Source organism: Oncorhynchus mykiss, chromosome 32, assembly GCF_013265735.2.
Source record: "Oncorhynchus mykiss isolate Arlee chromosome 32, USDA_OmykA_1.1, whole genome shotgun sequence".
NCBI lineage: Eukaryota > Metazoa > Chordata > Actinopteri > Salmoniformes > Salmonidae > Oncorhynchus > Oncorhynchus mykiss.
The window spans coordinates 21,955,512-22,099,690 of NC_050572.1; the positions used below are offsets into that span (position 1 = coordinate 21,955,512).

Here is a 144,179-nt window from a genome sequence, read left to right on the forward strand (position 1 = left end):
TCAAACACCTCAGCAGAACCCTGGAACTCGGTTTGACTGTTGGATGAAACTACTGATTGGCCGACAGAATATTCTTTGCAACCCCGTTGGTCAAGAGATTCTCCTTCCCTACAAATGGACTAAATATGGAAAGTCAACCAGGAATAAAACAAAAGACTGTTGGACCCTATTCTATGAACTACATGGGTAGGACTCAAGCAAAGACTATTGCACCTAAACCATCCAGGATATTTCAAATGGATCTCAGGCCCTAGTTTGGCATAGTGGGAGACTGTGGTTTGGCGGGAATATCAGGCGAAAGCTGTTTAAGTCACCATTGCTCTGTGAGTTCTGGTGAACTTGTTTTCTCAGTGTGTTTTTCTGCTGTGTTGGAGTAGAATTTCAATGGCACACCTATAACAGTCTAAGTGCAGACTTAAAGGGATAGTTAAAATGACAAAATGACATAATGGTTTGAAATATCCCTTTAAAAGAAGTAGAAAATTGTGCAGCTTAAATATGTTGCTGTGTGACAAAATAAACTGACGACAGGAAAAACAAAAAAAATAGGTCATATCTTGTTACTGTGGTGGTGAGCATGCCAGATAGACTAGCATTTTTTGTTTTGTTTTACGTTTGCTTTTTTGTTTTGATTAGCTTTTGTTTTAATGCCGTAAATGTGTTTTCAATTAAATGTTATTTCCTTAACTTAAAAAATGTAATCAGTTCATCCCTAGTCGTGGGAGAAGATCTGATGTCAAACAGTATTAGTATGTAATTCAAGGGGTAATTCAAGTCATGATGACTGTTATGATTATAACTGCACATTTGAAGTGTTATTGTCATTGTGGATGTTATGTTATTGAATGACAGAGATAGAGAATCTACAGTACCTGTATTCTCATTTTATTTTGATGAACGTTTGTCTTTAACATCTCGAAGAATGTGAAATCACGTAAACAATGATAACATAGTTTCTCCCATTTCTCCACCGCTATGTCTTAGTGTTCAAAGATGTCAACACTGCGATTTCAGACACAGCTTTTGACACAACACTGTTCAGACACGGCAGATCTGGTGGTATAATTGGCATCATTGTGATGGGTGGTGGGTCAGGAGGCTGGGTACGTAGGGTCGCATCCCAAATGGTACCCTATTCCCTATATAGTGCACTACTTTTAACCAGAGCCCTATAGACTATATAGGGAATAGAGTAATATTTGGGACACACCCCTAGCTTTCTGTTAGAGGGAAGTGTTTCAGTTTGTGCTTGTCTCACTTCCTCTGAGCATGTTGTGAAATGGGCGGATGATTGATTTTCACGAAAACATCAACATAATTTTGTAATGGCTGCTGTGTGTATAGCAAATGCATAATCAATGGAATCAATGGCGAGGCCTCATCAATGCGACAACAGACGGTGAATTGATGCACAATGGAAGACATTGTAGTGGTCAGATCACAGACAGGCGTCCCCACACAAGCACCTCCGTCCGGTCCTTACCCTCATTGTAGCTATGTCTTAACCCACAGCACTGCATATAATTGAGGCCTCTGCTTCTTTTCAAGGCTACATAGCACTCCTATTTATATGAAAGGAAAATACTTAAACAAAATACTGAACAAAACATCAATAAAGAACTGTCTGAATGATCAGTGCTTTGATTTAGACACTTACCTGTTGCCAACCCTCTCATAAGACCTGTACCCTTTAGTCTCCTCTCACCGTTGCTGCCAACTCAACCCTTACCCCAGGTTTCCATGGTTACCTGGCACTGACTGACAATGTCATTGTGATAAAACTCAGTTGAAATGGAGAGACCAGAGTTACTTTTATAAAGCCACCTCATATGTGTGTACAGATGTAGGATCTTACTTTGATCACCCTAGTGTGGGGACTTATTTATTTATTTATTTATTTCATCTTTATTTAACCAGGTAGGCAAGTTGAGAACAAGTTCTCATTTACAATTGCGACCTGGCACGTGGCACTTAACCGCCATGCTGGACATTTAAAACTTGTAGTGTATTTGAGGTTTAAAAAGGCTTCTGAAGTTTGTAATTTACACTTTGAAATTTCAGAATGAATGTCTTCCCTTTTGAAAAATGTATCAACCCTTACAAAATGTCCATTAATTATAATCCACATAATAATCCACATTTCCTGTTGCTGCAGGATTATTTTCCTGTTGTAGCAAACTGGCTCAAATTAAGATCCTACATCTGTATGCAACTCGATGTGTCTAATATTGTTGTTGGGGAACACTTGAAGATGAAAACAATGTGACTTTGTTTTTCATGTTAAAATGCAATTTTGTTTCCTTTTTTCATTACGATGTTGATGATTATTACTATTATTATTCAATAAAGTATTGAGGTGAAATTCCTCTCCTGTGGTGTTAACGTTATTTGGGTGATGGCTTAAGAGCTTTATATTGTATGCTCTCTCTCTCTGTGTCACACACTCACTCACTCACTCACTCACTCACTCACTCATATGGTATACTCTGCCTGTCTGGGCCCAGCAACACAGCACCTGGCTGGCCGACAGTAAAATAGCATAATGTATGTCACCCACAATAGCCTGGCTGTGCAGATAGCACATTGGGTTTTAGTTAGTGGGCTGATCTGTGCTCTCTATTGGAGCATGTCTCTAGTCAATCAATTTCCCACTGGTGTGATCCACAAGAGGGACTGGTCTCTCAGCTCACAGGTGGGTGTGGGTGGCATGCTGGGTCTATGTATCTAAGAAAACAGCAACCCCGGGATTCAACCAGAGGAGAGTTCTCGCACTACCACAAGCCATCATGGTAAACCCTGTAGATGTCGGTTCAAGCAGAAATGACCTTCTCTACAATGCACCTTTGATTGAGTCCCAGCCTTGGTCAGGATGTGTCTGCAGCATGCTGTGTTATGCACTAGCCTGGCTGCTTGCACTAGCCTGGCTGCTTGCACTAGCCTGGCTGCTTGCACTACACTAGCCTGGCTGTTGCAGCATGCTGTGTTATGTACTAGCCTGGCTGTTTGCACTAGCCTGGCTGTTGCAGCATGCTGTGTTATGTACTAGCCTGGTTGCTTGCACTAGCCTGGCTGTTGTAGCATGCTGTGTTATGCACTAGCCTGGCTGATTGCACTAGCCTGGCTGTTGCAGCATGCTGTGTTATGTACTAGCCTGGCTGTTTGCACTAGCCTGGCTGTTGCAGCATGCTGTGTTATGTACTAGCCTGGCTGCTTGCACTAGCCTGGCTGTTGCAGCATGCTGTGTTATGCACTAGCCTGGCTGCTTGCACTAGCCTGGCTGCTTGCACTAGCCTGGCTGCTTGCACTAGCCTGGCTGTTGCAGCATGCTGTGTTATGTACTAGCCTGGCTGTTTGCAGGATGTGTGTGTGTGTGCATGTGTGTGTTTATGAGAGGGAGATGTAGAGAGCACAACAGGTTGTATGTGTAGTTTGAGTACTAGCTAGCAAGCACTGGACAGTGGGTCTACCTCAGGCCACCTCTAGCTGCCTGTCACTATATATTATGGTGATACAGAGTACCCCTGTAGAGGGACTGGATACAAACACTGATGTGCCCTTGTTGTCTTCTTGCTGGTTAGCTTAAGTCTATGCATAAACAATTAAAATCCCTGCAACAAAGCAAACACATAGATATGCTTTAAAACAACACAGTAAAGCACATTATCCTTGACACGGACACACTCTCTCTCTCTCTCTCTCTCTTCTGACAGGAACAGAGTACTGGGCAATGCTGAGTAAAAGAAAAACACAACAATGAAACTAGTAACTAGAGGATTTAGGGTGTTTCATTATGAATAGACATTACATCCTCCTATAACGTTCATAGAACTAAATTAAAATAACTTTTCGGCAGTGAAGGCAGCTTACTTATTTTGGTAGAGTATTGTATTTGACAATTCATTTTAAATGGCCATTCATGATCTGGGCACAATGCTTAGAGCAGGGTGAAGCCATATGGTATTAGGGATGGGGCCGGGTTGTGTCCAGGGACCCTGCTCTTGGTCACTGGGGGCACAGAGGTTACCGAAGCCAGCCCAGGACACAAGGATGGAGGGAGGGAGGGAGGGATAGAACAAGATGGAGAAGAGAGGGGTGTCAAAAGGAGTGGATGCAGATGGTTGATCTAGACTGTTGGTCCGGCCCTCTCCCTCGTCTGTCGAAGACACAAATCACCCTGCTCACTCGCTTCCTCCCATCTCTCCCTCCCATCTCTCTCTCCCTATTTCCCTCCTTCCCAGTGTTGTGGTCCTTTGTGCCTCTGTGAGAGCCTCTACTGCTGTTCTCAGTCTTTTATCGGTCCTCTGCTATTAGTTCCCTATGGGGACAGCCGAAGAACCCTTTGGAACCGTTTTTTTCTAAGAGTGTAGCAGCCTTTCATAGAAGGGTGTGTCCCAAATACCAACCTATTGCCTTTATATTGAACTACTTTGACCAGGGCCCTTACGGTTCTGATCACAAGTAGTGCACTTTTAAGGGAATAGGGTGCCATTTGAGACTCAACCATAGGCTGTGCTCTGCCTCTCCAGAAGTTATTACCATTGGTAATTGGTATTTTTGACTGGTATACAATAATCCACATAGGTTACACAGCACTTTAAAGAGTAGCTTTGTCAATTTAGAATGATTAAAGCCAACCTAAATTGCTCTCATCTTAATACATAATAATGCATAATAGGATATACCATAGCTTGAATTAATATCATATAATTTACTCTAGGAAGATCATGTCCAAGTCTAACTCAAACCATATAGTCAGAATTAAGGAAATAGTCTAATTATACTATGGGGAGTCTCTAACTAAAAACATAAATATTGGGTCAGTTTCTACAGTGCATTGGTTTGTAGATCACAGTACAGTTCATACTTAAAGCATCAATATGGGGTCAGTTTCTTTCTACAGAACATTGGTTTAAATAGATCATGGTACAGTTGGGACCTTGAAAAGAGGCCACCTGCTGGCCTGGCAGCCTCCAACTGGGAGAACAGATGGTTGGTGAGGTAGTCGCTGTACCAAGTTCCAGAGCCATGTTGCACCCAAAAGGCATCGAGCCTAGGTCAGTGCCAGGGGCAACACCAGTCCAGAAGAGCCCAAGGGAACACCAGAAGACACATGGGCCCTGACCAAAAGTAGTGCACTAACTAGGGAATAGGGTTCCATTTAGGACACATACAAAGAACACAAAGTACAGCAGAACTGAGATTTGTTATCTTTTCATAAAACAACTGGTTGCAGTAAAGAGCCAACCTGGATACTAAGGAGATCCTGAGGGAAATCGACGAGTACCAACAGCTTTACGCTATGGAGGAACAACATAGTCCATCGTGGAAAGATCCGACTACCTCGCAAAACAACTTTAAACCGACAAAAAAAAGAAAAACAGATTAATCTACAGACATGGATGATTTTACTTGCCATTAAAGTAGAGGCTAGTGCTCTGGCTGGAATCCATGCAACACTGGAAAGGTTGTGTGAGGAGGTAGCAGGGCTGAGGGGGAGTTTGGAGTTTAACCAGAGTTAAATTCTCACGCTCCAATGAGAGAACAAGGCACCCACAGCCAAGGTAAAAATCCACGATTCCAACATGGATTGTCTACTCAGGGAAAACAGGGTGCAGAAGGAGTCGCTACTAGACATAGAAAGTCATAGCATGCGTGAAAATCTATTTTTACCTGGGATTCCTGAGGACGCATCCAATAATCCAGAGGGCGAGATCAGAGAAATCATGCAATCTGCCTTGAAACTTCCTATAGAGACTGTAAACAAGGTGGCTTTCCACCGAGTACACAGACTTGGAGCTCGGAGCGACAAGACCAAGTGTCCCTGACCGATCATTGCAAAATTTGAACACTACCAACAAAAGGAGCTGATCAAAAGCAGGGGAAGGGAGCATAAAGGGACCAAATTCGGTCTCAATGACCAATTTCCAAGGGAGATGAACTAACTTCGTAAGAGACTGTATCCGGTACAAAGGCAACAGAGGGAGAAGGGTAAGCGTGCCTTTCTCATTGTGGACAAACTCTTTATAGATGGACAGCTATTCCGAGACAGCTCCATATCACCATGGCTGTACTAAATTCTACAGGGACTTCAGGTTACGACAAAAAGAAAGTATGGGAACTGTAAAAATATCTGAACACTATGAAGTGGATATAAACACAAGTACTCAATTACATGCTCACTTACACATTTTTTTTATTTTTATTTCACCTTTATTTAACCAGGTAGGCTAGTTGAGAACAAGTTCTCATTTGCAACTGCGACCTGGCCAAGATAAAGCATAGCAGTATGAGCAGACAACACAGAGTTACACATGGAGTAAACAATTAACAAGTCAATAACACAGTAGAAAACAAAGGGGGAGTCTATATACAATGTGTGCAAAAGGCATGAGGTAGGCGAATAATTACAATTTTGCAGATTAACACTGGAGTGATAAATGATCAGATGGTCATGTACAGGTAGAGATATTGGTGTGCAAAAGAGCAGAAAAATAAATAAATAAAAACAGTATGGGGATGAGGTAGGTGAAAATGGGTGGGCTATTTACCAATAGACTATGTACAGCTGCAGCGATCGGTTAGCTGCTCAGATAGCTGATGTTTGAAGTTGGTGAGGGAGATAAAAGTCTCCAACTTCAGCGATTTTTGCAATTCGTTCCAGTCACAGGCAGCAGAGTACTGGAACGAAAGGCGGCCAAATGAGGTGTTGGCTTTAGGGATGATCAGTGAGATACACCTGCTGGAGCGCGCGCTACGGATGGGTGTTGCCATCGTGACCAGTGATCTGAGATAAGGCGGAGCTTTACCTAGCATGGACTTGTAGATGACCTGGAGCCAGTGGGTCTGGCGACGAATATGTAGCGAGGGCCAGCCGACTAGCGCATACAAGTCGCAGTGGTGGGTGGTATAAGGTGCTTTAGTGACAAAACGGATGGCACTGTGATAGACTGCATCCAGTTTGCTGAGTAGAGTGTTGGAAGCCATTTTGTAGATGACATCGCCGAAGTCGAGGATCGGTAGGATAGTCAGTTTTACTAGGGTAAGCTTGGCGACATGAGTGAAGGAGGCTTTGTTGCGGAATAGAAAGCCGACTCTTGATTTGATTTTCGATTGGAGATGTTTGATATGAGTCTGGAAGGAGAATTTGCAGTCTAGCCAGACACCTAGGTACTTATAGATGTCCACATATTCTAGGTCGGAACCATCCAGGGTGGTGATGCTAGGCGGGCATGCGGGTGCAGGCAGCGATCGGTTGAAAAGCATGCATTTGGTTTTACTAGCGTTTAAGAGCAGTCGGAGGCCACGGAAGGAGTGTTGTATGGCATTGAAGCTTGTTTGGAGGTTAGATAGCACAGTGTCCAATGACGGGCCGAAAGTATATAGAATGGTGTCGTCTGCGTAGAGGTGGATCAGGGAATCGCCCGCAGCAAGAGCAACATCATTGATGTATACAGAGAAAAGAGTCGGCCCGAGAATTGAACCCTGTGGCACCCCCATAGAGACTGCCAGAGGACCGGACAGCATGCCCTCCGATTTGACACACTGAACTCTGTCTGCAAAGTAATTGGTGAACCAGGCAAGGCAGTCATCCGAAAAACCGAGGCTACTGAGTCTGCCGATAAGAATATGGTGATTGACAGAGTCGAAAGCCTTGGCAAGGTCGATGAAGACGGCTGCACAGTACTGTCTTTTATCGATGGCGGTTATGATATCGTTTAGTACCTTGAGTGTGGCTGAGGTGCACCCGTGACCGGCTCGGAAACCAGATTGCACAGCGGAGAAGGTACAGTGGGATTCGAGATGGTCAGTGACCTGTTTGTTGACTTGGCTTTCGAAGACCTTAGATAGGCAGGGCAGGATGGATATAGGTCTGTAACAGTTTGGGTCCAGGGTGTCTCCCCCTTTGAAGAGGGGGATGACTGCGGCAGCTTTCCAATCCTTGGGGATCTCAGACAATATGAAAGAGAGGTTGAACAGGCTGGTAATAGGGGTTGCGACAATGGTGGCGGATAGTTTCAGAAATAGAGGGTCCAGATTGTCAAGCCCAGCTGATTTGTACGGGTCCAGGTTTTGCAGCTCTTTCAGAACATCTGCTATCTGGATTTGGGTAAAGGAGAACCTGGAGAGGCTTGGGCGAGGAGCAGCGGGGGGGGGCGGGGCTGTTGGCCGAGGTTGAAGTAGCCAGGCGGAAGGCATGGCCAGCCGTTGAGAAATGCTTATTGAAGTTTTCGATAATCATGGATTTATCGGTGGTGACCGTGTTACCTAGCCTCAGTGCAGTGGGCAGCTGGGAGGAGGTGCTCTTGTTCTCCATTGACTTCACAGTGTCCCAGAACTTTTTGGAGTTGGAGCTACAGGATGCAAACTTCTGCCTGAAGAAGCTGGCCTTAGCTTTCCTGACTGACTGCGTGTATTGGTTCCGGACTTCCCTGAACAGTTACATATCACGGGGACTATTCGATGCTATTGCAGTCCGCCACAGGATGTTTTTGTGCTGGTCGAGGGCAGTCAGGTCTGGGGTGAACCAAGGGCTGTATCTGTTCTTAGTTCTGCATTTTTTGAACGGAGCATGCTTATCTAAAATGGTGAGGAAGTTACTTTTAAAGAATGACCAGGCATCCTCAACTGACGGGATGAGGTCAATGTCCTTCCAGGATACCCGGGCCAGGTCGATTAGTAAGGCCTGCTCACAGAAGTGTTTTAGGGAGCGTTTGACAGTGATGAGGGGTGGTCGTTTGACTGCGGCTCCGTAGCGGATGCAGGCAATGAGGCAGTGATCGCTGAGATCCTGGTTGAAGACAGCGGAGGTGTATTTGGAGGGCCAGTTGGTCAGGATGACGTCTATGAGGGTGCCCTTGTTTACAGAGTTAGGGTTGTACCTGGTGGGTTCCTTGATGATTTGTGTGAGATTGAGGGCATCTAGCTTAGATTGTAGGACTGCCGGGGTGTTAAGCATATCCCAGTTTAGGTCACCTAACAGAACAAACTCTGAAGCTAGATGGGGGGCGATCAATTCACAAATGGTGTCCAGGGCACAGCTGGGAGCTGAGGCAGGTCGGTAGCAGGCGGCAACAGTGAGAGACTTATTTCTGGAGAGAGTAATTTTCAAAATTAGTAGTTCGAACTGTTTGGGTATGGACCTGGAAAGTATGACATTACTTTGCAGGCTATCTCTGCAGTAGACTGCAACTCCTCCCCCTTTGGCAGTTCTATCTTGATGGAAGATGTTATAGTTGGGTATGGAAATCTCTGAATTTTTGGTGGCCTTCCTGAGCCAGGATTCAGACACAGCAAGGACATCAGGGTTAGCAGAGTGTGCTAGAGCAGTGAGTAAAACAAACTTAGGGAGGAGGCTTCTGATGTTGACATGCATGAAACCAAGGCTTTTTCGATCACAGAAGTCAACAAATGAGGGTGCCTGGGGACATGCAGGGCCTGGGTTTACCTCCCCATCACCCGCGGAACAGAGAAGGAGTAGTATGAGAGTGCGGCTAAAGGCTATCAAAACTGGTCGCCTAGAGCGTTGGGGACAGAGAATAAGAGGAGCAGGTTTCTGGACATGGTAGAATATATTCAGGGCATAATGCGCAGACAGGGGTATGGTGGGGTGAGGGTACAGCGGAGGTAAGCCCAGGCACTGGGTGATGATGAGAGAGGTTGTATCTCTGGACATGCTGGTTGTAATGGGTGAGGTCACCGCATGTGTGGGAGGTGGGACAAAGGAGTTATCAGGGGTATGAAGAGTGGAACTAGGGGCTCCATTGTGAACTAAAACAATGATAACTAACCTGAACAACAGTATACAAGGCATATTGACACTTGAGAGAGACATACAGCGAGGCATACAGTAATCACAGGTGTTGAGTTGGGAAAGCTAGCTAAAACAGCAGGTGAGACAACAGCTAAGAGATCAGTGTCCAGGGGGCAGCGGTGGATGGGGCAGGGAAGCTGGACTGGCGAGTGTTATCCAGGTTAAAAAAACTAACAATGACATACGGACTTATACATACTCACACACACCTGATCTCGCTCTCTTCTCTCACTCTCCCCTTCTCTCTTTTCTTTTCTCTTCTCTCACTCTCTCTATTGTCGAGACAAGTTTTATAATTTAATATGTTTCTTGTTTGTCTCTTTATTATGTATTTGTCTACAAGTTTATATATGTTTACAACAAGCAAGGTTTACAACAAGCAACAATATCAGAATAGAGGCATTGGGGAATAATAACCTATTGTACTGTAGTGAAGCCGTCTCTAGAGTAATGTAAGGTCGCTTTCATGATCATGTGAAACGTCAATTGCTGTGGAAAACTGGGATGTGTTTTTCAATGACCTTAAAGGTAATTATGATGCAACTATTATGTTGATATGATATGGATTACAATTATCATCATGAATATTAAGGCTATAAGCACTACATGTTACACACATAGACACTCAACCATGCAAATTGGCAGAGTTATTATTTATTTGGACAGCATACATTGTCTTCTTACTCTTATTTAGACATCGTACACACTCTCACTAAATCACATCCAATATCATACCTACTCAGATTTACTACACACATAATATCTTGTATCAATTTTTCTAACATCTGTGGTATTGGCTCACAGGCAAACAGGCAAGGGAATAAAACAAATATTGCTAGAACCTATTTCTTGAATTCTAAATATCAGACATTTGAAAGCTCTAATTGTGACCGTCATAATATCTCCGATGGAAGCAACTTTACAAGCACTAATTATGGTCAATTTAGACTGAGAATAGTATCTAGTTATATAAGTATACCCAGTTATAATTGTAACAGTTTAGCAGACTATAAAAAAAGAAGATCAGTCTTTACGTGGCTGAAAGAAAAGGAATATAACATATACTGTTTACAGGAAACTCACTCTACATCCTTAGATGAAGTTGCGTGGAAAAGGGAATGGGGTGGTGAAATAGTTTTCTGTCATGGACAAAGGAACTCAAAAGATGTGATGATATTAATTAACAAAAATGTCGATCTGAATGTGCAAATAGTCAGGAATCATTCTCAAGGAAGGTGGATCTTTTTGAATATGAAAGTGGACGAAAAAGAAATTTGGCTCATTAATCTATATGGTCCAAATCAGGATGATCCACACTTCTTCGAAAACATTTATACCGATTTATTGACAATGATCATATCATTATGTTAGGAGACTATAACACAGTGTTAAGTACCTCAATGGACCGTAAAGGTAATCACTCTACAAACTATCATCACCGTGCCCTCAAGGAAATCACAAATATTATGGACACATTAGAAATAGAATTAGAAAGAGACAGAATGCGATCGGATCACCATCTAATTGTCATTCACATAACTCTTATAGTTTTCCCATGTGGACACTGGAAATGTAATCAAAGTTTACAGTTTACTGTCTTTTTAACTAAGACAAAATAATTTATAACTGCATTTTTAGGTATAATATAGGTTCAGCGCATCCCCGTATTGTTTTGGATACCTTTAAATGTAAAATGTTGGTAACTTTTCTGTACTCTCTGGACTAAAACCTAATTATGATAAATGTACAAGATTACGTATTGGATCTTTCAAAAATACAACTTTTACATTACTCTGTGGTTTACCTATAAAATGGGCTGATGGTGAAGTAGACATTCTTGGTATTCATGTCACAAAATATATGAATAAGCTCTCCATATTGAATTTCAATAGAAAAAATAGACAAGATCCTGCAACCATGGAGAGGTAAATACCTGTCTATTTATGGAAAAATTGCCCTGATTAACTCCTTAGTCAGATCTCAGTTTACTCACTTACTTATGACGCTGCCTACTCCTGATGATTCGTTTTTCAAATCACATGAGCAAAAAATATTTAGCTTTATCTGGGATGCTAAACCAGACAAAATAAAGTGTTCCTATCTATATAATGAATATGAATTGTGTGGGTTGAGATTATTAAATATAAAATCACTAATCCTCTCGCTAAAAGCTTCAATTATTAAAATGTTTTACTTGAACCCTAAATGGTTCTAAAGTAGATTACTAAGAAAAACTCATCCATTGTTTAAAAATTGCCTTTTGCCTTTGTGCAGATCGCCATGTCTCATTTCGATTAATTGAAAACGATACTTTTTTCAAAGTATCTCTCTTTTTCAAACAAGCATTGCAGAGCTGGCTACAATTTCAATTTCATCCCCCTGAAAAGATAGAACCAATATTCTAACAAATATTATGGTGAACTCAAATGTGCTGGTTGATAAAATGCCTGTATTTATGGGAAAGATATTTGAAAATGGTATTTTGTTCTTAAATTATATTCTAAATTGGAATGGTCGAGTTATTTCCTTCATTGAGTTATCAGAATTGTATGGGAAGGTCTGCTCAATCCAAGAGTACAACTAATTGATTATAGCATTACCCCAAAAATGGAGGAGGCAGGTGGCAGTGGTAGGAGGTAGGTAACTAGTCTGTCTGCCCAATATAAAGGATCAAAACTGGTGGACGAATATAAATAGCATAACTAAGAAAGTATACCAGTTTCATTTGAGAACCAGGATGTTGACAACTGTGCCATACAGATTTTAAAATAGCTGGGAAGAGATTTTTGATGTACCGATTCCATGGTATTCATCTGTATGAGTTGAAATATAAAACAACGCGAGATTCAAGACTTTGTGCTTTTACGCTAAAATTATTATATAGAATTCTTGTCACCAACAAAATGTTGAATGTTTGGGGCATAAAATCATCGAAGCTCTGCAGATTTTGTTGTGAGGATACAGAATCATTAGACCATTAATTTTGGTATTGCCATCAGGTAGCCTGTTTCTGGTCTCAAGTTCAGGAATGGCTGAAAATGCATAGCATTGATCTAAAATTGACCCTAGAAATTGTACTGTTAGGAGATCTGGAGAGACCGGGTTAGTCAATTACTAATACTGTTAGTAAAAGTATTTATCTTCAACTCACAATATGTGGATTCTATTAGATTAGATAGATTGAAATTGTACATTAAACATCACAGCATAGTTGAAAGATATATGTTGCATAGACATCCAAAGAGGGTGACCTTTAGAGATAGGTGGGATGGGCTGAGGGAAGCTGAGGGTTGGGATGTGGAATTGGAGATAGGTGGGATGGGCTGAGGGAAGCTGAGGGTTGGGATGTGGAATTGGAGACAAGTGGGAGTGGAGTTGCTGTGCAGGAGATAGAATGATGGTCAAAGATCAAAATTTTAAAAAAATAAGGGTTCGGTTTACGGAGGGTTCGGTTTACGTTTTTTGGCCTGGTGGGAGATCTGTCAATGTACCCTTGAGCAGGGTGTTGCCCCGGGATGCTTCTGTGTGTCACTCTGAATGGGAGTCTGTTGGATGACTGGTATGGTGTATATATATATATACACCATACCACCATATATACACCAAAAATATATGCACACAAAATATATATATATATATATATATATATATATATATATATATATATTTTGTGTGCATATATTTTATATATATATAAAGAACAGCAGAACTCCAAGAAGTCACATGGGTCCTGAACATGCTGGTAAGTGTCTGAGAATATCACCCTCTCTCATACAGACTGGACTCTCTCATACAATCACATGCCTTGCAATTGACTAGCGTCCTGTCCAGCAAGCTGCCTTGAGCTACAGAAACAGGAGATAGGCTCCTGCCCTATGGGCCTTTCTGGCTTGGACAAGGCTTACTTACATAAAATCACATAGTACAAATATTCATTATCATTATACAACATTAAAATAGTATCAGAGTTCTCAGTGTAGGCGACAGGTTTGGTCTGTTAAACGTTTCCTGATTAGTTGTTATTACCACTGATGGCATGTTGATTCAGCTCAACCAAGCAGAAAGCAATCTCCCCCTCACATTAAAGTAATCTTTCCCATGTGACCTTCCTCTGCTCAGCCTAAAGGGGAGACATACAAGATATGTCCCAAATTGCACCCTATTCCCTATATAGTGGCATAGGGCTCTGGTCAAAAGTAGTGCATTATGTAGGGGAATAGGGTGCCATTTGGAACTCAGGATTAGAAAACCTGCAGTGCTTACCAAACCGGTGGTGGAGGCCTAGCCTGAGAGGATTTAGGAGAATAAAAACCTGCATGGTAGACTACAGTAGCTGCTCCTGGACCATGTTATATAATCCCAAATGGCACCCTATTTCCTATGTAGAACACTACTTTTGATCAGTGGGGGGCTCTGGTCAAACGTAGTGCACTACATAGGGAATAGGATGTCATTTGGGACACAGAGGTATTATATTCCCATTGACAAATCCTCCCCAACTGATTAACAAACTGTGGTGGGTTCTAATCTCTAAGTAGAGATAGAACCAGGTGCCAGATCCGTCCCGAATGGTACCCTATCACCTATTTAGTGCACTACTTTTGATCAAGGACCACATCGTTCTGGTCAAAATTAGTGCACTATATAGGGAATAGGGTGCCATGTGGGACGGATCCTTTTCAGTAATGGAATTTAATTGAACACCCCCTCTAGAGATAATGCATTAACAATGACCAATCCCAATAGATTAGTTTAGAATAAGACTTTGGATCCAATTAGTTGATAATACACTGAAGTACAATAGCCTAACTGTAACATCAACCAATGGGCCGGATTGCATCATCATCATCATCATCACAAAACAAAGAACAGGATTTAGAAAATGCCTTCTTCAGACTAGTTGAGTATCTGGAGCATCAGCGTTTGTTGGTTTGATTACAGGCTCAAAATGGCCAGAAACAAATACCTTTCTTCTGAAACTCATCAGTCTATTCTTGTTCTGAGAAATGAAGGCTATTCCATGCAAGAAATTTCCAAAGCTTTGTACTACTCCCCTCACAGAACAGCGCAAACTGGCCCTAACCAGAATAGAAATAGGAGTGGGAGGCCAAAGTGCACAACTGAGCAAGATTACAAGTACATTAGAGTGTCTAGTTTTGGAAAAAGACGCCTCACAAGTCCTTAACTGACAGCTTCATTAAATAGTACATGCCAAACCCCAGTCTCAACATCAACAGTGAAAGGACGACTCCGGGATGCTGGCCTTCTAGGCAGAGTTGCAAAGAGAATGCCATATCTCAGACTGGCCAATAAAGAGAAAAGATTAAGAAGGGCACTGGACAGAGGAACTCTGCCTAAAAGGCCAGCATCCCGGAGTCGCCTCTTCACTGTTGACATTGAGACTGGTGTTTTGCAGGTACTATTTAATGAAGCTGCCAGTTGAGGACTTGTGAGGAGTCCTGTTTCTCAAACTAGACACTCCAATGTACTTGTCCTCTTGCTCAGTTGTGCACCGGGGCCTCCCACTCCTATTTCTATTCTGGTTAGAGTCAGTTTGCGCTGTTCTGTGAAGGGAGTAGTACACAGCGCTGTACCATATCTTCAGTTTCTTGCCAATTTCTCACATGGAATACCCTTCATTTCTTAAAACAAGAATAGACTGATGAGTTCCAGAAGAAAGTTATTTGTTTCTGGCCATTTTGAGCCTGTAATCGAACCTACAAATGCTGATGCTCCAGATACTCAACTAGTCTGAAGGCCAGTTTTCAGCTGTGCTAACATACTTGCAAAAGGGTTTTCTAATGATCAATTAACCTTTTAAAATGATAAACTTGGAATAGCTAACACAACGTGCCATTGGAACACAGGAGTGATGGTCGCTGATAATGGGCCTCTGTACGCCTATGTAGATATTCCATAAAAATCTGCCGTTTTCGGCTACAAAAGTCATTTACAACATTAACAATGTCTACACTGTACTTCTGATCAATTTGCTGTTATTTTAATGGACAAAACATGTTTTTTTCCCCTCAAAAACAAGGACATATCTAAGTGACCTCAAACTTTTGAAAGGTAGTGCATGTCAACACTAACTTTCATGCAGCAGTAGTCTGGAGATGTGTGTGTGTGTGTATGTGGTTTGGTAGCTAATTAACAAACAGAACAAGGGCTCTGTTATCAGGAGTAAAGAGCAGGCCTGTCACAGATGGAAGCATGTGATTGGAGGTGCTATCATTGAGTCTAGCAGCTGATAGGAGGAACGGTGCAGCAGATAGGAGGAACGGTGACAGAGATGAGTGCCTGACCCTGGAAGCCATGAGTGATGGTTGAGGTGATTGGAGGAGGAATTGTGGCTCTCTCTGTATAATGATTGGACCAACTGTCTTCAAACCTCATCCCATTGGAGTTTACTATTGAGGTGTAGTGGAGCTGCAGTCTATACAGTTCACTACTTTTGAGCAGAGCCCATAGGGTTCTTCATTCACCAGGGCCAATAGGACTCTCTATTCAACGTAGTGCACCATAGGGAATAGGGTTTCATTCAGGACACGTAGAATTGTACCTTATACCTCTACCTCATTCCTAACTGTAGAAGGCTGAAAGCATCCCAAATACCAAACTACATACAGAGGCAACAGTCAATCAATACCCAGTTAGAGTTATCTACTGTACTCTAACCTTAAAACATTATACGGGAAAAGATTGACTGTCCTATAGATCAATGATTAAGGGAAGTTACATAGACTTTTTGAATCAATGACCACTGTACGTGATAGCTACAGTAGCTGTCTCTAAGCAAGTTTGTGATTGGTGTATGTATTAGTAAGAACAGATGTCTATCTCAGCAGGAGAGACTGTTATGTCCCAAATGGCACGCTATCTATTTAGTGCACTACTTTTGACCAGAGCCCTATAGGCCCTGGTCAAAACTAGTGCACTATATAAAGAGTAGGGTGCCATTTAGGACACCACCAATAGATTACCACAGAGAGTTGTCAAGTAATCTGTTTTGGCCAAAGAACACACAACTATCAGCAAGAGAGCTCTGTCTCACTCAGGTTGGCAAAGGATAAGACACTGTTCAAAATATGTTTTGAAATTATCCTGAAAAAAGTTTCTGAGAAAAAAGTTATGTTTTAACAACTTCTTATTCATCCAGTCCAGTTTAGATGACATCTAAGTCAAGTGTTTTGGACCAAAATGGAACTACACTCAGCAAAAAAAGAAACGTCCTCTCACTGTCAACTGCATTTATTTTCAGAAAACTTAACATGTGTAAATATTTGTATGAACATAACAAGATTCAACAACTGAGACATCAACTGAACAAGTTCCACAGACATGTGACTAACAGAAATGGAATAATGTGTCACTGAACAAAGGTGAGGTCAAAATCAAAAATAACAGTCAGTATCTAGTGTGGCCACCAGCTGCATTAAATACTGCAGTGCATCTCCTCCTCGTGGATTGCACCAGATTTGCCAGTTCTTGCTGTGAGATGTTACCCCATTCCTCCACCAAGGCACCTGCAAGTTCCCGGACATTTCTGGAGGGAATGGCCCTAGCCCTCACGCTCCGATCCAGCAGGTCCCAGGCGTGCTCAATGGGATTGAGATCCGGGCTCCTCGCTGGCCATGTCAGAACACTGACATTCCTGTGTTGCAGGAAGTCACACACAGAACAAGCAGTATGGCTGGTGGCATTGTCATGCTGGACGGTCATGTCAGGATGAGCCTCCAGGAAGGGTACCATATGAGGGAGGAGGATGTCTTCCCTGTAAAGCACAGCATTGAGATTGCCTGCAATGACAACAAGCTCAGTCTGATGATGCTGTGACACACTGCCCCAGACGATGACAGGCCCTCTGGCTCCAAATCAATCCCGCTCCAGAGTACAGGCCTTTGTGTAACGCTCATTCATTCGACAATAAACGTGAATCTGACCATCACCCCTGGTGAGACAAAACCGCAACTCGTCAGTGAAGAACACTTTTTGCCAGTCCTGTCTGGCCCAGCGACAGTGGGTTTGTGCCCATAGGCGACGTTGTTGCCAGTGATGTCTGGTGAGGACCTGCCTAACAACAGGCTGTTTTCATAACTTTAACCTTAATTGCCTACCATCTGTAAGCTGTTAATGTCTTAATGACCGTTCCACAGGTGCATGTTCATTAATTGTTTATGGTTCATTGAACATATATGGGAAACAGTGTTTAAACCCTTTACAATGAAGGTCTGTGAAGTTATTCTGATTTTTATGAATTGGGCGATTTGGGCGAGGGAGAGGGTAGCGAGAGAAGACAGCTATTTCTGCTCGGTATTAATTTGCACTATATCATCATTAATGAGATCTGAAAAAAAAAGAGGCTTTGCTTCTAACTTGTAGCCTGGTTGACGTGACTTACAACGCAGGGAGCGCTGTACCACTCTGGTCTGGAAAGGAGAACGTTTGTTATTGCACTATTCGCCAGAAATTGTGCAAGGGTTTTATCGGTTCTCTTAAATATTGTAATGAAACAGCAGGGAGCAGGTCTCAAACCCTCTACCTTCTAGCCCGAGGTCCGGCGCGGTATCGACTGTCCCGCAAAAGCATGCTCAAACGGCAGAGTCGATTTCCGCGCTTATAAATCCAGGGTCGTTACACTACTCCCTCCTTTCAAAGAGCGCGTCCGGCCAAGCACACACACTGTCATGGATGAAAGGTCCGATCACTTCCGACACCAATGTAATGTAACAGCAGGGAGCAGGTCTCGAACCCTCGACCTTCTAGCCCGAGGTGCGGCGTTCTATCGACTGTGCCGCAAAAGCATGCTCGTGTGGCAGGGTCAATTTCCGCGCTTATAAACCCAGGGTCGTTACAATATATATTTTGCTCTCCTGGGGTTGAAAATCCAACCATTTTTTTGGAAGGGGGCGGTGCTCGGGGGCTATGTGTGGTGTGGCTGTTTGAGAGAGAAAGACACAGATGTAGTAGAGTTAAAATGGTTATTCCATCAAACTTCAAATGATTAGAATAGTACACAACGCAGAACTGAACAACCAGGTTGAGGGTCAGTGGCCAAAGCCCGCGAACAGGAATATTCTAAGTTCAGACAGAAGGAGGAGTCAGATCGCTACGATCGCCAGGAACTTTACTTTTGGTGTCTATTTTTAATTGTTGCTCTACTGGTGCTGCCAGTTGACGTTAGGTAGGCAGCTACAGGAGCTGAATGATGTTAACATCTTCGGGTTTTGTTTCATGAAAATATATTTTTTTCATCTGGGTGCTTGCCTCACCTACTGACACCCTGGTACTACCCGTAGCTCCCGTTCTCCTCTGTCCGAGAAAACACAAAGAGAAAGGTATATGTTGCAGATTACTCCTCTGTAGAGGTCCATAACGTGAAATAAATAAAACATCCCAAGGTTAATGCTGTAGATATTGTTATAAGGGAGAGTGAGACTATTGCAACATGTAACTTTCAGAGTTTTATTGTTGTTATTAATATAGTTTACAGAGTGCTAAAAGTGCTGCGGTTGCTAGCTAGCATGCCTTTCTGTGATGCAGACGGTTAGCTGAGCTGCCGACTGGTGCTGGCGTTGTATTATGGGAGATGTAGTTTTTGCCCTACAGGTCTGAATGGGATAGAGGCAATTTCACGTTGTAACTTGTTTGTGTTGCCGTGTTTTTGTACATGAGTTGTTGTATTCTGGTACTGTCAACACTGAAAGCACCTAGCAATGTATTGGGGATGTGAGACAGGCTATGTGGTTTACCTTTCTTCATGCTCCTGTGTAGAACAACTTGTCAGATGGTGCATTGGAGACTGATGTGTTCCTTTCCTGTCTTTTCACAATACTATTGCAGATCAACATAAAAGCCAAAATGACAGCCTTGGTGTCGCTCTTCATTTCTTGGTTCTCCTGTAGTACATACCAAACCCGCTACACAGAGAAGAGCCAAACAGTAAAAACACAGCCCCCTTCATTATACACACATTGTGCCAACAACATAAAAGAGCCATTTCAGACTCCGAGGTATTAAGTGTTATCCAGACTAGCTGATTTAAGTTAGCAGGTTAAATAACACTCTGAGGAGAGAGGTGTCATGGGAGATGTTAGGCACTGTGTCTGTGTTGCAGCCTTGATGCAGGCCTATCATCTCCTAATGTCACGGAAAGTGGAGAGAGTACTTGACATCTCAAGAGGCTCAGCTTGAAAGAACAGAAGAAAGTGAAGATTAAGGGAGAGATAGATAGAGAGGAATGCTTTTCCGGTTGTCCGGTAAGATGAGAGACATGCTCAGACACATGCAATCACAAAGAAATACATGCAACCACACAAGAGGAAGTTGACACTAACCACGTTTCTATCCAACCATTCCATGAGGATGAATTATCTGAAGCATGAAAAAAGTCAAAACCAAGTTATTATGGAAATATGAAAACCGGTACAATTTTAGAAATGCTGACAGACAAGACAATTTGTTTGTTCAACCTGGTGTGATCTTTTTGTTTCTGTAAAATTAATTATGCGAGAAATGGCAGTGGAAATACAGTGCATTGCGAAAGTATTCACCCCCTTGGCATTTTTTCTATTTTGTTGCCTTACAACCTGGAATTAAAATATATATTTTTTGGGGGGGTTGTATCTTCTGAATTACACAACATGCCTACCACTTTGAAGATACAAAATATGTTTTTTTGTGAAGCAAACAAGAAGTAGGACAAAAAAACAGAAAACTTGAGCGTGCATAACTATTCACCACCCCAAAGTCAATACTTTGTAGAGCCACCTTTTCAGCAATTACAGCTGCAAGTCTCTTTGGATATGTCTCTATAAACTTGTCACATCTAGGCACTGGGATGTATGCCCATTCTTCAAGGCAAAACTGCTCCAGCTCTTTCAAGTTGGATGGGTTCCTGCTGGGGTACAGAAATCTTTAAGTCATGCCACAGATTCTCAATTGAATTGAGGTCTGGGCATTGACTAGGCCATTCCAAAACATGTTAATGTTTCCCCTTAAACTACTCAAGTGTTTCTTTAGCAGTATGCTTAGGGTCATTGTCCTGCTGGAAGGTGAACCTCTGTCGAAGTCTCAAATCTCTCAAGAATTTTCCAATATTTAGCACAATCCATCATTCCTTCAATTCTGACCAGTTTCCCAGTCCCTGCCGATGAAAAACATCCCCACAGCATGATGATGCCACCACCATGCTTCACTGTGGGGATGGTGTTTTCAGGGTGATGAGAGGTGTTGGGTTTGTGTCAGACATAGCATTTCCCTTGATGGCCAAGAAACTCAATTTTAGTCTCATCTGACCAGAGTACCTTCTTTCATATGTTTGGGAAGTCTCCCACATGCCTTTTGGTGAACACCAAACGTGTTTGCATATTTCTATCTTTAAGAAATTGCTTTTTTCTGGCCACTGTTCCGTAAAGCCCAGCTCTGTGGAGTGTACTGCTTAAAGTGGTCCTATGGACAGATACTCCAATCTCCGCTGTAGAGCTTTGCAGCTCCTTAAGGGTTATCTTTAGACTCTTTGTTGCCTCTCTGATTAATGCCCTCATTGCCTGGTCTGTGAATTTTGTGAATCTTGGCAGGTTTGTTGTGGTGCCATATTCGTTCTATTTTTTAATAATGGATTTAATGGTACTCTGTGGGATGTTCAAAGTTTCAGATATTTTTTATTACCCAACTCTGATCTGTACTTCTCCACAACTTTGTCCCTGACTTGTTTGGAGAGCTCTTTATCGTCCACCATAATGTAGTCCATCACAACTTTTTCCCACTGATCTTTGTCAATAGTGCCTGTTAACTTCAGGGCAGAAATGTGGAGAGAAGTAGCAACACTTTCAGTTCTTCATGATGTCTTTAAAAAAAAGCTGCGGTAGAAAGGATTATCTACACATACTGAGAAGCTCATGTTATAGACAGAAGCATGCTACATGGCAGACCAATCTGAACTCATCTCTCAGCATGTCCAGTCCATCCAATCATGGCTAACAGGAAGGTTTCTGTATTTTTCCGTGACTAAACCAACTAGGATCGTAATTTAACAATTGTATTTGTATTTACAGATGGCATACAAGTTTTTTATTAAGGCACATGAAAGTTCACGTTTCAAAAGGCAGTTCTGCCAAAAACACATTTAGAAAAAATATATATACAATCAAAAGCCTGTCCTGTGAAGTAGTGACGTGTGACATTTTTTGAAACAGGTCTTGTGACAAAACCAACAGTAGAGTTGGAAATGCGATGGAAACTCATTTAACATTATAGGCAAAAGTGATTTTTATGTGCACTATGTCATCACGGCAAAAAGTATGCTTGATGGAAACATCTCTGCTGGGAAAATGCTCATATTATTTATCGCAAATTGGATGGAAATCTAGCTATAGACACACAAATTGACACACTGAAAAGGGAGATACATGCACACATAGTGGTGTGAAGAACTTAAGTAAAAATACTTTAAAGTACTACTTAAGTCGTTTTTGGGGTATCTGTACTTTACTTTACGATCTATATTTTTGACAACTTTTACTCCACTACATTCCTAAAGAAAATAATGTACTTTTTACTCCGTACATTTTCCCTGACACCTAAAAGTACTCGTTACATTTAGAATGCTCAAGCAGGACAGAATTATGGCACCTATCAATATAGCACTTTGTCATCCCTACTGCCTCTGATCTGGCAGAATCACTAAACACCAATACTATGTTTGTAAATTATGTGTTGGAGTGTGTCCCTGTCTGTCTGTAATTAAAAATAATAAGAAAATCATACCGTCTAGTTTGCTCACTATAAGGAATATGATGTATAGCATTTACTTTTACTTTGTACTTTTACTCAAGTATGACGATTGAGTACTCTTTCGACCATTGTACTTAAGTACATTTAAAACCAGATACTTTTAGACTTTTACTCAAGTAGTATTTTACTGGGTAACTTTCACTTTACATGAGTCATTTTCTGTTTTCGGTATCTTTACTTTAACTACAGTATGACATTTGAGTACTTTTTCTACCAATGTGCACACACACACTTGCGTACACACACACACACACACACACACACACACACACACACACACACACACACACACACACTTGTCAGAATGGATTAGAGAGAGACTGGGAGACTCACAATATGAGGGATGTCAGGGGAGGGGATGATGGAGAGGGAGGATGTCAGGAGAGGGGAGGAGAGGAGGATGGAGATAGAGGATGTCAGGAGAGGGGAGGATGGAGATAGATGATGTCAGGAGAGGAGGATGGAGAGGGTAGATGTCAGGGGAGGGGATGATGGAGAGGGAGGATGTCAGGAGAGGGGAGGAGATGAGGATGGAGATAGAGGATGTCAGGAGAGGGGAGGATGGAGAGGGTAGATGTCAGGGGAGGGGATGATGGAGAGGGAGGATGTCAGGAGAGGGGAGGATGGAGATAGAGGATGTCAGGGCATGGAGAAGAAAGCAGAGTCACACTGAGGCCAGGCCATCACTAAGCAGTACCATCAGGACAAAGTGGAGAGAGGCACAGAAAGAGAGTGTGAGAGAGAGAGATGGGGGGGGGGGGCAGAGAAAGGAAGAGAGATGGAGGTAGAAAGGGAGAGAGGAAGACAGAGAAAGACTGATATGCTCTCGGTTACATTACAGTGTATAGGGTTGGTATCTCTAACCCAGAATAAGACTGTTCAATGGACTTAATCTGGGTCCAGAAAATTGGCCCATAATATAAAAATATAATAATATATCAAATGAAAATAAATAGTATGAATAATATAATATTAACATATTATATATACTTTTGTGGTAGAGTAAAAACATCTACACATACTGCGATAAAATACATTTTAATAAATATTTATTTGCTTTTTTATTATTGCTATTAATCTCATGGTCTGCCCTTTCAAGGCAGTGTGTTGAGATGATGCGCTTTAAAGGAGTATTCCCATTTCTCAAAGGCAGTAAAATAGCTGTCTTCTCTGCTGAATATACAGTATAAAAACACTGTATCTAAACTAAGTTAGTCTGACAAAATGTATGTGAAATATTGCTATTCTTGTTTGCATTTCAATCTCTTGGCTATATATCTCTGTTAATTCCCTGAAAAGTGCAAAAACATGAAATCATATAAAAAATATGTTTTTAAAGTTAAATGTTATACCTGTGAGCATCTAAACCATACATAATGACAAAAAACATCTAATGGCCAGTGTGAGTCCCTGCCATAATGAGTAGTTCCAACTCCAACCATCAGTGCATTGGTTTTACATTTTCAACCAATAAGATTGAAGCTCCTTTTCCAAGAACATGAAAATCAGTAGGCTTTGAGGTCCAGATTAGAATGTGCCTGGGGTAGCTGGTGGTGACTGTTTCAGTTGGAGGGGATCAGGAGGGTGAAACCGTCGCGGTTCTTACGGAAGTCTGCGTGGGCCTGGCCGGCCTTGGTCTCCAGGGTTACACTCTTGGGCTTGCCCCGCATGTACAGCTGGACGGCCGAGCAGCAAACCTTCACTGGTAGCGGGGCGTTCCTCACTCTGAAACACACACACGCACAAACACACACACGGACTGTTAACTCACTGATCATGATCTACAAAACAAGATAAAATATATTGTATCATCAGAAAGTATTCAGACCACATTACATTTTCCACGTTTTGTTACTTTACAGTCTTATTCTAAAATTGATTAAATAGTTTTTTTCCCTCATCAATCTACACACAATATTTTTTTAGAAATGTTAGAAAATTTGAAATATCACATCTACATAAGTATTCAGACCCTTTACTCAGTACTTTGTTGAAGCACCTTTGGCAGCGATTACAACTTCAAGTATTCTTGGGTATGACGCTACAAGCTTGGCACACCTGTATTTGGGGAGTTTCTCCCATTCTTCTCTGTAGATTCTCTCAAGCTCTGTCAGGTTGGATGTGGAGCATCGCTGCAAAACTATTTTCAGGTCTCTCCAGAGATTATCAATCGGGTTCAAGTCTGAGCTCTGGCTGGGCCACTCAAGGACATTCAGAGACTTGTCCCAAAGCCACACCTGTGTTGTCTTGGCTGTATGCTTTGGGTCATTGTCCTGTTGGAAGGTGAACCTTCACCCCAGTGTATGGTCCTGAGTTCTCTGGAGCAGGTGTTCATGGATCACGGATCTCTCTTCATCACGGACCTCACCACCATGCTTCACCGTAGGGATGGTGCCAGGTTTCCTCCAAACTTCACGCTTGGCATTCAGGCCAAAGAGTTCAATCTTGGTTTCATCAGACCAGATAATCTTGTTTCTCATGGTCTGAGAGTCCTTTAGGTGGCTTTTGGCAATCTCCAAGGGGGCCATTATGTGCCTTTCACTGAGTGGCTTCCGTCTGGTAACTCTACCATAAAGGCCTGATTGGTGGAGTGCTGCAGATGGTTGTCCTTCTGGAAAGTTCTCCCATCTCCACAGAGGAACTCTGGAGCTCTGACAGAGTGACCATCGAGTTCTTGGTCACCTTCCGGACCAAAGGTATATTACACCTCTCATCAGCTCCATATGACATGTTTTAATTGGTATTCCAACATGTCAGTAAAGGACTGTAAACACAGCACCAATAGTGTGCCCATTAGTTATACTTAAGCAATAAAGCATGATGAGAGGGTGTGGTATATGGCCAATATACCACGGCTAAGGGCTGTTCTAACGCATGACGCAACGCAGAGTGCCTGGATACAGACTTTAGCCGTGGTATATTGGCTATATACCACAAACCCTTGAGGTGCCTTATTGCTATTATAAACTTGTGACCAACGTAATTAGAGCAGTAAAAATAAATGTTTTCTCATACCTGTGGTATACAGTTTGATATACCACGGCTGTCAGCCAATCAGCATTCAGGGCTCGAACTACCCAGTTTATAAAAGCTAATAGTCCTTATCTAATTGAAAACTCTACACTGCCTCTCAGAGGGGTTTGACTGACTGACTGCCATCCTCTCCTCTCATCTATCTAGTATCCTGTGTGCAGGTGCTGTGGTGTCACACACCCTATCCTTGAGCTGACAGCTGCCAAGGGGAGGGGAGAGATGGGGATGAGAGGGGGAGAGAGAGGGACAAGAGGGGGAAGAAGGGCTTTGGGCACTGCACAGTCAGCTGAAGATGATCTGTTCCGAAGGCCATACTACAGTCTCTGTTTCCATGCCAAATGGCACCCCATTTCCTACATAGTGCACTTTATGGCCCTGGTCAAATGTATTGCAAATGTATTGCACTATATAGAGAATAGGGTGCCATTTGGGACACAGGCTCTGACTGACCAGCGGGATCCTTCAGCCTGGCTGCACTTCTGCACCACACTGACTCTAGTTAACACACAGGACCAGCACATGGCCAAATACACAGAGAGCCTTATCTATCTGTCTATGCTATGGGATTAGATGGGTGCACAGTGCATTGTTAAACTGCTCTATATCTCGGCTGGTTAAGGAGCTTCTTGTGTGTTATTCTTCTGGGAGCACAGGCTTTTTTGTGGGGGGGAAATGGTTTGAAAGAGCAGTACCTGCATTTATCACAGTATGAATTGATGATGCCACTCCCTCTAGTATAGCAGGAAAGTGTGCCTGTGTGTCTGCGTGTGCCTGTGTGTGTGTGTGTGTGTGTGTGTGTGTGTGTGTGTGTGTGTGTGTGTGTGTGTGTGTGTGTGTGTGTGTGTGTGTGTGTGTGTGTGTGTGTGTGTGTGTGTGTGTGTGTGTGTGTGTGTGTATTGTTATTGTATCTGAACCCTTTATACAGTGCTTGGGTACTGTGCTAAAGCTTAATTCAAGGTTTCCTTCCAGTTCCAGCACCCTTGTTTCACAAAGCTGCATGGCGTCCATCAATAAGCCACTCTAACAGGTGTGACCCCAGTCCCATAGTCCCCAGTGTCCAAAGTCAAGTAAACCCCAAACCCCTTCTTCCTCCCTCTTCCTCTTCCCTTCCTCCTCCTTCCACCAGTTTCCACCAGCTGTCCCCCTCCCAGAGACACACCCCCCCAGCCCTGCGACCCATTACCCCACTGACTTCCTAGCTTCCCTGGGTTTTGATGATTTGCGTGCAATACTGATTTCAGCACAGATTGATTGACCAACTGTCCAGAGGAATGGCCCAGTGTAAACCGACACCAGGGTAAGGCTCTTTGAACTTCACACTAAGCCATGGGCTATGACAGAGAGATTTGACTACTATGGCTGGGCTAGAATGAGATGAGGGAATAGGCTGCCATTTCAGACACAGCCCAAGACAGGTCTACCTATCTATTTCTATGGCTGGGCTGTGGTACTGCAGTGTAGTAGAGGGGGGAATCTACAGGACATGACCAAAAGTATATGGACACCTGCTTGTCGAACATCTCATTCCAAAATCATGGGAATTAATTTGGAGTTGGTCCCCCCTTTACTGCTATAACAGCCTCCACTCTTCTGGGAGGGCATTCCACTAGATGTTGGAACATTGCTGCGGGGACTTGCTTCCATTCAGCCACAAGGTAATTAGTGAGATCAGGCACTGATGTTGGGCAAATAGGCCTGGCTCGCAGTCGGAGTTCCAATTCATCACATAGGTGTTTGATGGGGTTGAGGTCAGAGCTCTGTGCAGGCTAGTCAAGTTCTTCCAAACCGATCTCACAAAAACATTTCTGTATGGACCTTTGTGTATGGGGACATTGTCATGCTGAAACAAGAAAGGGCCTGCCCCAAACTGTTGCCACAAAGTTGGAAACACAGAATCATCTTGTATGTCATTGTATGCTGTAGTGTTAAGATTTTCCTTCACTGGAACTAAGGGGCCTAGCTGGATCATGAAAAACAGCCCCAGACCATTATTCCTCCTCCACCAAACTTTACAGTTGGCACTATGCATTGGGGCAGGTAGCATTCTCCTTGCATCCGCCAAACCCAGATTTGTCCGTCGGACTGCCAAATGGTGATTCATCACACGTTTCCACTGCTCCAGAGTCCCATGGCAGTGAGCTTTACACCACTCCAGTCGACGCTTGGCATTGTGATCTTAGGCTTGTGTGTGGCTGTTCGGCCATGGAAACCCATTTCATGAAGCTCCCGATGAACAGTTCTTGAGGTAGTTTGACCCTCTGTAGTGAGTGTTGCGGCTGAGGAGAAGCGATTTATACACGCTACGCGCTTGGTCCGGTTCTGTAATCTTGTGTGGTCTAACACTTCGCGGCTGAGCCATTGTTGCTCCTGGACATTTCCACTTCACAATAACAGCACTTACAGTTGACTGGGGCAGCTCTTGCAGGGCAGAAATTTTACAAACTAACTTGTTGGAAAGGTGGCATCCTATGTTGGTGTCACTGAGCTCTTCAGTAAGGCCATTCTACTGCCAATGTTTGTCTATGGAGATTGCATGGCTATGTGATCGATTTTATACACTTGTCACTAACAGCTGTGGCTGAAATAGCCGAATCCACTAATTTGAAGGGCTATCCACATACTTTTGTATATATAGTGTATGTGTGAAGCCTAAAGGGCTGTGGTGGGATTGATTGAGATGGTCCAGATTTCTCAATGAGACAGACCTGGATTGCATCTGAAATAGGATACTATTCTCTTTATAGTGTACTACTTTTGACCAGGGACCCTATTTCCTATTTAGTGCACTATCCGCATAGAGTGTAGTGCACTACGGCCTCCCGAGTGGTGCATTGGTCTAAGGCACTCCATCGCAATGCTTGAGGTGTCACTACAGACCTGGGTTCAATCCCAGGCTGTGCCTTGCTTCAGAGGACCCACGGCTCTCAACGTTCACCTCTCCTGAGTCAGTACAGGGGTTGCAGTGATGGGATAAGACTGTAACTACAAATTGGATACCATGAAATAGGGGAGAAAAAGTAAAACCCCAAAAAACATATGCCCTTTGCACTACATAGGGAAAATGGTGCCATTTCAGGCACAGGCCTGGTGTTTACAACCTGGTTTGTCTCACTGCTCTGGTTCATAAACAAGGAGATGTGCCAACGAGGCCTCCTGATGCTGCAGCCAAATTATTCATTCTCCTGGAAATGACCGCTGACAGAACTGGGGCGCAGCAGCAACTCCTGGGCTGTGTCCCAAATGGCACTCTATTCCCTATTTAGTGCATTACTTTTGACAAGAACCCATATGGCTATGATCACTATGTAGGGAATAGGGTGCCATTTGAGAAGTAACCCTGCCTGAGGACCGCCTCCACACCTCCTTCCTTCTCCGCCTTTTCCTTTCTTCCTATTCCTCCTTCCCCACCTCCCTCTCCTCATCTTCCCTCTTTCCCCTGTCATCTCCTCTATAGTGTTGGAGTGTAATAATCCGATGTGAATATATGCCTCCTGTGTCTCCATTATGGAGAATTATGAGACCATTTTGTGCTGGGCTGTGGCTGGGTGTATGTGCTGTAAGACATTGCCTCTGCTGTGCCTCCTGCCACACTCAGTTACTGTGTTAGTGATGCTGCTGCTAGACTGTGTGTGTGTATGTGTGTGTGTGTGGGGGGGGGGGGGGGCACCAGAGGTACCAGCACTAGATGCCATTGTGTAGAAATCAAATCATCAACACTGAGGCCTGTACAACGTCCCTGCCAGGAAATACGTGTCACTCCAAATAAAACATGTTTATGATGGGGGAGTGTGTGTGTGTGTGTGTGTGTGTGTGTGTGTGTGTGTGTGTGTGTGTGTGTGTGTGTGCTGTCCAACCTAGGACATTATTATCAGTGGAACCCCAAAACCATATTACATAATCTCTACATAATCTTGCCAAAGACAAGACAGCACAACGAGATCCAGGACCAAGCTAATAACGCTATGCTTTGAGAATAAAGTTACCATTCCTTTGGTTTACATATTCTCATACACCTTTTCCTGATTTCCAATGAAAGCAACACTGCCATCCACACTGACTCTCTGACTCACAATCTAGTAATCAATGGGTCCCAAGCAGTTAGCTGCCTGTTCTGTGGAGGCTCAGTGCACATTCATAAAGCATCTGAGAGTAGGAGTGCTGATCTAGGATTGCGTCCCCCCTGTCAATGTAATCTTATTCATTATGATATAAAAGGCAAAGCTGATCCTAGATCAGCACTCCAACTCTGAGACACTGTATATGTACAGTGTCTGGGCTGCAGCTGTGATGACTGCTTCTCCGAATAATACCACTGACCACAGAACAGCCCGATGATGATCACACTACCGGAGCCTGAAGACACAGCTTACTGCCAAGCGACACAATGGCTGTCTGGGGCTCACTGAGTCACTACGGCTGCTCGGGCACCCTATTCCCTATATAATGCATTGCTTTTGACCAGGACCCATAGGGCTCAGGTCAAAAGTAGTGCACTGCATAGGGAATAGTGGGCCATTAGGGACACAGAACACTACACGCATCCATGCTGCACACACAACTGTCTCTGTAATCACTGCTAGCCAGTGCTTTCTCTGTAACAGCATAAAGCCTACTTAGCACATGGCATCACCTCACTCATAGCACCTCAATAGCACTTGGTTTACCACTGCATCTGTTTGTGAAGATGGCATGTAGGCTGTTTATAGCAGTGTGTGCATGGGGTGTTAAAAGTATGCCCTAGATGAAGTATGTTGCATTGTGTTTGAATGGTTGGAATAATATATATATTTTTTTTACTTATCCCAAAGAAAGGTATGCTTTTCCTTAACCTTCTTTTAACTCACTAAACTAACATTCTCCCCTCATCCCTCTCTCCCTCCATCCATCCAGGCAGGTATAATTGGCCCTGAGGGGATCAGAGAGGACATCTGTTGGTCAACAGAGTGAAAGAGAGAAAGAGTGAAAGAAAGAGAGGAAACTAACTGTGGAGGGGTCAGGCCCTCTACCGAGCCAGCTACAGTATCCCACCAGGTGAGACATTGATGGAGAGAGTGATAGAAGAGGAAATAAAGGAGTCATTTTAAGAAGGATAAAGAGGACATGGATGGACAGTTTCTGGAATAGACGTCTCTCCCCTGAGCATTCAAAAGACGCATGATGGTAGTTTACCGGACTAGTTCATCATGTACTTATGATGTACGGTACCAGTCAAAATTTTGGACACACCTACTCATTCCAGGGTTTTTCTTTATTTGTACTATTTTCTACATTGTAGAATAATAGTGAAGACATCAAAACTATGAAATAACATATATGGAATCCTGTAGTAACAAAAAAAAAACTTAAACAAATCAAAATATATTGTAGATTCTTCAAAGTAGCCACCCTTTGCCTTGATGACAGCTTTGCACACTCTTGGCATTCTCTCAACCATCTTCATGAGGTAGTCACCTGGAATGCATTTCAATTAACAGGTGTGCCTTGTTAAAAGTTAATCTGTGGAATTGTTTTCCTTAATGCGTTTGAGCCAATCAGTTCTGTTGTGACAAGGTAGGGGTGGTATACAGAAGATAGCTCTATTTGGTAAAAACCAAGTCCATATTCTGGCAAGAACAGCTCAAATAAGCAAAGCGAAATGAGAGTCCATCATTACTTCAACAAAAGAAGGTCAGTCAATGTGGAAAATTTCAAGAACTTTGAAAGTTTCTTCAAGTGCAGTCGCAAAAATCATCAAGTGCTATGATGAAACTGGCTCTCATGAGGACTGCCACAGGAAATGAGTGGCAGTCCTCATGAGAGCTCATGAGAGCCAAATGAGTTACCTCTGCTGCAGAGGATAAGTTCATTACAGTTACCAGCCTCAGAAATTGCAGCCAAAATAAATGCTTCACAGAGTTCAAGTAACAGACACATCTCAACATCAACTGTTCAGATGAGACTGTGTGAATCAGGCCTTCATGGTTGAATTGCTGCAAAGAAACCACTACTAAAGGACACAAATAATAAGAAGAGACTTGCTCGGGCCAAGAAACACGAGGAATGTATATTAGACCAGTGGAAATCTGTCTATTGGTCTGATGCGTCCAAATTCAAGATTTTTGGCTCCAACCGCTGTGTCTTTGTGAGACGCAGAGTAGGTAAAAGGATTATCTCCCCACATGTGGTTCCCACTGTGAAGCATGGAGGAGGGGTGATGGTGTGGGGGTGATTTGCTGGTGACACTCCAGGCTGGGTAAGGGCTATTTGACCAAGAAGGGGAGTGAAGGAGGGCTGCATCAGATGACCTGGCCTCCACAATCACCTGACCTCAACCCAATTGGAATGAGTTGGACCGCAGAGTGAAGGAAAAGCACCCAACAAGGGCTCAGCATATGTGGGAGCTCCTTTAAGACTGTTGGAAAAGCACTCCAGGTGAAGCTAGCTGAGAGACTGCCAAGAGTGTGCAAAGTTGTCATCAAGGCAAAGGGTGGCTAATTTGAAGAATTTCAAATAAACTATGTTTAGATTTGTTTAACACTTTTTTTGTTACTACATGATTCCATGTGTTATTTAATAGTTTTGATATCTTCACTATTATTCTAAAATGTAGAAAATACTTTTAAAAAATTGAAAAACCCTTGAATGAGTAGGTGTGTCCAAACTTTTGACTGGTACTGTACATTTATCTCATGGAACTGGAACTTCAGGTAACTGTCAAAATAAACACTTGAGAAAATGAGGGATACAAAGTATATTGAAAGCAGGTGCTTCCATACAGGTGTGCTTCCTGAGTTAATTAAGAAATTAACATCCCATAATGCTTAGGTTCATGTATAAAAATTCCCATTTTCCCATTATCTATGCCTAGGCGCATTGAATATGTTCTGGCGGCTCGTGGTGGCCCAACACCCTACTAAGACACTTTATGTAAGTGTTTTTTTATTCATTTAGCAGTTACCTGTACTATACAGGAGGTTTGTGGCACCTTCATTTGGAGTATGGGCTCGTGGTAATGGTTGGAGTGGAATAGTGGAATGGTATCAAATACATGAAAAACATGGTTTCCAGGTGTTCCATTTGCTCCATTCAAGACATTATTATGAGCCGTCCTCCCCTCTGCAGCCTCCACTGCTGTACAATATACTTGCTCTTCAGAGATTCACTTCCACTGGTGAGAAACATGCTCACTGTGTAGACTAGAACATATTTAACACTCAGAGGTACAGCATCTAATTCACACTACTCTACCACAGTGGTAAAACAACTTGTTCACACTACTCTACCACAGTGGTAAAACAACTTATTCACACTACTCTGCCACAGTGGTAAAACAACTTATTCACACTACTCTACCACAGTGGTAAAACAACTTATTCACACTACTCTGCCACAGTGGTAAAACAACTTATTCACACTACTCTGCCACAGTGGTAAAACAACTTATTCACACTACTCTACCACAGTGGTAAAACAACTTATTCACACGACTCTACCACAGTGGTAAAACAACTTATTCACACTACTCTGCCACAGTGGTAAAACAACTTATTCACACTACTCTGCCACAGTGGTAAAACAACTTATTCACACTACTCTGCCACAGTGGTAAAACAACTTATTCACACAACTCTACCACAGTGGTAAAACAACTTATTCACACTACTCAACCACAGTGGTAAAACAACTAATTCACACTACTCTGCCACAGTGGTAAAACAACTTATTCACACTACTCAACCACAGTGGTAAAACAACTTATTCACACTACTCTGCCACAGTGGTAAAACAACTTATTCACACTACTCTACCACAGTGGTAAAACATCTTATTCACACTACTCAACCACAGTGGTAAAACATCTTATTCACACTACTCTACCACAGTGGTAAAACAACTAATTCACACTACTCTACCACAGTGGTAAAACAACTTATTCACACTACTCTACCACAGTGGTAAAACAACTTATTCACACTACTCAACCACAGTGGTAAAACATCTTATTCACACTACTCTACCACAGTGGTTAAGCAACTTATTCACACTACTCTACCACAGTGGTAAAACAACTTATTCACACTACTCTACCACAGTGGTAAAACATCTTATTCACACTACTCTACCACAGTGGTTAAGCAACTTATTCACACTACTCTACCACAGTGGTAAAACAACTTATTCACACTACTCTACCACAGTGGTAAAACAACTTATTCACACTACTCAACCACAGTGGTAAAACAACTAATTCACACTACTCAACCACAGTGGTAAAACATCTTATTCACACTACTCTACCACAGTGGTAAAGCAACTTATTCACACTACTCTACCACAGTGGTAAAACAACTTATTCACACTACTCTACCACAGTGGTAAAACATCTTATTCACACTACTCTGCCACAGTGGTAAAACAACTTATTCACACTACTCAACCACAGTGGTAAAACAACTTATTCACACTACTCTACCACAGTGGTAAAACAACTTATTCACACTACTCTGCCACAGTGGTAAAACAACTTATTCACACTACTCTACCACAGTGGTAAAACAACTTATTCACACTACTCAACCACAGTGGTAAAACAACTTATTCACCTCAGTCACAGTCTGCGTCCTAATTGGTACCTTATTTCCTATATAGTGCCTAACTTCCCTGTATATAGTGCCCAATGTATTCCCTTTATAGTGCCCAATAGGTAGTGCACTACACTAGGAAGGTAATAGGGTACCATTTGGGATGCAGTCACAGTCTCAGCAGAGAGCTCTGACACAATCTCAACTCCTGTTGAGTAAATCCCCATTCAATCCCCACAGCCCCAAAGCCCTAAATGAGCACTTCCTCCTCAGCTGCCTGGCAACAATCCCTGGGCAACAGCAGCATCTGCGTCCTGTACAGAGGGGGTGGGGACAGGAGGAAGAGGAGGTTATTTGGGTCTATGGGTGCTAGGCTGGGCAGAGGATGGGCCGGGGGGCTTGTTGAAATATGGATGGCCATTCGCCAGACTACTTAACAACCAACTGCACACTGATTGAGCACTGCCATCATCATCACCATCATCACCATCACCATCATCACCATAGGCCCATCTCAACCAGCTGCCACCTTAACCTATTCCCATATACTCTAACATGTACTAATATGTTCTAACATATACTAATATGTAGGGATGTACAGCAAAAACACCACATGTTGTGCGAACATGGACTCAAATCAAGTGGTCTGGGTAGGGCATGGGCAGGGGAGCTTGTTTTGACATTAAGGACCAGACTGCCTTGATTTAGCATTGTCGTCATTGTGATTAACATCACCATCACCACCAACACAGGACCATCTCAGCCAGCTGCCCCCTGCATCTTAAGGCTCACCAGGGGGTATTCTGTAAGAAAAACAATGACTCACGGAATGCATCCCAAATGGCACCCAAAAGTAGTGCACTGTTTAGGGAAAAGGATGCCATTTGGTATAAAACCACATAGGATACAGCACAAACATGAACATGGACTCAAATGGATAGAGCGAATATGACCCTTAATCTACACTCATTATGTATACACTCTTAGAAAGAAAGGTGCTATCTACAACCTAAAATGGTTTTTTCGGATGTCCCCGTTGGAGAACCCATTAAAGAACCCTTTTGGTTCCAGGTAGAACCCCATTGTGAAGAACCCTTTCCCCAGAGGGTTCTACATGGAACCTAAAATAAATCTCCATGGAACCAAAAAGTGTTATCCTATGGGGACAGCAGAAGAACCCTTTTGAAACCCTTTTTTCTAAGTGTATGTTTACACCTAAGTGCTGCTACCAGGTATATTGGAGGATGTATTCTGAGGAGAAAGCCAATGAATGTAGAACGTAGGCAAAAACAGCAAACACACAACATGTCATGTGAGCATGGATTCAAATGATTTGAGCAAATATGATTCTTAACCTAAGTTTATATAATCTAATATGTACTAACATACACTGAACAAAAATAGAAACGCAACATGTAAAGTGTTGGTCCCATATTTCATGAGCTGACAAAAACAAATCCCAGAAATGTTCCATACGCACAAAAATATTATTTTGTGCACACATTTGTCTAAAACCCTGTTAGTAAACACATGTTGTGTTTATATTTTTATTCAGTATACTATATGTCTGGCAGAAACACCACATGTTTAGTGAACAAGGACTCAAATGAATTGAAGGAATAGAACCCTTAGCCTACGTTCATCTAGTGTAATATGTATACGTTTATACAGTGCCTTGCGAAAGTATTCGGCCCCCTTGAACTTTGCGACCTTTTGCCACATTTCAGGCTTCAAACATAAAGATATAAAACTGTATTTTTTTGTGAAGAATCAACAACAAGTGGGACACAATCATGAAGTGGAACGACATTTATTGGATATTTCAAACTTTTTTAACAAAACAAAAACTGAAAAATTGGGCGTGCAAAATTATTCAGCCCCTTTACTTTCAGTGCAGCAAACTCTCTCCAGAAGTTCATTGAGGATCTGTGAATGATCCAATGTTGACCTAAATGACTAATGATGATAAATACAATCCACCTGTGTGTAATCAAGTCTCCGTATAAATGCACCTGCACTGTGATAGTCTCAGAGGTCCGTTAAAAGCGCAGAGAGCATCATGAAGAACAAGGAACACACCAGGCAGGTCCGAGATACTGTTGTGAAGAAGTTTAAAGCCGGATTTGGATACAAAAAGATTTCCCAAGCTTTAAACATCCCAAGGAGCACTGTGCAAGCGATAATATTGAAATGGAAGGAGTATCAGACCACTGCAAATCTACCAAGAGCTGGCCGTCCCTCTAAACTTTCAGCTCATACAAGGAGAAGACTGATCAGAGATGCAGCCAAGAGGCCCATGATCACTCTGGATGAACTGCAGAGATCTACAGCTGAAGTGGGAGACTCTGTCCATAGGACAACAATCAGTCGTATATTGCACAAATCTGGCCTTTATGGAAGAGTGGCAAGAAGAAAGCCATTTCTTAAAGATATCCATAAAAAGTGTTGTTTAAAGTTTGCCACAAGCCACCTGGGAGACACACCAAACATGTGGAAGAAGGTGCTCTGGTCAGATGAAACCAAAATTGAACTTTTTGGCAACAATGCAAAACGTTATGTTTGGCGTAAAAGCAACACAGCTCATCACCCTGAACACACCATCACCACTGTCAAACATGGTGGTGGCAGCATCATGGTTTGGGCCTGCTTTTCTTCAGCAGGGACAGGGAAGATGGTTAAAATTGATGGGAAGATGGATGGAGCCAAATACAGGACCATTCTGGAAGAAAACCTGATGCAGTCTGCAAAAGACCTGAGACTGGGACGGAGATTTGTCTTCCAACAAGACAATGATCCAAAACATAAAGCAAAATCTACAATGGAATGGTTCAAAAATAAACATATCCAGGTGTTAGAATGGCCAAGTCAAAGTCCAGACCTGAATCCAATCGAGAATCTGTGGAAAGAACTGAAAACTGCTGTTCACAAATGCTCTCCATCCAACCTCACTGAGCTCAAGCTGTTTTGCAAGGAGGAATGGGAAAAAATGTCAGTCTCTCGATGTGCAAAACTGATAGAGACATACCCCAAGCGACTTACAGCTGTAATCGCAGCAAAAGGTGGCGCTACAAAGTATTAACTTAAGGGGGCTGAATAATTTTGCACGGCCAATTTTTCAGTTTTTGATTTGTTAAAAAAGTTTGAAATATCCAATAAATGTCGTTCCACTTCATGATTGTGTCCCACTTGTTGTTGATTCTTCACAAAAAAATACAGTTTTATATCTTTATGTTTTAAGCCTGAAATGTGGCAAAAGGTCGCAAAGTTCAAGGGGGCCGAATACTTTTGCAAGGCACCGTACCTATTAGGTTTGCTGCTACCAGGTACATTGGAGGATGTATTCTAAGGAAAAAAACAACTCACTCATGAAGAGCAGAAACACCATGTTGTGCAATCATGGATTGAAATCAATTGAAGGAATATGACCTTTAACCTATGTTCATAATAATATAACATATGCCACATAGCAGAAGCTTTTATCCAAAGCAACTCACAGTCATGTGTGCATTCATTTTCCAATTGGGTGGCCCCGGTGGAATTGAACCAACGACCATTAGCATTGCAAGCGCCATTCTCGACCGAATGACCACACTGTTTAACGCATATTGACACATCTTAAGTTTTCTGCTACATGGTCTGTTGAACTAGAAACGTGCGTCATACCACAGTGAGTAATAGCATTAGCTAAAATAATTTTCTTGGAAACGATTAATGGACTCCTGGACTCCATAGGACACACACACACCTCGGAGTTAGGAGCAAAAGCATCCTACCTCACTACCTAAGTCAATCAAAGAGAGAAGGAACATAGAGAGTGACTCACCACCACCCAGATTGATTATCTATAATAGGGGGGCAGTTAAACAACTTAACACCCCAGGAGGGAATTTCTGCAACAGACTTTTCATATTGGGACATTGGTTCCTGCTGATTGTAGCCTACGGTGCACTATTGTACTAATATTGTTTAGAGGTGAGAAGCTATACTGTAGCTGCTCTAATTATAGTTATCAGTGTCTCTGTCTGCTACTGGGTCAGAGACACAACAGGAAACAAACAATTAACACTGTCAGAACACATACATTAATGTATGATCTTGTGCACACATGCACACACACAGATGCATAAAATAAATATTTTGCTTTTGATGACAGCCTCCGCTGTCCTGCCTTTTTATCGGAAGGGTCATGCAATACACACAAATCAAATCGTATTGGTCACATGCGCTGAATAAAACAGGTGCAGACCTTACAGTGAAATGCTCACTTACGAGCCCCTAACCAACAATGCAGACAAAAAAATACGGATAAGAATAAGAGGTACAAGTAACAAGTAATTAAAGAGCAGCAGTGAAATAACAATAGCGAGACTATATACAGTGGGGTACCGATATAGAGTCAATGTGCGGGGCATCGGTTATTTGAGGTAGAATGTACACGTAGGTAGAGTTATTAAAGTGACTATGCATAGATGACAACAGAGAGTAGCAGTGGTGTAAAGAGGGGGTGGGGGGGCACTGCAAATTGTCTGGGTAACCATTTGACTAGATGTTCAGGAGTCTTTTGGCTTGGGGGTAGAAGCTGTTTAGAAACCTCTTGGACCTATGCTTGGCGCTCCGGTACCACTTGCCATGCAGTAGCAGAGAGAACAGTCTATGACTAGGGTGGCTGGAGTCTTTGACCATTTTTAGGGCCTTCCTCTGACACCGCCTGGTAGAGAGGTCCTGGATGGCTGGAAGCTTGGCCCCAGTGACGTACTGGGACGTTCGCACTACCCTCTGTAGTGCTTTGCGGTCGGAGGCCGAGCGGTTGCCATACCAGTGATGCAACCAGTCAGGATGCTCTCGATGGTGCAGCTGTAGAACCTTTTGAGGATCTGAGTACCCATGCCAAATATTTTCAGTCTCCTGAGGGGGAATAGGTTTTGTCGTGCCCACTCCACGACTGTTCTGGTGTGCTTGGACCATGTGAGTTTGATTGTGATGTGGACACCAAGGAACTTGAAGCTCTCAACCTGCTCCCCTGCAGCCCCGTCGATGAGAATGGGGGCATGCTCGTTCCTCTTTTTCCTGAAGTCCACAATCATCTCCTTTGTCTTGATCACATTGAGGGAGAGGTTGTTGTCCTGGCACCACACGGTCGGATCTCTGACCTCCTACCACTGTTGTGTCATCGCCAAATTTAATGATGGTGTTGGAGTAGTGCCTGGCCGTGCAGTCATGATTGAACAGGGGTTACTGGAGGGTGCTGAGCACGTACCCCTGAGGGGCCCCTGTGTTGAGGATCAGCGTGGCGGATGTGTTGTTACCTAACCTTACCACCTGGGGGCGGCCCATCAGGAAGTCCAGGATCCAGTTGGAGAGGGAGGTGTTTAGTCCCAGGGTCCTTAGCTTATTTATGAGCTTTGAGGGCACTATGGTGTTGAAAGCTGAGCTGTAGTCACTGAATAGCATTCTCACATAGGTGTTCCTTTTGTCCAGGTGGGAAAGGGCAGTGTAGAGTGCAATGGAGATTGCATCATCTGTGGATCTGTTGGGGCGGTATGCAAACTGGAGTGGGTCTAGGATTTCTGGGATAATGGTGTTGATGTGAGCTATGGCCAGCCTTTCAAAGCACTTCATGGCTACACACGTAAGTGCTACGGGTCGGAAATCGTTTATGCCGGTTACCTTAGTGTTCTTGGGTACAGGGACAATGGTGGTCTGCTTAAAACATGTCAGTATTACAGACTCGGACAGCGAGAGGTTGAAAATGTCAGTGAAGACACTTGCCAGTTGGTCAGCGCATGCTCGCAGTACACGTTCTGGTAATTAATCTGGCCCTGCAGCCTTGTGAATGTTGATCTGTTTAAAGGTCTTACTCACATCGGCTGCGGAGAGCGTGATCACACAGTCTTCCGGAACAGCTGGTGCTCTCATGCATGTTTCAGTGTTATTTGCCTCGAAGCGAAAATAGAAGTAGTTTAGTTCATCTGGTAGGCTCGTGTCACTGGGCAGCTCTCTGCTGTGCTCCCCTTTGTAGTCTGTAGTGGTTTGCAAGCCCTGCCACACCCAAAAGAGCGTCAAAGCCGGTGTAGTACAATTAGATCCGGTTTGGGTATGTACTTATGGTCACTGTGGATATGACGTCATCGATGCACTTATTGATGAAGCCAATGACTGATGTGGTGTACTCCTCAATGCCATCGGAGGAATCCCAGAATATATTCCAATCTATGCATGCAAAACAGTCCAGTAGCTTAGCATCTGCTTCCTCTTACCACTGTTTTATTGATCTAGTCACTGGTGATTCATGCTTTAATTTTTTCTTGTAAACAGGAATCAGGATGATAGAATTAGGGTCAGCTTTGCCAAATGGAGGGCAAGGGAGAGCTTTGTATACGTTTTCTTGTTTGCTTATGGCGGAATACAACTCATTCAATGATGTCTTAGTGCCATCCTCTGACTGTGGTGGTATGTAAATAGCTACAAAGAATACAGATGAAAACTCTCTCTGTAGGTAGTGTGGTCTACAGCTTATCATGAGATACTCTACCTCAGGCGAGCAATAGCGCGAGACTTCCTTAGATATCGTGCACCAGCTGTTGTTTACAAAAATACATAGACTGCCACCCCTTGTCTTACCAGAAGCCGCTGTTCTATCCTGCCGGTGCAGTGTATAACCAGCCAGCTGTGTGTTGATGTTGTCATCGTTCAGCCATGACTCCGTGAAGCATAAGATGTTACAGTTTTTAATGCCCCGTTGGTAGTTTAATCTTCCGCGTAACTCAGCGATTTTATTGTCCAAAGATTGTATGTTAGCTAGCAGAATGGAGGGAAGTGGGGGTTTATTCGACCGCCTCCGAATTCTCAGAAGGCAGCCTGATCTTCGGCCCCTCTTTCCCTTCACACAGATCACGGGGATCAGGCCCTGTTCCCGTGGAAGCAGTGTATCCTTCGCATTGGGCTCGTCAGTCGTGAAAGGAAAAAGAGGATTCTGCTAGTCCATGGTGAGTAATCGCAGTCCTGATGTCTAGATGTTATTTTTGGTCATAAAAGACAGTAGCGGCAGCATTATGTACAAAATAAGTAACAACGTAAATAAACGAACAAAAAACACAATCGGCTGGAGGCACGTAACCGTCTCTGGCGCCATCTTACAACCCCCTCCATCTTAAGATATAACTAAGTCCATAATTCAAATTAATCTATAATAATAGTTAGAAAACTGACTATCAATCTGTCACAATTGTGTTTCATCATGGTATTTCAGTTGATGATTCCCAAACAAAGCATCCACAAAGAGGTATTTTGATGCTGCACTGCTCTCAGTTTCATGGGTTAATAGCTGACTCTGTAAATGTAGTAGATTGTGCCGCTGTCCCAAATGGCACCCTATTCCCTACAAAGTGCCTATGGGTCCAGGTCAAAAGTAGTGCACTATATAGGAAATAGGGTGCCATTTGTAAAGCAGACCGTGAGACAGAGGCCTCTGTTGTCAAACAGAAAGCTTACCAGGAATGAACAGGGCCATGGTAACTTTCTGGTAGCTGCTGCTGCAGTGCAGTCAAACTGTCTTTGTGAAATGTAGCTGGGTTTGATGTGAACATGTGAAAACATTGTCATGCAAAAGATGGCAGAGCTCTCTCTCTCTCTCTCTGTTTCCCTTCTCTCTGCATACGCATGCCTTCATTTCTCAGTATAAACTATTATTTTTAGTTCTTCAAACTACTTCAATCAGTTCCATTGAACAACCTCCCTCTAATGACTACAACTTTGGAATCTCAAATGTATATAAGCCTTCGAGTCTTCTCCATTCAGAATAGGCACAAAGCAAATAGTTCTTGACTCCCTTTTAGATTTTAGAAATGACTCCTCCAAAATAGGACTTTTCCTAAATAGGACAAACAGTCAGCCATGGCCGGGACAGAGAGAGAAAGAGTGGGAGTGTAAGAGAGCGAGAGAGGTGAGAGAGTGGGAGAGAGCGAAAGAGAGGGGGAGGGGGAGAGCGAGAGAGAAAGGTGAGAAAGAGCGAGAAAGAGAAAGAGAAAGGGAGACAGAGAGAGGTAGAGGAAGAGTGAGAAAGAGAGAGAGTGGGAGAGAGATAGGTAGAGAGAAAGAGGGGGGAAGAGAGAGTGAAAGAGAGAGAGAGGGGAAGAGATAAAAAAAAGGGGAAGAGGAACAGAATGAGAGAAAGGGAGAGAGAGAGGTAGGGCCGTGGCTCGCCTCTTTTAATGCTGAAATGAGCGTATCGAGGACAGGCACTGAGGGAGAAGGGTAGAGCAAGAGGAAGAGGAAGAGGAGGAAGAGCAGGCTATTTCAGAATAGGATGACGCCTTTCACAACCTAAAAAGCGAGTCAAGTTTAGAAAAGAGCGGAGACCATTTAGGTCTGTGATGTCTGCTTCTGACATCACACTGACCTTGACCAGGGTCACATAAGGTAAAAATGAGGGAGGGAGAAGAGGGGGTGAGGGAAGAAGGGAAGAAGGGGAGGAAGAGAGTGGGGGTGGTTAGAAGGGGAGAGTGGAGGGGGGAAGAGGGGTGCAGGGTAGGAAGAGAAAAGGGGGATGTAAAGGAATATCCCCTCCCCAATCTTTCAGATAAGGGGCTGACCAAACCCTAAATCTCCAGCCCTCAGCCCCTGCCCTGACACACACACCCAGCTGTCTCAGCAGATGGCCCAAAAGGGGTCTAACCCCCCAATACACACACACACACCTACTCCATGAGGCTCCAAATACTCATCAGTACGTAATAGGCATCAGTGTTTGGCTCGGAGCAGAGGGAAACAGACTGGTACCACAATCGCTCCATTGACTCACTCTCTCACTCTCCCTCCCAGACCAAACCAGACTACATGTGAAAACAAGCCTGACTGGGGCATGACTACTGTGGTCTTGGGACTGACTTCCTGGGAAAAAAGAGTGATGAAAAAGAGAGAGGAATAAGAAGGTGTGTGTATTGTCATCTGCCATTCTCCTCCTCCCCCTCGTTCATGCTTACACACACTCACCCCCTCACACACACTTCTGTGGTCGGCAACCCCCCAATCCCACTATCCCCCAACCCCCCGAATCTAAGTCTCCAAGTCTCTCTTTTGACGAGAGCCTGTGGGGGTCACGACCCCCAGATGGCGGCACAAAGGCACATGGGGGCCACGCAGGCAGACAGGCCGGCACAGTGATTAGCCTTTCTCAATGGCCGCCACTAACTATCTGACGCCAGCCGCTCCGAACAGCAGCCAAAGACACACAGCTGCTGTAGGAACCCCTCTGACACAGACTGACTGACTGACTCCCCCAACACAAACACAGATCAAAAGACACACACACACCAGACCCAAACCTAAAGTCCAGGAGTCTAGGATAATGCTCTGTCATTAAAACACACACGCTGTCCCACATGCAGACACGCACACACGCTCCAAAAAATACCCCAAAACACAGCCTGGTACGGTTGCCACACGGCTGCCTGTGGTCCTATAAGCCTCTCCCTAGGGGGTCTAGTCTATCTATCTGTCCTGTGAGAAAATGCCTGGACACAAGACATACCACCACTACATTAATGAGATGGCAGTCTGCTGCACAGACAAGACTGGTCCTGTATTCCACACAGACCTGTGCCACATCTAGAGTATATATGATGTAATATCCTCTATCCCGCACAGACCTGTGCCACATCTACACTATATGTGATGTAATATCCTGTATCCCACACAGACCTGTGCCACATCTACACTATATGTGATGCAATATCCTGTATACCCCACAGACCTGTGCCATATCTACAGTATATGTGACGTAATAGACATACGATTGACATGAGGGAGAAAGCATGTCCTACAGCACATGAGGAATGTGATATTCCTCATTATATTTGGACAGTGTGAATGTCGATTCAGAGGTTTGAACTGAAAAGTTTGTAGTACAATTAAAATAAGTGGGAGTATGGTCTTTGGTGTTTTTAAGTAAGTCAGTAAGACTGGATTTGGGGATTAAGATTTAGGAAACCAATCAATTTAGGATGGGTGCTGTTAGCTACAGCCTGCAGGAGGCTTAGTGGTGAGACACATAACAGACAGGTTGACTCTGGCCTGCAATGCAAAAAAATAAAGATTTGTTTTATTTTATTGAGATAATAAAGTAAAAATAACTTGGTTTGAGTGGATTTCCCTACCCCAAAAAATTGCATTTACTTGTTTTGAGTTACCCAGAAAATGCATCAAGATATGGCCTTGAATTAAGCCTTTTTTAGGTTAAAATAAGCAAAATGGTCTGCCAGTCCAGAAAGATAATTTAGCTTGGTAAGACATCTTATTACGTGTGAACACTGCCTGGTTGGCTGCCTGGGAATTTCAAATCAGTCTGACGATGAATGAATCACATGTAAATATGGCAGTGATGAATGTCATGAATCTGAATCATATAGAGTACCAGTCAAATTACTAATTCAAGCAACTTTTTTATTTATGACATTTTTTTCTACATTGTAGATGTCACACCCTGACCATAGTTTGCTTTGTATGTTTCTATGTTTTGGTTGGTCAGGGTGTGATCTGAGTGGGCATTCTATGTTGGATGTCTTGTTTGTCTATTTCTATGTCTGGCCTGATATGGTTCTCAATCAGAGGCAGGTGTTAGTCATTGTCTCTGATTGGGAACCATATTTAGGTAGCCTGTTTGGTGTTGGGTTTTGTGGGTGATTGTTCCTGTCTCTGTACCAGATAGGACTGTTAAGGTTTTCGCACATTTATTGTTTTGTTAGTTTATTCATGTATAGAGTCTTTATTAAAGAAACCTGAATAACCGCCACGTTGCATTTTGGTCTGCCTCTACTTCACCACAAGAAGACCGTTACAGTATCACCCACCACAACAGGACCAAGCGGCGTGGTAACGGGCAGCGACAAAGACTTCTGGACTTGGGAAGAAATCCTCAACGGGAGAGGACCCTGGGTCGTCTGCCCAGCGCAGCCAGTGCCGCCAGTCTGCCCAGCGCCGCCAGTGCCGCCAGTCAGCCAGGGGCCGCCAGTGCCACCAGTCAGCCAGTGCCCCTCAGCCCAGAGGCGCCAGTGCCCCTCAGCCCAGAGGCGCCAGTGCCCCTCAGCCCAGAGGCGCCAGTGCCCCTCAGCCCAGAGGCGCCAGTGCCCCTCAGCCCAGAGGCGCCAGTGCCCCTCAGCCCAGAGGCGCCAGTGCCCCTCAGCCCAGAGGCGCCAGTGCCCCTCAGCCCAGAGGCGCCAGTGCCCCTCAGCCCAGAGGCGCCAGTGCCCCTCTGTCCCGAGCTTCCGTCCCTCTGTCCCGAGCTTCTGTCCCTCAGTCCAGTGGGGTCATTAAGTAGGGTCGCTGTGGTTAGGAGGCCACGGAAGCAGACAAGGTGGGGGACTAAGACTATGGTGAAGTGGGGGCCACGTCCAGCACCAGAGCCGCCACCGCGGACAGATGCCCACCCAGACCCTCCCCAATAGGTTCAGGTTTTGCGGCCGGAGTCCGCACCTTGGGGGGGGACTGTCACACCCTGACCATTGTTTGCTTTGTATGTTTATATGTTTTGGTTGGTCAGGGTGTGATCTGAGTGGGCATTCTATGTTGGATGTCTTGTTTGTCTATTTCTATGTCTTGCCTGATATGGTTCTCAATCAGAGGCAGGTGTTAGTCATTGTCTCTGATTGGGAACCATATTTAGGTAGCCTGTTTGGTGTTGGGTTTTGTGGGTGATTGTTCCTGTCTCTGTGTTTGCACCAGATAGGACTGTTTAGGTTTTCGCACATTTATTGTTTTGTTAGTTTATTCATGTATAGAGTCTTTATTAAAGAACCATGAATAACCACCACGCTGCATTTTGGTCCGCCTCTACTTCACCACAAGAAGACCGTTACAGTAGAATAATATTGAAGGCCTCAAAACAATGACATGACAGATATGGAATCATGTAGTAAGCAAAAAAGTGTTAAACAAATATTTGAGATTCTTCAAAGTAGCCAACCTTTGCCTTGACAGCTTTATGTATTATTTCTTAACCTGTTAGATCTCTAGGGGTGCTATTTCATTTTTGGATAAAAAACGTTCCTGTTTTAAGCGTGATATTTTGTCACGAAAATATGCTCGACTATGCATATTCTTGACAGTTTTGGAAAGAACACTCTGAAGTTTCAGAATCTGCAAAATTGTCTGTAAGTGCCCCAGAACTCATTCTACAGGCGAAACCAAGATGATGCATCAACCAGGAAATTAGAAGAATTTCTGAAGCCCTGTTTTCCATAGTCTCCATATATGGCTGTGATTGCGCAAGGAATGAGCCTACACTTTCTGTCGTTCGCCCAAGGTCTTAGCAGCATTGTGACGTATTTGTAGGCATATCATTGGAAGATTGACCATAAGAGACTACATTTTCCAAGTGTCCGCCTGGTGTCCTGCGTGGAATTCGGTGCGCAATTGCCAGCTGCTTGTACTTTTCCATTTGATATAGGGGAGAAACCATGTGTCCAAGAACGATATATCAATGAAGAGATATGTGAAAAACACCTTGATGATTGATTCTAAACAACGTTTGCCATGTTTTCAGTCGATATTATGGAGTTAATTTGGAAAAAAGTTTGCGTTTTGAGGACTGAATTTTCGTTTTTTTTTGGTAGCCAAATGTGATGTATAAAATGGAGCTATTTCTAATACACAAAGAATATTTTTGGAAAAACTGAGCATCTGCTATCTAACAGAGTATCCTCATTGAAAACATCAGAAGTTATTCAAAGGTAAATGATTTTATTTGAAGGCTTTTATGTTTTTGTTGAAATGTTGCGTGCTGGATGCTAACGCTAATGCTAACGCTAAATGCTACGCTAGCTAGCTACTTTTACACAAATTATTGTTTTCCTATGGTTGAGAAGCATATTTTGAAAATCTGAGATGACAGTGTTGTTTACAAAAGGCTAAGCTTGCGAGATGGCATATTTATTTCATTTCATTTGCGATTTTCATGAATAGTTAACGTTGCGTTATGGTAATGAGCTTGAGGCTGTAGTCACGATACCGGATCCGGGTTTGGGAGATCAGAGAGGTTAAATTGTTAGCCCAGAAACTGTTAAGTGTTATTACATACAGCCGGGAAGAACTATTGGATGTCAGAGAGACATCAACTTACCAGCACCACGACCAGGAATACGACTTTCCCGAAGCGGATCCTTTGTTCGAACCACCCAAGGCATTCAAACTGTTTCCAGAGGCTGACCAAAAACAATGTCGCCGCAGGAGAGGTAGACGGAGCGGCCTTCTGGTCAGACTTTTGAGCATGGCGCAGACAGAGATGGTCGCCTTGCTTCGAGTTCTTAGGAAACTATGCAGTACTTTGTTTTTTTATGTATTATTTCTTACATTGTTACCCCAGGAAATCTTAAGTCTAATTATATACAGCTGGAAAGAACTATTGGATATAACTTACCAACGTTACGACCAGGAATACGATTTTCCTGAAGCGGATCCTCTGTTCGGACCACTACCTAGGACAATGGATCTAATTCCAGTAGTCGACCCAAAACAACGCAGAGGGGGCAGACGAAGAGGCCACCTGGCCAGGCTCCGTTGATGTGCCCATCGCACACCACTGCCGAGTATACTACTAGCCAATGTCCAGTTTCTTGACAAGGTAGACAAAATTAGAGCAAGGGTTGTCTTCCAGAGAGACATCAGAGATTGTAACTTGATCATCAAGTTTGCAGACGGCACAACAGTAGTAGGCTTGATCACCAACAACGACGAGACAGCCTATAGGGAGAAGGTGATGGAACTTGGAGTGTGCTGTCAGGAAAACAACCTCTCACTCCAAGTCAACAAAACAAAGAAGATGATCGTGGACTTCAGGAAACAGCAGAGGAAGCACCCCTCTATTCCCCTCTAAAACCCTGACATATTTTTACAGATGCACAATTGAGAGCATCCTGTCGGGCTGTATCACCGCCTGGTACGGCAACTGCATCGCCCACAACCGCAGGGCTCTCCAGAGGGTGGCGCGGTCTGCTCAACGCATCACTGGGGGCAAACTACCTGCCCTCCAGGACACCTACACCACCCGATGCCACAGGAAGGCCAAAAAGATCACCAAGGACAACAACCACCTGCACCGCTGCCTGTCCACCCCGCTACCATCCAGAAGGCAAGGTCAGTACAGGTGCAGCAAAGCTGGGACAGAAAGACTGAAAAATAGCTTCTATCTCATGGCCATCAGACTGTTAAACAGCCATAACTAACACAGAGAGGCTGCTGCCTACATACAGACTTGAAGTCATTGGCCAAAAGGATCACTCGTCACTTTATTAATGCCACTTTAATAATGATGTTTACATATCTTGCACTACTCATCCCAGATGTATATACTGTATTTTATACCATCCATTAGATCTCGTCTATGCCGGTCGGTCATGGCCCATCCATATATTTATATGTACATATTCTAATTCCATCCCTTAACTTAGATGTGTGTGTATTAGGTAGTTGTTGTGGAATTGTAAGATTACTTGTTGAATATTGCTGCAGTGCAAAGTCTTTTTTTAAATTATAAAATAAAATAAAAAAATGTACCCCTTGTTTCATGGTATCCAATTGGTAGTTACGGTCTTGTCTCATCGCTGCAACTTCCGTACGAACTCGGGAGAGGCGAAAGTTGAGACCCATGCGTCCTCCGAAACAAAACCCAGCTAAGCCGCAATGCTTCTTGACACAATGCCCGCTGAACCCGGAAGCCAGTCGCACCAATGTGTCGGAGGAAACAGCGTGCACCTGGCGACCGTGTCATCGTGCATTGCGCCTGGCCCGCCACAGGAGTTGCTAGAGCACGATAGGACAAGAAAATCCCTGCCGGCCAAACCCTCCCCCGGCTGGCTGCAACAGAGCCTGGACCCGAACCAGGATCTCTAGTTGCACAGGTAGCACTGCGATGCAGTCCCTTAGACCACTGCGCCACTCGAGAGGCCTGTTAAAAGTTCATGGAATTTCTTTCCTTCTTGATGTATTTGAGCCAATCAGTTGTGTTGTAACAAGGTAGGGGTGGTATACAGAAGACAGCCCTATTTAGTAAAATACCATTACCATGTTATGGCAAAAACAGCTCAAATAAGAAAGAGGAATTACACTCCATCATTACTTTAAGATATGGTCAGTCAATCCAGAAAAATTGTGCATTCGCAAAAACCATCAAGCGCTATGATGAAACTGGCTCTCATCAGGACCACCACAGGAAGAGAAGACCCAGAGTTACCTCTTCTGTAGAGGATAAGTTAATTTGAGTTACCAGCTTCAGAAATTGCAGCCAAAATAAATGCTTCAGAGTTCAAGTAACAGACACATCTCAACATCAACTGTTCAGAGGAGACTGCGTGAATCAGGCCTTCATGGTCGAATTGCTGCAAATACTATAGTACACCAATAGGAAGAAGAGACTTGCTTGGGCCAAGAAACACGAGCAATGTACATTAGACCAGTGGAAATCTGTCCTTTGGTCTGAAGAGTCGAAATGTTTCGAAATGTTTGGTTCCAACCGCCGCGTCTTTGTGAGACACAGAGTAGATGAATGGATGATCTCTGCATGTGTGGTTCCCACCGTGAAGAATGGATGAGGAGGTGTGATAGTGTGGGGGTGCTTTGTTGGTGACACTGTTGGCGATTTATTTAGAATTCAAGGCACACTTAATCAGCATGGCTACCACAGCATTCTGCAGTAATTCGTCATCCCATCTGGGACAATGACCCAACACATCTCCAGGCTGTGTAAGGGCTATTTGACCAAGAAGGACAGTGATGGAGTACAGCATCAGATGACATGGCCTCCACAATCACCTGACCTCAACCCAATTGAGATGGTTTGGGATGAGTTGGACCGCAGAGTGAAGGAAAAGCAGCCAACAAGTGCTCAGCATATGTGGGAACTCCTTCAAGACTGTTGGAAAAGCATTCCAGGTGAAGCCGGTTGAGAGAATATCAAGAGTGTGCAAAGTTGTCGTCAAGGTAAAGGGTGGCTACTTTAAAGAATCTAAAATCTAAAATATATTTTGATTTGCTTCACAATTTTTTTTATTACTACATGATTCCATATGTGTTATTTCATAGTTTGATGTCTTCACTATTATTCTACAATATAGAAAATAGTAAAAATACAGAAAAACCCTGGAATGAGCCGGTGTGTCCAAACTTTTGACTGGTACTGTGACTATAAAAGAGATAAATACCATAAGGGTTGCAGGTAGCCTAGCGGTTAGAGAGGCGAGCCAGTAACCTTGCCAGTTCGAATCCTGGGAAAAATCTGGGAGAAGTGACCTGTACAGCTCGGCTCGGCTCAGTAGTGTGAAAAGCCCTTGAAAAGGGGTCTAATTCCATCCCAGTCTTTACACAACGCAATACCTGTGTAGCATAGTTAAACCAGCCTGAATGCTGCACTCACCATTGTTCAGGCTGGTTTGACCACGCTAACAGGTCGTCACTGACTACAGTTAATACTTAACCAGGCCAGCTCAGTAAAATTTGGTTTGGCTTGTTTCAACTCGGCTCCCCTCTGTAGTCTAAACCCAATCCCAGTCTCAACCCAACACCCCCTGACAGTTGCCACTGACCGTGTGAAGTGGTCAATGAGCGTTCCCAGCAGCTCCCCGATGCGGTCCTGGTTGGGGCACAGCTCTCCTCTCTGGATGTAGAGAAGGACATCATCCTGGGAGGAGGTGTGTAGCGCCACCATCTGGTCAACGCCTGCAGTGATGCTCAGGCCTGTCATCTGGGGGATAGACAGACACAGAGGGGTTTGATACACCCAGACACAAACACACACATACGCATGCACGCAGGCTCACACACACAGGCTCACACATTCATAGTTCCTCCTAAAACAAAACACAGGTTACTCTCTCTATCCATGTGTGTGTGCGTGCGTGCGTGCGTGTGTGTGCGTGCGCGTGTAGTGCACTTTATAGGGAATAGGGTGCCATTTTGGATGCAAACATAGTCATAGTAGAGAACAGTGTTGAGGTACTACTATTTTGTTGGGCATCATGCTAAATGGGGCAGACATACTACCTGTCACAACATGCATGCATCACACAGAGCAGTAGAAAGAGATTCTCTGTTGAATCGTGTCTTCCACTTCCACTTCAAGGGATCCTTGGGACGGCCCAACTCTGATGTCACCCCATTGAAGTTGACATTTAAAATGGTTAAGTAAGGGTTAAAGATAGGGTTAGGCTTAGGTAAGGGTTATGGTTAAGGTTAGGGTTAGGGTAGGGACGTCCCAAGGATACCAGATAGCACTAACCCTTTCACAATGCGTAAGCTCCATGGGGAACCACCGCGTTACCCTGGGGAACTACACTGTAATGTCGTGAGTCAGACAGTTAGTTGTGAGCTACACGCACCATAAACACAACTTTGTGTCCTGTCATTCATACATTCTAAATAAAACTTAGTTGAAAGTGATTTATAGTACTAAGCCATCCTCTATAGCCATCCTATAGGTTAAAGGGGTAGTGATATTGCTTTGGATAACTTTACAGCGCTACTGTTTCTCCCCCATGGCATGGTTGTGTTCTATCCTAACTGGTGTCCAGCTGTGTTGTACCTCATTAAGTAATACTGTGTATTTAACTGCCTGATCTGTTGCCTAAACCCACAGTCTGTTCTTTAAAACGCACAGCCTCCAGGCCAAAACACACTGTGTACACGTACAGACACATTGTGCGTATTGTGAGTAGTGTGGTGCTCTATTGTACAGTACCTAACTGACTGTCACTGAGGCAGAGACTGTCCCAGTCACACACGTCATGTCCCACATGGAGCTCTCTCTCTCTTTATTTGTTTCTCTCTCCCTGTCACCCCATTTCTCATTCTCTCCCTCTCCCTTTCTCTTTCTCTTTGTCTTTCACGGTCACTTTTTTCTCTCCCTTGGTCTCGGTCTCAGTCTCTCTCTCTCTCTCTATTTCTCTCTCCCTCTCTCTCCCCCTGTCCCTCCCTCTCTATTCCAGGCTCCTCCTTGTCCTTGTGAGCACGCGCCCCAGAGAGATCCCTGATCCAATTTCTCAGATCAGCTCCTGAAATGAGACAGGCCCGCCCCACACTGCAGTGCCGCATTTTGTGACCGAAGACACACACTCACACATACACACAGAAAACACACACACAACACACACGTCCCTCCTTTGTGCAGCACTGTACCACTCCTCAGCCTTTCTCCCATCTGTCCCCCTCTCCCTCCTTCCCTCTCTCCCTCCCTCCATCTCTCATCTGACCTGGGTCACTTTAACTCACATATACAGACAGAGGGCACAGCCATTGTTCATCTCTGCATCCTAAATGGCACACCGTGTATGGAATAGTGTGCCATTTGGGACATCCCTCATGTTATAAAGTAATACCAAGGCAATGAATATGAGAGGGTGTAAAGTGGGAACTCAAGGGAAGGACTAGAGAGCGTATGTTTATTGACACAATGGGAAAGTTTACAGATGTAGGAAATTAATTTGAGCCAGTGTGCTACAGCAGGAAAATAATCCTGCAGCAACAGGAAATGTGAATTATTATGTGGATTATAATTCATTGGCATTTGTTGTAGGGGTTGATACATTTTTTGTTGGGGTAAATAAAGTCTGGCATTTTTAAACCTTGAATACTAAGTTTGCATTTCCTGCTGTGCAGAACAATTATCATCAACAAAAGAGTGATCAAATGAAGTATACGTGTGGTTGTATGACTAAGGTGTGTGTGTGTGTGTGTGTGTGTGTGTGTGTGTAGAGTTCTTCTGAGCCAGTACTCACACTCTCTAGAGGCAGTCTTTTCAACACCTTGAACTGTTTTTTGGGGTCCAGTTTGTAGATATGTTTTTCCGTAATAAACAAGGCTCGGTCTGTGCTTTTATTGAACCGATTCACCTGAGAGAGAGGAAGAGATAGAAAGAGAGAGAGACATACAGATATAGATAAAGAGAGAAAGAGAGCGAGAGGGGGGAGCAAGATAGAGAGGGTGAGGTAGAACAAGGGAACAAGAGGAGACATCAAACACATTTATCTACATTTCTGTTTTCTATGTTCTATTCTGTTCTACATCTTTAGAATATATCAGGAGATTAAACCAGACAAAATCCAGGACAGATATGTCAGGACAAAAAGGTATATTGAAGATGATGAGTTAATAGTTTATATAATTTCATGCATTCCCTACACACCTATCCAACAAGGATGGTAATTAAAATAGTCGTAATAACTAGGTGGATGTGGGGTCCTGTCTTCTGAAAAACAGTTTATCTCATAGCCTGGTAAGGAGGTTAAGTGGTCAGTACCCACTACTGCTGTGGTACGTCCAGTGGATATGTACTGGCAGATTTACTATATTGTACTGTGTCTGGAACTGAGCCTATATCTAAAGTTAAAGTGCTAAAGACAGACAGACAGACAGACAGACAGACAGACAGCGAGATAGACAGACAGCGAGATAGACAGACAGCGAGATAGAGAGTGAGAGAGATAGAGAGTCACAGACAGACAGACAGACAGACAGACAGACAGACAGAGAGCGAGATAGAGAGTGAGAGAGATAGAGAGTCACAGACAGACAGACAGACAGACAGACAGACAGACAGACAGACAGACAGACAGACAGACAGACAGACAGAGAGCGAGATAGAGAGTGAGAATGAGAATGAGAGTGAGAGTGAGAGTGAGAGAGAGAGAGTGAGAGTGAGAGTCACAGAGACACAGACAGAGAGCGTGATAGAGAGTGAGAGTGAGAGAGATAGAGAGTCACAGACAGACAGACAGACAGAGACAGACACAGACAGAGAGCGAGATAGAGAGTGAGAGTGAGAGAGATAGAGAGTCACAGAGAGACAGACAGACAGAGACAGACACAGACAGAGAGCGAGATAGAGAGTGAGAGTGAGAGAGATAGAGAGTCACAGAGAGACAGACAGACAGAGACAGACACAGACAGAGAGCGAGATAGAGAGTGAGGGTGAGAGAGATAGAGAGTCACAGAGAGACACGAACAACAACGAGAGAGAGAAAGAAACTCTTTGTGGCAGTACAGTACAGTAGGCTATGGTACTGTAACACACCTTCCTACAGAACCCTGAGAAGAGGACCTGGTTGTATTGGTCTTTGTTTCTCAGCTCTTTGGAGATCCGTATGAAGTTAGAGCTGGTCTGAGGGCAGTCCCTCACCTGCAAGCAAAGAGGCACATTACAAAGGCACACATTAGGGATGCATCCCAAATGACACCTTATTCCCTATATAGTGCTTTTGACCGGGGCCCATACCCTATTCTCTTTAAAGTGGACTACCTTTGACCAGGATCCAATGGCACCGTATTTGCTATATAGTGCACTACTTTTGACCATAGAGCTCATCTAGGGAACAGGGTGCCATTTGGGATGCAAACAATGCTACACCAGCCTGATCCACCATCCTGATTGCTGCGCTCTTGTTTCATATGTTGAGATCAAGATGGTGGAACAAGGGTAATATTACACGACCCCGTTAGCCTTCTGCCACCATCTAAATAGTGTCATTTGGGACGCAATCCACAGACCACTCGAGGACTAACTAACTGACTGATTTATTGAGTGATTAATATGATACCTAGAGGGGCCTTTCATGGCTCTACAGACCAAACGCTATTGGATTAAGCCGTTAGAGAGGTGTGAGTGAGACCCATTAGAATGAGACTGATTGTGGCTGCCTTTGACTTAAGCAGTCAAACTGAGTCTCATGGCAACTGCAGGCCATGTGGTTTATCACAATAATTCCTTCATGGGATGGATGACCACTCGGGAGCCCCACTCGGAAGAGGCGTCACTACAGTCCCTGGTTTGATTCCAGGCTGTATCACATCCGGCCGTGATTGGGAGTCCCATAGGGCAGCGCACAATTGGCCCAGCGTCATCCAGGTTTGGCTGGTGTAGGCCGTCATTGTAAATAAGAATTTGTTCTAATTCTTAACTGACTTGCCTAGTTAAAGGTTCCATTTTTAAAAATTCAGGAACTCCCCATCCCCCCATGTACTAGTCAGGGTGAGTGGGGAGAGTCTATTCACCTTGTTTACGAACATGGAAACAAAACAATGTCCGAAACGTTCTGTTTTGTGGAGGACTTCCGTTGAAATTGAGGTGAATAGGGATACGCCTGGTGCCCACATTGATGACGTACAGTAAGTCATGCAGCTGAGTGGAGAGCAACAGATTGGATTCAGTCAGTCGTCCTGATGATGAGCCCTTCCCAGCTATTTAGTTTATGCTGGCTATCTGGCAACAACAGCAGAATGGCGCTAGTTAAAACGTGTAAAGGAAAGTGATGTTTCTTTCAATGGGCCAGCGAGAAAGAACTTGCAGTATTGGTCACCATCTAGATGTCACCATGACATGCCAATTAGCTAACGTAATGACAAGCGAATGACCAGTACAACGTTGTTGTATTGAGGTGCTTCCTAATTCCCACTGTTGCTTCCCACTGGGCAGCTGTATCACATGTTGCTGGCGGTAGCTACGTGGCCAATTTGTTCCATCCCACATAATTATATTTCGAGTAGGATAGCAGACCACAAGAGAAATAACTTATAATATTGGTATTTGGTAGTATAGTAACCATCTGGATGTCACCGTGATACAGTCTACTGCTCAATAGGGAGAGTTTGCACTGCAAGCCGGCAACACAACAACACGGGGCACAGTGTGTCCTTCGCTCTCACTCGCGGACTGCTGACCACCGCTGTCCTGCAATAAGGAGAGGGAAGTAGCGAAGTAGCTCCATTTGTCCCCACTCAACTCTCGTTGCGAGACATTTGTCATACATTTTGGGCACCAGGCATCCATATATCCTCTCCCGGGTGAGTGTGTGTATGATGTTGTATTGGTGTTTCAATGTACAGTGCCATCTAGATTTATTTTACAGACTTGTACTTGGGGCCAACCTATGGGGACAGAATATGAACGTTGCAAAAAGTTGTCGTGAAAGTTTCCTTCTCCATCTTCCGTGACACAGATACTAATTTAATTTTAACATTTTACTGTTTGTTGAAATACTATAAACAAGGTATGATGATAGGAAGACGTGAGGATGTTAGCCAACTGTTCAATTACAATTCAAACCCTTGCCCCTATTCTCTGGCCACTCCTGTAGATATGAGAGGATTGGATAGATGGAAGCAAAATGCTGGAAGGAGGAGCTAGGAGGTCATTTGACATACAGCTAACGTGTTGTGACTCACGTTAGACAGGTAGTCCCTCTCCCAGGGTCGGCCACAGCCCCAGTCCTTCCTCTCCCCACTCAGAGCCCCCAGAGCAGCCACCTTGGCCCTCACCTCCCCCATGTCAGACGGAGGGATGTTCTTCACTATCTGCCTGGCACGCCACCTGGGAACAAACATGTATAACAGAGAATACTATATAATACTAATCAAAGACGTTGCAGAAAAAAGTGCTGTCATTCATTCTTAGCCACACTCTGATAAGATAAGATAAAAAATAACCCGTGTGTATAGGCCTGAAATGAACAGTAACTACATTTTATAGTGAAGAAAGAGTATGTGCCGTGCCCTTCGGCCCACTAAGATAATTACAGACTTCCTTACTGTAGTTACCAAAATATACACGACCGTTCAAAAGTTTGGGATCACTTAGAAATGTCCTTGTTTTTGAAAGAAAAGCAACAAAAAAAAGTCCATTAAAATAACATCAAATTGTTCAGAAATACAGTGTAGACGTTTCTAAGTGACCCCAAACATATATAAACCAATGAACGAACAAAGCCATTGATCACGTGACACCATTCATTCTTATTTTAAGACTCAATAGCGCATTTAAGCCAAATGAAGTCGGTTAAGATGGAGGCTCATGGAGACATCCAGGAAGTGACGTTGCAGGCTAGCTCTGTGCTGCCCCCTCCCATTGAGTAACACCAAATTAAAGGCAGACCGAGGTACTGCAGCCTGCCATTAGCAAAAAGATCCTTAAAATATCTTCTGTGTATGATTGAAAAATAATCGGTTCAAGGACATACATCTGGTGTATTAGAAGCAATTATTGGTACCATGATTGTCTTCTAAACATATTTTTATTTACACGAAGATTGGCAGTTTTCCATTCACTATAATGGAGGATGCTGTTTCTACTAACAATGCCTGCAGTACGGCGGTCGGCCTTGAACTTCGTAGCTTCAATGAGAGGGGGCAGTCGTTTTCCCCTGATATAAATGCATGCACATTCTATTTCTCGTTGTGGTAACTATGGGGGCTGACTGACCTGCGATGGAGCTGTTGAGTGATGCTGTCGAACTGTGCGAGGGCTGCCGGCGGCGTGGGCCACTCCACACTCTTCCCATAGTCAGCCATGTTGCGTACGTTGGTGAAACGTCGTTCTACCTCCCAGAAGTGGGCCTTGACCTTGTAGCGCTTGTAGCAGCCCATGATGGCATAGATGGCACGCATTCGCTGGCACCTCATCCTCGCCAGTGCCCCGCGCCATACCTGTGGGAGGGAGAGAGAGAGCGAAAGAGAGAGTGAGGGATGGAGAGAAAGTGAGAGAGTAAGAGTGAGAGAGAGAGATGGAGCACAGCAAAATCCAGTGTTAAATCAATACTGTCAGTGTTGTTCCAGTGTCTATACGGGTCCACACTTTTCAGTGGGCACTCAAATGAAGTAGCAAGTTAGGAAAATACTAATAAAAGATGAAACAAATGAGGAAGAGGAAGAAAGACAGGTAGACTAGTTGTCAAATCAAATTCTGCAAAGCAAATTTGCCAGTGTTGATTTAGTTGTTAAATTCACTCTGTAAGACTGAAATTGACACCCAGTGGTGTAAATGAAACCCCAGTGTTGGTGTTAATAACCAGAGTTATTGTTTTACACTTTGGAGAGTAAAACAGTCCCATATAAACCACACCCATCCTTATCATATTTCCCAGAATGCTCTATTGTAAAATATATTCTTTAGGATTGTTTTTAATATCTCTGTATTTGCATGTACATTGATTGATTAATCTTATGCTACACAACTATAAATAACATACATTTTTCTAAACTAATCCAATCAGTTGGTTAGATTTATTGCACCCATTACTGAAATGGTTGTTCCAGTTTAATTGGTTTAAGGAGTCTTCTTATCAACTTTCCTAACCTTGGCATTCATTCTGAATGCAGGTTGCAGGTGAATAAAAATCCCAACTGTTGGATATCATAACTCTGTCTGAAATCCAATATGAATTACACATCACTTTACAAGCCAGCATAATGTGACAAGGTGTTTCCTAACAGCACAGTGTGAAGATTAAACTTGGCCATCAAAGGAAAGCCTAATGATATAAGTATTGTATTGTCATAGAGTTCTATTTTAATGATAACATTTGCCTAGGTACTCACTTAATGAAAGCCACAGGTCTTTAAAATGAAAGAATTCAATAACCATATCTCTGTCAATAACAAATACAGTCATGGGTGGTAACTCTACAATTCACTCGAAAAGAAAAGGCACCCTGGGAAATGTGCAAATCAGGCTTTAGACCATACAGCGTTAAAACAACACCCCAAAATGATTTACTGTAACACGACAGGTGTTAATTTATTACACTGAGAAAGTGTAACAGCGTTAGCAGTTAGTGAGTCCAGTTTACTCTAAATCACGTGTTATGTTTTACACTGTAAGTGTTGCGTATCACTCTACAGTAGAGCTATACAAACATCACAATCAAGTTCATTTGAACACTTTAAAAGTTAAATGGGGAACACTGCAAGAGTTAAATCTTATTTTAACACCAGTTCAGCAGGGCTCACATGTTCACTGAAAATAGTGTACATTTAACTCTCTGAGTTAAATGTACACCATTGATTTTTCTGTGTGGGACAAATCAATGTCTGTCCAGAGACTGTCTGGGTTAGACTCCTGCTGAGTTCCAGACAAAGTTCTGTTCCAGTTAGAGAGGCTTAGCTGCAGATAGATTCATCCGGGTTACGTCCCAAATTGCAACATATTCCCTATATAGTGCATTACTTTTGACCAGAGCCTATACGGTGTAGTACACTATATAGCAATAGGGTATTATTTGGGACGCAATCCCTGAATTGGGTCAGAGAGAAAAGCAGGGCATTTAATTCACAATCACAGAGCAAGAAGAAGAGAATAATTAATGAAATGTAATGTAACGATGGCTCTGATCGCATTCATTATCCCAATTATTGTATCAGAGTGATCTCCATTTGACTCAGCAGATGAATCACACTGAGTTGAATATAACACATCCCAAATGGCACCCAATTCCCTATTTTGTGCTAAGGGCGCTGGTTAAAAAAAGTAGAGCACTACAAAGGTAGAGGATGCCATTTGGGACTCAAGCTGTGACTGGGAGCCAGATCATCATCAAGCTGGAGACAAATTAAAAGCTTTTCTTTTAAAGGGGCAATCTGCAGTTGCAACATCCATTTTTGGACTTATAAATTAATGATATTGTACCCATTGATTCTTTAAGAATATAACTTATAAATACCGAATTAGCTTAGTTCAACTGCCATACCCCATCAGAACTTAAAATATAAGTTTGTTTTACATGTAAGTAAAAATATTGTTGATGGTCAGTCCTTGCATCCATAGGTCTTTCTATGAATTTGAGAGTGGTTACATTTCTCCAGCCCCATCCCTCAGCTTTTTACTGAAGCAGAGGCTTTGTTATTGTTTCAACTGCGGATTGCCCCTTTAAATGCAGAGGTCTTAATGAGATGTGGATGCTGCTGTGTGATTCACATTCTGACACGCAAGCTGTCGATGGGGTTTTAATTAGGACTAGCTGCCAATGCCATGGGTCCTTGGACAATTAAATGCATCTCTGTCTGTTTTCATACATACATGGATAATTTGGTCTATGAAAGTAACAGGAAATATAAATTCAGGATAAATGCCATAGAATTATGTGTGGAGTATCTGAACGCGGCGGTTTGTTCATTAAAACCAAACAGGAGAAAATTTACATTTGGCAAGACAGATATATACCATTTTCTTCCCATTGATTGAACACAACCCAGTTTGTGAACTTTTACTATCAGTACAGCCTCTGGCCACTAGGGGTCCCTACCTTCTGTAGGAACAGCACCAGGATGGGGATGAGCGCAGCTCTCTCCTGCTCCAGCGTGAAAAGGGACCGAGGTGTTCGCACAAACAGCTTGGTGTGTCCATACGCCACGTCGTCCTGGAAACCGTGCTGCGTAACGATAGCCTCCACTGCCTCTCTGTCTGTCTCCATCAGGTGATTGGGCCAGGTGTACTCACACGTCATCTTATACCTACAGTACACACAGGAGGGAAGACGAAGAGTTCAAGATACAGGCAGTTGTGCTAAACATGACAATGAGTGACAAGGAGTTGGTATGATAGAACAAACAGAGTGGCACTGAGGCTAGGATTGGACATTGGACAGATTTAAATTCCTCTGTTATACACATGGTTGAACACAGTCATATAGAGCTTGTTATTCACATGAATACTGTGGCAGAATGTTATTAAAATCATGGACAATGACTCTAATTGCTGAGAAATGACTCATTCTTAATGTAAAGCTTTCACCCCAATGACGTTAGACCTCAGGGTGTGCATGACCTCTGACCTCTGTAGGAAGCGTGCGTAGGGCTGGCGGTAGGCGAACCCTGCCCTCCGCACCCTGACGTTCTCCAGCAGGCCCAGGTACGCCACCTGGTGTTGGCATCGGGCGTCGTCAAACAGCACGGGAGACTTCATCTCATTGGGCTTGATGCAGCGCACATAGTATGGCTCCTACAATACAATACACAAACTCATTAACAGCATAGTTATATACTGTGTAGTACAGTCTCACATAGTACCTCTCCTGTAATACACAGAATAATACACAGTCAATAAGTATGCCTCCTAGAATACAACACACAGAATCCTCTAATATAATACTGAAATACTACAATACACAACACAGTCGTATACTGTGCAGTAACACATAGTACGGCTCTTACAATACAGCGAACACAGTCACAGTCCAACAGGATACACTGTCATAGATGCAGTAAAGAGGTCAATGGAACGCAGACCGCAGGGGATAGAAGAAGGACGCCGGATTGGCGCACATTCAACAAATCTGATCTAACAAAGTGGATATTGCTCGAATCCATCATGATTGATGTACTGTAACAGACCCACAATGTGGTTACTGAAGTCCGATTTCGATATTTTGGGCTGTTTTCGCTGCATAACATTTAGAAGTTGTCCCTTTTCATGTTATGAAGGAGTGACTGCTAAATGATAACTCCCCTTTGTATAAGCTGGTAGCATAGCTAGCATACAGAAATCAGTGGTGGTAGTCAAAGTTGTTTTAAACTGTAACGCAGTTGCTTGGTGACGATGACATGAACATGTATTGTGGTTGACATCCATACAATCATTATACTTAGATTCTTACCTCAACATAGTGTGAAATACACATATAAACAATAGCTTAAATACTCAGTAGGCAAATTTTGCTTGAGGGCAACGAGGAGATTCAGGATCTTCTACGCATTTCCATTGTTTTGGTCGAGTTCCATTGACCTCTTTACCGCATCTATGTACTGTATAGGAGATACTGTAACCACATAGTACCGCGCTCACAATACAGAGAGTAGTGGAACAGTCAAATACTGTGTATTACTATAGTATCACATAGTACAGCTCCTGTAATAGACAGAATAACCTATACTGGTCATAATAGTGGTAAGAGTCCAAAAGCAATATAGTGACAAACATTAGAAATACTTATTTTGCCCAAATTGGTTCTGTAGACAACTTGGCATGGACCAGACTGTACAGAACTCAGTGGAACATAGCCATCCCAAAGAGGACTGAATCTGCCTTGTACAATCATGCAGAAATACATCCAAGCCTATTGGAATATCAATGCATTGTTAAAGTCTAGCTCGGCCAAACTCACAGTGTCTGTCCTACAGAAAGAGACTATTAAACTCCTAAAACGGCATAATACTAAAGTTTTTAAAGTGCACAGATAGTGGTAGCATGACAATTAGTAACCTATTCCCTATGAAGTGCACTACTTTTGACCAGAGCCATGTGAGGCTCTGGTCAAAGTAGTGCACTATGTAGGAAATAGGGTGCCATTTGGGACACAGAGAGTGTGTCCTTGTGCTACCTCTGTGTGCCAGACAGGAGCTTGCTGGGACACATTAAGGGACACATCTTCTTGTCAAGGGAATGGGTATGTTGTGTGTTCCAAATGGCACTCTATTTCCATTGAAGAACACAACTTTTGACCAGGGCTCATAGTTCGCTATATAGGGAATAGGGTGCCATTTGGGATGCAAACATGCTTTGTTCTCTATGTTCTTAGTGTTCTGTGGTCTGTCTCTCATTCACTGCCCCCTGCAGGATGAATACAGTTGAACAGAGCACACACACACACACACACACACACACACACACACACACACACACTCACACACACTCACACACACTCACACCAGCACAACAATTTTAGCTCAGACTTGAGAAAGGAGGCAGTTAGACTGGGAGGGGTACAACGAGGAGAGGAGAGGCGGTAGGTCAGATTGGGTACAGGTGTCCCCCTGGGACTAACAATCAGGGCATCCAGTCCTTCAACATGACCTAAAAACTGTCCCCAATGTGTCCATCCCATCCACCCCTCGTCCCCGTCCCCCCACCATACACACTGGCCTAGCCCATCCTCATAGAGAAGCACTGAAGCACAAGTCGGTCATCTCAAAATAACAGCAGGAAACGTCACTTCTCAGTCAGGGTTACAGGGAGACATATCACCTCATGTAGAAACAGATTCCTCATGTGATGTAAGACATGCTTAATCACTCATATGTCCAAAACGTTGCATATACTGTAGATATGGCACAGGTCTGTGTGAGATACAGGATATTACATCACATATACTGTAGATATGGCACAGGTCTGTGTGGGATACAGGATATTACATCACAGATACTGTAGATATGGCACAGGTCTGTGTGAGATACAGGATATTACATCACATATACTGTAGATATGGCACAGGTCTGTGTGAGATACAGGATATTACATCACATATACTGTAGATATGGCACAGGTCTGTGTGGGATACAGGATATTACATCACATATACTGTAGATATGGCACAGGTCTGTGTGAGATACAGGATATTACATCACATATACTGTAGATATGGCACAGGTCTGTGTGGGATCCAGGATATTACATCACATATACTGTAGAACTGTAGATATGGCACAGGTCTGTGTGGGATACAGGATATTACATCACATATACTGTAGATATGGCACAGGTCTGTGTGGGATACAGGATATTACATCACATATACTGTAGATATGGCACAGGTCTGTGTGAGATACAGGATATTACATCACATATACTGTAGATATGGCACAGGTCTGTGTGGGATCCAGGATATTACATCACATATACAGTACTGTAGATATGGCACAGGTCTGTGTGAGATACAGGATATTACATCACATATACTGTAGATATGGCACAGGTCTGTGTGGGATACAGGATATTACATCACATATACTGTAGATATGGCACAGGTCTGTGTGGGATACAGGATATTACATGACATATACTGTAGATATGGCACAGGTCTGTGTGGGATACAGGATATTACATCACAGATACTGTAGATACGGCACAGGTCTGTGTGGGATACAGGATATTAAATCACAGATACTGTAGATACGGCACAGGTCTGTGTGAGATACAGGATATTACATGACATATACTGTAGATATGGCACAGGTCTGTGTGGGATACAGGATATTACATCACAGATACTGTAGATACGGCACAGGTCTGTGTGGGATACAGGATATTAAATCACAGATACTGTAGATACGGCACAGGTCTGTGTGGAATACAGGATATTACATCACATATACTGTAGATATGGCACAGGTCTGTGTGGAATACAGGACCAGTCTTGTCTGTGCAGCAGACTGCCATCTCATTAATGTAGTGGTGGTATGTCTTGTGTCCAGGCATTTTCTCACAGGACAGATAGATAGACTAGACCCCCTAGGAAGAGGCTTGTAGGACCACAGGCAGCCGGGTGGAAACCGTACCAGGCTGTGTTTTGGGATATTTTTGTGTGTGTGTGTGTGCCTCAGTAATAATCCCTGCAGTTTGTCAGTATCTGACTGACCTTTCAAAAACAGACATTGTTATCTCTCTGACAACGTTATCCATATTTCTAGGAGCTGGTTGATTCGTCCAGCTGTTACAAACACAGGTGTGGCTAGTGCACAATGTCCAGAGGACGATGATGACAGAGAGGTTAAGCTCATGTTAGATAAAAAGCATAGAGAGTGACGGACGAGTGGCCTTGATTTGACAGCCGTTGCCAAGCAACACGGATGCATATTATTTTGCCAAAAAGTTGGGAGAGAAGTAGGAGTGGGACTAACATCAAACCTACCAAGCACACCAGAGTCACCATGAACAGAATGAAGGTGTGAACTTTTATCGCTATGAGAAGTTGCCCATGTGTCTGTTTTGGTCACATAAGCAACCAGTATACAATACAACCAGTCTGCAATCAACCACCACTGACCTTGCAGCCCAGTTTATCCACAAGGGCCACAATGGAGTTCTTGAAGAGGGTGGCTGCAGTCAGGGGTCGTTTAGTGACCTCTGTGATGCTCAGCTGACCATCTGGCCACATCTCCTTCAGCACAGGGTTGGAACTACAGAATGAGAGAGAGAAGCGAGAGAGAGATGGAGAGAGAGATGGAAGGAGGTTCTAAAAGTGAACACAGGCTCAAATGTAAGAGTTTAAAGAGAGTTTGAACAGCTGAAGGAGATATGAAGTAGGATTAAGTAGTCTAGGAGAGAAGAGGAGAGCAGAGGGTACTGTAAGGACAGGATGAAGTAGTCTAGGATAGAAGAGGAGAGCAGAGGGTACTGTAAGGACAGGATTAAGTAGTCTAGGATAGAAGAGGAGAGCAGAGGGTACTGTAAGGACAGGATGAAGTAGTCTAGGATAGAAGAGGAGAGCAGAGGGTACTGTAAGGACAGGATGAAGTAGTCTAGGATAGAAGAGGAGAGCAGAGGGTACTGTAAGGACAGGATTAAGTAGTCTAGGAGAGAAGAGGAGAGCAGAGGGTACTGTAAGGATAGGATTAAGTAGTCTAGGATAGAAGAGGAGAGCAGAGGGTACTGTAAGGACAGGATTAAGTAGTCTAGGAGAGAAGAGGAGAGCAGAGGGTGAGACACCTGTTATACATGAGCCGCTTGAAATCTTGGAAGAGTGGGTCCTTGTTCTTGTCCAAAAAGCCCTCGACGGAATATCTGAAATAGAGAGAAAGACAGACAGAGGTTATAGAAACTAACACAGCCTAAAATGTACAAGAGACCCCCCCGCAAGAACATGAATTGAAGTGACAAGTCGAGAAAAGCCTGAAAGGTGCTATAAAAATGACAGTACATGAGTTCTGACACTGAAACCATAAGTGAAGTAACACAGACAGTACATTAGAGTCAGTCCTAAACTCTTTCCTAATGGGAGACTATGATGGATCCCTAATGGCACCCTATTACCTTAGTACTATACTACTTTTGACCAGGGCACGTAGGGTTCTAGTCAAAAGTGGTGCACTACATGGGGAATAGGGTGCCATTGAGAATGTATGCTATATTACTAGCGCAATCCCTTCTACACAAATAGAACAGTACTCTCTCAAGTGAGTCAAGGAGTCCTCAGGCAGAAGCTTATAATAATAGTTACGGAGCTTAGTGGATTGAGTAAACTCCCCGAGAGCTTACATTTAAGAAACAGGAGGGGATAAAAACTGAGTTGAACCACATCAACAACGTGTTTTATGATATTATGCACCACTTTGCGGTACTAGTTACTATTAAAAAATACACAATATGTCTGCATGGGGCAACCTGATTACATTAAATAGAAAATAGAACAATTAATTAACTTTATTAATTGTTTAGAACTAAATGAGGTAAATTGAGTTGAAACTTCGCCGAAGTGATATCTCGTGGCATGCTGCTTCACTGGATTAGAGACCCAGATGTGAAAGGCTAAACCCTTAAATACACACACACACACACACACACACACACACACACACACACACACACACACACACACACACACACACACACAAACTCATGCATACACAATAACTCTCTGTCTCTCTCAAACACACGCACGCACACACAAGTGTGCAGGTACATACTCATGCATACACAAGAACTCGCTCTCTCTCTCAAACACACACACGCACGCACACACAAGCGTGCAGGTACATACTCATGCATACACAAGAACTTGCTCTCTCACTCTCTTTTTCAGACACACCCCTGCCACACACAGATATGGCACTGTGAAAGAATGTTCTGTCTCTCCATGACTGTCACATCTGGACAGAGAGGCAGATGAAGAGCTTGTGTTAGTATGACAGATGTGCTCCTGAGGCTGATGGAGGCTCTGTGTGTGTGTGTGTGTGTGTGTGTGTGTGTGTGTGTGTGTGTGTGTGTGTGTGTGTGTGTGTGTGTGTGTGTGTGTTGTTGTTGTGTCAACACCACCTGACCGGATTCCAGGAACCTCTCTAGAGAGAAGAACACACCATGTGTTCCAAATTAAACCCTATTCCCTATATAGTGCACTACTTTTGACCAGGCGCTGGTCAAAAGTAAAGCCCTACGTAGGGAATAGGATGCCATTTGGAAGGCAGACACATACAGGGCCAGGGCAGATGCTACAAGGACAGGACAGACAGGGTGACACAGGGAGGAAAAGCAGCTATCGAGAAGATGAAGGATGATTCAGGGTATATATGAGCATTTCCCAAACTCTCTGTTTTTCCCTAACACTACAGAGCTGATTCTGATGATCAAAGCTTGATAATTAGTTGATATGAGTTAACTGTGTAGTGTTAGGGCAAAAACCAAAACGTGCACCCCTTGAGGTCCCGAGGACTGAGTTTGGTTAACCCTGGTATATACTGTATTGTACAGGTAACTGCCAAAATGAAGGAAACACCAACATAAAGTGTTGTAATAGGGCATTGGGCAACAACAATAATATACTTTGTATCCCTCATTTTCTCAAGTGTTTCCAAAAATATAAACGCAACATGCAACAATTTCAAAGATTTTACTGAGTTAACACACACATTTCTTCACACAGGGTCGTGGGGTTAGACAGGGATGCAGCTTAAGCCCCACCCTCTTCAACATATATATCAACGAATTGGCGCGGGCACTAGAAAAGTCTGCAGCACCCGACCTCACCCTGCTAGAATCCGAAGTCAAATGTCTGCTGTTTGCTGATGATCTGGTGCTTCTGTCACCAACCAAGGAGGGCCTACAGGAGCACCTAGATCTTATGCACAGATTCTGTCAGACCTGGGCCCTGACAGTAAATCTCAGTAAGACCAAAATAATGGTGTTCCAAAAAAGGTCCAGTCACCAGGACCACAAATACAAATTCCATCTAGACACTGTTGCCCTAGAGCACACAAAAAACTATACATACCTTGGCCTAAACATCAGCGCCACAGGTAACTTCCACAAAGCTGTGAACGATCTGAGAAACAAGGCAAGAAGGGCATTCTATGCCATCAAAAAGAACATAAATTTCAACATACCAATTAGGATTTGGCTAAAAATACTTGAATCAGTCATAGAGCCCATTGCCCTTTATGGTTGTGAGGTCTGGGGTCCGCTCACCAACCAAGACTTCACAAAATGGGACAAACACCAAATTGAGACTCTGCACGCAGAATTCTGCAAAAATATCCTCTGTGTACAACGTAGAACACCAAATAATGCATGCAGAGCAGAATTAGGCCGATACCCACTAATTATCAAAATCCAGAAAAGAGCCGTTAAATTCTATAACCACCTAAAAGGAAGCGATTCCCAAACCTTCCATAACAAAGCCATCACCTACAGAGAGATGAACCTGGAGAAGAGTCCCCTAAGCAAGCTGGTCCTGGGGCTCTGTTCACAAACACAAACACACCCTACAGAGCCCCAGGACAACAGCACAATTAGACCCAACCAAATCATGAGAAAACAAAAAGATAATTACTTGACACATTGGAAAGAATTAACAAAAAAACAGAGCAAACTAGAATGCTATTTGGCCCTAAACAGAGAGTACACAGCGGCAGAATACCTGACCACTGTGACTGACCCAAAATTAAGGAAAGCTTTGACTATGTACAGACTCAGTGAGCATAGCCTTGCTATTGAGAAAGGCCGCCGTAGGCAGACATGGCTCTCAAGAGAAGACAGGCTATGTGCTCACTGCCCACAAAATGAGGTGGAAACTGAGCTGCACTTCCTAACCTCCTGCCCAATGTATGACCATATTAGAGAGACATATTTCCCTCAGATTACACAGATCCACAAAGAATTCGAAAACAAATCCAATTTTCCATATCTACTGGGTGAAATTCCACAGTGTGCCATCACAGCAGCAAGATTTGTGACCTGTTGCCACGGAAAAGGGCAACCAGTGAAGAACAAACACCATTGTAAATACAACCCATAATTACAGTGCCTTGCGAAAGTATTCGGCCCCCTTGAACTTTGCGACCTTTTGCCACATTTCAGGCTTCAAACATAAAGATATAAAACTGTATTTTTTTGTGAAGAATCAACAACAAGTGGGACACAATCATGAAGTGGAACGACATTTATTGGATATTTCAAACTTTTTTAACAAATCAAAAACTGAAAAATTGGGCGTGCAAAATTATTCAGCCCCTTTACTTTCAGTGCAGCAAACTCTCTCCAGAAGTTCAGTGAGGATCTCTGAATGATCCAATGTTGACCTAAATGACTAATGATGATAAATACAATCCACCTGTGAGTACTCAAGTCTCCGTATAAATGCACCTGCACTGCGATAGTCTCACAGGTCCGTTAAAAGCGCAGAGAGCATCATGAAGAACAAGGAACACACCAGGCAGGTCCGAGATACTGTTGTGAAGAAGTTTAAAGCCGGATTTGGATACAAAAAGATTTCTCAAGCTTTAAACATCCCAAGGAGCACTGTGCAAGCGATAATATTGAAATGGAAGGAGTATCAGACCACTGCAAATCTACCAAGACCTGGCCGTCCCTCTAAACTTTCAGCTCATACAAGAAGAAGACTGATCAGAGATGCAGCCAAGAGGCCCATGATCACTCTGGATGAACTGCAGAGATCTACAGCTGAGGTGGGAGACTCTGTCCATAGGACAACAATCAGTCGTATATTGCACAAATCTGGCCTTTATGGAAGAGTGGCAAGAAGAAAGCCATTTCTTAAAGATATCCATAAAAAGTGTCGTTTAAAGTTTGCCACAAGCCACCTGGGAGACACACCAAACATGTGGAAGAAGGTGCTCTGGTCAGATGAAACCAAAATGTAACTTTTTGGCAACAATGCAAAACGTTATGTTTGGCGTAAAAGCAACACAGCTCATCACCCTGAACACACCCTCCCCACTGTCAAACATGGTGGTGGCAGCATCATGGTTTGGGCCTGCTTTTCTTCAGCAGGGACAGGGAAGATGGTTAAAATTGATGGGAAGATGGATGGAGCCAAAGACAGGACCATTCTGGAAGAAAACCTGATGAAGTCTGCAAAAGACCTGAGACTTGGACGGAGATTTGTCTTCCAACAAGACAATGATCCAAAACATAAAGCAAAATCTACAATGGAATGGTTCAAAAATAAACATATCCAGGTGTTAGAATGGCCAAGTCAAAGTCCAGACCTGAATCCAATCGAGAATCTGTGGAAAGAACTGAAAACTGCTGTTCACAAATGCTCTCCATCCAACCTCACTGAGCTCAAGCTGTTTTGCAAGGAGGAATGGGAAAAAATGTCAGTCTCTCGATGTGCAAAACTGATAGAGACATACCCCAAGCGACTTACAGCTGTAATCGCAGCAAAAGGTGGCGCTACAAAGTATTAACTTAAGGGGGCTGAATAATTTTGCACGCCAAATTTTTCAGTTTTTGATTTGTTAAAAAAGTTTGAAATATCCAATAAATGTCGTTCCACTTCATGATTGTGTCCCACTTGTTGTTGATTCTTCACAAAAAAATACAGTTTTATATCTTTATGTTTGAAGCCTGAAATGTGGCAAAAGGTCGCAAAGTTCAAGGGGGCCGAATACTTTCGCAAGGCACTGTATGCTTATTTATTTTATCTTGTGTCCTTTAACCATTTGTACATTGTTAAAACACTGTATATATATAATATGACTTTTGTAATGTCTTTATTGTTTTGAAACTTCTGTATGTGTAATGTTTACTGTTAATTTTGATTGTTTTTCACTTTATATATTCACTTTATATATTATCTACCTCACTTGCTTTGGCAATGTTAACACATGTTTCCCATGCCAATAAAGCCCTTGAATTGAATTGAATACTGTTCATAGGTGGAAATCAGTCAATTTAAACACATTCATTAGGGCCTAATCTATGGATTTCACATGACTGGGCCTGGGAGGGCATGGGCCCACCCACTTGGGAGCCAGGTCCACCTACTGGGGAGCCAGGCCCAGGCAATCAGAATTAGTTTTTCCTCACAAAAGGGCTTTATTACAGACAGGTTGGATGTACTGCCAAATTCTCTAAAACGACATTGGAGGCGGCTTATGGTCGAGAAATTAACATTAAATTCTCTGGCAACAGCTCTGTTGGAAATTCCTGCAGTCAGCATGCCAATTGCACGCTCCCTCAAAACTTGAGACATGATCTGTGGCATTGTGTTGTGTGACAGAAATGCACATTTTAAAGTGGCCTTTTATTTATTGAGAGAAATAAGCTTTTTGTGCATATGGAACATTTCTGTGATCTTTTATTTCAGCTCATGAAAAATGTACATGTTGCGTTTATATTTTTGTTCAGTGTAGGTTTGAAGGTGGAGGGTAGCATATGGAAGAACATTGTGTGCAGTAAACAGTATGGAAATATATGGTTATACAAAGCAAAGGTATATAGTGGTGAGAGACTGAGAGTGAAGTGCTAAAGGCCATGGTTAAAATATAAAGGCTAAGCTATAGCATGAAGTTCAATAGTATCTAGAGTTAGGATGGGTTTGAGGAGTCGGCAACACTACAGGGCAATGAGATGGAAAGGTATGGCTGTAGGATACAGATGATAGCGGTAAGACAGAGAGAATAAGACAGAGAGGAAGAGAAAGAGAGACGGAGTGAGAAAAGTCAGGAGGGAGGGGGGAGCAAAGTAGGTCAGTGCTGGAGGGGCGTGGGATGGGAGGGGTGGCGTTGTGACATGGGGGGGTGGCAGGGACGAGGCAGGGTATATTTAGCAGGAGCAGGGGATGGGATAGGTTGGGGGGGGGGGGTCTGTTGCAGTCACAGGGGAGAGGTGTAGGGACCTTACGGGGGATGACAGCTAGGCTGAGGCAGGCTCTCCCCTGGGTCCTGGCTGTGACAGAGTGACAGACAGACGAGGACAACACAGTGACAAGGAGAGCCTTCCATCTTGGCCGCCCAGGAGCCCTGTTGTACTGGAACAACGTCTAATCCTTTTAACTATATATTGCACTACCTTGGACCAGAGCCCTGCTCAAAAATAATGCCCTATATAGGGAATAAGGTGTAATTTCAGATGCAGGCGAAGACTAGTACACTAGCATGTTGTGCACTAAAAGGCATGACTGTGATGTGTGAGCCAGCTGGGGATTCAGGGATGAATGAATGTAAACCAAACATGGCCTAATTGCTCAGTGTTGAAGTCATGTTATACATCATGTTAACCTGGATTCCCTGACTGTCATTTCTCGTCACATGTACTTGGCACTCCACTCGACTTCTCCCTTATTATTAATACTGCTCGAGACTTTCTAAGGGGAAATAGTCTGGTTCTCTCTCTGTCTCTCTCTCTCTCTCTCTCTCTCCCATCCTTCCTCTCTCTATGCCTCCCTCCCTCTCTATCCTTTCCTCTTTCCCTCCCTGGCTCCTTTGATGCCCTACTATTTCTAAAATTGAGGGCAATGTAGACCCTTCAAACCCACTGTAAGCCAATGGAAGACCTTTTTACTGGATAAACCCCCAGTGTTAGCCAATGGAAGAACTTGGTACTGGATAAACCCTCAGTGTTAGCCAATGGAAGACCCTAGTAGTGGATAAACCCCCAGTTTTAATCAAGTACAAGGGTCGCTCTCTCTCTCTCTCTCTCTCTCTCTCTCTCTCTCTCTCTCTCTCTCTCTCTCTCTCTCTCTCTCTCTCTCTCTCTCTCTCTCTCTCTCTCCCATCCTTCCTCTCTCTATGCCTCCCTCCCTCTCCATCCTTTCCTCTTTCCCTCCCTGGCTCCTTTGATGCCCTACTATTTCTAAAATTGAGGGCAATGTAGACCCTTCAAACCCACTGTAAGCCAATGGAAGACCTTGGTACTGGATAAACCCTCAGTGTTAGCCAATGGAAGACCTTGGTACTGGATAAACCCTCAGTGTTAGCCAATGGAAGACCCTAGTAGTGGATAAACCCCCATTTTTAACCTTTGCTTTGTATACCTTTGCTTTGTATAACCATATATTTCCATACTGTTTACTGCACACAATGTACTTCCACCCCATATGCTACCCTCCACCTTCAAACCTACACTGAACAAAAATATAAACGCAACATGTACATTTTTCATGAGCTGAAATAAAAGATCACAGAAATGTTCCATATGCACAAAAAGCTTATTTCTCTCAATAAATAAAAGGTCACTTTAAAATGTGCAGTTCTGTCACACAACACAATGCCACAGATCATGTCTCAAGTTTTGAGGGAGCGTGCAATTGGCATGCTGACTGCAGGAATTTCCAACAGAGCTGTTGCCAGAGAATTTATTGTTCATTTTTCGACCATAAGCCGCCTCCAATGTCGTTTTAGAGAATTTGGCAGTGCATCCAACCTGTCTGTAATAAAGCCCCTTTGTGAGGAAAAACTCATTCTGATTGCCTGGGCCTGGCTCCCCAGTAGGTGGACCTGGCTCCCAAGTGGGTGGGCCCATGCCCTCCCAGGCCCAGTCATGTGAAATCCATTGAAAAAACCCCAGTGTTAGCCAATGAAATACGCTGGTACTAGATAAACCCAAAGTGTTAACCTATGAAAGACCCTGGTACTGGATAACAGTTTGGTCTACTCCCTCACTGCTCTCTCCTACCTCCCTTCCTCATCCCTCCCTCATCCCTCTCTCTCTCTCTCTCTCTCTCCCTCCCTTGTCCCTCCCTTCCTCTCTCCCTCACTCAACAAGATGATGTCCTTCTATTTCAAATGTTTTCCTGTAGGTCCCACAATACTAGTGCCAACAGTGCTAGCCAAGTCGCTAATGGCTTGGCGCTGGTATTGGCTTGACTCCATTTATCTACACTGCCATTGATTTTTCATCCAATCAACATTAATCTTATAGGTCCTATAACCTATGACCTTCCCTGTGTTACATCATCATGACATTTCACCTGTTGAACCACCATAGTTTCCTGTCATGGTTGTGGTTTAAGTGCAGGCTGAGTCAGCCGTAACCCAACTGTTGTGTTCGTTTCATGTTAATTAATTTTGTGTTCCCGGTTCAAAATGAACGCCCCATTATAGCTGATTATAAATCCATAATAATACATATATTATCACCTAATGTTGTGTTATTTTGACTATAACATTATGTATTATTTTGACTATAACAAATACTCAGATGAACATATTGTGCTATTTATCACACACTACTTTCTCCTCTAATGCATCTTCACTGTCAGTTTCCTGTCCTCTCTCCTCCTCACCAGTGTCATGATCAAAGAAATGATCAAGAGCCTCACATACAGTATATTGTTTGGTCATTGTGCTCCCACAGAACGAATTGTGAGCAAGGCCTTAAAAAAGCTGTATATACTAGAGTTGCGAGAAAAGTTCTATATATTATTGAAACAATCTTGCGATTGTTTGTGAGAATGCAAACAGGTGTGGTTCCCATGGGGGAAAGATTCCATTGGGGAAAGGTTCCCATGGGGGTTGCCATGGAAGCCAAGAAGGGAGTGAGGTGTGTGTGTGTGTGTGTGTGTGTGTGTGTGTGTGTGTGTGTGTGTGTGTGTGTGTGTGTGTGTGTGTGTGTGTGTGTGTGTGTGTGTGTGTGTGTGTGTGTGTGTGTGTGTGTGTGTGTGTGTGTGTGTGCTCAAACACACATGCATGTGAAGAGGAAGTGTGTTCATCTGATGAATGGGCATGTGCCTGAACTCAATTTTATACACTAATAGTAGTCTCAACCCATTCATTTCTAATGACCTGTCATGTTTCACTGGGAACACTACATGTGTACAAAAGTTCAATAAAACACCCCAAATGTAATGACAATCATCAAAATGTATTTTGTGTGTTCAGATGCCCTGTGTGGACAAAGTCATGGAACCTTATGACAATCAGATTAAATGAACTTCATTTTTCAGAGAGAACACAGCAGGATGGCCAAAAGGGATGAAGGAGAATAGAGTATGTGACTTTACAGCAAATACAAGTATGTGACTCACGTGACATCCCCAGCATAGTGGCGGATACGGAAGTCTCTGTGGAACTCCATGGTCTTGTCTGATGGGGTGAGCTACAATGGAGATATTATCCCCATCATCATCATCATCATCACCATCACCTTTATCATCACTATCATCACCATCATTGTCATTGTGACAATCATCATCACCGTCATCACCATTGTGACCATCATTATCACCATTATTATCATCATCAACCTCCTCATCACCATCGTCAACATCATCCTTATCCTCATCATCATCATCATCATCATCATCATCATCATCATCATCATCACAGTTACCCTCTGTAATATAGGCTGGCCAAGGGGGATACAATTATCTCTTACACCTCTCGTATGTCTCTCACATAGATCTCTTCAAGAGATCAAGACATCTTACAGTAGTTGGAAGTGGAGCATTTAGACCCACTACCATTGGATGCTGCTGTCTGTCTCAATGGTCTCAATGGAATGTAGCTGCCTTCTGAAGTATAACGAAACCACAACAGAGTGCAAATAGTGGAATGGATACCCCTGCTCTCTATTGACCATCCAGTGTAACTGCACTAACAATATCACACCAGTGGGGTGTTAAAGCCATTCTTAAACCGTCAATGGGGTCCTAATGGGAGTGTTGCAGTACAATGAAGACAGTAATGGAGAGAAGACATATTCAGTGAGGTAGAGGAAGGATTGGTGTACCTCAGCATAATTCACGTTGTGGGTTTTTAGTGTAAGTTGCAGAAGGAATTACTATTTTATGGTTATAGGGACATGGTTATAGGAGCTGTAGAGAGGAAATGTTGAGGTATTTGTGTTATAAGTATGGCCTGGGAGAATAAAATAGACTAGATTATAAGAGAATAACATATAATAGATTAGAATAGAAGAGAATAACATAGAATAGAATAGAGTTTATTCTATTGAAGGCAGCGTTGCTCGTCTGACCCACCTTGCGGGAGGTGTAGTGAGGGTGTTGTCCCAGCTTAGCATCCATGCTCTCCAGGCAGATGGTGTCTGTCACCTTGCCCACAGTGAGACAGGCCTCGTCCAACACAGAGATGATGCCCTTATGGGGCTGTTCCACCAGGTCCACGATGATCTGGTTGTTAAAGTAGTCAATCTGGAAACACACAGGGGGAGAGGAACTGTTAGATGTAGGCTTCTGAATACTGCATGTGTTGCTTATGGGAGTGTGTTTGTGGAGAGAGCGAGAAACAAGAGACAGAGAGATAGAGAGAGAGAGAGAGAGAGAAGAAAGAAAGAAAGAAAGAAAGAAAGAAAGAAAGAAAGAAAGAAAGAAAGAAAGAAAGAAAGAAAGAAAGAAAGAAAGAAAGAAAGAAAGAAAGAAAGAAAGAAAGAAAGAAAGTGTGTTTCTGCGTGCATGCGCATCTGTGTGGGCATGTGTTTGTGTTAGTCCGCGTGCACGTGTGTGTCTCACATGCTGCCAGGTGATACCCTCTCTCTGGTACTCGTCTTGTTCCTGGCGAAGGATCAGCTCGATGAAGAGCTGCTGCAGCTTCTCATTACAGTAGTTAATACAGAACTGTTCAAAGCTGCCCGACGACAACACAGAAACACAGGTTTCAACATGGAACAACAGATCATGTAGTCACCATGACTACCATACATTTTGAATAAATGCAATCTTCAGAGAGGTTTCAAAAAGTTTGAAATTGTAGATATTGTGAGAAATATTCATATCAAGATATATCCATCTGGTCGAATACAAGGTTGATCCACCATCCTGATAACTCACACGATTGTAAATACATGGACAGGGAGGAGAAGGTAGATAGATACTATTGGAGAGTCTAACCTGTTGTTTTCGAAGATTTCAAAGCCGTAAATATCCAGCACTCCGATGACTGTGTTTTTCCCATGGAGCACTGGGTTGTAGTCTTTCACCTCAATAACAGCATTGATACGAGCCACAATCCAACAAAACAATCTCTCATAGAGAGCCTAAAGAACCAACATAGAGCAGGAGAGAGAAAAAAAGAGAGAGAGAGAGAGAAAGAGAGATTGAGAGAGAGAGCGAGAGAGAGAGAGAGAGAAAGAGTGAGAGAGAGAGAGAGAGAGAGAGAGAGAGTGAGAGAAAAAAAAGACAGAGAAAGAGTGAGAAGGAGAAAGAAAGAGAGAGAACGAGTGAGAGAGAGAAAGAGTGAGAGAGAGACAGAAAGAGAGAGAACAAAAGAGAGAGAGAGAAAGAGAGAGAGAGAGAGAGAGAGAGAGAGAGAGAGAGAGAGAGAGAGAGAGAGAGAGAGAGAGAGAGAATAAAAGACAGATTATGCAGTACACAATAATGAGTCAACATTGATGGGATTTGTCATTTATGAAGACATGTCTTGATGTGCTAATAGTGACCAGCCCAGTACCTTGGCAAAAGCGTCACGGCCAAAGCAGGCCTCCTTTTCAGTGTGTCCCTTCTCTATGACCTCTCCGCCCCCGGTGGCCACAGTGCGGAACAGCAGGCTCTTAGTCACGTTGTCTGGCTTTGTGGTGGTCAGCCCAGCGATGTGACTCACAGCCTCCAAACCCACCACCTGGACACTCTCACTGTCTGTCTCAAACTGCAGGTTGCCCTGGGGAGTGGCAGAAACACAGTTCATGATCCTAGTATTATAAAACTGGATTTGGTATAAATCATAGATCACAGGGTTGAACTTTATCTCGCAAGTAAATTGCAAAATATGTACTAAGAAGTAATATGGTTTCCAAACAGGATATTAAATGTTCCTTTGTCTGTGTATCAACTGACATGTATGTGTAACTGATAGATGCGCACACACACACACACACACACACACACACACACACACACACACACACACACACACACACACACACACACACACACACACACACACACACACACACACACACACACACACACACACACAGTGCATGTTAATGTTTTTAAATGTATGTCAATTGTAAAGTACAGTATTTTGTCCGTAATGTCTTTTTTGTTGTGTCTGACCCCAGTAAGACTAGCTGTTGCCATTGGCGTTGGCTAATGAATCAAATCAATCTCTGTCAAGCATGCTAAGTTTTACTGCACTGAACCTAACACTAGCTCTTAGTTTAGAGGTAAGTAACCAACATGCTAAGGTGTTATAGTTGCGTTAGACCATTCAGGTATCATTTAGTATGTATGGCCAATAGAAATGTGACCAAGAATATACTGAATACAACCAACCAGGATGAGGATGGTCCCCAGGATCCTGTAGATGGAGTCGATCTCCTCCTCTGAGAAGCCAATCACCTGTAAGGCACTCAGCACAGCCCTGTGATTGGACCGGTCATTGTTGGATGTCTACAGAGAAAGAGAGAGGTAAATTACAGACTACAGAACAGTATCTGCTTCTCTTTACTTAACTTTACGTTAGGTTACCTTACTTTATGTTACTGTACCCTAGGTTATTTAACGTCAATCTACTTTACCCTAGGTTATTTAATGTTATTCTACTTTACTTTACTTTACCCTAGGTTATTTACCGTTATTCTACTTTACGTTACTTTACCCTAGGTTATTTAACGTTATTCTACTTTACGTTACTTTACTTTACCCTAGGTTATTTAATGTTATTCTACTTTACTTTACTTTACTTTACCCTAGGTTATTTAATGTTATTCTACTTTACTTTACTTTACCCTAGGTTATTTAATGTTATTCTACTTTACTTTACGTTACTTTACTTTACCCTAGGTTATTTAATGTTATTCTACTTTACTTTACTTTACTTTACCCTAGGTTATTTAATGTTATTCTACTTTACTTTACTTTACTTTACCCTAGGTTATTTAATGTTATTCTACTTTACTTTACTTTACTTTACCCTAGGTTATTTAATGTTATTCTACTTTACTTTACTTTACTTTACCCTAGGTTTTTTAATGTTATTCTACTTTACTTTACTTTACTTTACCCTAGGTTATTTAACGTTATTCTACTTTACGTTACTTTACTTTACCTTAGGTTATTTAACGTCAATCTACTTTACCCTAGGTTATTTAATGTTATTATACTTTACGTTACTCTACCCTAGGTTATTTAACGTTATTCTACTTTACGTTACTTTACTTTACCCTAGGTTATTTAACGTTATTCTACTTTACGTTACTTTACTTTACCCTAGGTTATTTAACGTTATTCTACTTTACTTTACTCTACCCTAGGTTATTTAACGTTATTCTACTTTACTTTACCCTAGCTTATTTAACGTTATACTACTTTACTTTACGTTACTCTACCCTAGGTTATTTAACGTTATTCTACTTTACTTTACGTTACTCTACCCTAGGTTATTTAACGTTATTCTACTTTACTTTACGTTACTTTACCCTAAGTTATTTAACGTTATTCTACTTTGCTTTACGTTACTCTACCCTAGGTTATTTAACGTTATTCTACTTTACTTTACGTTACTCTACCCTAGGTTATTTAAAGTTATTCTGCTTTACTTTACCCTAGGTTATTTAACGTTATTCTACTTTACTTTACGTTGCTTTACTTTACCCTAGGTTATTTAACGTTATTCTACTTTACTTTACGTTACTCTACCCTAGGTTATTTAACGTTATTCTACTTTACTTTACGTTACTTTACCCTAGGTTATTTAACGTTATTCTACTTTACTTTACGTTACTTTACCCTAGGTTATTTAACGTTATTCTACTTTACTTTACGTTACTCTACCCTAGGTTATTTAACGTTATTCTACTTTACTTTACTCTAGCTTATTTAACGTTATTCTACTTTACTTTACGTTACTTCTCCCTAGGTTATTTAACGTTATTCTACTTTACTTTATGTTACTTTACTTTACCCTAGGCTATTTAACTTTATTCTACTTTACTTTAAGTTACTTTACCCTAGGTTATTTAATGTTATTCTACTTTACTTTACACTACTTTACTTTACCCTAGGCTATTTAATGTTATTCTACTTTACTTTACCCTAAGTTATTTAACGTTCATCTACTTCACTTTACGTTGCTTTACTTTACCCAAGGTTATTTAACGTTATTCTACTTTACTTTACATTACTCTACCCTAGGTTATTTAACGTTATTCTACCCTACTTTACATTACTTTACCCTGGCTTATTTAACGTTATTCTACTTTACTTTACGTTACTTTACCCTAGGTTATTTAAAGTTATTCTGCTTTACTTTACGTTACTCTACCCTAGGTTATTTAACGTTATTCTACTTTACTTTACATTACTCTACCCTAGGTTATTTAACGTTATTCTACCCTACTTTACATTACTTTACCCTGGCTTATTTAACGTTATTCTACTTTACTTTACGTTACTTTACCCTAGGTTATTTAAAGTTATTCTGCTTTACTTTACGTTACTTTACCCTAGGTTATTTCCTGTTATTCTACTTTACTTTACGTTACTTTACCCTAGGTTATTTCATGTTATTCTACTTTACTTTACGTTACTTTACTTTACCCTAGGCTATTTAAAGTTATTCTACTTTACGTTGCCCTAAGTTATTTAACGTTATCCTACTTTACTTTACGTTACTCTACCCTAGGTTATTTAACGTTATTCTACTTTACTTTACTTTACTCTACCCTTGGTTATTTAACGTTAATCTACTTTACTTTACGTTACTCTACCCTAGGTTATTTAACATTATTCTACTTTACTTTACTTTACTTTACCCTAGGTTATTTAAAGTTATTCTGCTTTACTTTACGTTACTCTACCCTAGGTTATTTAACGTTATTCTGCTTTACTTTACGTTACTTTACTTTACCCTAGGCTATTTAACGTTATTCTACTTTACGTTACCCTAAGTTATTTAACGTTATTCTACTTTACTTTACGTTACTTTACCCTAGGTTATTTAACGTTATTCTACTTTACTTTACGTTACTCTACCCTAGGTTATTTTACGTTATTCTACTTTACTTTACATTACTTTACCCTAGGTTATTTAATGTTATTCTACTTTACTTTACATTACTTTACATTACCCTAGGCTATTTAATGTTATTCTACTTTACGTTACTTTACCCTAGTCTATTTAATGTTATTCTACTTTACTTTACATTACTTTACATTACCCTAGGCTATTTAATGTTATTCTACTTTACGTTACTTTACCCTAGTCTATTTAATGTTATTCTACTTTACTTTACATTACTTTACATTACCCTAGGCTATTTAATGTTATTCTACTTTACGTTACTTTACCCTAGTCTATTTAATGTTATTCTACTTTACTTTACATAACTTTACTTTACCCTAGGTTATTTAACATTATTCTACTTTACTTTACGTTACTTTACATTACCCTAGGCTATTTAATGTTATTCTACTTTACGTTACTTTACGCTAGGTTATTTAACATTATTCTACTTTACTTTACATTACTTTACATTACCCTAGGCTATTTAATGTTATTCTACTTTACGTTACTTTACCCTAGGTTATTTAACATTATTCTACTTTACTTTACTTTACGTTAGGTTATTTAATGTTATTCTACTTTACTTTACGTTACTTTACATTACCCTAGGCTATTTAATGTTATTCTACTTTACGTTACTTTACCCTAGGTTATTTAACATTATTCGACTTTACTTTACGTTACTTTACATTACCCTAGGCTATTTAATGTTATTCTACTTTACGTTACTTTACCCTAGGTTACGTAACGTTATGCTACTTTACTTTACATTGCTTTCCTTTCTTAGAGACAGGTGGAAACACTGTATTCACAAATTAGTGTTGAGTGTCTATGCGTTTTGTCCAGCAACCAATGTCATGGTAAGGTTGTGGAACTACTGTAGAATAGTGAAGGAGAACTCACAGTGGAGGCAGCTCCTTCTCTGGTGTACACATAGTTGACAGGGTCATTCTGGAGGTGAAGTGACCCCAGCATTTCCTCTGAACCTCCACGCAGTAACTGTGGAAATACACACACACACACACACACACACACACACATACACACACACACACACACACACACACACACACACACACACACACACACACACACACACACACACACACACACACACACACAGTACAGTACAGTACAGAAGTTGAATTGGGGAAATGTGGAAACATTCATAACAAATGATGAATCTGTAATAGAACGAATGAAAATAGCCTTTTCCACGTGCTCCTTTCCTGATCCAGCCAAACATGTCCTGATCCAAACAGCATTAAGCCATTATTAATCATACTTATGACTTTATTTTAACAATATATGCCATTTAGCAGACTCTTTTATCCAAAGTGTCTTACAGTCATGCGTGCATACGTTTGACCAGTAAAGATCAATATTTACCTGATAGAAGGAGTGAAAGTTCCTCTCTCCTCCCTGCTGCTGAACAACCCTTGACTTTGTGAGAACAGAGAAAAGTCCATGAATACACACACATACACACACAAACACATACACGCAGCAAGTTTAACCAACCACAGAACTCCCAAAACAAGACGGGAGAACAGGGTTCAGACAGTTCACTGATCCACAGTTAGTAAGGTTGCATCTGAGCAGTGAGTATGGATGACACCGTCGTTCACACAGCCCCACTGTGTCAGATGGTGTGATAGGCTGGCTCATAGAAAATATTAAAAACAGCAACCTATCTCATCATGCCCCCAGACGAGCCCTTCATTATCATTCAACAGAACCAGAACAGAACAGGGTGTAATTCACAGGCATTTCTATTCACGGACCCACTCTCTCACCTCTCTCTGCTTCACCACCTTTATCAAACATACAGTGGGGCAAAAAAGTATTTAGTCAGCCACCAATTGTGCAAGTTCTCCCACTTAAAAAGATGAGAGAGGCCTGTAATTTTCATCATAGGTACACTTCAACTATGACAGACAAAATGAGAAAAAAAATCCAGAAAATCACATTGTAGGATTTTTAATGAATTTACTTGCAAATTATGGTGGAAAATAAGTATTTGGTCACCTACAAACAAGCAAGATTTTTGGCTCTCACAGACCTGTAACTTCTTCTTTAAGAGGCTCCTCTGTCCTCCACTCATTACCTGTATGAATGGCACCTGTTTGAACTTGTTATCAGTATAAAAGACACCTGTCCACAACCTCAAACAGTCACACTCCAAACTCCACTATGGCCAAGACCAAAGAGCTGTCAAAGGACACCAGAAACAAAATTGTAGACCTGCACCAGGCTGGGTAGACTGAATCTGCAATAGGTAAGCAGCTTGGTTTGAAGAAATCAACTGTGGGAGCAATTATTAGGAAATGGAAGACATACAAGACCACTGATAATCTCCCTCGATCTGGGACTCCATGCAAGATCTCACCCCGTGGGGTCAAAATGATCACAAGAACGGTGAGCAAAAATCCCAGAACCACACGGGGGAACATAGTGAATGACCTGCAGAGAGCTGGGACCAAAGTAACAAAGCCTACCATCAGTAACACACTACGCCGCCAGGGTCTCAAATCCTGCAGTGCCAGACGTGTCCCCCTGCTTAAGCCTGTCCAGGCCTGTCCAGGCCCGTCTGAAGTTTGCTAGAGAGCATTTGGATGATCCAGAAGAAGATTGGGAGAATGTCATATGGTCAGATGAAACCAAAATATAACTTTTTGGTAAAAACTCAACTCGTCGTGTTTGGAGGACAAAGAATGCTGAGTTGCATCCAAAGAACACCGTACCTACTGTGAAGCATGGGGGTGGAAACATCATGCTTTGGGGCTGTTTTTCTGCAAAGGGACCAGGACGACTGATCCATGTAAAGGAAAGAATGAATGGGGCCATGTATCGTGAGGTTTTGAGTGAAAATCTACTTCCATCAGCAAGGGCATTGAAGATGAAACGTGGCTGGGTCTTTCAGCATGACAATGATCCCAAACACACCGCCCGGGCAACGAAGGAGTGGCTTCGTAAGAAGCATTTCAAGGTCCTGGAGTGGCCTAGCCAGTCTCCAGATCTCAACCCCATAGAAAATCTTTGGAGGGAGTTGAAAGTCTGTGTTGCCCAGCAACAGCCCCAAAACATCACTGCTCTAGAGGAGATCTGCATGGAGGAATGGGCCAAAATACCAGCAACAGTGTGTGAAAACCTTGTGAAGACTTACAGAAAACGTTTGACCTCTGTCATTGCTAACAAAGGGTATATAACAAAGTATTGAGATAAACTTTTGTTATTGACCAAATACTTATTTTCCACCATAATTTGCAAATAAATTCATTAAAAATCCAACAATGTGATTTTCTGGATTTTTTTTCTCATTTTGTCTGTCATAGTTGAAGTGTACCTATGATGAAAAGTACAGGCCTCTCTCATCTTTTTAATTGGGAGAACTTGTACAATTGGTGGCTGACTAAATACGTTTTTGCCCCACTGTATATGTTCCACCACGAAATGAAAACCAGAAAGTGGATAACTTTTCAAAAGAAGACTATGGACACAGACACATATTAAGTATATTCCCTCACTATTATATATTCCTTCACTAAAAAGCGTGTTCAATCTCCGTTTGTAGTTCAGGACAAGGCTTAATCTGTGTCTGGGAAACTTGGCCTATAAATACGACTTCTGTTCAAACCATCCAATCAAATCTCCCCGCCTATCTGCTAAGTCCTTCCCCTCACTTCAAGTGCCAATCACTGTATGTCTCTCTCTATCCTATCTAATCATATTGCTCTTACCTTCTCCAGCAGGTAGTTGTTAATATGGCCGCCGGTGGGGTCCCCGTTGAAGTTGAAGTTGATGTCCATGTACTTGCCGAAGCGGCTGGAGTTGTCATTGCGGTTGGTCTTGGCGTTACCGAAGGCCTCCAGCACACAGTTTGACTTCAGCAGAACGTTCTTCACACTGTGTAAGAGAGGAGAGGGTGGTCATCATTGATAGTATCAGGTGACAATGTGGCCCAAAGAGTGAGAGGAGAGGAAGAGAAAAAGAGAGAGGTGAATTGGAAGTCCTTTCCACCCTTCAATTGTGAATTTGTGTCTATGACATTGAGACTGACACAATATAACCTTGTCTCTGGGCTATTGTACTTCTGAGGTTAGGGAGGAAGCCTGATGCATAAGACTAAATGCAATATACTGAAGTTCCTTTCAGAAACAAAACCTGTAACCAAGTCTAAGATGTAGTTATTTAACTGGGAGAGGAGAGCCTCCTGTCCCCCAACACCTTGCTGACCCCTGACATTTGACACTGACTCACCTCTCGACCTCTGCTCTCTGGCTGGGGTTGGTAATAGCTGCAATGTACTGCATGATGTACTTGCTAGCCTCTGTCTTTCCTGCTCCACTCTCACCTGGGACACACAGACCATTAATAACAAAGAAGCAACTCACATATAGCAGTACATGTACATTACTTGTGTATTTTCCCACAGATACTGGATATATTAGTAGACATACAGTATATTTGTACTTCTATGATGTATGCATGGTAAACTGAAGTGTATTTATGGCATGAATTTTCTTAAAGTAGTTATTGACTGTCAGTCACCAATCACCATGTTTCTATTCCTCTTTCTATGACCGTAAAGTAGCCTGCTACACACTGCAGATGAGGAAACAAGACATTATGAGCTAGTGTAACTAAGAAAAGACCATTGCAGCAACAGTGAAGACCAATAAGCATCCTGGAGGAAGTGAGGAACTGAGAACACTCAGAAACTGCAGACATTGGCCTTTTCTCAATTAGATTAGCTGTGTCCTCTCTCCTCCGTCCTCTCTGGCCTCCTTTTAAAAAATATCAAAAGTAATCGAGGAGTGGTGGCAAGGAGAGGGAAATAAGATGAAAATGCGCTGGTATGAAATGAGACTCCCCTTCTTCAATCGCACGTCATCAGGCAAATTACGTTTACAGGGTGGAATCCCCATTTTTTTTAATAAAGTGATAAAAACAAATGTAGCTAGTTGTGCAAGACATTTTATAGATAAAGGGATAAGTAGCATATCGTTTTTTAAGCATGTGTGCATTCTTTTCTCCTTCGAGAAAACAACAGCTGATTCAAAGGGGTTGTGGCAGATTTCAAAACTCTTCCGCGAAGGACTCACAAGTGTAGGACTCGCAGGATACAGTACACTTGTGCTTCCTCACCAAAAGGAGGCTATCGAGGAGAGGAGGACTGTCTTCCGTTTGTCGAATTGACACACTCCTCAACCATACTACCGCATATCGGTTTCCGGGTCATGGAGAAGAGAGGACGGAGGACAGACTTTTGCTCAAACGAGAAAACCTCATAGACAGACAGAGTGGCATGATGGGGTCTGCAACAGGACAGACTGTGAATTGATTAGGGACCCTGCTCAGTTCTACTTCCCTCAGTAAACTATTGATAAAAGGGTGCTACTGTATACGCCAGGAAGCAATTCTGTGGCATGAATGTTCCATCACATGATAGTGCCCTTAGAAATATTACATACATAAATCAACAAAACTGTCCTCAATTTTATATGAAGGCAACAGGACATAGCCAGTTAAAAACGTATTCATGCACCATGCCTTCTGACCTGCTCAGAAACCAGCAAGGTGTGAGTCAAACAAGCTGAGCAGGACTGTGGTAAACTAGGTAAAAGACGATGGTTGGAGCATGAGATGGAATGAATGAATGAATGAATGAAAGAGTAGGAGACTGGAGTCTGAGACAGACCTGATATGACGATGCAGGTGTCTTTGGCCCGTCTCTTCATGGCCTTGTACGCAGCGTCGGCCACAGCATACAGGTGGGGTGGGTTCTCGTACAGCTCCCGGCCGCGGTACGCGTCGATAGCCTCTTTCCCGTAGATGTCCATCTGTTTGTAGGGATTGACTGACACCACCACTTCACCTATGAAGGTGTAGATACGGGCTTTCTCAAACCTGCCAGGCACACAAACAAACACAGAGACAGAGTTTAATTTATTGTAGCTTTTTGAAGTATGGTTTTATATTTTTATGTAATGTCTTCATGTAGCATTTGAGTATACTTGAAATGACTTGAAAACTGTCCAAGTATCAATGTCCACAACAGAAACATAATTTTGATATGAAAAAGCCAAATCGTGATAATAACACTGTAACAAGGGGGACCAGAATCATTTGTGTCACAGCAATGCTTATTTATATAGCCTACAAATAGCCACACCACATTCAACAGTCAGTATCTAAGTCTCTACCCCATCAACACCAGAGAGAGAGATGTTTACATAGACATTAGATAACCTATTTTACAGAGAAACACCCTGACATAAAAACGACAACATATTTTTGCACCTAAAGTCAGACCTCTCACCCTCAAGGGAACACGCCCCAAAGGACAGGAAGTGACACAGGTGGGAAGTGAGAACAGGAAGTATGTACAAATTATGGCTCAAGAGGGGTTTCCACTAGAAAACTCAGCCATAAAGTCAGTTTCAACAGCACTATGTTTAAGGTTAGAGTTAGAGTTAGGTTTAATGGGTGGAGTTTAGCCATAATTATGACTTTGTGGCTGTGATAATTAGTGACAACCCACAAGAGGTGTCACTTCCTTCACCTTGTTTAATCTTCCTGGGTATTGGTTTGACTTGTTGTGGTACCTATTCTGCTGAAATTACACAGAATTGTCTGTTTCTATGTGTAAAAATACAATATGCATGAAGTCATTAATCAACTCTATTTGCTTCTAGACCAAAAATACTGTAAATGTCACAACCTGTGATACAAATATGGGAACAGACAGTCATTTACAGTGTATATTAGATATATACTAAGACCAGGAAGTGACAATGACTGATCCTAATAGTATCTTGATGGGCAATATTACAGGAAAGCTTTATTTTATAAATTCCTATCTAACATCAAGTGGCCCTGAATGTTTCTCCAGATATTGCCATGGGGCAAGTCTGGTCAGGCAGGGCATGATCAAATGAATGGGAGCTTCAGGGAATAAGAATTTGTTGCATGCATTGCCTAGCTTACCTTCTAGGGCAAAGGCCTGACTAAAACACATGGGCTACATGTGAAACAGGATCCTATTTCCTATTTATTCCCTATAGTGCACTAATTTTGACCCACTATATAGGAAAGGGAATAGGATGCCATCTCAAACGCACCTGTGGACTATGATGAGAAAAGTGATATGAAACTAGTGTCCATTTGCTAAGAATCTGTGAGCTGTATAAAATAAATAATTGACATTTTTGGCCACTGTAAATTCTTGAGTGATATTCTACTCTAACTCCTCGGCGTCCACTGGATTCTAAAGATGTGGTGCTATGTGGTTTCTCAATACTGTCTCAAGAGAAGGGCATGTCACGACGTTACCAAACTTGAGAGATAAAAGCGAGATGTGCTGTCTGACAAGTGTTGGAATGGAGAGATGCTGAGAAGGGTGAATTTAGCAGCAGATGCAGTCAGTCACACCACACCCAAAATAGAGGAAAAAAAGGTCACCTGATTCACTCAAACTCAACAGAATACGTCACGGAGAAAACCAATCAGAAAGGGTGGGCTTTTACAGGAAAGTAGTTCCCGTTAGTGTGAAGTCAAACAAAATGACTTTAGACTCAGGTCTTGATCAATGGGTTGATGACGTATTCTTGACTTACAATGCATCTATTTATGTGACCGTTTCTATGGTGATAGCAACTAACTGAACATTACAAGTTCATATCGCAACCACTGAAGGTGGGCGGGAAAGTCAAACCAGAAATGACTCATCCTTCTCCTTTTCCTGTCTCTCTCTCTCTCTCTCTCTCACGTTCTCTTCAAGTCAACTTCTTCACAGTGGTTCTTGTACAAACAAAGAGTTTGTAACACTCCTATAAGAGAGGCCCTGAAAAGTTGCCATTGTTGTGAGGCTGATGAGTACACACTCTCTGACAACAGAGCCCTCAAATATCAAGCTGTGACATCACAACCCTACAAGCACACAAACAGACAGTTTGAGATAACAGATACATATACAAGATTTGAGGGCCCACAAAGTCATCAGTAGGTGTCCCCATGACAGATTCATCTCCATCCCTGTGTTACAGACAGCTGCTTCCTCCTCCCCTCTACCTCATTTCTACCAGAGGAGACTCTACAATCAGGACTTACCTTAACTTCAGATTCTCCATAAACTGCTCCATGTTCACCTCATCCAGAAGGACAAAATCAGACTTCCCAAACTCCAGACCCTCCAGCTCCGCCATCCTGACGGACAGACAGATAAACAGAGAGGAAGGAACGAACGAGGACTGAAGAGACAAGAGAGAGAAGTGAAGGCAGGCAGACAAGTGCTGCTGGGGCCCGGTAGCGTGCTGTGGGTGTGGCGTAAGTCTGTTCTTTTGTGGTGTGGTGGATTCTGGGATGGTGTGCTGCTTAGTCAAGTCACTGAGGGCTGTGGTCGGCATGCTGCAGCACGTCATCCTCTCAGTGGTGTGTGTATGTGAGTTTGTGTGTGTCTGTGTGTCTGTGTGTGTGTGTGTGTGTGTGTGTGTGTGTGTGTGTGTGTGTATGTGTATGTGTATGTGTGTGTGTGTGTGTGTGTGTGTGTGTGTGTGTGTACATGCGTGTGTGTGTGTGTGTGTGTACATGCGTGTGTGTGAGAGAGCTGAAGGCACACACTGGTTGAATCAACATTATTACATTGAACCAACATGGAATAGATGTTTAATTGATGTCTGTGGCTAGTGGGAGAGTGAGTGTGTGTGTGCGTGTGTTGTGTTTGTAGCGGGTATATATAGTGTACATAACAGAACAGAGAAGAGCTATCATTAAATACATACAGCACTTCTGCATCCTCCTTTTCCTGCCACAGGCCTCCAGACCTCCTTGTTTCCGTGGGAGATAGACCACAGCGAGTGAACCATTGCAGAAGCTCTCTCAGGCTCTCCCTCTCACTGTCTCTTTCTCTCTTTCCGCCATACTTGCGTGTATCTCCATCTTTCGAGCTCTCTCACTCTCTCTTTCCTTCTCTCTGTCTTTCAGCCTCCCTTTGCATGCCTCTTTTTTCTGTTAAGACTTCACATATTTGACAGAAAATAAAAACAGAACAGAGACACATAGGCTCTCTCCACTGCCAACCATGTACAGTTAATCCTGTAAATCTGCTGTAAATTTGAGAACAACGTTCCCTTATCTCCTGGGAAGGATCAGGGCATTTCCTGCTTCTGACTCCACAGCAGCATTCATCATCCCCCTGGGGTTTGTCATGAGCTAGACATCAGGCTCATCCTTATCAGACATTAAACCACATCATAATTGAAGGCAAAATATTTCTGTAAAATTTGCGAGATTGACCGATTCCTGTGTAGACAACCAAGATTTCCACTCTGTTTCAACAGTATGGTATTTCCCAATGCAGGACAGGTAATCTGGCTCCAGACATGAGTCAGAACGTATGAAGAGCAGTCTTCTACCAACCTCTGGAAAAGGATGGTGATACATTGTGTGGGGGTGGCATCAGTGTATGAGAGGACAAAGAGGGATTCAGTCTTTGTCAATATTGCCAAATAATAAAATGTAGTTAACAAACAAAATCTGTTTTCAGACATTTCAGTCAGTGTACTTCTGTCAGCCTCTGAGTCGCAGCCTTAGTCGTTGGTGGTCATCTAACATCTTACATTTGAACTCAGCTATTTGTTTTTCTACGTGTGAACCAACGTTGTTTGGGAAACAGTGTATGATGAGGCAATGGACGTCAACATAAAACCTCAGAGCACTCATTGGCTAGGAGTGGTTTTTGCTTCTCTAAAGCTGCGTTTACACAGGCAGCCTCATTCTATTTTTCCACTAACAGTATTTTTTAACAATCAGATTAGCTCTTTTGCCAGTAATTGGGGGAAAAAAACGGAATTGTCTTGAGTGTACAAAACATTATGACTTAGACTGACCAGGTGAATCCAGGTGAACCCTACAGTATGATGATCCCTTATTGACGTCATGTATTAAAACCACTTCAATCAGTGTAGATGAAGGGGGGGACAGGTTCAAGATTTTTAAGCCTTGAGACAATTGAGACATGGACTGTGTACGTGTGTCAAGAACTGCAACACTCCAGGAGTCAACATGGGCCAGCATCCCTGTGGAACGCTTTCGACACCTTGCAGTCCATGACGAATTGAAGCTGTTCTGAGGGCAAAAAGGCGGAGTTGCAAGTCAATATAAGGAAGGTGTGCTTAATGTTTTTTCATAATATTAAGAACATGCCCCATTACCTCATAAGTATCATTCCATAGACTGCACTACCACTCACCCCCTCCTAACCTGCTTATCTCTGATCAGCACTTCCTCTGTCAGTGTGCCTTGTGTTCTGTCATGTCGAATGCGTGGGGCCGCCTCACATCCTGTGTAGAGAGGGGGGGATGGCTGTGTCAGTGAGCACTTCCTCTCTCATCTGCTTCTGACTCCATCATCACACAACATGACACTCTGAGTCCAGAAGTTACACACACAGAATCAGTCTGACAAGAAGCACACAACCAGATACTAAGGCAAAAGCATAGAGGCAGACTGATATAGTAACAGAATTAAGTGGAATGTGGAGTCAATGGCAATTCTAAAGAGAGAATATGTTGATTTTAATCTATGTGAAGAATTTAAATTAACACATTCCATGACAGTTTCCACAAGTGATTGAATGAGATCATCCCAGAATAGGCAAATTGTTCCAAATAATCAACACAGATAGATTATGATTAATCATTAGGCTACATTGAAAGTCTACTCCAGAAACGAATTGCGTTTTCATTTGCATATTTTATACAAAACCTTTCGAAAGTGATTTAGTCTCAAACACAATGAAAATAATAACAAATATCACAGCAACAAAAAAAGATTTACAAATATAATACATTTGTCATTCTCTTTAACCCTCAATAAATATAAATAAAATCAACCACATTTATTAACAATAGTAGTTTCAAAACAGACCACAAGAAAGAACATATTAGAATCTGTCATAATCAATTTTATGCCCCACATCATGACATATAAGATATTCAAGAAATACACAGTTAAAGCCAATTGTATTATAGGTGTCAGAATGTAAACTAGTGACTTGTTATGGCTTTTTCTTTTTTTTCCCTGATAGCACATCCTTCCAACCTGCTTTGTTGGTAGGAATTTTGGGAAGTAATGACTTCTTTTTCATCACTGGCATCTGAGCTCCAGCAGAGGGCCCTACCACATCATCCACCCTTTCTTGCCTCGAGAAGTCCCTCTGTGTTACTCTCTGCTCCTTTACTTTCTCCTGTGAATCAGAGTGACTTCTTCCCCTGTGACTGGGGGTGGATGTATAGGGTACTGGGCTTCCAGCCCTCTGTACAGTCCTTTCATGCCCAGAGTCACCCTGGTACTTTGAGGGGGAGTAATCTGGTACAGCAGCAGACACAGGGGCAGTGTCATGATCCCATGGGATGGGGGCATCCTTCCTTTTGGGCAGACTCGATAGAGAACTGCTTCTCCTGTCCCTTGAGCCCCTGTCCAGTGCCCTCCCTGTTCGCCCGGCTGGTGGAAGTTCTAGGGGTTTTCCCAAGAGAATCTGCATCATGTCATAACTGTCCCTGGAAGGCCCTACAAGGCGGAGAATATCTCCGACCTGATTGACGAGGACAGTAGGATAAACACTATTAAACTTCTGAATCCGTTTACTAATTCTAACCTGCCCGTTGTGATCGATTGTTCCCAGTGGGATTTCTTGGGTGCGTAGTGTTGTGTTGAGTGTAGTGAGATAGTCTTGCAGCTTTTCCATAGCAGCATTTGGGTTCTTCCCCTCGAGGCTAACAGAACTGATATCGGAACATTCACTAGGCTGCACATTCATTTGAATGTTGTTGCTTACAAGGATTGTATCAATGTCTTTTTTCCTGACGCACTGGGCATATCGGAGCACATCTGCGTCCATTAGGAAGGAGACCACACTGCGAGACCTGCTGGGAGATGGGTTCCTCCTGTGGGTCACATTGGCCCCATACCCTGGTGCCAGAAGACTGGGAGATAGGTTGTCACTCCGGGGGCTGGAGAGGCTACAAGGTGACCCTGAGTCCCGTGAATAGTTGGTAGGGGAAGAAGACTGCAGGACATGTGCAAACTGCTCTCCATTGACTGAAATAGGACTCCTGCTCCCAGCATACATAGGACTCATGTTCCCAGCATGCATTGCAGTGCCATTGGTCTGGTGCATCCTGGTGGATTCTTTGTAGGTCCCAGAGGCATGGCCACTGAGGCTAGGTGGGGAAGGGTTGTATTGGGGCTGGTTGTCTTGGTGTAGGAGCTGCTGCAGTTGGGCCTTCACTGCTCTGAGCTTCAGAAAGGAGCCCTGGACAAGCAGCTGACCATGTTGAAGCTCGTTCACCTTAAAGCCATGGATGTCTAGGAGTCGCCGCACCTCTCTGTCATTGGGGAACATTCTCACATCCAGAGTTGCCTTGACTGGCATGTCCACCTGTGATACACATAAAAATAAAACAAAACAAGATAAACATTAGGATTTAATTACACTTGAACAATATGACAATATGATATGTAATACAAGGGACGGGGGCTTTTCCCTACCTCAGGCCTGTCAACTATTCTGACTTTGAGACAAAATTGTTGTTGGTCCACCTCCAACACATGGGTCAACCGCGAGACACGGGCAGCCACTGCAAAAGAGAGAGGGTAGGTTAAAGAAATTATCAAGTATTTGTGGTGGTTTTATGTATCAATAAATTCAGGGGGAAAGAGTAGCCTACTTTAACACCTACTAATATTGTGACATATATTCATTGCATCCATTTTTGTCCCTGATCCCCTTCATGTCTAGTTCAGCCACTGAATATATGTAAGTTACCCCGCCATCAGTTACAGTAGACCGCCTACCTTCTGGTTCCTCAAATATGACAAAGGCCTGTCCCGGGCTATCAGATGGAAACAGCACTCTCTGCACCTCTCCTCCCCCGTTCCGTGGTCGCAGGAAGTGTATAGTGAGCTTGTCAACCATTCTATCAGAGGCAAGGATATTGGGGACGCCAAGAACCTCCACGACTATACCATCCATTGTGAAGTTCTGTCAACACTGGAGAAAGAGATGAGCAACGTGACCGAAGTTGAAACCACATCATGCAAGTAATGGAGACTATAAAGGCCATGTAAGGTGAAAAACTGAATCTTACTGAAAGTAAGCATTTTAACAGTACGAAATATTCCATTCAACGCAATATATTCTTACATTAGATTAACTGTTTAAGGATATGTCAGTTAAGGGGAAGAAGTTTTCCCAATCAATGTTATTTGTTAGGCAATGTTGTTTTAATCCCTGTCAAAGTTTCACACTCGTTTTCCACCAGTTTTTCCTCTAAGAAAACACATAGCAAAGATACTGACGCAAGTTTAGCATTTTACAGAACGTCTTGTGTTTTCCTTTTCCTAAAAATTGTGTAATTCGAACCTAAACTTACCTATCTATCTAGTGTAGTCGTTCGTTCAAAACAAAGGTCGTCACTGTGCATTTCGAGAAAACCGAAAGTGAAAGGTGCGCATATTTCTCACGATAGCCACTATGGGGCGCTGCTTGACTAAATAAGCTATGCCTTCTACTCACAGGGGTTCTGTAGTGTACTGAACCCCTTGTAATAATACATTGTCAAACAAATGCTCTCATTGTTGGAATCATGTCAATGCAATGTAATGCACTCGAGGCTGTTTAAAATATAAACCGAGACCAATAACTATCGTAATATCTGTTTAAAATGGTATAATGATACAGTATATCCAGCGTTGTTGAAGAGACTGCCGGTAGGCCTACATCAACAATCTGAGGGCACGGTGTACATTGGTCTACTCAAGGTTCATCTTCTAACATACCTTCAACACATTGAGCGGTGACAAGACAATAAATGGTTTATAACATCTGTATTTGTATTCACATTTTGTTTTTTTCTTTATTTATTTCAGTACAAGATCGTAGGGGTTGGTGTCTTGGACCCAAATGTCAATTATGGGGTTATCCAAGAAGCTGAACTTCCCATATCAGCCAACAAGGAAGTTCAATTGAATGAGACAAGATTGGATGAGAGTATCCAAGATCCATGTTTGTTCGGCTGGATTCCATCTTGCTTGAAAAGATCCTGTCGATTCCAAAACAAATCAAAATTGTCAAAGGCTGGTGACCCCTGATTAAATGAGGCATACTAGTGCACTAGTTGGCTAGTTCATATGCACCATTTGAATTTAAATGTATTTACAAAGCCCTTTTTTACATAAAATGTTGTCATGTGGTTTTAGGGTATAAGTGCCTTGCTCACAAGCACAACAGTTCAAACCAGTAAATCGAGATTCAAACCAGCAACCCTCTGGTGGTAGGTCCATTTCTCTAACCTCTAGGCTACCTCCCAAACTCCTGGGAAGGAAATCTGTCCAAGAATAAATCAAGAAGCCCAAATTATACCAAGTCAAAGACAGTCCTGTTATAGGGGTTTTAAACAAATAGTGATTTGATACAATCCTATTATAGTCTTCAATGATACATGTTAAGTGTAAGCATGTCTGATGTTTAGCTAACTTAGCCTTGGAAACACTGCAGGGCCTCAAACCATCCCAGTTCAGAGCCACGACAGACCAAGCCTTGCGGAACAGCTTGCGTGTTATTGATATAATATTGTTTTACCAGATAATGAAAAGCAAGAGAAGCCTACGGTAATATAATTATTTAAACATTCTGAGGCTTTAAACATTTTTTCCTTTTCAGTTATGGTATCGAGTCAACAATGTAGCCCCACAGTTAGATGTTTTTTTACTGATTACTATTTGGTTTCATTTGACCATTAACAAGTATGAGGTCCTAGGATTGACTTAACTCATTCTTAGGTCAAAAGCGAGAAAGTTTATATACACTGCTCAAAAAAATAAAGGGAACACTAAAATAACACATCCTAGATCTGAATGAATGAAATGTTCTTATTAAATACTTTTTTCTTTACATAGTTGAATGTGCTGACAACAAAATCACACAAAAATGATCAATGGAAATCAAATGTATCAACCCATGGAGGTCTGGATTTGGAGTCACACTCAAAATTAAAGTGGAAAACCACACTACAGGATGATCCAACTTTGATGTAATGTCCTTCAAACAAGTCAAAATGAGGCTCAGTAGTGTGTGTGGCCTCCACATGCCTGTATGACCTCCCTACAACGCCTGGGAATGCTCCTAATGAGGTGGCGGATGGTCTCCTGAGGGATCTCCTCCCAGACCTGGACTAAAGCATCCGCCAACTCCTGGACAGTCTGTGGTGCAACAGACTTGGTGGATGGAGCGAGACATAATGTCCCAGATGTGCTCAATTGGATTCAGGTCTGGGGAACGGGCGGGCCAGTCCATAGCATCAATGCCTTCCTCTTGCAGGAACTGCTGACACACTCCAGCCACATGATGTCTAGCATTGTCCTGCATTAGGAGGAACCCAGGGCCAACCGCACCAGCATATGGTCTCACAAGGGGTCTGAGGATCTCATCTCGGTACCTAATGGCAGTCAGGCTACCTCTGGCGAGCAAATGGAGGGCTGTGCGGCCCCCCAAAGAAATGCCACCCCACACCATGACTGACCCACCGCCAAACCGGTCATGCTGGAGGATGTTGCAGGCAGCAGAACGTTCTCCATGGCGTCTCCAGACTCTGTCACGTCTGTCACATGTGCTCAGTGTGAACCTGCTTTCATCTGTGAAGAGCACAGGGCGCCAGTGGCGAATTTGCCAAGCTTGGTGTTCTCTGGCAAATGCCAAACGTCCTGCACGGTGTTGGGCTGTAAGCACAACCCCGAACTGTGGACGTCGGGCCCTCATACCACGCTCATGGAGTCTGTTTCTGACCGTTTGAGCAGACACATGCACATTTGTGGCCTGCTGGAGGTAATTTTGCAGGGCTCTGGCAGTGCTCCTCCTGCTCCTCCTTGCACAAAGGCGGAGGTAGCGGTCCTGCTGCTGGGTTGTTGCCCTCCTACGGCCTCCTCCACATCTCCTGATGTACTGGCCTGTCTCCTGGTAGCGCCTCCATGCTCTGGACACTACGCTGACAGACACAGCAAACCTTCTTGCCACAGCTCGCATTGATGTGAAATCCTGGATGAGCTGCACTACCTGAGCCACTTGTGTGGGTTGTAGACTCCGTCTCATGCTACCACTAGAGTGAAAGCACCAGAAAGCACCATTCAAAAGTGACCAAAACATCAGCCAGGAAGCATAGGAACTGAGAAGTGGTCTGTGGTCACCACCTGCAGAACCACTCCTTTATTGGGGGTGTCTTGCGAATTGCCTATAATCTCCACCTGTTGTCTATTCCATTTGCACAAGGGCATGTGAAATGTATTGTCAATCAGTGTTGCTTCCTAAGTGGACAGTTTGATTTCACAGAAGTGTGATTGACTTGGAGTTACATTGTGTTGTTTAAGTGTTCCCTTTATTTTTTGGAGCAATGTATTTAGAAAGATAGAATCCTATTATAGAGTCTTTAATGATACAATATCACTAGAAAATCTACAATTGAAGTTGGGAGTTTACATACACTTAGGATGGGGTCATTAAAACTAGTTTTCCAACAATTCCACACATTTCTTGTTAACAAACTATAGTTTTGGCAAGTCGGTTAGGACATCTACTTTGTGCATGACACAAGTAATTTTTCCAACAATTGTTTACAGACAGATTATTTCACTTATAATTCACTGTATTACAATTCCAGTGGGTCAGAAGTTTACATAAACTAAGTTGACTGTGCCTTTAAACAGCTTGGAAAATTCCAGAAAATGATTAAATGGCTTTAGACGCTTCTGATAGGCTAATTTACATAATTTGTGTCAATTGGAGGTCTACCTGTGGATGTATTTCAAGGACTATCTTCAAAGTCAGTGCCTCTTTGCTTGACATCATGGAAAACTCAAAAGAAATCAGCCAAGACCTCAGAAAAAAATTGTAGACCTCCACATGTCTGGTTCATCCTTGGGAGCAATTTTCAAACACCTGAAGGTACCACGTTTGTCTGTACAAACAATAGTACACAAGTCTAAACACCATGGGACCACGCAGCCATCATACCGCTCAGGAAGGAGACGCATTCTGTCTCCTAGAGATGAACGTAATTTGGTGCGAAAAGTGCAAATCAATCTCAGAACAACAGCAAAGGACCTTGTAAAGATGCTGGAGGAAACAGGTACAAAAGTATCTATATCCACAGTAAAATGAGTCCTATAGCGACCGCTCAGCAAGGAAGAAGCCACTGCTCCAAAACCGCCATAAAAAAGCCAGATTAAAGTTTGCAACTGCACATGGGGACAAAGATCATACTTTTTGGAGAAATGTCCTCTTTTCTGATTAAACAAAAATAGAACTGTTTGGCCATAATGACCATGGTTATGTTTGGAGGAAAAAGGGGAAGGCTTGCAAGCCAAAGAACACCATCCCAACCGTGAAGCATGGGGGTGGCAGCATCATGTTGTGGGGGTGCTTTGCTGCATGAGGGACTGATGCAATTCACAAACTAGATGGCATCATGAGGATGGAAATTATGTGGATATATTGAAGCAACATTTCAAGACATCAGTTAGGAAGTTAAAGCTTGGTTGCAAATGGGTCTTCCAAATGGACAATGACCAAGCATACTTCCAAAGTTGTGGCAAAATGGCTTAAAGACAACAAAGTCAAGGTATTGGAGTGGCCATCACAAAGCCCTGACCTCAATCGTAGAAAATTTGTAGGCAAAACTGAAAAAGCGTGTGCAAGCAAGGAGGCCTACAAACCTTACTCAGTTACACCAGCTCTGTCAGGAGGAATGGGCCAAAATTCACCCAACTTATTGTGGAAAGCTTGTGGAAGGCTACCCAAAACATTTGACCCAAATCAAACAATTAAAGGCAATGCTAGCAAATACTAATTGAGTGTATGTCAACTTCTGACCCAATGGGAATGTGATGAAAGAAATAAAAGCTGAAATAAATCATTCTCTCTACTATTATTCTGACATTTTACGTTCTTAAAATAAAGTGATGATCCTAACTGACCTAAGACAGGTTTTTTTTACTAGGATTAAATGTCAGGAATTGTGAAAAATTGAGTTTAAATGTATTTGGCTAAGGTGTATGTAAACTTCCAAATTCAACTGTAAGTGTTATTACTTTGATTGGCCTCAAACCAACCAACTAGAGTGCATTGGGAAAGTATGTAGTTATGTTACAGCCTTATTCTAAAATTGATTAAATTGTTATTTTTTTTCTCATCAATCTACACACAATACCCCATAATGACAAAGCAAAAACAGGTTTTAGACATTTTTGCAAAAAAGTAAATAAAAAAACTACTGAAATATTACATTTACATAAGTATTCAGACCCTTTATACAGTACTTTGTTGAAGCACCTTTGGCAGTGATTACAGCCTCGAGTCTTCTTGGGTATGACGCTACAAGTTTGGCACACCTATATTTGTGGAGTTTCTCCCATTCCTCTCTGCAGATCCTCTCAAGCTCTGTCAGGTTGGATGGGGAGTGTTGCTGCACAGCTATTTTCAGGTCTCTCCAGAGATGTTCGATCGCTACAGTCTGAGGACCTGAGCGCTCTGGAGCAGGTTTTCATCAAGGATCTCTTTGTACTTTGCTCTGTTCATCTTTCCCTCGATCCTGACTAGGACTTTTTTGGTTACAACATGATTTCATATGTGTTATTTCATAGTTCTGATGTCTTCACTATTATTCTACAATGTAGAAAATAGTAAAAATAAAGAAAAGGCCTTGAATGAGTAGGTGTGTCCAAACTTTTGACTGGTACTGTATATACGTATCAATGAGAGTACGCTGGTGGGAGGACCTATAGGAGGACTGGCTTATTGTAATGGCTGGAATATAATAAATGGAATGGTACCAAACACATTAAACATATGGAAACCACATGTTTGACTCTGTTTTATTTGATTTCATTCCAGCCATTACAATGTGCCTGTCCTCTTATAGCTCATCCCACCAGCCTCCTCTGGTATCAATCTATCAATAAGTCTAATGTCATTTGGTATGATAATACTTCTTTTTCATATCCATTTTAAATTGTTGCCAGGCATTAGCCTAGATACTCCCTACTTTTTAATTTGGTCTTTTGTATCAGCAAAACACCTACTGTTTTGGAATTGATTAGCTGGGTGTTTATTCTGTATTGATTTCAGAATGTATTCACAACAAACATACATTTAGATTGTGCAAACTCAATAGGCATTTTTTTGTTGATTCATAGTGGAAAGTGACACTTTCCCCACTAGGGGACAGCGGAGGACTGCTGAAGGTGTCTGTTAGGTCACAATCTACACAGTTACCATTTCAGCAACACAGTCCATCCAGAACAATCTCACTGTCTGTGTAGCATACAGTAAGTCTACATATCTAATCTTCCTACGTGTAAAATAAGTCATTCATATGTAGTATGATTAGAATTATATAGAATATCTTGTCTTTCCCATTTTAGTAATTTAATAGATGCTCTTATCCAGAGCGACTTACAGGAGCAATTAGGGTTAAGTGTCTTGCTCAAGGGCACATTAGCAGATTTTTCAGCTTGTCTGCTGAAGGATTCAAACCAGCGACCTTTGAGTTTAGAACCAACGCTCTTAACTGCTAGGTTACCTTCCGCCCATTTACATTTATACTTCCTCTTGACCTTTTTTCAATTCAAATTCAAACTGAGTTTACCATGCATTCTGACCCCAACCCTTGGTCTGTTACACTACAATATAGATAGTTAGATACTGATGCAGTAACGGCTTTGATGGTGGGTGGTGACTGTGGTCTCACAGAGCCCCTTACACAAAGGACTAGCATGGTGGATGACTCAGAATACATCATTAGACAACAACAATACAGCCCATAGACAGAGCTCTGTCATTGGCATAGCGTCTATGATCACAGGACAGGCTATGAATTTCAGCTTTGTTTGTCTATTGAAATGCTGACTGTCTCTCAAGTTGACGTGGTCTGCATGCAGATAGGTTGACCACCAAGCTTGAACGCTTGCATCTGTGTTGGCAGGAAAACACTGGTCATTCATTTCAGGCTCGTCTGTGTCATTGCAGAGCTCAGGAACTCTGTGTTTTTAAAACTAGGCCTAGGGAGGGAGTTCAATGTGACACACAGCATTTATCAAATCCTACTGGAAGAGCAATAGAAACGGCACAGCTCTGGACAGAACAATCCGATTAAACCCATTTTTTTTCTCTTCTCAGAAGCATTGTACCCATCTGTGGCAGTGTCCTACACGTGGCCATAATTGAATTCAGTCTGTCTGTGTATAATTTCATTGAAGAAAATCTGCTCAGATTCATATTAATAGTGTACTTGACCTCATGTGTATGTCTGTTGTTTGCATTACATCAGCAGCAATGACAATTCAAGTCTGTCCAGGTTTGAATAGTCGCCCATCCAAAGGACTTTGTCATTGCCTAGTCAAACAGTCTGATACCTGTGTGTATTGGAGGAGTAATGGTTCTGCTTTATGGTAATGATACTGGCAATAGCAATGTGCAGGTCTTTTTTGACTTCGAAGACATCAATGATGATGCCCACACACCTGCAACAAGGAAACGCAGATGTGCAAGTGCATTTTATATTCTGCTTAAAGGCCGGAAGTTCTTCCCATTGACTCTTAATCATCCTGATGCGTGAGGAAGAGGTCAGATTCTGGTATTAAGCTTGTTTAAGACAGAGTATTGGCTTTGGCCCTAATGACGGCACAGCAACCACTGGGACAACCGATTAAGAGCACTGACTGCGTAACCTAGCTACCTAACTGAGTTCTGGGTACTAGTACAATATTTAACTCCTGTAGTCTCTCTCACGGCACAGTGACACAGCTTAGTCTGTGTCAGCAGAGGAGATTGGAGGTGGTGGGGTTCTTAGAATCAGTTAGAGCAGTGGTATCCAAACTTTTTATAGTCCCATACCCCTTCAAACATTCAACCTCCAGCTGCGTACCCCCTCTAGCACCAGGGTCAGCACACTCTCAGATGTAGTTTTTTGCCATTATTGTAAGCCTGCCACACACACACTATACAATACATTTATTAAACATAAGAATGAGTGTGAGTTTTTGTCACAACCCGGGTCATGGGAAGTGACAAAGAGCTCTTATATGACCAGGGCACAAATAATAATATAATAATAATAATTTTGCTCTTTATTTAACCATCTTACATATAAAACCTTATTTGTTCATCGAAAATGGTGAATAACTCACCACAGGTTAATGAGAAGGGTGTGCTTGAAAGGATGCATATAACTCTGCAATATTGGGTTGTAATTGTAGTCTCAGCCTTAAATAATTTTCCACACACAATCTGTGCCTGTATTTAGTTTTCATGCTAGTGAGGGCTGAGAATCCACTCTCACATAGGTAGGTGGTTGCAAAGGGCATCAGCATCTTAAATTCAATTTTCACAGAACCGCTTGTTGCAATTCTGATGAGGTTCTCTTGTTCAGATATCGGTAAGTGGACTGGAGGCAGAGTCAGACCCTCACTAGTGAATGAGGGATAATGAATCCAGTTGTTTGTGTCATCCGTTTCGGGAAAGTACCTGTGTAATTGCGCACCCAACTCACTCAGTTGCTTCACTATATCACATTTGACATTGTCCGTAAGCTTGAGTTCATTTGCACACAAAAAAAAATCATACAATGATGGAAAGACCTGGGTGTTGTACTTGTTAATGCAGACAGAGAAGAGCTCTAACTTCTTAATCATAGCCTCAATTTTGTCCTGCACATTGAATATATTTGTGGAGAGTCCCTGTAATCCTAGATTCAGATCATTCAGGCGAGAAAAAACATCACCCAGATAGGCCAGTCGTGTGAGAAATTCGTCATCATGCAAGCGGTCAGACAAGTGAAAATTATGGTCAGTAAAGAAAACTTTAAGCTCGTCTCTCAATTTAAAAAAACGTGTCAATACTTTGTCCCTTGATAACCAGCGCACTTCTGTATGTTGTAAAAGCGTTACATGGTCGCTGCCCATATCATTGCATAGTGCAGAAAATACACAATAGTTCAGGGGCCTTGCTTTAACAAAGTTCACCATTTTCACTGTATTGTCCAAAACGTCTTTCAAGCTGTCAGGCATTCCGTTGGCAGTAAGAGCCTCTTGGGTGGATGCTGCAGTGTGCCCAAGTGGCGTCAGGATCAACTGCTTGCACGCACGTTACCAGTCCCTGTCATGGCTTTTGCACCATCAGTACAGATACCAACATGAGCAGAAGCTACGAACCGTTAGTGGTATTCCCGCGAGAGAGTAACGGTTAATGTGATTGGATGTTCATTATTTGACTAGGCTACCTGTATTTGACATTGTGTTGTTATTTCACTGAACACTAGATGGTTTAATTTTATTTTTGGCAGTAAAACGAGGCTACTCAGGTGATATAGCCCCGTTGAAAAATATAAATGAACTGTTTGAAAATGTGAAGATTTATTTATTTATTTATGTTGTAAATGTGAATCACAAGTTTATTTGGTGTACCCCCGACGGCATTGTGTGTACCCCTGGGGGAATACCCGAGTTAGAGGTTAGAGGTATTTAGAGGTACTTTTCCATGTGGAATGGACTTCTAGGAAATAATGTTTTGAAATACTATGTTATAGTTCTGTTCAACCTTTCTGCCCATTACCTAGCTGTAGGATACAATACGCAGAATATATGGTGTCTAGCCCAAAATGAAAGGCTTTGTATCTGAAGGTTATGTAAGGGCCCGTGTGAATGATGTCTTTGTGTTGAGTCCGCATGCTTCACACTCCCTGTCATGGGGACGGGGATAGGCTGGATAGGAGATACACACCAACTGACTCCCCCCACTGGGCACAAACTGGTTGAATCAACGTTATTTCCATGTCATTTCAACAAAATAATTCAATGTGGAATCAAGGTGGAAAATTGATTAGATTGCAAAAAGTAATCAACGTATTTGTAGTTTTTTTTTCCACTGACTTTAAACCTACATCCAATGACTTGAACAAATGTTTTTGTTGATTTCACATTGAATTCATGTTAGTTGACAACTCAATCAAAGGCACATTAAAACTCAATGTTAAACTGGATTCTTTGCCCAGCGGATCAACTCAAGTAGTTTGTTTGTAAGCTACTGAACCAGCTATTTGTATTAATGCTTCTGAGTAAAAACTGCACCTGATTGTGCATGCATAATGTGCATGAGTGTACATCCGCACATACGGGTGCGTCCCTTTAAAGTGCACTACCTTTGACCAGGGCCTATAGGGCTTTGGTCAAAAGTAGTGCACTATATCAAATTAAATTGTATTTGTCACATACACATGGTTAGCAGATGTTAATGCGAGTGTAGCGAAATGCTTGTGCTTCTAGTTCCGACAATGCAGTAATAACCAACGAGTAATCTAACCTAACAATCGCCAGCCAACAAAAATAGTACATGAGAGGTACAGCTGTTGGGGTTTGGGCTCTTAGAAGGTTGTAATCTGTGAATAATGAAGACTCACTCCAGCCAGGCCTTGGGCTGCTCCTTGACTAGAGCATAGCTAATCCTTTACACCTGACCCCCTGTTCAGCACACTGAGATTAAAGATATTCTCCCAGGTCACGAAGGGTGTAATGGTCCATGCAAAGTGTGGTCAGGAATCAGGATCTGGACATTTTCATTCATGCAGCTTGTTTTGCATGGAATCCAGGGTATTGGTATTTCAAACAACCAGATTAGCTCTTTTGCCAATAATTGGGCAACATATCAGAATTGGGCTGTTTGTGTAAACGCAGCCTTAGGCCCCGACCTGACCCTCAAAAGATGCCTAACACATGAACCTCAAAGCAAATGATTGACTTGACCCTCATTGTATGCAATGGGCCATGCAAAGTGTGGTCATGATCTTCCCATTTTCATTCACCCAGTGTCCTAGCTCTCTGGGCAGCTTGTTTTGCATGGGATCCAGGCCAACTGTTGTACAGATATTTTGAGGGTCTCAATATTGCGTCAAGGCAAATGTGAGGCCTTAAAGCTTTAAATGTAACATTTGGATGTACGTACTACAGCCCTAAGTTTAATCATCAGTAGTGCATGAGTGCAGTACATAAGAGGTTCAATGACGCATTAAGGGATGTCATCAAAAAGCCTGTGGGTCCTGTGCTCCTATGAAGGATTTCACTGTTGTACAGAAGGATGTATTCAATAGAACATAATGTAGTTCTTGTTTAGGTGCATCATTCCGAATAGGAGTAGAGTACCCTATGTATTTAGTTATGATCTCCTGAGCAGATTTCTAGAACACGATTATCCCCACAGCATAGCATGAGTCAGGCTTTTAGCTACCAGCCCTGATGCTCCTGCATCTGAATGGAATGCTCTCTCTCTCTCTCTCTCTCTCTCTCTCTCTCTCTCTCTCTCGGAACGGTCAGGGGAACAAGGGAGAGACTAAGTCCAGGTTATTTCTGGAGGCCAGATCCTTTTCTAAGAGTCTTATCACACCACTGAATGTACCATTACTGTGCAGATGGTAGTGACTGTAGCCAAGGTTATACACCTCACAACTACAGTACCTAAGCACAGGTGAGGACAGGTGAATGAATTGGCATCAAGATGAAACTAACAGAGAAAACACGTGTGATTAATGACCAGTACGACCTATGAGGTAAATCAAGATCTCAGAATAAACATATCTACCACAGTAAGAGTGGCTTGTGTCCTCTACAAGTGAGGTGAATGAATGGGCAACCTGTATGAATCACCAACAATACACCATAAATGACCTATGACTTCAGGATATCAGAATAAGCATATGTACAGTGCACAGTAAGAGTTGTGTGTCTGCTACAGGTGAACCAATGACCGCCTTAGGTGCTTCCCAATAATATCTCCTTCTTCCTGATGTGTCAACTCATTCACTACTTCCCACAAATCTAAAAGCATTGGATTAGTGAAGGGATGGACTAGAGGGTGTTTCCGCCATATGTCTTATACTAGTAATTTCCTGTAAAGTCAGTGATGGAAAGTGAACAAGTGCATACTTCTGGAGGAGAAGAGATTATTCAGACACAATCCAAAGTCAGCATGGCTCAGTGGGAAAGATTCTGGTTTGATTTCAGCGTAACCAGGATGTTCTGTCCTCTCTCCTCCGGCACATCATTGTTGGTTGGCATGACTGGAATTCCGGAATCCACAGTAATTTCAAAATGTTCCATAAACACACAATTACATTTTCTGTAGCCAATAACATAAAATCACCACATCATGGTTGGTTGGCATGACTCATATTCCGGAATCCTCAGTCATTTGAAAATGTCCCATGAGGACACAATGTTATGTTCTGTAGCGACAGTAATACAGCAACATCTCATTTCTTTGAGTCACTGTGTTATCATTAAACTCAGTAACAAACTGGTTGTTGTTGTGATACGGGAGTTTTATTGTCTGTACTACTTCCCTCCTTGTACGTAATGTCCACTGTCTCTTACGCAATGAACATAGACAACTTCCCTTTTTGAGAAGTGTTAACAGTGAAGCAGTCACATGTCTGGGTGTGTGCAATTCACCAACATTTAGTACTCAGTGTTTGTTTTGTACACTTCACTTTTTCAGAAAGTGATAGCCTACTGTTTGTACACTATACTGTCGTCATGGCCCATGGAATATTATAGAAACCCAAAGGGAAAAGTTGCATGAGATAAATTACAATCTAGAAACCTCAAGATGCGTATCTTACCCCAGATAACAAACATTTTCTTCGAAGAGCATATCATCCATGACCTACTGTGCCATTTGCATTGCACTACAGCCAAGCTAAGATCTGTGAGTATGATGAATAAATAGTTTTTACGTTACACAGCAAGTAGAACAGTGTAAACAAGATGAAAGTGTTTTTGGTCCAGCACATGGTGCATTAGATCAGAACTACCTGTCTGCCTGTCTAGCCCACTGTGCTGTGCAGTAACCCAGTACAGCTGTGTTTGATGGATGGGACATTTCATTCATACAGAGCCTCATTAATCAGCTCTATCTAACAGTTTCACGTATAGGCCTGCTGGATCAACACGGGACTGTGTCCTAAATGGCACCCTATTCACTACATAGTGCACTACTTTTAACCAGGGCACTGGTCAAAACCTGGTCAAAAGTAGTGCACTGTGTAGGGAATAGGGTGCCATTTGGGACTCACCCTAGGATACAATCACGAACAACACCGCTGCCAAAACAGCCCTCGCTAAACTGCCTGTTGTTTTTGTTTGAGGCTGTAAGCACTCTGGCATATGAAAGGTATTCTGCTGTTATTCAGTTGTTTGTTTAGAAGCTGCATCATGCTTTAGTACTGCTAGCTAATGGACAGTGGGTTATGCGTAACTGTGCATAACAAGTGCATAACTGTTTTGATGAACCCAGTTGTTTACATGTGGGCATGCATGATTGCTTGCCAACCCGACACTTTGATGGCCCCACTTGGACCCTCTGTAAGCCAGTCAGTCTGTTTTTTCTGGCAGCTTGAATTGATTCTCCAGTGGCCCATGGATTGTATTCTGAACAGGGTATCAGGGTGAGATGGAGTGTAGAGGGGGCCAGAGCTAGCCTCTGTGGCCCCAGACGGAGTTAGCCCCTCAGAGAGAAGGGAGTTGCTCCCTCACTGTCTGTGTCCCAAATGGCACCCTATTCTCTATGTAGTGCACTACTTTTGTGTCTAGGTCCGGTCTTGGTCACAGCAGACTCATGTGCCCCTGGGGCAGCTTGATTTGATTGGTGCAGCAATTAGTGCTCTATCAGACTGCACTAATGATGACATAGATGTGAAGAGACAGGCTGAGGTGAGGTCAGTGGTAGAGTACAGAGGTACTGTACTAAACACAATCAGACAGGCAGGGTGAGGCACCGTCCTCCTGTGTAGAACATACTGATCTGGAGAGCACTGGAGGAGGTTGAATGGGGAGTCTGTTTCTTGGGCTACCTGTTGGCTTCCTCTCTATTTCTCTGTCTTTCTCACTCTCCCTCTCTCTCTCTTTCTCTCTATCTGTGTGGCTCTCACTCTCAATCTATCCGTCTCTCTCAGTCTACCCCCCTCTCTCCCCTCCTCTTTCTTTCTCAATTTCCCTCTCTTTCTCTCAAATGTTCTCTCTCTCTCGTTCCCCCTCTCTGTGTGACTCCATTAATCCTTCCTTCCATAAGTTTTTCCAGTCTGCATATTTCCCCTTCTCACCTCCTCGGTGCCCTGACAACCACTCTCAGGGAAACTGCCTCTCTCCCTCTCTCTCTACATCCGATGGCACAGTCAGGGGAATGTGGGATACCTGTGCTTCTTGGGCTCCCTGTGGGTGATCAGACTGAAACCCCACTCCAGGTGTGTGACCCACATGGCACCCTATCGCCTATGTAGTGCACTACTTTTAACCAGGGCCCAGAGGAATAAGGTGCCATTTGTGACGCACTCCTGGCCACATGAGGAAGTCATTCAACCTCCTGGGAAAGGAATGGCCAGAGATAAAAGAGGCTCACAGATTGGTCAGACCCTCACAAGTGAATGAACATTGGACATGTTTTGATCTATCTAGGGGGCCAACCAGGAAATTAAACGAGGGGTGACTAATAGGAAAATGCTATTTTCTTTTGTTCCTTCCCTGGACTGTAATAAATGGATATGTAATATCCTGTCATTGCATTTCTTTTGAGTGCTGAGGTAAGGGGTTTTGGGTAATGTTTAAAAAAATATATAACCTCCAACTCCAACACATTCCTTGTGCCTGAGTGTACCTTCCACTAATGTTATCAGATTACCTTTGATGTTTTGTCTCCCCGCACTTTAGTTTTAATGTTTTAGTCAGTTACCTAGGCAGTTAAAGGCAGTTTAGTTCTAAATACAGTACAACATGTTTCAGCTGACACTGCAGGCCTTGTGGGGCTTAAAGAATGTTGATTTGTTTTTTCCGTACACTATGATTATAAGCACGGTAGCAACAGTGCAGAGAACAACATCGGTCAGTCTCTTCTTTTGGTTATTCTGAGTTTACCATGCTCAATCAGACTTTGTTTCTCTGGTTTGAGTCTTTGAGACTTGTGTATTTGTTATGTTGCTCAAACTGACCTCAATATTGGCATCTGACCGTAAGGCGGTTCAGAAGGAAGTGCACATGGCCCAGTACATTACTGGGGTCAAGATCCCTGCCATCCAGGATCTATATATCAGGCGGTGTCAGGAAGACCTTAAAAATTGTCAAAGACTCCAGCCACCCAAGTCTAGACTTCTTATGATTTTGAATGACGTGGGAAGGGACACCTATTGCTGAGTTAGATATCAACTCCTATTAAGACTACTGTCTTTGTCGATGAGTTAGGCCTAATACTCCTTTTAACCTGTTAGCCAATCGCCTGGTAGGTTACTGGTTGGTTGGAGGCCGGTCACGAATCAGGATACATATGACCTTTGACCTGCTGTTGAACGCCAAAGTACAGGCTGGATTCAGGCTAAGTGGGGATCTGGTTGCTAAGTGCCCTGGCTCAACCAATCAGCTTCAGCTGAGGCCAGTTGAGCAAGCGGGCGGGAGTGCGGTAACCATGGGAACCTCCTGTGGTGAATTTCCATTCAGTGGCTCAGTGGCAAGGCAAGGTCTCGGCCATCATCAACTCCCACGCTTATTCAGAGTTACAGAAGTATCTGTCTAGATTACTTGTCCTTTTGCAATATCAGACAGAGGGTGCCGGTCAGGCAGGTTGATGTTTACTGTCATGAATTTTGCCATGGAGGCAGAATTGATCGATTTTTGCTAAATGGGCCAGCTGCAAGGTAAAAATTGGGTGTATATTGTAAACATTTATGGAAACAGAAATTACTTTGTGACTGTGGCAGCTAGTGACCACTGCAGTGCTGCCTCCATAACAAGATTCATGGCAAAAAAATGCTAACCTTCAAAGATTAGTTAGACAACTTAAAGATGGAACATGTTCCGGGACTCTTCCGATGGCATTGAGGAGTACACCACATCAGTCACTGGCTTTATCAATAAGTGCATCGAGGACGTTGTCCCCACAGTGACTGTACGTACATACCCCCTGTACGTACATACTCCAACCAGAAGCCATGGATTACAGGCAACATTCACACTGAGCTAAAGGGTAGAGCTGCCGCTTTCAAGGAGCGGGACTTTAACCTGGAAGCTTACAAGAAATCCTGCTATGCCCTCCGACGAACAATCAAACAGGCAAAGCGTCAATACAGGGCTAAGATTGAATCATACTACACCGGTTCCGATGCTCATTTTATGTGGCAGGGCTTGCAAACTATTACATACTACAAAGGGAAGCACAGCCGCGAGCTGCCTAGTGACACGAGCCTACCAGACGAGCTAAATCACTTCTATGCTCACTTCGAGGGAAGCAACACTGAGGCATGCATGAGAGCACCAGCTGTTCCGGACGACTGTGTGATTACGCTCTTCGTAGTCGACGTGAGTAAGACCTTTAAACAGGTCAACATACACAAGTCTGCGGGGCCAGATGGAATACCAGGACGTGTGCTCCGGGCATGTGCTGACCAACTGGCAGGTGTCTTCACTGACATTATCAACATGTCCCTGATAGAGTCTGTAATACCAACATGTTTCAAGCAGACCACCATAGTCCCTGTGCCCAAGAATACAAAGGCAACCTGCCTAAATGACTACAGGCCCGTAGCACTAATTTTGCACGCCCAATTTTTCAGTTTTTGATTTGTTAAAAAAGTTTAAAATATCCAATAAATGTCGTTCCACTTCATGATTGTGTCCCACTTGCTGTTGATTCTTCACAAAAAAATACAGTTTTATATCTTTATGTTTGAAGCCTGAAATGTGGCAAAAGGTCGCAAAGTTCAAGGGGGCTGAATACTTTCGCAAGGCACTGTATATATGGGGGATCTGAAATGATGCAGACACCTCCCCCTCTTCCCTGGCACTACCACCAGGTTTCACAAAGAAGAATGGCTAAAACTGGCCCCAGTTTGTGTAACAATAACCTCTTTGGGGTGAGATTTCCCCTAGGCATAGATTTAGGATCAGCTTCAACTCCCCCAATATTAACCATTAGTAGGGGAAATGTAAAACTGACCCCAAGATAAGCATCTAGGGGCAACTACACCCTACTCCCTGTTTGTGCCATTGACATGACAATGATCAAATGATCAAGGACCATGCTGAAGTCAAAGTCAATGAGAGGGCTCCAAACCATGCCTCAATGGCCTGACTGGCCTCAATGGAAAAACTTCAGAGAAGATTTAATGGAGAAAAAAAACAATAGTCTCATTGTGAACTCTCAATCAACGCTGTAAAGCTGTCAGAAAAGGATGGATGACAAACGCACACAACACCAGGTGTCTAAAGTTCTCTCCATTGGGAGGGAAACTAGCTATTATTAGCCAGGCACACTTCAGTCAGGGCCAAGGTAACAGCATATCTGCAAACGGTAATGTCCAGGTCACCCTCTCTCTCACACTGTACTGTTCCGAGCCTGACGGGAACAGGCGTATCATAAATATATCAAATAAAATAAAATGTATTTATATAGCCCTACGTACATCAGCTGATATCTCAAAGTGCTGTACAGAAACCCAGCCTAAAACCCCAAACAGCAAGCAATGCAGGTGTAGAAGCACGGTGGCTAGGAGAAACTCCCTAGAAAGGCCAAAACCTAGGAAGAAACCTAGAGAGGACCCAGGCTATGTGGGGTGGCCAGTCCTCTTCTGGCTGTGCCGGGTGGAGATTATAACAGAACATGGCCAAGATGTTCAAATGTTCATAAATGACCAGCATGGTCAAATAATAATAATCACAGGCAGAACAGTTGAAACTGGAGCAGCAGCACGGCCAGGTGGACTGGGGACAGCAAGGAGTCATCATGCCAGGTAGTCCTGAGGCATGGTCCTAGGGCTCAGGTCCTCCAAGAGAGAGAAAGAAAGAGAGAAAGAGAGAATTAGAGAGAGCATACTTAAATTCACACAGAACACCGGATAGGACAGGAGAAGGACTCCAGATATAACAAACTGACCCTAGCCCCCCGACACATAAACTACTGCAGCATAAATACTGGAGGCTGAGACAGGAGGGGTCAGGAGAGACTATGGCCCCATCCGATGATACCCCCGGACAGGGCCAAACAGGAAGGATATAACCCCACCCACTTTGCCAAAGCACAGCCCCCACACCACTAGAGGGATATCTTCAACCACCAACTTACCATCCTGAGACAAGGCCGAGTATAGCCCACAAAGATCTCCGCCACGGCACAACCCAAGGGGGGGCGCCAACCCAGACAGGAAGATCACATCAGTGACTCAACCCACTCAAGTGACGCACCCCTCCTAGGGACGGCATGAAAGAGCACCAGTAAGCCAGTGACTCAGCCCCTGTAATAGGGTTAGAGGCAGAGAATCCCAGTGGAAAGAAGGGAACCGGCCAGGCAGAGACAGCAAGGGCGGTTCGTTGCTCCAGAGCCTTTCCGTTCCCCTTCACACTCCTGGGCCAGACTACACTCAATCATATGACCCACTGAAGAGATGAGTCTTCAGTAAAGACTTAAAGGTTGAGACCGAGTTTGCATCTCTCACATGGGTAGGCAGACCATTCCATAAAAATTGAGCTCTATAGGAGAAAGCCCTGCCTCCAGCTGTTTGCTTAGAAATTCTAGGGACAATTAGGAGGCCTGCGTCTTGTGATCGTAGCGTACGTGTAGGTATGTACGGCAGGACCAAATCAGAGAGATAGGTAGGAGCAAGCCCATGTAATGCTTTGTAGGTTAGCAGTAAAACCTTGAAATCAGCCCTTGCCTTGACAGGAAGCCAATGTAGGGAGGCTAGCACTGGAGTAATATGATAACATTTTTTGGTTCTAGTCAGGATTATAGCAGCCGTATTTAGCACTAACTGAAGTTAATTTAGTGCTTTATCCAGGTAGCCGGAAAGTCGAGCATTGCAGTAGTCTAACCGAGAAGTAACAAAAGCATGGATACATTTTTCTGCATCATTTTTGGACAGAAAGTTTCTGATTTTTGCAAAGTTATGTAGATGGAAAAAAGCTGTCCTTGAAACAGTCTTGATATGTTCGTCAAAAGAGGGATCAGGGTCCAGAGTAACACCAAGGTCCTTCACAGTTTTATTTGAGACGACTGTACAACCATTAAGATTAATTGTCAGATTCAAAAGAAGATCTCTTTGTTTCTTGGGACCTAGAACAAGCATCTCTGTTTTGTCCGTGTTTAAAAGTAGAAAGTTTGCAGCCATCCACTTCCTTATGTCTGAAACATAGGCTTCTAGCGAGGGCAATTTTGGGGCTTCACCATGTTTCATTGAAATGTACAGCTGTGTGTCATCCGCATAGCAGTGAAAGTTAACATTATGTTTTCGAATGACATCCCCAAGAGGTAAAATATATAGTGAAAACAATAGTGGTCCTAAAACAGAACATTAAGGAACACCGAAATATACAGTTGATTTGTCAGAGGACAAACCATTCACAGAGACAAACTGATATCTTTCCGACAGATAAGATCTAAACCAGGCCAGAACTTGTCCGTGTAGACCAATTTGGGTTTCCAATCTCTCCAAAAGAATGTGGTGGTCGATGGTATCAAAAGCAGCACTAAGGTCTAGGAGCACAAGGACAGATGCAGAGCCTCGGTCTGATGCCATTAAACGGTCATTTACCACCTTCACAAGTGCAGTCTCAGTGCTATGATGGGGTCTAAAACCAGACTGAAGCATTTCATATACATTGTTTGTCTTCAGGAAGGCAGTGAGTTGCTGCGCAACAGCCTTTTCTAAGATTTTTGAGAGGAATGGAAGATTCGATATAGGCCGATAGTTTTTTATATTTTCTGGGTCAGGTTTGGCTTTTTCAAGAGAGGCTTTATTACTGACACTTTTAGTGAGTTTGGTACACATCCAGTGGATAGAGAGCCATTTATTATGTTCAACATAGGATGGCCAAGCACAGGAAGCAGCTCTTTCAGTAGTTTAGTTGGAATAGGGTCCAGTATGCAACTTGAAGGTTTAGAGGCCATGATTATTTTCATCATTGTGTCAAGAGATATAGTACTAAAACACTTGAGTGTCTCTCTTGATCCTAGGTCCTGGCAGAGTTGTGCAGACTCAGGACAACTGAGCTTTGAAGGAATACGCAGGTGAGGCCTCATTTAACACAGTAAATTCATCAGGCTTAAGCCATGTTTCAGTCAGGCCAATCACATCAAGATTATGATCAGTGATTAGTTCATTGACTATAATTGCTTTTGAAGTAAGGGATCTAACATTAAGCAGCCCTATTTTGAGATGTGAGGTATCATGATCTCTTTCAATAATGACAGGAATGGAGGAGGTCTTTATCCTAGTGAGATTGCTAAGGCGAACACCGCCATGTTTAGTTTTGTCCAACCTAGGTCGAGGCACAGACACGGTCTCAATGGGGATAGCTGAGCTGACTACACTGACTGTGCTAGTGGCATTCTCCACTATGCTGGCAGGCTGGCTAACAGCCTGCTCCCTGGCCTGCACCCTATTCCATTGTGGAGCTAGAGGAGTTAGAGCCCTGTCTTTGTTGGTAGATAAGATGAGAGCACCCCTCCAGCTAGGATGGAGTCCGTCACTCCTCAGCAGATCAGGCTTGGTCCTGTTTGTGGGTGAGTCCCAGAAAGAGGGCCAATTATCTACCAATTCTATATTTTGGGAGGAGCAGAAAACAGTTTTAAACCAGCGATTGAGTTGTGAGACTCTGCTGTAGAGCTCATCACTCCCCCTAACTGGGAGGGGGCCAGAGACAATTACTCGATGCCGACACATCTTTCTAGCTGATTTACACGCTGAAGTTATGTTGCGCTTGGTGATCTCTGACTGTTTCATCCTAACATCGTTGGTGCCGACGTGGATAACAATATCTCTATACTTTCTACACTCGCCAGTTTTAGCTTTAGCCAGCACCATCTTCAAATTAGCCTTAACGTCGGTAGCCCTGCCCCCTGGTAAACAGTGTATGATCGCTGGATGATTCGTTTTAAGTCTAATACTGCGGGTAATGGAGTCGCCAATGACTAGAGTTTTCAATTTGTCAGAGCTAATGGTGGGAAGCTTCGGCGTCTCAGACCCCGTAACTGGAGGAGTAGAGACCAGAGAAGGCTCGGCCTCTGACTCCAACTCGTTGCTTAATGGGGAAACCCGGTTGAAAGTTTCTGTCGGCTGAATGAGCGACACCGGTTGAGCATTCCTACGGCATTTCCCTCCAGAAACCGTGAGAAAGTTGTCCGGCTGCGGGGACCGTGCAAGAAGATTTATACTAACGTTACTATCTGTACTTACTGGTGGCACAGACGCTGTTTCATCCTTTCCTACACTGTAATTACCCTTGCCTAACGTTTGCGTCTGAAGCTGGGCTTGCAGCACAGCTATCCTCGCTTTAAGGCGATCGTTCTCCTGTATATTATGAGTACAGCGACTGCTATTAGAAGGCATCATGTTAATGTTACTAAAAACCGTAAAGTTGTCAGGTAGCAAAGTAAGGTTGGCAACAAAATGCACAGCAACACGTAAACAAGTCTGCAAGATGGATGCACCTGACCTCAATTCGTGTATATACATATATACAAATATACAAGTCCTGACTTCCCAAAGATTCTCTTCCATTATCAACACACACATTGGACCCAAGGTAATCTATTTTACCTCATTTTTACATTCTGGCATAAAGAGCATGTTCAACTTCATTAAAAACGTGTTTTCCCATCTCAAGAGGTTAAATAAATAACAAATACTATAATAAGTGCCAAATAAAGTGACAGGGTTGACCGTAACAGGGTTAACCATAACAGGGTTGACTGTAACAGTGTTGACGATATTATGATGTATTTCCTATTCAACAAAACTGTATGATCAAGGCTTAAAATTACTTAGATTTTCATTAAATATAGTATAATCAATTCATAAAATGACTAACTATAAGATTTAACCTTATAACTGTTAAATACATGCCTGTATATTTACTGTTAGAGAAAATGTGCATGTTTTCTAAAGGTCTCTCTTGATCATAAAGTCTGCCCCCATCACTTTGAATGTCTCACAGAGCTCTAGCTAGGCTTCCTGAACTTGTTAGGAATTCGCCTTTCATCATATATTAATATTTTTCTTTCCATCTATGACAAACAGAAAGTGTTTTTTTTTTTTGTATCTATGAATTAGTTTAGATTACTGGCTATAAATCGATCTCTGAATGTGCTAAAGAGTCAAAACCACTCTCCCGCTGCGTTACGATGTAAGGCATATGCTTTGTTAGTGACTGTGACGTATGGTTCAGTCAGGAGTGGATGGACAGTCGGAAAAACAAATGAAATCGTAGGACATCCCATCTTCAAGTGGAGTCAGATTTCACATCCTGCTTCACACAGGCAAAATGGAATCAGAGCTTTCGCTCAATGCAAGCCATTGCGATCTACGGTGTCTCACCCTAACCCTAACCGGTACCAGAACCACGCAGGTCTCCTAAACAAGGGACTTAACATCGAAGAGATTTTAAATCAGCCACTACTCTCCTTGTGACAGGGGCATTTGAATGCAAGCTTTTTTAATTTTTATTATTTCTAACATTTCTAGTCTGACTATCTATGGGTGACAGGGTTGATGTGTTATGTTGACCTGCTCAGTATTCCACCACAAATCACCAGAAAATGTTGACCTTAAAATGAGGGCCAGGCGTAAATGAATCACTAATCACAGGAAATAAAAACAATCTACAGAAATGACTTTGTTTTAAGCAACCAAATGATTAGGGCTTTACAATGATGGTGGGTTCAAATGTTCCTAGAAGTCACATAGGGTACACAGAGGGACGTCAAAATGCGGAATTTTAGCACTAAGTCTTTATTCATATTAAAAATCGGATTTATTGAATTCTCTATCTGATCTGTATTAAAGGGAACTTCATTTAATATAACAGGCTTTTAAAATGCAGTATTGGTGCACAATTTCTACTTCAAATGTCAAAAGGGACGCAAAAGGCACTCATTTTGTGGAATGACCCTGTTATTCACTCTTTTTATTTCCCTGAGCCTTTCTGCTCTGCCGTACTGTAACCATTTTAAGCTCTTCTGTACTCTGGATTCAGAACAGAGTTTATAATCCATAAAAACACAACAGTTGGCCTGTTGTTTGTGTTGTGTTCTGCGAAAGATAACTGTCATTGTTACATCCCAAATGGCACCCATTTCCCTACATATTGCAATACTTTTGACCATAGCTATGGGCCTTGGTCAAACGTAGTGCACTAAATAGGGAATAGTGTGCCATTTGGGATGCCACCATACTGTCATAACTGTTCCTGCAGCTCCAACCTCCTGCTTCCAGCTGTTGTTGCAGCATGGGAGGGGGCGGTGTCCCTCTCCCCTCTCTGCCTGCCTCCTTCCTGTCTGGAGCACTGGGCTATGCCCTCATATGACACACTCTCACACAGGAAATAAACCTTCCACCTCACGCCTCAAATCCTCCATGATCTCTCCATTTATCAATCCATCCAATCACTCCATCCATCCACTTCATTCATCCATTCATTCATTAACTGAGCTTAATCTATGTCCACTATCTTCCTCTCTCCTTCTCTCCCCAAGTCGACCTCCATCCTGTCCAATTCCCTTCCCGTATCCGCCCTCCATTTGCAATCTTATCCTGTCTGTGTAGGAGATTGAGAGTTTTTCTTTTTTAATGATGTAATGGTGTATAAATGCTGGGTAATCTCGTTTTTCTCAGAGGGCCTAATCCCAACCAACCAAAGTCCACTCAGTCCCAGGTGTTGAGAGAGAAGTACTGCCCTGTCCCTTAGGAGGAAAAGAAAGGCCCCTATCTGCGACCCCTTGTGATTAGCAGGAGTGTTTCCCATATGGCACCCTATTCCCTATATAGCGAACTACTTTTGACCGGAGCCCTGGTTAAAAGTACTGCACTACTAGGGGAATAGGGTGTCATTTGGGACAAATACTTGCATACTAACCAACAATGATGGGTTGCAGACCACACATGGTTCAGGTCAACACTGAGCTCCATAGGGCCAGTGGTAAATATCATGATGTTAGGCTACACAGGAATTTACTAGTAGTGGTACACCCTGTAACACATATCCACTGTGTTTTTGCATTAAATCATGGGTTGTTTCCCTTTGTGGGCCTGTTCATAACAATGGTGATGTTACTGTTTTATTACACCCACATACTGAAATCCATGAGCAGACAAATTACATAGGCCTAAGATTAGGGCCTAATGAATTTATTTCAATTGACTGATTTCCTTTGAAATTATTGCGTGTTGCGCCATGGGTGGACCTGGGAGGGCATGGGCCCACCCACTTGGGAGCCAGGCCCAGCCAATCAGCCCCCTCCGAGTGGACTTTTATTGCCCCCAGCACAAGGTGCACCTGTGTATTCAAGAATCTGTTTAATCGCACCTAATATGTCACACCTGTCAGGTGGATACTGTATATTATCTTGGCAAAGGAGAAATGCTCATTAACAGGGATGTAAACAAATTGGTGCACAAAATTTGAGAGAAATAAGCTTTTGTGATTTCAGCTCATGAAACATGGGACCAACACTTTACAAGTTGTGTTTATATTTTTGTTCAGTATATATGTGTACATGGTCAAGTGATAAAATAAGGGAATGGGATAGAAAGTACATGGCATCCAATAACCATTTGCTTCCATGAGTGATGCAGTGAATTGTAATTTAGGAGGACTGTACGTACTGTATGTTCCTAACGGAATGGAAACAAAGGTTAAGGAAGTGGCTCTGTGTCTACAAGGGCCATGTCTTGGTACATAACATACTCAGTCTCTCTCATGGGATATGAGCATAATTCCACTCATGTGGTTCAAAACAGTTAAACTGTAAGAACATAAAGGAATGTGGAATGTGCTCGTTGAGTCAGTCACATGATAAGGGGTGTGTCTGCTTGTGCTTGTGGGGAAGTGGGGGTTGTGTGTATCTGTACCCTTTTGAGCGCATGCATGTTGTGGGTGTGTTTGGGGGAGTGTGTGTGTGCCAGAGAGAGGGAGGATGAAGGAGAAATTAAGGAATGCTGCTGTGTGGAAAAAGGACATAACTTTACATGACAGAGCTCCTCACATGACAGGTCTGCATTCCTGAGTCTGAGCCCCAAATGGCACCTCATTCCCTACATATTGAACTACTTTTGACCAGGGCCCCATATGGCTCTGGTCAAAAGTAGTACACTATGTATGGGATAGGGTGCCATTTGGGCTGCGGTCAGAGATTAGGCAGCAGTGTGCCTGGTGTGCACTACTGATCTGATCAACCTCTCCTTCCCATGGTTCAGCTCACTGGATACCAGTGCTTTTATGATCACCACCTTGTAATGAGATTCCATAACACCATGTGAAGCTTAAAGCTAGTTCCTTAATTATTTTAATAGTTACACTTACTGTACTACCACATGCACCATCATCATATTGGTACATTTAGAATCTGTTTGAGCTAGGATTGGCTATAATAATGTGATATTATATATCTATTTTCAGACTTGCAGACAGATAATGTCAACAATGTGAAAATGAGATGTCTCATCTCAAAGGTTTTACCTTCTCCCAAACGTTCTAACAAACCACAACTTAACCCACTCATTTTTTAACTTAACCTTTATTTAACTAAGTCAGTTAAAGAACAAATTCTTATTTACAATGATGGCCTACCCAGACCAAACCCTCCCCTAACCTAGACAACGCTGGGCCAATTGTGTGCCGCCCTATGGGACTCCCAATCACGGCCGGCAGTGATACAGCCCAGGATCGAACCCGGGTCTGTAGTGCCACCTCTAGCACTGTAATACAGTGCCCCACTGAGACACTGCTGAAGGGGTCCAGTGCGTTTGCGGTGGTCGGCGGAGGCGGACAGAGCTTTTGGTCGTCTGAAGGCGTTGTTTACCGATGCTCCCGTATTGGCGCATCTGGACCCCTCTTTGGCATTCATAGTGGAGGTGGACGCATCCAAAGCTGGTGTTGAGCCGTGCTATCACAGCGTTCGGGCACTCCCCCGAAGCGTCGCCCCTGCACTTTCATTTCGAGGAAATGTAGTCCGGTTGAGCTAAACTATGATGTGTCAGACCAGGAGTTTCTGGCTGTGGTAAAAGCTCTGAAGGTGTGGAGAAATTGGCTTGAGGGGGCAAAACACTCTTTTCTCATCTGGACTGACCACCGTAATCTGGCGTACATCCGGGCGGCAAGGAGATTGAATCCTGGTCAGGCAAGGTGGGCGATGTTTTTCACCAGATTTCGTTTCACCATCTCTTACAGACCAGGTTCCCGTAACGCTAAGGCCAACACACTGTCCCGTCTCTATGATACCGAGGAGCGGTCCATCAATCCCACCCCCATACTTCCGGCCTCTTGTCTGGTGGCACCGGTAGTATGGGAGGTGGACACGGACATCGAGCGGGCGTCTCGGTTAGAACCTCATCCATCCCTGTGTCCATCCCTGGTCGGAGGTACGTCCCACTTGGTGTTCGTGATAGATTGATCAGGTGGGCCCACACGCTTCCCTCCTCTGCTCATCCGGGGATTGAGAGGACAGTGCGGGCTCTTAGGGGGAAGTACTGGTGGCCCACCTTGTCTAAGGATGTGAGGGTTTATGTTTCCTCCTGTTCGGTGTGCGCCCAGTGTAGGACTCCTAGACACCTGCCTAGAGTGAAGTTACAGCCCCTCCCCGTTCCACAGCGGCCCACAGCGGTCCACCTGTCTGTGGACTTTCTTACCGATCTTCCTCCGTCACAGGGGAACACTACGATCCTGGTCGTTGTGGATCGGTTCTCTAAGTCATTTCTTAAAGATATCCATAAAAAGTGTTGGTTAAAGTTTGCCACAAGCCACCTGGGAGACACACCAAACATGTGGAAGAAGGTGCTCTGGTCAGATGAAACCAAAATTGAACTTTTTGGCAACAATGCAAAACGTTATGTTTGGCGTAAAAGCAACACAGCTGAACACACCATCCCCACTGTCAAACATGGTGGTGGCAGCATCATGGTTTGGGCTTGCTTTTCTTCAGCAGGGACAGGGAAGATGGTTAAAATTGATGGGATGATGGATGGAGCCAAATACAGGACCATTCTGGAAGAAAACCTGATGGAGTCTGCAAAAGACCTGAGACTGGGACGGAGATTTGTCTTCCAACAAGACAATGATCCAAAACATAAAGCAAAATCTACAATGGAATGGTTCAAAAATAAACATATCCAGGTGTTAGAATGGCCAAGTCAAAGTCCAGACCTGAATCCAATCGAGAATCTGTGGAAAGAACTGAAAACTGCTGTTCACAAATGCTCTCCATCCAACCTCACTGAGCTCGAGCTGTTTTGCAAGGAGGAATGGGAATAAATGTCAGTCTCTCGATGTGCAAAACTGATAGAGACATACCCCAAGCGACTTACAGCTGTAATCGCAGCAAAAGGTGGCGCTACAAAGTATTAACTTAAGGGGGCTGAATAATTTTGCACGCCAAATTTTTCAGTTTTTGATTTGTTAAAAAAGTTTGAAATATCCAATAAATGTCGTTCCACTTCATGATTGTGTCCCACTTGTTGTTGATTCTTCACAAAAAAATACAGTTTTATATCTTTATGTTTGAAGCCTGAAATGTGGCAAAAGGTCGCAAAGTTCAAGGGGGCCGAATACTTTCGCAAGGCACTGTACGTCTTCTGGCACTACAGGGTGCCTGAGGATATAGTTTCTGATCGGGGTCCCCAGTTCACTTCCCGGGTTTGGAAGGCATTCATGGAGCATCTGGGGGTCTCGATCAGCCTGACCTCTGGTTTTCACCCCGAGAGTAATGGGCAGGTGGAGAGAGTGAACCAGGATGTGGGCAGGTTTCAGCGGTCGTATTGCCAGGACCGGCCTGGAGAGTGGGCAAGGTTCATCCCATGGGCCAAGATGGCCCAGAATTCACTTCGCCACTCCTCTACGGACCTGTCGCCATTTCAGTGCGTGTTGGGCAATCAGCCGGTCCTGGTACCATGGCATCAGAGTCAGACCGAGGCTCCTGCGGTGGAGGATTGGGTACAGCGCTCAAAGGAGACCTGGAGAGCCATCCAGGAATCCCTAAAACAGGCCGGTGGGCGATAGAAAGTGAGCGCTGACCGGCACCGTAGTGAGGCCCCCGTGTTCGCACCGGGACACAGGGTGTGGCTCTCGACCCAAAACCTGCCCTGCCGGAAGCTGGGCCCGCGGTTGGTGGGGCCATTTAAAGTCCTGAGGAGAATAAACGAGGTGTGTTATAGGTTCCAGCTCCCCCTTACTATCGTATTTACCCCTTGTTTCATGTGTCTCTCCTCAGGCCGGTGGTAGCTGGTCCACTGCAAGACGTTGAGGTGCGGGAGGTCCCTCTGCCCCCCCTGGACATCGAGGGGGGTCCGGCGTACACTGTACCTGCAGTACCTCATCGATTGGGAGGGGTACGGTCCGGAGGAGAGGTGCTGGGTGCTGGTGGGGGACATCTTGGACCCATCTCTGCTGGGTGAGTTCCACCGCCTCCATCCTGATCGCCCTGCGCCTCGCCCTCCGGGTCGTCCTCGAGGCCGGCGTCGGGGGGGGGTACTGTCATGACTTCCACCAAAGGTGGCTCCTCTCCCTGTTCGGGCGGCGCTCGGCGGTCGTCGCCGGTCTAGTAGCTGCCACCGATCCTTTTTCCTTTTCTTTTGGTTTTGTCTGTTTTGTGTTTCACCTGTGTTCTCTTTGGTTTATTAGGGGGGTATTTAAATCTCGCCATTTCCTCTGGGTTTTGTGCGGGATTGTTTCGTTTGCTGTCAGTTAGTTTTGGGTTGCGTTTTCTTGGGTTCTGTTTAACAGGTGGGTTTTCCCTGGACTGTGTCTGAGTGGTTTTTGAGGCTACTGTTGTAGTCCGGATTCCTGTTATTTGGACTTGTTAAATAAACGCCCTTTTCGGAACTTACTTTCTTCTGCGCCTGACTCCACACCCACATCTCCTCAGGGGGAATCTGACAGATGTAGAATAAATAGTTTTTACCATGAACAGGACAGGCTCTTCAGATAACAATAAGGCAGTCCTCTAGGCCCTGAAGCTGCCTTCAAAATGACTAAAATGACAGAGCAAAAGGAGGTGACAACCCAGCTAACAACAAACGTTTCCACTCCGTTAGATAATTTCCCCTTAAGAGTTTCATTAGGTCATCACCTAATGCTTTCATGAGAATATTCCAGTGGATTGTTTCCAAGAGGCAATTCCCTTTAATGTCAAACAGAATTTACCAAGAACGTGTTCTCAAAATATCTTACAGTGGCAAGAAAAAGTATGTGAATCCTTTGGAATTACCTAGATCTAAGTCACAACAATAAACAAACATAGTGTGCTGAAACTAAAAACACACAAATTATTGTATTTTTATTTTCTATATTGAATACATCATTTAAACATTCACAGTGTAGGTTGAAAAAAGTATGTGAACCCCTATGGTAATGACTTCTCCAAAAGCTAATTGGAGTCAGAGTCCAATCAATGAGACAAGATTAGAGATATTGGTTAGAGCTGACTTGTTGTCTATAAATGTAGAAAGTTTAGCACTGTTGCTACTCTCCCGAGGAGTCGCCGTCCAGCAAAGATGACTGCAAGAGCACAGCACAGAATGCTCATTGAGGTTTCAGCTAAAGACTTACACAAATCTCTGGAACCTGCTAACATCTCTGTTGATGAGTCTACAATACGTGAAACACTAAACAAGAATGGTGTTCATGGGAGGACACCACAGAAGAAGCCAATGCTGTCCAAAAAAGCATTGCTGCGTGTCTGAAGTTTGCGAAAAGTGCACCTGGATGTTCCACTGCGCTACTGGCACAATATTCTGTGGACAGATGAAACTACAGTTGAGTTGTTTGGAAGGAACACACAACACCATGTGTGGAGAAAAAAGGCACAGCACACCAACATCAAAACCTCATCCCAACTGTAAAGTATGGTGGAGGGAGCGTCATGGTTTGGGGCTGCTTTGTTGCCTCAGGGCCTGGACAGCTTGCTATCTTCGAAGGAAAAATGAATTCTCAAGTTTATCAAGACATTTTGCTGGAGAATGTTGGGCTATCTGACCGCCAATTGAAGCTCAACAGCAGGTGGGTGATGCAAAAGGACAACGACCCAAAACACAGAAGTAAATCAAAAGCAGAATGGCTTCAACAGAAGAAAATACGCCTGGATTGGCCCAGTCAGCGTCCTGACCTCAACCCGATTGAGATGCTGTGGCATGACCTCCAGAGAGCCCTTCACACCAGACATCCCAAGAATATTGCTGAACTGAAACAGTTTTGTAAAGAGGAATGGTCCAAAATTCCTCCTGACCGTTGTACAGGTCTGATCCAAAACTTCATAAAACTCTTGGTTGAGGTTATTGCTGCCAAAGGAGGGTCAACCAGTTATTAAATCCAAGGGTTCACATACTTTTTCCACCCTGCACTGTGAATGTTTACACGGTGTGTTCAATAAAACATGAAAATGTGTAATTCATTGTGTGTTATTAGTATAAGCAGACTGTATTTGTCTATTGCTGTGACCTAGATGAAGATCAAATCACATTGTATGACCAACTTATGCAGAAATCCAGGTATTTACAAAGGGTTCACATACTTTTTCTTGCCACTGTATATGAATGTTCTAGACATGTTTCATTGGAATGTTGCAGTAATGCTCAGTTTCCTGACTGTTAGGAGAGTTTTCCATCAACGTCACACCAAACATGCACAGTACATGGTTGCCATGTTCTCAAAATATAAGATATTAACGTTTTGAACACGTTTTATTAATGGGAAACGTGTCTAGAACATTGATATGGGATATTCTGAGAACTGGTAACCACATTACCAGATAGTAAATCAGTAACATAATTACTGCATTTTAATTGTCTACAATGGGAAATCATAGTAGTCACAAACCAAAGTTGGGTCACCTGCTACTGTCCCCTCCCTTCCACTGTCATGCTGTTATGTTCAGATGTTTTTTTTCTACTGTCTGTTGGTCAAAGCAAGTGTGAAAACGGTCTGGACAACCCCTCCCTTCACCTCTCTCCCTCCATCTCTCTCTCCATCTCTCTCTATTCTCTCTCTGTCTCCAGTTAATGTCACACCCCCCCCCCCCACCCACACACACACACCTTTGATCATAGCAGTATGTTTAATTCAACCAGGAAGGAAGTGATTGCCAGTCTAAGTGAAGTGTCCTCCTCAGGAAACTGAAAAGATTTGGCATAGTTTCCAGATCCTCAAAGGTCTACAGCTGCACCATTGAGAGCATCCTGACCGGTTACGTCACCGCCTGGTATGGAAACTGCTCGGCATCCGACCGTAAGGTGCGACAGAGGGTAGTGTGCCAAACTTCCGGCAAGCGGTAACGGAGCGCCAAATCTCGGTCCAAAAGGCTCCTTATTAACAGCTTCTACCCCCAAGCCATAAGACCGTTGAACAATTAATAAAATGGCCACCTGGACTATTTACAGCTGCTATTCGCTGTTTATTATCTATGGATAGTCATTTTACCCCTACCTACAAATTACCTCGACTAAACTGTACCCCCGCACATTGACTCGGTACCGGTACCCCCTGTACATAGCATCGTTATTGGTATTTTATTTGTTACTTTCTATTTTTTTTTTACTTTAGTTTATTTAGTAAATATTTTCTTAACTCTATTTCTTGAACTGCATTGTTGGATAAGGGCTTAAAAGTAAGCATTTCACGGTAAGGTCTACAGTCGTTGTATTTGGCGCATGTGACAAATAACATTTGATTTGATTTGAAGTGTATGTTCCCTCTGGCTCTGCACGTTGGTCAGAGATCAAAGAGCTGCTACAGTGTTCTGTTTCTATACTGGGTAATGTCGCAGACCCCAACAGGGTTCTGTTTCTACACTGGTCAATGTCCCAGACCCCAACAGGGTTCTGTTTCTACACTGAGTAATGTAATTGGTAGATAGAGATACAGACGCTTTGGATAAAGGAGCATCTATCTGTCTGTTGTGGTCGTTGCTGTTACTAAAATATTTACTTTCTCTATGCCTCCTATAGCTGCCAAAAGTAGTTCCACTGCCTAGTCTCCACCCAGGCCTGGCAGGACTCCCTGGCATCAACCTGACACCTTGGGAGAATTGGGCCTTTGGGCCTAGCGTGTGAAAGCAGAGGAGGTGTTGATGGTCTGATGTAACTGCCCTACATCCAAGGGTACTCTACAGACAGTCGGCTTTCAGGGGTTAGTTTTAGCTTGGTCCCAGATCTGTTTCTGCTCTCTTCTCAAACCTCATGGAATTGTCATGCCATGTTTGGCATGACAATGACAATGGAGTAGGCAAAAGCAGAAACAGATCTGGGACCAGGCTAAGCTAGTATAGTAAAGTAGTGTTGCAGTGACAGATGATGAGGAATATCATAATATCCTCATGGTTGACAGTAAGCTGTAGTCCACTTTGTTCTGATTAGTGTACATGTATTGGATTGTTGTGTTGTCAAGATAATATTACAGAACACCTACTGTATGAGACTGATAGCAGCAACTCAATCAGTAACGCAAAACAATCATCCAATTAAGGAACAAAACTGCACCCATCTATGACAATACATTGCTGATCAAATCAGGTTCTATCCTCTTATCTAAATTGTAGGCTAGATTTCTGTTCCAGGGTCTTTTTTTCAGTAGCTGGTGAAACGTCAGACAGCACAAAAGATCCCCTCGACACTTTCCCTTTCTCCGCTACAATAACACGTCTCACTCCGAACATCAGACAGATGGGTGAGGCAGGAGATGCGTCAAACTAACAGCACTATGCTATTTATACAAACACAGGCTGAACTATTATCACTGTTATTTGGAGTGGAGTGGAATGAGGTGTCATCATAAGCATGGTATGTTAATTAAGTATCCTCCCCTTTTTTTCAATTTCGCCAAAAATGACATACTCAAATCTAACTGGCTGTAGCTCTGGTAATGAGAAAGTATATGCATATTCTTGATACTATTTGAAAGGAAACACTTTGACATTTGTGGAAATGTGAAATGAATGTAGGAGAATATAACACATTAGATATGGTAAAAGAAAATACAAAGAATTTCTTTTTTTTGTACCATCATCTTTGAAATGCAAGAGAAAGGCCATAATGTATTTTTCCAGCCCAGGTGCAATTTATATTTTGGCCACTAGAAAGCAGCAGTGTATGTGCAAAGTTTTAGACTGATCCAATGAACCATTGCATTCTGTTCAAAATGTTGTATCAAGACTGCCCAAATGTGCCTAATTGGTTCATTAATAACTTTTCAAGTTCATAACTGTGCACTCTCCTCAAACAATAGCATGGTATTCTTTCACTGTAGTAGCTACTGTAAATTGGACAGTGCAGTTAGATTAACACGAATTTAAGCTTTCTGCCAATATCAGACATGTCTATGTCCTGGGAAATGTTCTTGTTACTTACAACCTCACGCTAATCCCATTAGCCTACGTTAGCTCAACCATCCCATGGGGGACCCACCGATTCTGAAGAAGTTTGCTACCATGGTATTTTTATCATATGTGTGTGTGTGTGTGTGTGTGTGTGTGTGTGTGTGTGTGTGTGTGTGTGTGTGTGTGTGTGTGTGTGTGTGTGTGTGTATGAACCGGTCCATCATGTGTCTGACAGCAATGTTATGTAAAAAGACAATAGGACAAGTCAGTATATAGAATAGCATTGTCACGCATACTGTGTCAATGTCAATAACGAGTTGACACTCATAAGATACTATATTTAGACCAACTCAATGCATCATCTCTCCATCTCCTCCCTTCAATTCATACTAGTTAGTTGATGGAAATGTTTTATTTTATCATTGTAGGTTATTAAGATGCAATACACAAATAATATTCCAGACGCCATGCAATCTTTTTTATTTAATCTCTAAATCATCCCTGGATCTAATTGTATCAATACTTGCAAGTGTTATGTCTTACTTCATATAATAATAACAAGATGCAATATTAATATCCCATCCCGTTGTATCAATACTTGGATCAAAACAAAGTCCCATGCACTGAATTGACCCAGGTTCAACTGTAAAACAACAAGCCTGAGGCCCGCTGGCTGTTCTCCCCAGGGAGAACACGAAGTGGAAAATTCCTCCTTGGGTACGTGGCCAAACAAACAGCGTGGTCCGGTCCGCTGAAGACTAAGACTGCGTCCCAAATGACACCCTATTCTCTACATAGTGCTCTACTTTTGACCAGAGCCCTGTGGGACCCGGGTCAAAAGTACTGCACTATTTGGGAATAAGGTGGCATTTAGGACACAACCTAACGCTGGACAAACTGGGCATTGTTCTGAAGAATAACCCCCTTATCTGTGGAATCCCTGGGCTGGATGATAGGGAAACTGGGAGTTGGTTGGGAAAGGAGCAGTGCTCAGCACAAAAACATTGGCATTCCAGAGAGCGAGAGAGAGGGGGTTGAGGACAGATGGAGAAAAATGGTGAGAGAGAGAGAGGCAAGAGAGAGAAAGAGAGAGCGCAAAAGAAAGATGGAGTGAGAGAGAGAAAGGGATGGAGGGAGAGAGAAAGAACGAAAGAAAGAAAAAGGAGAGAGAAGGGTAGTAATACAGGAAGAGACTCACTCAGCGTGTTGTTAAGTGAGTCCCTGCTATCTCATTAGACCCAGTCAGTGGACTGGAGAATATGAAACTAGAGTGAAGGGCTTAGCCTACTGTACTGGAGTTGATGTCAATGGTGTAGAGACTCTAAAGTAAATGGTCAAATATAGGACCTTTATCTTACTAGGAAATAGTCCTAATTTGTTTTATTTAATAATTTACTGTTGGCCCAAATCATGAACATAGTCTACATTATGTTATAACACCACAAGTGTCAGTCCCAAGCTTGAATGTTGACGTCAAACACAGACGTCGATTTTTATCATATGATTTTTTTTATTTCGCAAGGATATTTTTTTCATTTAATAATTGACTGTTGACCCAAATCAGGAACATAGTCTGCATTATATTACAACCATGGCCGCCGGAAGTAGGGGTGCTAAAGCAATTCTGGACAACCTCCATCGGCAGCACCCCCACCCCAAAACATATGCCCGCGGCCAGGGTTACGACACCCAAACACTCACTTTGTACACGTGTGCCCCTTCATTTTAAGTGCATTTCATTTCTAGTAACTCCGGCACCTTCCATCCTTACCATGCCAACGTGTGAAGGAACATGGCAAAAAACGTTAGGTTGAGATTACTAGACCTCACACACAGTTGTACACATGGCCTGAAACGTGGGTTTATATGGATACATTTGTAATGATGGGGCGATGAGTCTGAAGCAGGTGAAACGTTTTAAGAACACAACAAAACCAAGAGCACGACACTAACATAAGGCAGTACACCGACGCACAAGAACAATATCTACAGCTGAGTGAACCTGGGAAAGTGATATATAAAGGGGAGGAAATGATGAAGGTAATGAAGTCCAGGTGTGAATCATAATGATTCACAGGTGCGCGTAATGATGAGTGCCAGGTGTAAGCAATGATGAATCCCAGGACCGGTGCTTTGTACTCTGGCGACGTTGTATGCCGGAGGAGAGGAGCAGAAGCAGCCGTGACAGTACCCCCCCTCCCCCCCCCCCCCTCCCTCTGACGTGTGGCTCCAGCCGCAGGACGACGTCAACCAGGGGGGCGACCCTGAGGAGCGGGTCGGTTCGGGTGGCAAAGGTGGAAATCACTGATGATGTTGGGGTCCAGAATTTCCTCCACCAAAACCCAACACATCGCCTCTGGGCCATACCCATCCCAGTCCACCAGATATTGGAGCCGACCCCCACAACGTCGGGAGTCCAGTAGGGATCTGACAGCATACGCTGGGCTCCTCTCGATATCCAGGGGGGTGGAGGTGTGTCGTGGGGGACAGCATCAGCTAGGGGACCAGGAACCACCGGCCTTTGAGGAGACATGAAGAGGGTGAGATACGGTACTGGGTATTTGTAACCTGTATGTCACCTCATTGGTTCTCCGGAGAACCTTGAACGGCCCCACAAACTGGGGGCTCAGTTTATTGCAGGGCAGGCGGAGTGGGAAGTTCCTGGTAGAGAGCAAGACGCGATCCCTAGGATGGAACACAGGGGTCTCACTGCGATGACCGTCTGCCTGCTCCCTCTGACGGTGGACGGTGCACTGGAGTCTCACGTGCGCATTGTCCCAGACCTCCTCCGCATGCCGGAACCACTCATCTACCACAGGAGCCACGGTCTGGCCCGGGGTTCATGGGGCCAGGGCCGGCTGGAAACCCAACACACACTGTGAAGGGGATAAAACCAGTGGAAGAGTGATGTAAAGAGTTCTGGCCATACTCTGCCCAAGGAAGGAAAAGTGCCCACTCCCCCACCAGTCCTGACAGTGACTCCTCAGGAACCTCCCAAGCTCCTGATTCATCCTCTCCACCTGCCCGTTAGACTGAGGCCGATACCCGGATGTGAGGCTAACCGTGACCTCGAGCTTCTCCAAGAAGACCCTCCATACTCGGGATGTGAATTGGAGGCCACGGTCCGAGACGATGTCCTCCAGAAGACCATAATACTGGAAGACCTGCTGGAAGAGTTCCTCAGCGACCTGGGGAGCAGTGGGAAGACCAGTAAGAGGGATTAATCGACATGACTTGGATAATCTATCCACTAATACCAGAATGGTGGTGAAGCCATCAGAAGGGGAAAGATCAGTAACAAAGTCAATGGATATATGAAACCAAGGTCGCTGAGGCACGGGAAGCTGCAGGAGCTTCCCTGCTGGAGCATTCCGGGGGGACTTGGTTTGAGCACACACGGAACAGGAGTCACCAATATTTCCCAGTGATGGAATGGATGGAGCAAAAAATACCTGGATGTCCAGCGACAACAGCTGTGTGTACCCAGGTCAGCAGCCAATCCCTTATCCCTTTGGGAATGTAGATGGGATTATGGTTGCCCTCTGGACAGGAGACTCTCCCAAATCGTAGATACGGGACAGGGCATCAGCCTTGATGTTCTTGGAACCTGGGAGATAGGTCAGCGTGAAGTCGAACCTGGTGAAGAAGAGGGCCCACTTGGCTTGGCGCGTATGCAGTCTCCTCCCTGTTTGTATGTTCTCAAGGTTCCGATGGTCGGTGAGGAAGGCGACTGGTTCCTTGGAACACTCCAGCTAGTGTTTCCACTCCTCTAATGCTAACTTCACCGCCAAGAGCTCCCGATCGCCGACATCATAATTCCTCTCTGCGGGGGGGCAGTTTCTTGGAGAAGAAAGCACAAGGATACAATTTTAGAGGGTCCCCTGTCTTTGTGACAAAACTTCCCTCACACACACCTCCGATGCGTCTACCTCAACCTCCCACACTACAAAAGGTTGTGTGGGATCTGGGTGTTTTAGCAAGGGGATGGAGGTGAAACGCCCCTTGCCAGGTGTAAATAATGATGAATCCCAGGACCGTTGGTTAGTACTCTGGCAACGTCGTACGCTGGAGAGGTGGAGCAGGAGCAGACAGGATAAAATTTGAGTGCTCTTTGACTTAGTTACTGTAAACAAACTGCCTCCCATCCCAACATGCAAGGATCTCTTTCAACCCTTTTTGAGAATAAAATTATGCAACAGGAAATTATTTATTACTAATTTAATTTAATCAAGTTATAGCTTGATTGAATGGATATGTTATTATGTCTTATTATTATACTTATTATACTTATTATACTTTATGTGTTTCAACTGTGACCAACCAAAATTGACACTTAGAAAATAACATGACTTGTATTATTTCTTTGGTAAGGAGAAAGCAGCTACCTACACAGCAGGTTTCAGCAGGTCAGGGATCAGGGGAGTAGTGCTGTGGTTTTCTGAGGTGGCATCTGGCTGGCATGGTAGGCAAGGTGGGATGGGTTAGATGAATGACGGTGTGAGATGGCATCAGCCTGGGCCTGGGATAGGGCCAGAACAGGGCAGAGCCCCGGTTGCCAGAGGAACAGATGTTCCCTGTTTCATAACACATCGTCTGTTCTGCTCACAATCCCTACGCCCAAGTCAGGCTTCACCATCTCTGACCCATGCCAGGGTTGCCCCCCCCCCCTCTCTCTCTCTCCCCATACTAGCCAGCAGGAGTTAAACAGCCATTATGGCAGACAGACGTTATTAAACTCATCCTCCTAGTGATGTAATCGTTCTTTAATCAAAACAAAAAACACTCTTCCTCTCTCTGTTGTGGTACCTGACCTAGCAGGGAGAGATGGCACATCTCAATCACACAGCTTAATATGTCTGTTGATGGGACAACCATAGGTCAAAAGAGTTTTAGTTTATATAAAAGGAAGGGCCTGATTCAATCAAAACAGGAATTTAGGAAAAATTCACCTAGCAAGAGCTACAGTAAGTGTGAGTAATGTTCTTATTTGTTAACAATGTAAATTTTGAGTGAGGTCATGAATCCACATTCTTGCAGAACAAGAACTCACGGAATATAGGTCATTATGCCTATGAGATTTGAGTTATGTACAAAACTATAGGACTATAAATTAAAATAGTGGTGGGCACTGAACCAGTTTAGTAGTAGTAGTAAGTGTATTTTCCAGTATTTGGAGAGAGCTTGCGATGTCCCTGTTCCAGTAGTAAGACATGTTGACGTTCCTGTCTCCAGTTCTCACCTCAACCCTGCTGCAAGCATCACAACTCCCTGTGGAAGTGACTCCGATCTGGGAATTAGACAACATAGTCGTGGTGTGTGTGTGTGCATGCCTGCGTGTGTGACTGTGTGAGTGCCGGTGTCGGGTGTGTGTATGCACATTCCTGTTTGTGTTTGGGTTTGAGAAGGGCACATCTTCTTTTTTTAAAGTGGACATTTGGTTAAGTTGAGTTAAGTTGTACTTGGGCTGACAACCCTGGCAGCCGGAAGCATGGACATACTTGACCGACTTTGGGAGGCTGCCCAAGTGACAGTAACCACAGGATGTTGTGCTCCGGTGCAGCAGAGCAGCAGTCATGTATGACATTCTCAGACTGGCTGTCCTGACCTCTCTGGTTGCATCCCAACTGGCACCCTATTCCATTTATAGTGCACTACTTTTGACCAGGGAACTTTATTGGGACTAGGGTGCCATTTGGGACATAGCCTCTGAATGACGACGTGTTCCAGGTCGGGTGTCACTGTTCCTTCATGGTCTTTATTTTGATGCTCTACTTGAGACTGTTCTCCGTCACATCAGAAGAACGCTTCCTCTAGCTAATGGTCCTTTGAACACTTACATCACACCAACTGTGAACAAACGCTTAACTATTAGCCAGCATTTACACACATCAGATGAATGCTGGTATACAGTGCATTCAGAAAGTATTCGCACCCCTTGACCTTTTCCACTTTTTGATGTAAGCACAGCCTGATTTTAATATGTATTAAATTGAGATTTAGAATGATGTTTTCCAATGCCTCGCATAGAAGGGGACCTATTGGAAGATAGGTAAAGGTAAAAAATAAAAAAGGAGACAAGGAATATCTATTTGATCGTGGTGAAGTTATTAATTAAACTTTGGATAGTGTATCAATAAACCCAGTCACTACAAAGATACAGGCGTCCTTCGGAGAGGAAGGAAACCACTCAGGGATTTCAACATGAGGCCAATGGTGACTTTAAAACAGTTACAGAGTTTAATGGCTGTGATTGGAGAAAACTGAGAATACATCAACAACGTTGTAGTTGCTCCACAATACTAACCTAAATGACAGAGTGAAAATAAGGAAGCCTGTACATCACGTGTCAAACTCATTCCACGGAGGGCCGAGTGTCTGTGGGTTTTGTTCCTCCCTTGTACTTGATTATTGAATTACTAGGTCACTAATTAGTAAGGAACTCCCCTCACCTGGTTGTCTAGGGCTTCATTGAAAGGAAAACCAAAAACCTGCAGACACCAGGAATGAGTTTGACACCCTTGCTATACAGAATACAAATATCCCAAAACATGCATTCCTTATATTAAGCAAACCGTCAATATTTGTATTTATTTACAGATAGCCAAGGTCACAGTCCAACACATTTACAAACAAAGTGTTTGTGTTTAGTGAGTCCGCCAGATCAGAGGCAGTAGGGATGACCAGGGAGGTTCTCTTGATAAGCGTGCGAATTGGCACATTTTCTGTCCTGCTAAGCATTCAAAATGTAACGAGTACTTTTGGGTGTCAGAGAAAATGTATGGTGCAAAAAGTACATCATTTTTCTTAGGAATGTAGTGAGTAAAAGTAATAGTTGTAAAAAATATAAAATAGCAAAGTAAAGTACAAATACCCAGAAAAACTACTTAAGTAGTACTTTAAAGTATTTTTACATAAGTACTTTACATCACTGTCGACAACCAACCTGTCAGAGCATGAAGAATTTGTCAAATAATAATGTGCAAATATTGTACAATCCAGGTGTGCAAAGCTCTTAGAGACTTACCCAGAAAGACTCACAGATGTAGTCACTGCGAGGTTATTCTAACATGTATTGACTCAAGGGTGTGAATACTTATGTAAAGGAGATATTTCTGTATTTAATTCTCAATAAATATTTATACCTGTGTTCTCTGTTGGTCTGTTGCCAGTTTGTCTTGTTTGTCCAGACAACCAGCGTTTTTGTTTCCTGCTTTTCCCAGTCTCTCTTTTTCTCGCCCCCCTGGTTTTGACCCCTTGCCTGTCCTGACTCTGAGTCCACCTGCCTGACCACTCTGCCTGACCCTGTGCCTGACTGCCGACCTGTACCTTTGCCCCACCTCTGGATTCTTGACCTCTGCCTACCCTGAGCCTGTCTGCCGTCCGGTACTGTTGCCCCACCTCTGGATTCTTGACCTCTGCCTATCCTGACCCTGAGCCTGACTGCCGACCTGTACCTTTGCCCCACCTCTGGATTCTTGACCTCTGCCTACCCTGTAGGTTATAGGATTGTGGTTAGTGAAGTAGTCTAAGTAAGTCTATGGTTGCCTAGAGTGGCTTTCAATCAGAGGCAGGTGTTTATCGTTGTCTCTGATTGGGAACCATATTTAGGCAGCCATATTCTTTAGGTATTTCGTAGGTGATTGTTCCTGTCTCTGTGTTGTTGCACCAGATAGGGCTGGTTCGGTTTTTCACGGTTCTTGTTTTTGTATATTGTTCGTTTTATCGTCTTCATTAAAGATGTATAAAGATAATCACGCTGCATTTTGGTCCTCCTCTCTTTCGACGGAAGAAAACTGTAACAATTGCAACTCTTCTAACAACACAATTCAATTGTTATTTTGTTATGTTGTGTAATCTACTAAAGAATTTTCACACATCAGATAAATGCTGCCATAAGTGTCTTTTAGACACAAACTCTTTAAAGGATTCTACAAAGAATTACATCACTTGCAAGTGTGAATGGTCCTGGCACACCAAAAAAAAGAGGAAAGGGAAGCCAGTTTGAATTTGGCGTCACACCTATCACATCACATTGAGAGCACACGTTATTGACAGAAAACACTTGAATTGTTTCACCTTGTTGTGTCATTGTCCTCGAGTGGCTAGCTAGCTAGCTAAAATTGTCCCTTTCCTAAATTAGTCATGGATGGAGATAGGGATTTGGACTTGTGGTTTTACTTAATTCTCTGTACTGGCCAAAAATTATAACGCCGATTCTGATCCAACCATTAATTCATAAATTGTGCCCCTGGCCTGAGAGAATGAAAGTTCAATATGTAGCTAGATGTAGAAGGCTAATGTTAACTAGATAACGTTGCCCATGAATGGAAGTTAGGCTAGTGAGCAAGCATTTTAGCCAGGTAGCCTAGGACAACAAAAAATGTAAGCGTGTACTGTATGACAGAGCGATAGACCATTTTGTCAAAAATGAAAGAGAGGAGGATGGCATTGGCATTTCTCTACAAGTAAGGGTGAGTCAACATGATTTTTCAACTTGCACGAACGAGCACACACACACACACACACACACACACACACACACACACACACACACACACACACACACACACACACACACACACACACACAGAGAAATCAGAACCATGCACAGCCACATCATATTTAGCTTATGTTGATTGGACTAAATAGTTTTTGCTATCTTTTAGTTGTCACTGTATTAGACTAAGCAGAGGTGATTCGATGATGTTGAGATGTTGAAATGGTGCTGGAATAGTGGAGGCACCTCCTGTTTTCTTTGTGACTTGATGGTTCTAAATCAATAGTTGTTTAATGGTCTGAAAATGTCAGAAACATTACCTTGCTTGACCATGCTGTAGGTCATGTAACTGTTTGTTACATGCTATATGCTTTGTGGACTTCACCAGACAGAGGTTTTGTGATGAAACAAAGGTGAGGTTGAATTTATTCTGCCAGTGTCTTCTTATTGTCTTGACCTTGGGCCTATATATGACGGTGACAAGGCATGTGATCTAAGAGGTTATAGAGCAAACAACGCAATTATCACAACACAGGTTGTAATATGGCTTTTTTTTCTTACCCACTCACCGCTACTGAAAAACACCACTGCTACTGTTACTAATGCTGCTACTACTACTACTACTACTTGTATTACTACAACAAAATCAGCAGATATCACAGTACACAACTAACTAAATACAGAACTGACAATCAATGTAATATATAATAAGCTCTGAGAACTACGCCATTACCCATTGATGGGTCTGGTTATATTTTCTATTGCCGTGCCAGTGCTACTAGTTTCTGTTGTTCTTTTACTAGGTCTGTGTTATGTGGTCGACCTTGACACTCCCCACTGAGAGGGTTGGTTGGTACATCATGCGCCCCTGGCTGGCTCTACTCTGTAACCGTGCCAACAGAGCAGTGTCACCTATGCATCAACAATCCTCTGCCATTGCTATTTTGGGATATTCTCCAATACCGGTAAGAGCAGTGGTAATGGGGCACACAGTGTTGACTTAGCTCCCAATCTGATTGATTACTTTGATTACTATAAAACATCCTGTTTGTGTCCCAAATGGCACTATGTTCACTATATAGGGCACTACTTTTGATTGGGCTCTGGTCAAAAGTAGTGCACTAGCCTATATAGGGAAACAGGTGCTGTTTGGGACACAGACCATGATTACTATAACATGTCTGGTCATGTGACCCAGGCTGTAAAGTCACCCAAAGAGGGCCAGAGCACAAAACAATTCTCATGTCTACTGGGTTGGGGATTGGGTTTGGTGTGAGTGTGTGTTTTGGATTGATGATATGGACTGAATTGATGGCTGTGTGCTTGCGTGCGTGAGTGTCTGTGTGTCACCATTTGTGTGTCGCAATTTAATGGAGTTCTTCCCACTTACTGTGTGGTTGCAGTTTCCTAGCCACAGGCACAAGTTCCTCTTTGTTTTCACCATGGATTCAAGCCCTTCATGACATTCATTCATTGCGTCTCATTTATGTGTGTCTCTTACTCTGATGCTTTCAATTTCCTTGTGGCTCTTCCATGAGGACGATTCAACCCCCTTTGGGACAAAAGAGATGTTGTTGTCTGTCTCTCACTGTGGGAAGATGTTGTAACATCCAATGGAGAAATGCAATGGATGGTGAATTCTCTTTCTTGAATACTATTATATTTTGGTCTTTGGTCATACTTTTTGATGAGCTGTTTTGGGGAAACTTGACCTGGGAAGTCTTTATAAATGTGATAGCAATGTATTTTTAGTTGTTTCACCAGTATTCTTTCTTCCAGTTAGCATACAGTGCCTTCAAATAGTTTTTACAAATTAATTAAAAATGAAAATCTGAAATGTCTTCAGTCAATAAGTATTCAACTTCTTTGTTATGGCAAGCCTAAATAAGCTTAACAAGTCACCTAAGAAGTTGCATGGACGCACTCTGTTTGTAATAATAGTGTTTAACATGATTTTTGAATGACTACCTCATCTCTGTACCCCACATATACAATTATCTGTAAGGTCCCTCAGTCGAGTAGTCAATTTCAAACACAGATTCAACCACAAAGACCAGGGGGTTTTCCAATGCCTTGCAAAGAAGTGCACCTATTGGTAGATAGGTAAAAATGTAAGAAGCAGATATTGAATATCCCTTTGAGCATGGTGAAGTTATTAATTACACTTTAGATGGTGTATCAATACACCCAGTCACTTCAAAGATACAGGTTTCCTTCCTAACTGAGTTGCCAGAGAGGAAGGAAACCACTCAGGGATTTCACCATGAGGCCAATGGTGACTTTAAAACAGTTACAGAGTTTAATGGACATGATAGGCGAAAACTGAAGATGAATCAACAACATTGTAGTTACTCCACAATACTAACTTAATTGACTGAGTGAAAAGAAGGAATAAAAATATTCCAAAACATGCATCCTGTTTGCATCAAGGCACTAAAGTAATACTGCAAAAAATGTGGCAAAGCAATCAACTTTTTGTTGTGAATACAAACAGTTATGTTTGGGGCAAATCCAATAACACATTACTGAGTATCACTCTTCATATATTCAAGCATCATGTTATGGATATGCTTGTAATCATTAAGGACTGAGGAGTTTTTCAGGGGGGAAAATAAATGGAATGGCGCTAAGCACAGGCAAAATCCTAGAGGAAAAGCTGGTTCAGTCTGCTTTCCACAAGACACTGAGAGATTAATTAATATTTCAGTAGGACAATAACTTACAACTCAAGGTCAAATATACCCTGGAGTTGCTTAGCAAGAAGACAGTGAATTCCTGAGTGGCCGAGTTACAGTTTTGACTTAAATCTGCTTGAAAATATATGGCAATACATGAAAAGTGTTGTCAAGCATTCAACAACCAATTTGACAGAGCTTGAAGAATTTTGAAAAGAATAATGAGCAAATGTTGCACAATCCAGGTGTGGAAAGCACTTAGAGACTTACACAGAAAGATAGCTGTAATCACTGCCAAAAGGTGATTCTAACAAGTATTGACTCAGGTGGTTGAATACTAAAAGTTTAAGTCGGAAGTTTACATATAGTTAGGTTGGAGTAATTAAAACTCGTTTTTCAGCCACTCCACAAATTTCTTGTTAACAAACTATAGTTTTGGCAAGTCGGTTAAGACATCTACTTTGTGCATGACGCAAGTCATTTTTCAAACAATTGTTTACAGATTATTTCACTTATAATTCACTGTATCATAATTCCATTTGGTCAGAAGTTCACATACACTAAGTTGACTGTGCCTTTAAACAGCTTGGAAAAGTCCAGAAAGTGATGTCATGGCTTTAGAAGTTTCTGATAGGCTAATTGACATCATTTGTGTCAATTGGAGGTGTACCTGTGGATGTATTTCAAGTCCTACCTTCAAACTCAGTGCCTCTTTGCTTGACATCATGGGGAATTCAAAAGAAATCAGCCAAGACCTCAGAAAAAAACTATACACCTCCACAAGTCTGGTCTTCCTTGGGAGCAATTTCCAAACACCTGAAGGTACCACGTTCATCTGTGCAAACAATAGTATGCAAGTATAAACACCATGGGACCACGCTGCCATCATACCACTCAGGAAGGAGACGCGTTCTATCTCCTAGAGATGAAAGTACTTTGGTGCGAAAAGTGCAAATCAATCCCAGAACAACAGCAAAGGACCTTGTGAAGATGCTGGAGGAAACATGCACAAAAGTATCTACAGTGCCTTGCGAAAGTATTCGGCCCCCTTGAACTTTGCAACCTTTTGCCACAACAACAAGTGGGACACAATCATGAAGTGGAACGACATTTATTGGATTTTCAAACTTTTTTAACAAATCAAAAACTGAAAAATTGGGCGTGCAAAATTATTCAGCCCCATTAAGTTAATACTTTGTAGCGCCACCTTTTGCTGCGATTACAGCTGTAAGTCGCTTGGGGTATGTCTCTATCAGTTTTGCACATCAAGAGACTGAAATGTTTTCCCATTCCTCCTTGCAAAACAGCTCAAGCTCAGTGAGGTTGGATGGAGAGCATTTGTGAACAGCAGTTTTCAGTTCTTTCCACAGATTCTCGATTGGATTCAGGTCTGGACTTTGACTTGGCCATTCTAACACCTGGATATGTTTATTTTTGAACCATTCCATTGTAGATTTTGCTTTATGTTTTGGATCATTGTCTTGTTGGAAGACAAATCTCCGTCCCAGTCTCAGGTCTTTTGCAGACTCCATCAGGTTTTCTTCCAGAATGGTCCTGTATTTGGCTCCATCCATCTCCCCATCAATTTTAACCATCGTCCCTGTCCCTGCTAAAGAAAAGCAGGCCCAAACCATGATGCTGCCACCACCATGTTTGACAGTGGGGATGGTGTGTTCAGCTGTGTTGCTTTTACGCCAAACATAACGTTTTGCATTGTTGCCAAAAAGTTCCATTTTGGTTTCATCTGACCAGAGCACCTTCTTCCACATGTTTGGTGTGTCTCCCAGGTGGCTTGTGGCAAACTTTAAACGACACTTTTTATGGATATCTTTAAGAAATGGCTTTCTTCTTGCCACTCTTCCATAAAGGCCAGATTTGTGCAATATACGACTGATTGTTGTCCTATGGACAGAGTCTCCCACCTCAGCTGTAGATCTCTGCAGTTCATCCAGAGTGATCATGGGCCTCTTGGCTGCATCTCTGATCAGTCTTCTCCTTGTATGAGCTGAAAGTTTAGAGGGACGGCCAGGTCTTGGTAGATTTGCAGTGGTCTGATACTCCTTCCATTTCAATATTATCGCTTGCACAGTGCTCCTTGGGATGTTTAAAGCTTGGGAAATCTTTTTGTATCCAAATCCGGCTTTAAACTTCTTCACAACAGTATCTCGGACCTGCCTGGTGTGTTCCTTGTTCTTCCTGATGCTCTCTGCGCTTTTAACGGACCTCTGAGACTATCACAGTGCAGGTGCATTCATACGGAGACTTGATTACACACAGGTGGATTGTATTTATCATCATTAGTCATTTAGGTCAACATTGGATCATTCAGAGATCCTCACTGAACTTCTGGAGAGAGTTTGCTGCACTGAAAGTAAAGGGGCTGAATAATTTTGCACGCCCAATTTTTCAGTTTTTGATTTGTTAAAAAAGTTTGAAATATCCAATAAATGTCGTTCCACTTCATGATTGTGTCCCACTTGTTGTTGATTCTTCACAAAGAAATACAGATTTATATCTTTCTGTTTGAAGCCTGAAATGTGGCAAAAGTTCGCAAAGTTCAAGGGGGCCGAATACTTTCGCAAGGCACTGTATACAGTAAAACGTAAAACGAGTCCTATATCGACATAACCTGAAAGGCCGCTCAGCAAGGAAGAAGCCACTGCTCCAAAACCACCATATGGGGACAAATATCATACTTTTTGGAGAAATGTCCTCTGGCCTGATGAAAGAATAATAGAACTGTTTGGCCATAATGACCATCGTTATCTTTGGAGGAAAAAGGGGAGGCTTGTAAGCTGAAGAACACCATCCCAACCGTGAAGCATGGGGGTGGCAGCATCATGTTGTGGGGGTGCTTTGCTGCAGGAGGGACTGGTGCACTTCACAAAATAGATGGCATCATGAGGCTGGAAAATGTTGTGGATATATTGAAGAAACATCTCAAGACATCAGTCAGAAAGTTAAAGCTTGGTCGCAAATGGGTCTTCCAAATGGACAATGCCCCAAGCATACTTCCAAAGTTGTGGCAAAATGGCTTAAGGACAACAAAGTCAAGGTATTGTAGTCGTCATCACAAAGCCCTGACCTCAACCCTATAGAAAAATTGTGGGCAGAACTGAAAAAGTGTGTGCGAGCAAGGAGGCCTACAAACTGACTCAGTTACACCAGCTCTGTCAGGAGGAATGGGCCAAAATTCACCCAACTTATTGTGCCAAGCTTGTGAAAGGCTACCCGAAACGTTTGACCCAAGTTAAACAATTTAAATTAAAGGCAATGCTAAGAAATACTAATTGAGTGTATGTAAACTTCTGACCCACTGGGAATGTGATGAAAGAAATAAAAGCTGAAATAAATCATTCTCTCTACTATTATTCTGACATTTTACATTCTTAAAATAAAGTGGTGATCCTAACTGACCTAAGACAGGGAATTTTTACTAGGATTAAATGTCAGGAATTGTGAAAACTAAGTTTAAAGGTGTATGTAAACTTCCGACTTCAACTGTATCTAATTAAGATATATTAGTGTTTTATTTTTCAGAACATTTTTTTTTACAAACACTCAAATTTCCGGACACTTTTACATTACAGAATATTTTGTGTAGATTGTTGACAAAAAATAAATAATAATCCCACATTATAAGTCAAAATGTGAAGAAAGTCAAGAAGTGTCAATACTTTCTTAAGGCACTGTACATATTTTAGCTATCTTTCCTTTTCGATTGCAGTCAGGGCTTTGTCCTCCCCTCCCACCTACACCAAGTCAACGTCCCAAATGGCACCCTTTTCCCTATATAGTGCAGTACTTTTGACCAGAGCCCTATGGGTACTGGTCAGAAGAAGTGAATTGCATAGGAAATAGGGTCTCCATTTTGGGACACACCCCAGGACTCAGCTGTGCCCACTATGCTGTTTTAAACCCCCTACCAAGCCACAGCATTAACCTAGATATTGAGTACAGCAAACCAGTGGAAATTTGGCAGAAAGAGCTAGCTCAGCACCTTACGCAACCCGCTCTGAATAGGACAGGGTCACCCCAGGGCCCATCCTGCAAGGGTCAAAGACAGAGAATAGTGAGAGACTAAAAGATGAGTGAAAGACAATGAAAGAGAATACAAGAATTACAAAGGAAAAAAAGGCCAAGACTGCAGGGAATGAGGATCTAAGAGCGAAGGAGAAGCAAAGGCTTTTCATTGGTCATATTACTGTCACAGCCAGTGCACGCAAATGTCTGAGGTTTTGTGCATGCATCCATACTTGAGTGGCATGGAAAGAGGCTAAATGGCTTTTTCCCCCTTCTTTCATGACTCTTTGTGTTTTTCTGCGTCAGCCCCAAGGTTTATATGTAAGAGCAAGAGTTACGATCAGGCAAAAAGACATCAGTGGCTGGGGAGGATTAGAAGTGTATTAAACAACATTCAGATTCAGAAAATGTTCATGTCCTCAAGAGTCAACTCATTTGGCCGCAGTCAAGATTACATTTCAAAATGTAAAACACAACAACAACAGAAAAAATAAACATATATTTACTGAACAATTACAAAAAGTCGCCAGGATAGTCTAAAGGTCTTAAAATGTCTGAGTATGTGTGCCACTCAATATTAGGAATGTATTCCTAATGTTTTGTACACTCAGTGGAGATCTACCTGGACCTACACTGAGTATACCAAACATTAAGAACACCTTCCTAATATTGAGTTGGCGCATGGACTCTACAAGGTGTCGAAATGCTGACCCATGTTGACTCCAAATCTATCATGGACCCGTTTTGGGACATCTACCTACCATCTCCTTATCCCTACTATATTCCCTCTTTCCCTCCCCTACATGACCTCTACCTTGTTCCCTCCCACTCTATTCCTCCCTCTCTCCCTCTATCCATCCATCCATTATGTCATAATGATATTAAACCTCATGTAGGCTAATATTATCTGCTGTGCTTCTCTCCTGGAACAACTTTTCATGTATTCAAATGTTTCTGTCTCTTTCCAGGTTAGTGGAGGTGAATCATCCTAGTATGTACCTGTTTTGCATGCTACAGATGTGGGATCTTAATTTGAGCCAGTTTGCTAGCGCAGGAAAATAATCCTGCAGCAACAGGAAATGTGAATTATTATGTGGATTATAATTAATGAGAGAAAATGAAGTCTGAAATATCAGTGGAAATTATAAAGTTCAGAAGCCTTTTTAAACCTCAAATACACTACAAGTTTTAAATGTCCACAGGGTGATCAAATTATGATCCTAAACATGTACGCCTGCTTGTGCTTATGTCAACATGGCACACACTGGTTGAATCAACGTTGTTTCCACGTCATTTCAATAAAATGAAGTTGAACCAAAGTGGAATAGACATTGAATTGACGTTTGTGCCCAGTGGTAACGCTACTACAGACACATCTTTTTGAAGTCACCCTCTCCCTCTCACCAGGGCTGATAGCTGCATGAGAACTTATCAGCATTGGCATTTTTCCAACATTTCTAATGATTTGTTTAATCTCTCCTGAGAGAGAAGGGATACATCAACAGCTGGGATTGGACCCTCTTGAGAAAGGAGAAGGGAATAAACATTCCTTTGTGCATCTTGACGTGCATTTCCATGTCTTTCAGTCCCTCAGGGAATGGCTATCTATGTGTGTCCTGAGTCCTGAGAGGAGAGGCCCTTGGTCTGTTTTCTTAAACCGGTGACTCTTGTATCCTGTCATGGTATTCAAATGATGAAACAAAACACCCATTCTCCTGCCCGGTTTAGGACAGCAAGTGTACGAAGTAGAAAATATGTACAGTATAACTCCTTCCACACTCAGCCTGTGGCATTCAACATTCTGCTTTCTATACGATGACCAATTCTCCGAACCCAACCTTTATTCATGCGTAGCATAACAGATAGGTATGGCATAGAGGATATGTGGTCCACTGTACAACTCCACACG

General features: G+C 42.9%; 2 protein-coding genes and 1 long non-coding RNA gene across 4 annotated transcripts; 1 reads left to right on the plus strand and 2 right to left on the minus strand.

The window, feature by feature from the left end:
• Window positions 1-23,628: 23,628 nt before the first annotated feature.
• On the minus strand, window positions 23,629-89,139 carry myo1g (myosin IG). Its single transcript, XM_036971333.1, has 22 exons — window positions 88,753-89,139; window positions 86,342-86,550; window positions 84,901-84,994; window positions 84,381-84,546; window positions 82,030-82,083; window positions 81,544-81,639; window positions 77,910-78,026; window positions 77,086-77,292; window positions 76,527-76,672; window positions 76,149-76,263; window positions 75,660-75,830; window positions 74,706-74,776; window positions 65,429-65,503; window positions 64,767-64,899; window positions 60,780-60,946; window positions 60,252-60,459; window positions 57,434-57,657; window positions 56,401-56,545; window positions 54,254-54,358; window positions 52,959-53,072; window positions 50,772-50,929; window positions 23,629-24,331 (listed from the first exon to the last, which is right to left on the minus strand). Exons 1-22 carry the CDS (start codon window positions 89,061-89,063, stop codon window positions 24,169-24,171), a joined length of 3,249 nt encoding a protein of 1,082 aa, XP_036827228.1. The 5' UTR covers window positions 89,064-89,139; the 3' UTR covers window positions 23,629-24,168.
• A 1,555-nt stretch (window positions 89,140-90,694) lies between these two features.
• si:dkey-154b15.1 (N-myc-interactor) lies at window positions 90,695-94,174 on the minus strand. 2 transcript variants are annotated; one of them, XM_021560108.2, is made up of 4 exons: window positions 93,499-93,708; window positions 93,193-93,281; window positions 92,993-93,082; window positions 90,695-90,983 (listed from the first exon to the last, which is right to left on the minus strand). In XM_021560108.2, the coding sequence occupies exons 1-4, from the start codon at window positions 93,674-93,676 to the stop codon at window positions 90,933-90,935; spliced, it is 408 nt and encodes a 135-aa protein (XP_021415783.2). In that variant the 5' UTR covers window positions 93,677-93,708; the 3' UTR covers window positions 90,695-90,932. The 2 variants fall into 2 exon arrangements, with proteins under 2 accessions (XP_021415783.2, XP_021415782.2); XM_021560107.2 differs by lacking the exon at window positions 90,695-90,983 and adding an exon at window positions 94,077-94,174 and having other exon boundaries at window positions 91,199-93,082; window positions 93,499-93,694.
• Window positions 93,643-94,850, plus strand: LOC118946490. Its single transcript, XR_005041343.1, has 2 exons — window positions 93,643-93,796; window positions 94,573-94,850. It is a non-coding gene; the product is annotated as an uncharacterized LOC118946490 (long non-coding RNA).
• The last annotated feature ends 49,329 nt before the right edge of the window (window positions 94,851-144,179 follow it).

Bases quoted from the DNA above. Each gene is read 5' to 3' on its own strand.
- si:dkey-154b15.1 (XM_021560107.2), bottom strand. From the start codon at position 93,676: ATGGATGGTATAGTCGTGGAGGTTCTTGGCGTCCCCAATATCCTTGCC. The intron at 93,282-93,498 runs GTAGGCGGTCTA...TCTCTTTTGCAG, and splicing joins CATATTTGAGGAACCAGAAG to TGGCTGCCCGTGTCTCGCGG. The intron at 93,083-93,192 runs GTAGGGAAAAGC...TGTGTATCACAG, and splicing joins GAATAGTTGACAGGCCTGAG to GTGGACATGCCAGTCAAGGC.
- myo1g (XM_036971333.1), bottom strand. From the start codon at position 89,063: ATGACGTGCTGCAGCATGCCGACCACAGCCCTCAGTGACTTGACTAAG. The intron at 77,293-77,909 runs GTTGGTTGTATT...GCCACTCCCCAG, and splicing joins TGGGGACCATCCTCATCCTG to GGCAACCTGCAGTTTGAGAC. The intron at 54,359-56,400 runs GTGAGTCACAAC...CTTTGCTTGCAG, and splicing joins AGAGGGACTACCTGTCTAAC to GTGAGGGACTGCCCTCAGAC.